Source organism: Poecilia mexicana, unplaced genomic scaffold (genome assembly GCF_051168715.1).
Source record: "Poecilia mexicana isolate PSO_F unplaced genomic scaffold, ASM5116871v1 scaffold_12, whole genome shotgun sequence".
Lineage (NCBI taxonomy): Eukaryota > Metazoa > Chordata > Actinopteri > Cyprinodontiformes > Poeciliidae > Poecilia > Poecilia mexicana.
Window position 1 is genome coordinate 228,415 of NW_028263381.1, and position 144,179 is coordinate 372,593.

The following is a 144,179-nucleotide window of genomic DNA, read 5'->3' on the forward strand; positions in this document are numbered from 1 at the left end:
AGCTACATTTATAAACAATTGTATTTTTTAAGTATGTTTTTAATACATAGTTCAGCATATTTAAATATGCTTAGTGGCTATAACAATAGAATAGGAATGGAATATTCTGATATTGATGTATGATGATTATATTACAAAGCACACGGCTGTCAGCTGTTCATAATTTATTTAATAAATGATTTAGTAATATCAATACATATTTATATAACTATACAAACACTAATAAATAAAGATTAATAATGGCACAAATAAATAATGATTAATACTGAATAATATATATATATATATATATATATATATTCTTATCTAACTGAGAATAAAATAACCATCTTAACATTGCAGATTTTGTGGATAAATTTAAACATGTATATATATATATATATATATATATATATATATATATATATATATATATATATATATATATATATATATATATATATATATATATATATATATATATATATATAGCAGTGTTGTGGTACTCGAAGTTGGTCTTCGTCTTAAGACCGGTCTTAAGACCATTTTTTGATGGTCTCGGTCTCGTCTCGGACCGAGACCGCATTTGGTCTCGGTCTTGTCTCGGTCTCGGGCTCTGAGGACTCGGCATTTTATTTCAAGACCAGTCAAGACCGCAACTGTGAAAATATCACTAAACGTACAGCATTCAGTCCACTTTATTTGTTAACATTTTTGTTTTCAGTGGATGCAAAACACACCGATTAAAATCCAAGCAACTAAGTGTTTCTGTTACTCCCCCCTCCCCTCCTCACCTTTTACTCTCCCTCCCCCGCCCCTCCCCACCTTTCACTCGCGCGCGGCGCTCCAGGACATGCGCAGTGGTATCCTCGGCAGAAAATGTTTGTCTAATCGTCAGTAATATAATAGCACTGCATAAATAGTAAGAAATCCGATGGCCACAGCTAACTCAGCAGCGCTTCGCTTTCACAGACGGTGGAGACAACGTCTAACTTTTTTCGTCACTTAGAAAAGTAGCTCAAAGAAGGTAAGCTCCGTTAACATGATGTTAGCAAAGCTAGCTGTACAGAGACACATAAGCATTGTGATGAAAAATGTTATCACTCACTGTGCTGAATTATTGTGCGGAGGTGTTGACTGACTTGTCGCATATATGGGACAACGCTATGTCCAAAAGTCTGCAATATAGTGATGTGACATTCAGAAACAGTCGATTCTTCTCCACGGCTCTTTACTTATTAGATAGGACTGGAGTGTTACTCACTGAGAGCCGTTGTTCTATCAGATAGCCATACGCTGTCAGGTTAGCATACATGCATTAAGCATTAAGAAATCCGACCGTCAGAGGAGTTGTCAGTTCACCATACGCAGCAAGTTATGATGAACATAAGTCATTAAATTGTTTTCAATCATAACTATATAGATATACATGCGTTGTCGTGGTTTCAAAGTGTATTTAAAGCAGGTCTGGCTGCAGCTGGAGTCAACTACAACACACGACCATGTAAAACTCACTTAACCGCTAAGTCAGGATGCCATACAACTGTTAATAACAAAGTGTATGACGATCTGCGTCATGATTCTATGTTGTTGATTAAATTAAATCTTATGGTAATGACGTGTCTGACAGATATAGCCGGTGTTCTATCAGATTACCATACGCTGTCAGGATAGCATACATGCGCTGACTTAATGCCAGCGCATGTGCATTAAGTCCGACCGTCAGTGGAGTTGTCAGTATACGCAACAAGTTATGACGAAAATAAGTCATTAAATTGTTTATAATATGACATAATGTGATAACTAGATGGATATACATGCGTTGTCGTGGTTTCAAAGTGTGTTTAAAGCAGGTCTGGCTGCAGCTGGATGCCATACAACTGTATGGCATCCAGCTGCAGTGTATGATGATCTACGTCATGATCCTATGTTGCTGATTAAATAAAATCATATGGTAATGACAGCGTATGCATATCTGAGCTAAGCGTACAACTTGACAACGTATGCTGATCTGACAGAACACCGTGAGTTTGTGCTAAGTGTATGACGATCTGACCTGACAGAACACCCGTTCTTTGTTCTTGTAATGCTCTGTGTACACTGCATCATTATTTTATTTTATTATGTACGTTAATATTTAAATTAACTAATAATTAAAACACAAGAACGAAAGAGCATGCACAATGCTCTTTGATTATTTTTGTTCAAAGTGGCAGCTGTAATGTCTGCCATGGTGTCAGACTACCTGGCTTCATGTACTGGGATAGAGAGTGAAAACAGTCACGATGAGCGCCTTCTGTTTGGTCACTTCTTGCTTGTTGCTCCTTGGTCAGTGTTCATGGTTGAGCGTTATTTACCGTCAGGGCATTGCCTCAGTTGCTATGTTTAATTGTGCAGACAGTGGTGGTTTCTTACATGAGCAATATGGGCAAATGCCCAGGGCGTTATGTTTTTAGGGATGGCACGAGACCATCACACTTTTTAGCACAGAAATGGAATATTTAATATTGGTAAAATGTATTAAGTATTTAATATCTATGTGTTTTATGGTAATATGGATCTTTCAGATTATTTTGAGAAGCAATTTCGATCATATTTTACATTTTATTGTGTCATGTAGCACGAGCCGCTGGTCTTGGTCTTGACTCGGTCTCGACTCCCCTCGGTCTTGGTCTTGACTTGGTCTCGGACCCCAAAAGTCTTGGTCTTTGTCAGAGTTGACACCTATTAAACACAGCACATAACACAGGAAAGACAAGAGAAAGTTAGATTCTTAATACTCGCGAGGAGAACAGACAGAGATGTGCTTTCAGTTACAAATCTCCTGCTCTGAAGCACATTTGCCTGCCCCTCTCTTTTTATTGTCTTTAGGATCCCTCATCACAGAGAGCGCTGTAACTCTAAAGGGAGGGGAAAAGACACTTCATCACACAGTCACAGCGCCAAGATTATCGCTAACTAACAACACAATTTATCTCGCACTAGCTTATCTAGTTCCTGACCCAGGATCAAACAGGACAAGTTGTGAATCTTCACGGCGATGGTTTTATAGCTATCTAAGAGGTCAAAGCAGGCCGTTCTGTGAAGAGCTGCTGTCACTGCTCTTCTTCAGAGAGGCCTTCTGAGAAAGCAAGCCAGAGTGATTAACAATACAGAAACATTCCTTAAAACATATGACTAAACTAAATAAGTAAGAATACATAAGCTAAGAACATAATAAAGATATAACAAATAGTTGATAATAATACAATTTACCTAAATTAATACAATTTACCTAACAGTCTTGTCTCGGTCTCGATACACTCTGGTCTTGGTCTTGTCTTGGTCTCAGGTTAGGTGGTCTTGAACACAACACTGATATATATATATATATATATATATATATATATATATATATATATATATATATATATATATATATATATATATATATATATATATGTGTGTGTTTATGTTTTTCAGCCGAGTCCAAAATCCGATGTGAGATTCATCCGTGCTGCAGTGAATCCGTCTCTCTTTAATGATATTTCCCTCTTCTTCCTCACATCGTATCTTTATGAAACTTTCAAAACAAAAACGGAAGATTTAGGATGTATCTTACTTTTGACAGAGTGAAAGAATATAAATAATAGTCTTTACCACATGTGTAAACTTTGCCGGTGAATGTTATACCACATAATATAAGTTTTATAATATATTGTTTCATTTCTAATATAGGCTCTTGTGTCAGATAATCTAAGTCAATGTTAGAGAATAATTAGTTTTTTTAGATTTGCAGAATCTCAGTTAGCCTTCATAGCGGGGCTGAACCCGTATTACACCAAGTACTGTAGCTAATATTAGCTGGTATCTCGCCGGTGGACATAAATACAGTAAAGTAATATTCTAATCACAATATATACACAATAATATGTCCATCTTACTTGTGAAATGTTGTTTGTGGAGCCCTCGCATCAATAATCCATAGATCCGAACAACAATATCCCTCAGTGCTGAGGCATCTTCTACTGTTTTGATTGAGCAAAGTAGGAAGGTACACCGCTCCAAGATGGCCGCCGTATTTCCTGCGCCGGAGCGGCCAATGCGGGGCCATAATAAAGATATAACAAATAGTTGATAATAATACATTATGACCATATGTCTATGGTCATAATATATGACCATAGACATATATTATGTCTATGGTCATAACTCAAAGCGGTGTGATTTTGCTTCGGAAAACCAGACTGAAAAATTCAGGGGTACTCATTATCTTAAGGATATAATAAAAGGTAAGGTTAATAATAACAGCATTTAAGTGTTAGATAGCTGGTTAACTACACACACCGGAACTAAAGATACACTGGATCGAGTCAAAACGGATGTTGTCTGTGAAAAGGGTCTATTTTGAACACGGCATCCTACGCCCCTCCATGAAGTGTGTACTCAATCAAAGTGAACACATGCTCGAATGTGTCGCAACTTCGACATCCAAATGGCGGACCGGTCACTGTTTTAGGCATTTGTACTGCTAAAAAGTACAATTATAACAACTGCAGATTTATTTTAAATGTACTTTAAATAAGTGTTTTTTGCTTTTCCAAAGCAAAAAGCACTTTTTTTTGCTTTGGAAAGCAAAGCAAAGCTTGAGTTCATCGAACTTGAGTTCGATGAATTCAAGTTCGAGGATTCATCGAACTTGAAAATTCGATGTATCCTCACATGTTCGGTAGAGTAAAATAAAAATTATTTCAATACTTTACATTTTTTAACAACAAATTCAGCTTGCTCTGTGAACACTGCCACATTTCCAAGATGGTAACTTTTTATTGCAATATGATTTGTCAAAAAATATATATAAATAAATAAAAATACACATTAAATGTAATATTCAATTTAATAGTCTTAAAAGCAATTCTTCTTGTGAATTGCAAATTATATGCATGATTACATATTCAACTGTTACTCAATAAAAAACATCTCTGATTTTAAATGGCTGTAACTTTAGAGACAAAAAATGTAGCAAGTGTTGAGGAAATAAATTTAAAATAAGCTAGTTTTAAAACTTAGCATGTCTTGATTCAAATGGCCTAATTGTGGTTTTGAATTTAGTAATGTATTCTGACTTTTTGACCTTTAATTACCTGTAGTTACAGCAGATGGTTTGCTAGGATTGTTTGAATTGCCTTTTGTCTGTGTGGGAAAACAATACAGGAGAAGTTCTAGCTTTTCACACTCATCTGTGAAAGTCCGTTAACACGGCAGGGGTTTCTGGCTTCATATAGAGGGTCAGAGATAGCTCCTGGTTGGATGAGCAAAGATTCGCCTTATTTGAATAAATTAAAGAAAAGAAGATAAAACTTTCTACACAGAAGTAACAAATCAGATTTTGCTCTTGCAACTTCTCCAAAGACGTCTTTGCTTTTTGTTTGTCGTTTCCATCTTTTGTCTTTTTCTCTCTCAGGTAAATTCATGTGTTGTTTGTGCTCTGAGGTTTCTGATGTTTTGTGATGTTTGTCTGGTCATAGTATGCATCTGTCTTGAATAAATGCTGATTATTGTGACGTTGTTATCTCTGCGTGATCTCAGTCTTTGCGCACAGCATTTTTCTGAACCCGGGCATAAGAGAGGATTTAAAGAGTCAAAAGGTTTTTAAAGTTCAAGAATTTGTCCTCTCTTAACACAAGTAATTCATAAGAATAAAGAACCAGACATCTCTTCATCCCTCAATCACCTCCTAAGGCTAACACAGTACAGTACAGAATATTTTGCTATGATTGCTTCAGTTTCTTATTGTGTTTTTGGTCAACTATTATGGTAAACCATAGTAATTTGCTTAGGATGTTGAGTTTGGATTAAATGTTACATACAATTATTAGCTGATATAATATGAATAACAATTTAAAAAACAACAGTAACAGTTTATTTTTTCTATATTAAAAAAGTTTATCAGGTCTTAGGAAAAATGCGGTTTTATAAATACAGTTCTCTATTATCAATATTATTTTATTAATGTGCGTTGCTAGTTTGGATAACATGACAATCAAGTTATAAGAATGAAGGAAAACATTCTAACAAAACAGACCTGCAGCTGACACAAGTGGCTTTTTGGCTCACTTACATATTAAATGATGAAATATTGTCCTGTTTTTGTTTCATTCTTTTTTTAATTGCCTCCATGAAAAAGCACAGACCACCCTGATTCCTGTGGTAAATTTGGTCTAGAAAAAGCCTCTGAACCCAACTTCTTATTTGCACAAGTATTTTTGCATTAACCTTTAAAATTCCACAAAAATTAAAATTTCTCATGGTGAAGACATGCACCACCATACATGTCTTCAGACCTGCATGAAACTGGGACTGAAACCCCCCGAAGAAACTCCCCTGCTGCCATTGTTCGACAGAAACAAATATTTCTATCTGAATGGAAAGATTCAGATATAAATATTTTAATGATGTTTTAAATAATCGCCAGTCAACATCCTTCAAAAATTATTACACAAAACTGATCTCCCTGTCCTGAGCGCCTGCTATCATGGAGTCGGAATGGAAGAAGGGACGGGGGGAGGATAGGGTTGTGGTTGCGGCCACATCAACGCGGACGCTGCGACGGGTCTGCGCAGCTGTGTTGCGCAGAGATTCACTGGCGATGTAAGATCAGGACGAAAGGAAGAATTCTCCCCTGGAGTCTGTCTGACTAATAAGGTGCACATTGCAGTTTCACCTTGTGCACATATCAGATGTCGTCATTGGGAGAACACCAGCGCTCTGGCCTGACAAAATATGGACAAGCAGGAGCTGGGATCAATGCGGTAAGACGTGAAGCTTCATTTATTTATATATTTGGGCTGTAAGCTCACTGATGTGTGCGGTGACTGATCACGTGAAGCTTTCTATCTTCTGCAACTGCGGCATTACTTATTCTTGATTTATCTGTCATTACACGGTGTGAACTGGGCAGGCTTAAATCTGCAACAATATTCGTCTGAATTCATTTGCAGCGTGCAGTGAGTGTCGGGCTTTGCGCTCTGAGCATGCAGTAAAGCGGTGAAGAATCAGGCGGTTCATTACTAGCTGTTTTCCCATCTTCGAACACTGACATCATCCTCATCAGGATTCTGGCTCCGGGCAGCGGCTATTCATGCAGTACTCCCAACGTGCAGCGTTTGCAAGCTCAGCGCCTCAATGCGACGATCATTAGGATGTCTGCGCTCGGCGGCTCAAGTTTATTTTATTTCACAGACTGCAGGCCGTCAGTGTGGGACTGCTGCAGAGGCTGAATCGGTGCTTTGATGACTGTTCTTAAAAATAAAATAAAAACTCGAGAGAGCATTGGTGAGAGCTTGATGCTGTAGACAAGGCTATGCAGAAATATTTCACATTAAATTAGGGCAGGAGCCAGTGCTATAGTGTCTGCTGATTAATCATTACAACCCAGGTTTAAATGTGGGTAAACAAAAACTCTCGGATTCTTTTACTGAGATCTTCACGTAATAACACACCAGATAACAAAATTAAGACTTTAAACAAATATCTTCATGCTTTAGGTCTCTAGCATGATGAGGCCTAAATAATGATTGTGCTACATCTTTTAGGAGATGTAGCATAATCAGGATATTTATGCAAGGTGGCTTCTTTTCAGGTTGTAACTACTTCAATTCTTGCTGGGTGAAACCATCAGAACCAAATATGGAGAAAAAAAATCATTCAACAAAATCTGAAAAGAATTAAATCATGATATCTTGGCTCCTGTCTTAAACATGTCTGCCTTTGGCAGTCAGGGTTCACTGGAAATCTCTTATCAGTTTGGTAATATCTTAAGGAGGAAATAGAAACAACAAAAATCCAAATAACACATGCAATTCTGGTAAGTGACTATAGACATCAACAACACATCAATAAAGAATATTTTAACATATTCCCACAAAAATGCTACAAGCTTGTTTTGTTGCAAACTTGTAGCATTGCAACAAAACAATTATAAGTAATTTTCTCTTCATTCCACTGGCCCTACTTTACTCCTGTTGAACTCCTTTAATATGCATTTGTCACTTCACCAGAAGGTATCCTTAGGCTACAAATGTGTCTATTTTACTAGTAATATTATTGCAGTCTGTGCATGAATCTTGACCACATTCTTATTGACTGTGTTAGACAAAGTGTTACTAGATTCATTAATTGCACAAAACCCAGATATTTGGTAAGAGACCAGCTGTCACTGTTTTGTTTTGTTTCAGCTGGGGATCAGTGGGGTTCGGTATCCTGTTTTGTCTGTTTCCATTGTAAAAGTAGCCCATACAACCGACCAATACAGTACTGTTCATGGGCCCTCTTCCCATGAGGTTGATAAGAAAATGATATAGTACAATTATGGTGTCACACAGCACAGTCAGTTGATTGATTGACAGAAAAACACCACTATAAGTACAAGACATATTGGTGTGTCATGTTTGCCATAGCTCTGGTATGGTTCCATATTAGGCATTTGGATTTAAACCCGCCTACTCATTGAGAGTCCAATGGGCCGTGGAACGCTCTCCTTTAACTGACTTTTGTGACGACCTTAAAATACATACTTTATGCGTCCGCCAAGTTTGGTGAGTTTTCATATATGTTTAGGACTCAAAAAGCCCATGAATTTGACGGAAGCATGATAAAAATAAACACTATATTGCAATACATATTTGTTGCACTTAGCTGCTTGGGCCTAATAATAATAATTAAAACTTTTAATTATTCACTTGTTTTCAGTTCTTGCCTGATGTGAAGACTTGAAAATGGCTGAAATCTTCTAATAGAAGTTTTAGTCTCTTCCTTTTTGGTGGCGAAAGATTAGTGAAGATTTCTTGTAGGATTTGGAATATGACATTTGTAGTTATCTGCAACTACATGCAGTTTCACTTATATCATGAACAGTGTCTGTTTGTGGGTTGACAAAGTTCATTCATGACCAGTTTTATGTGATTTGGCGACAATTTTTAGCATAGTAAAAACTTTTTACTGAAACGTTTTTTCTAGCTTTTGATTATTAGCGTTTGAGTAATTTTTAAGTCTTTAATGGAAATCTGTAGGATGAGTTCAGTCAAACGTAAACTGTGTTAGAGGATCAAAATGGCCAGCTTACTGTGGGGGTTTGGATCATGGCTTCAAGAGACTTCTTTGCAGGTATTTGGATTTAAACCCGCCAAATGTGTACCAAATTTCATTATCCTTGACGAAAACTTGAGCCTGATTGTTTTAATGCCTCTGTGGGCTGCTGTGAAGGTATTTTGCCACACTCACCAGATTTTTTCCTAGATTAATATCTTCAGTTTGGTGCAAATGAAATGATTTGTGGAAATTTGGGCTAAATATAAACATAAACATAAACATAACCAAATGTCAGACTGCACCTCACTGCCCTGGTAACGTCCTCCATGAGACCAACTTTTTGTTACACATCTGATTCAATTTGATATGGATTAGGTTGAGAGGGTAAGAAAGGGATCCTTTTTAAGTGAAAATATAACTACTTGTTGCCAGGGAGCTGGGCTTTGGTGAGGGCAGGAAATTATCATATAATGTCACTGGGCAACTGAAATGGATCAAGCTCACCAATTTTGGTGTAACTGCAAATTCTTTTTAAGATTTGTTTGCTCCAGTAGCCTTTGTTTAACAGTTGTCAGACAGGAAAGTGAGTTGCAAGAGAAAGGGAAGACATTCAGCAAAGGTCATCAGGCCGGGACTTTAACCTGTGACAGATATGTCAACAACTAGGGCCTCCATGCATGGACTGCACATTGTCCCTGTGCCATCACAGCACCCCATAACAGTGAAATTCTATGTGAAGGTTATGACATCAAACTTGCCTTTTCACCATAAAAGCATACTTTTATGGTGAAAAGGCAAGTTTTCACCGTAAAACTTGTGGTTTTAAAAGTTTTCACCATAACTTTTATGGTGAAAAGTATGGTTTTCACCATAAAAGCATACTTTTATGGTGAAAAGGCAAGTTTGATGTCTGACCACTCCCTGTAGAAAACAAGAAAACTCATTGTTTTTGATCAGTTTTAATGTCACAATGTCAACAATGTCAGAATTGAAAGCCTAATTTTGGATTCCAAAATTTGTAAAACATTTCCAAAACACTTTAAATAACATAAAATAGAAATAGCCTTTATTATCTCACAAAGAGACTTTGAATTTGTACCAAAGTCAGACTTCTGGCCTGGCTGTGTCTAGCACTGAGGTGCTCCTCAGTGCTAGAGTGTGAGTGTGGCCAAATTGCTATTTGGCCACACTCACTTTTCATTTCTTTGGCATTCAAATATTTTCACAGTGGCTGATTTTTTAAGAAGTTTTGGGAGTTTTCATAAATGTTTTGATAAATGAAGAGAATAAAACTATCAATGAACTTTTTAATTACAATAACATTAAATATTCACATATGTAACAAGATCTCACAACATTAAAACATCACAATATTTCTTGTTGAGGTGACTTCTGTCTTGTGAGCACTAGTCAGTTGCTTGGTGGACCCTAATAGATGCCCCAATTACTCTAAATGTTTTGTTTACATAATTTGGGGATTTCAGTAGGAACTACAAATGGTTGCCGAGTTATAAATAAGAAACAATGTATAAGCTCTGAAAGTCCTTCATATGATGAAATAAGCAGATAACAACATGGATGGATTTCAAAGTATACATTGCAATAAATAACAATCAGTGCACTCTATCAATAGCAGCTGGGAAAAGCTGTTTTACAGATCCTTTGAAGTCCAAAGGTCTGAAAAGATAAAAAGAAATCAGAAAAAGCAATCTGATTTCTTTGGATCTGTTTTTTGAGTTTGTGGCAAAATCTATGAAAAGGCAAACATAAAAGCATAAACAGAAACCTTGGAATGAAGACATTGTTGCTGTATAACAGTCTCATGAAGAGGATGCTTTCTGTAATTTGTAAAATTTTATGTAGAATCCTTCTTTGCACCATCATTTCACTCTGTTCCACAGTCGACCCCAGAAAAGAACAAGAACAGAACCAGCCATCTTTATCAGATGCCGCTGCTGCAGCATCAGAGCCTCACCGACTCTAATGCTGCTGCAGCATCAGAGTCTAGTCTGTTGTCCAGATGAACATCTCCACCTCCACTTGTCCTCCCATGTTTGATCTAATCCTGTTTCTCCTGAAACCTACAGTCATTTTCTTGATTCTGCTAAATATTTTTTTTTTATCAGAAAAGAAAAAAAAAAGGTATTTGAATATGCATTATCTTATTCTGTTTTATCACGTGAAAGTTGTAGGTTTAAGTAGAGGTAAAATAAAATATCAGATGTCACATATATTCAACTTTAAAAAGTATGTATGTATATATATAAAACTAATATTTCTAATCCCCTTCTTCCATCTACAAATGTGAGTAACATAGTTTTGTATTTACTTTTAAACTGGTTGATGCTTGGGCATTGTTTTAGTTCCATATTCAGTTCGGTCCATAGTTTGACTCCAGTTACAGTGTTGCAAAATCTTTTCTTAGATGAACATCTAAGAACATATGAACATCTGCATATTTTGAAATTCAGTGTTCCCCTTAAGTTGTACCCACCCTCCCTTTCATAAAACATTTCCTGAAACTGTTTAGGTAACAGATTCTAAAATATTTTATACATAAATAGTACAGTTTGATATTTCACAATGTACTGCAATTTAAATACTGTAAATTAGACTTTACAAGCAAAGTATTTGTGTGTGTAGTTAGTAATATCCGCAATAAATTCAATTAGTGCATGTGATGCTGATCATTTACTTTGGAAGCCATATTGATGATTCACAAGTAATTGATGTTTTTCAATAAAATTGTCTAGTTTGCTATTGAACAGCTTTTCCAGGATTTTGGGAAATTGTAGAAGAGAAACAAGATGGTAATTTGTGAAGTGGTTTTTATCTCCAGAGATAAATCTTTAGCAATTTTCATACTATTGTGAAACTGACCAGTTAATACAGATAAATTATAAATACAAGTAAGAATGTTAGAAGACCACTCAATTACTTTTTTTTTTTACCAATAGCATATCAATGTCATAATCAGATTATGATTTTTCAGCATTAACAATATTTATAACTTCACTTTCATTAACTGGTTTAACAAATATAGTACAAATATAGTACAGACATTTATTTCTATTACAATATTATCATTCGCAGAATTTCTTCTACTAGTTTTGGACCAACGAGAAAGAACAAAGAAATGTTTTTTTTGGTTGTTTTTTTTAACTATTTCATACATATTACCATATCATTTTCACTAAAACAGTCCTGACAGCAGTGTCAGGACTGCTGCAACAGTGATAATCATAATTTCAAGTAAAATAAAACAGCGCTGCCTTTAGCATCCAGATTACATCTCATTTATTTGTTAACTAACAAGCCTTTTATAGTGTACAATATTAATGCTTCACATTACTTTTGTTTAATAAACCTTATTTACTTTTTCACCAGTAATAATAAACTTTATGCATTTCATTTTTCACATTACCATCCTGCACTCAATGAAGGTTAGATTTAGATGGGATAAATCAACTGGTTTAAAACTTTACTGCATTTAGTTGCCTTTTAACTGGTCTAAACATCAAAGTGTACACTGATTTTACCAGTACAAGACTTAGAAAAATATATGGAATTTAACATGGAATTGTTTCAACTTTAACCTATGAATTCCCACACTTTGTAAACAAAGAATAGTTTCTCTACCTTTAACTTCAGCTGGACTCGCTTCATTCTCTGAGCTTCTTTATGAGTCAACAAGCAATATGCACCGAATATTGTTCGAACAAAGGCAAAATAAAACTCCTAAACCTAAGATATCACGATCTTCTAATGATCTAACCCTACAAAAGGTCCCCAGTGGTTGTTGACATCCTGCCTCAGCTAATAGAACATTACAACTATTAGAATGGTGCATAGGAACTGCAACACAGTACTATCTACTGGTCCAATAAGAGGTAAACATAGAGTAGTTTTGGTGTGTTTTCACTGTGTACTGACCTGAAGAAGAATAAAACAGAATTCAGCAATGACAGCCAAAGTGCTGCCTTTAGCATCCAGATTGTGTCTGAGGCAAACAGGAAGTTAGTGTGTAGTTAGCATTGAACTTTCAGAGCATTGAAGGTTAAATGCTCTGAAAGCAAAGGTGGCCAGTCAATTTTGGGTGGTCATCGTCCCATTACACATGTAATATATTAAGAGGGTAAGATTGTAAACTATAAAAACAGTTCACATACATAATAGTTCACAAAACATGCCCAATTTTTTACACATGTACCTATAAAAGAAGTGTTTATTGATATGCCAGTACACATTTCAAAATCAAAAACAATGTGGCTGCAGCTTAAGAAAAGAGTGATTCTTATTTTTTTTAATTATTCATTTTCTAAATAAAGATCAGACTTCCAAAGTTTGAACAAGATTCTGTCTTAATTAGAGTTTGGCATAACCAAAGGCAAAGGACTAGGCATCTCTTATGGGCTTGAAGACCAGATCAGCTATGGTCATTTGGATCTGAGTTTTTTTTTCATCATTCTTTGATTGAATATGTTTCAATCAAAGAAATATATTAAATTATACACGTACTAATTAAGAAATTAGTACATGTGAATATTATGGGTCACAACTAATTTTCACAACACAGAATGTGAGCGACAATTATTAGCAACAATTATTATTGTTATTGGTAAATTGGTAAATGGACTAAACATATATAGCGCTTTTCCAATCATTTTGATTACTCAAAGTGCTTGACACATTCAGAAACACACACATTTATACACCAATACACAGATTGGTAGGCAACATGTATTATTATTATTATTATTATTATTATTATTATTATTATTATTATTATTATTATTAACAATTGTTAAGCATCTACTAGATTTGCTACTGTAAAAAACATTGTTTCCAAGCACTGTTTCCAAGCACACAAAAACATACTTAAGTGCAAATGACAAAGTGCAGTATACAGAATTTATATCACTCTAACTTCTTGTACACTATGCTTACAATGTCAGACTCATTTCTACAGGCTCATGGAACCAGAATAACACAGTTCCATATCCTCCCCAGGATTGAAAGAACCAATAACTGGATCCTCTCTTAAAAGCTTTTTTCTTTGTAGAGTTGTGGGTCATCAAGCACCAACAAAGCACAGCTTTCTGCCTGAAACACAACCTAATTCTAATACTAGTCTTTATTTTGAGTAAAACAATGACATGTAGCATGCTATAGATAGGAAGAATTTGACTAATAACACAAGTTGCACAAGTTTTCATATATAAAGTACCCAATTCTTGAACATGACTCGTCGGTTTATGCACATCTTCTCTTTGTATCCAGTTTTGCATGTTACAAACAGCATCAAAATATAAAAGGTAATTATATATATATAATATGTTAGGTATTGATAAAACGCTAAGAGGGATTTGTCGACTGTAGAGTTTAAAACAGAGAAGCAGAATTAGGTTTTCCTGGGGCTAGGGATCCAGTTCCAGTATTTCTGTGTTGCAGTGCAATACGTAGATCATGAAAAACTGCTATATATTGCTCACTGACCGGAATGTTACGGTGGTTGTGAGTTATGGTCACTGACCTGTAGGGCTCTCTTCATGAGCTCTCTCTCTCTTCGTGTTTCAGCTCTACCTGGCTACCACAGGTGAAAATGTGTTTGAGCTCGTCAGCCACTCCATAAAGAGCTCCATGCAAGAGATGTCAGGCCCCCTTTCCCTGGGCGTTGATCTGCAGTGATCTTGTCTGTCTGCTGACAACAGTCAGCAGTCTGTAATGGTGACAGACAACAGTCTGTGGTGACTTAAATGAAGCTGGAAGCTGGTAGGGGTTCTCTGCCATTTTTGTTCTAAACTGTTTTTCTCCTGGTTTGTGGATAGCCAGGGATTTCAGGATTTGTACCCTTTTCAGTTCTCTAGAAAGTGGTTGTTTTATTTTAGAGTTAAAAGGGGGTTTAAGCTTCAGGGCTTTGGAGACCCTGAAGCTTAAAGCGTCCCTGTTTTTTCTTTCTTTTGTGATTCAGATTGTACCTAAATTGTAAAATAAACTCTTTTGCTACTGATATCAACTGTTTAGTTATTGCAGTTTTTGTGTTACACCCAGTGCCAGAATTTACCCATAGTTGTCTTTTGGAGGGGTTGTAAAATTGTGTTGAAGAAGTGGTATTCATTATGTTCCTCTGCATATCCTTCAGCACTTTTTGATAGCCTAAATCTTAACTTTATTGGTAATGGTGAAACATGTTACATCTACCACTGCTACATTAACATTAACAGGGATGGTGATTTTCAAATGATGATGATAAGAAGTTTAATGATATGAAACAATGGTACAGAATTCTCATGTTTTTGTTAATCTTATTTTTATATGTTTTATTAACACTTTTTGTACTATTATGTAAACATCTGATAATCTATTCTATCAGATGTGGTATTAATTTTATGCCAGATGTAATGGGACACACAGGTGTGTCCCATTACATCTTAGAAGGTTCTAAGAGTTCTGCTTTCATCCCAACAGTCCACAGAATGTTGTCCCAAAAGTCTTGGGGATCATCAAGATCTGTCTGAAAAAATGAGAGGACCTTTATTAATGGGGTCTTTTTGTTTTACGTTTTTTGCTAGTTTTCATTTTACCTCTGTCCCATGGAAGCTATTTTTGTCCAGTCTCTTATGATGGAGGCATTATCTCTGAACTTAATTGAGGCAAGTGAGGCATGCAGTTCTTTATTGTGGTCATTGGTTTCCTTAAGACTTCTTGAGTGAGTCACTGCTGTACTCTTGGGGTAATTTTGGTTTACTAGTCACTCCTGGGAAGCTTCACCACAGTTTCTTGGTTGAGCAATCACTTTTTCACATTGTTCACTTTGTCACATAGATTTAAAAAATGTTCTGCTTTAATAATAAAAACCTTCATTTAAAATCAGCTTTTTGTGTTTACTTGTGTTGTCTTTGACTAATATTTCAATTGGTTTGATGTTCTGAAATACGTAACCAACATAATAACCAACATGCAAAAATAGGAAATCAGGAAGGGGCAAACACTTTTTTACATCACTGTAGATTTTTTGTTTTACCACTTAGTTTGCTGAAGGGAAGTAATGAACATTTGATGTAAGTTAGACTTTAGTTCTTAAACTTTAGATGAGTTAAGTTGAGTTTAATACAAGTAATTTTACTTAATACTTTGGATTTTATATGTGAGTAATGATGCACTGCCCCTGCATGGCTAGTAAATCACTTTTGGTGAGCTAAAAAAAGTGATTTGACTTGATATGTAATTATTCTCACTGTTTTTCATAAGTGTAACTTTAAAATGTCCTGCTAGACAACGCCTTGTAAATGTCTTTTCATGTAACGTAAACAGAAAGAAAAATGATTGTCTGTTTGTTTGCCTCCTTAGGTTACCACAATATTGAGGCAACTTCATGGAGAAAACTAAAGGAATCCCTTTAAGATGACACGCACAGACCCACCTGATATACTGGTATCAACTGTGCATCAAGACATAAAAGTGATTCCTATATCGACCCACTACAAATCTTTGCAACCCTCCAAACAATGTGATTTTATAAATTGCATTACACTGGAGGACAGTCAGAGCAAAGTTAATAAGAGGCACTGTCGAACCTTTGACTATAAGTCATTGGAGTACCCAAAATCACACAAGTCCTCAATGGAGTCCCCATACAGAAAAGCTGATAGACATGCAGCCAACCCAGATGTTGCTTGGAATGCCCTGGGTCGCCACCAGAGATACCGTTTTTCTGCTCCAGACATTTTCAGTCACAGATTAACTCCTCAATCAGTGATTGCAGAAAGGGCAAGTGAGGTAGTTGTCCATGAAAATAAAAGAAGGACCAGGTCAAAAAGTGCCTCTCGTGTTCAGACTGGCCTCACTCCTGTGACTTTTGAAGGTTACTCATCATCAGGAAGGAAAGGAAGAGAGTCCCAAAGGGTTCCAAGAGATTCTCGCTGGAGAGCTGAAGCATCCCCACTTAGAGAGTCATCTCATGCAGCAACAAGGACTCATATGCATGAAGTACATCCCATTAAGCTGCAGCCTCAAATTGGTGACAGCAGTAGATATTCACCACACTATGCTTCTGATAAATTTGAGGATGGAAGTCTAGATAAATCAGCAAGTAGCCCCCATGTTAGGTGTCGAGTGGACATCAAGCCGGATGATGCGGCATTACATCATTCAGGTCAAAAACAGACAACATCTGCAATGGATATACCCTGGCAAAGGCATCACAGTACTGGGAGAAGTCTGACTGTGCCACGTCATTTCTCCTACTCCAGAACTCCAACTCCCACTGACTCAATGGGTGCGGAAAGTAGGCAAGCTTATCAATATTCCCGAAGTATGCCGAATACTTACCTACATCACATGGAGCTTCCATTACAAAGAATGCCTTCTGCTGGTGATTATTATGGTAGAGGACATAGAGCTCATTCCAGTCCTAATGTGCCAACTAATTTCTTTTATGCAGATGATGTAGCCAGATATGTGACTGCTCCTGCTCCAAAACCAGGATCTTTTTTTCATGATGAGCATTACACACCAGGTAAAACATACAGTCCCAAAGTACAGTACGTGCAAGATCCAAGGACTCGAATAGTGCATGCTGTAGCTACTAGACCATATTATTCCGAAATGGAGACCCACCCTTACTCTGTGCAGTCAGGATATCCCAAACCATATGCTGAAAATGAACCAGGGCCATACATCATAAGCACACCCCCCACAAGTATATTGTATGGTGATGATCCAAGAACTTATCAAATTCAGACAGCACCACCACGATTTTATTATTCCAGTGATATGTTTGCAGTGCCCCCAGAGCACCATGTTCCAGCAAGGGCATATTATACTGAAGGTCGAAGACACGCTAGAGTCACTCAACCACAAACTGATGACTGGTATGGCTCTGATGCATCTGGTTATTCTACCAATCCAGCCTCCTATGTGTCGCAGATCACTCCAACCAGAGTCCGCCAAGAGCCTGTACTAACTCCATGGTATACCAATCCATGTGTAGAACCTCAAAAAATAGGTACAGATTCCAAATCTTATTCCAGGTCTTGGGACAATATTCTCAACTCACGTGTAGAAAGAGAACAACCTCTTCCTGTACAGAGAGGTCAGAGCTATGATGATCTTCTGGACTCCAGGAAGCCGCCTATGGCCACAGGTGACAAACCAAAACCAGTGGTAGTCAATCTTTCCAGTTCACCAAGACGCTATGCAGCCTTATCAGTGTCTGATAACTCACTTATTGACAAAAGTCCAACAGAGATGTCAAAAAGTCCCACAAGCAAACTTTGGTTTGTTACTCCTGAAATAACAATTACTGATAATGACATTAGGCCAGGAAATCTTAACAAGGCTGAAGGACGGTCTGCAAGTTGGGATATTCTTGACTCTAGAAATGCTGAGGGTCTAGAATTACATGACTTTGATAGCTCAACCAAAGAAAAGACACATGATAATGCCTCACTTCAGCAAAGCCTTGAGCAGCTTGATGAACTCCTAGCAGATCTTGTGACTGACTACAAGCCACCGAGTAGACGAACAAGTGAGGAGATTTTGGACCAATTAAAGAAGTTAATTGATGAGGAAGAAGCGGTATCTCTGTCCAGAAAATGCTCAAAGCCAGATACAGACGAACCACTGCCTCTGGACAAGCAGCCAACTTCAATCAAAATTAATCCAGATGTTTTTCGTGACATGGATGGGCCAAGTGATGCAATGAAGACCGCAGAGGAATGCTCTCCAGATCAAAGTCCAGATGAGGACGATACAATGATGTGCTCCAACAATAAGTGCCGGAGAACAGAGACATTATTCAATGCTTGTCTTTATTTTAAATCCTGCCACAGCTGTTACACCTACTACTGCTCTCGGAACTGTCGTAGAGAGGATTGGGACATACATAAAGAAAGCTGCTTATATGGAAGAATTGGAAGCACATGCCGGCATATTATAAAACACTGCCGGGAAACTGTTGAAGTCCATAAAGCGTTCTCCCGTATTGCCAAAGTTGGCTACCTTTCTCGAGGTAGGGGTGTTCTCTTCCTTGGCTTTCCAAATCCTTCTTCATCTTGTAGCTTCCTGCAGTATGGCCTGAATAGTTTACCAATGTCTCCTACATACCTGTCTCTTCGGGAGCTTGAAAGCTTCAAGGACAACCTGGGGGAATACTGTAATGAGCTGCAAGAAGCTGGTAAAGAATATGACCCAAACGAATGTTTCATCTTGAATGTATCCATTGCTGTGGGTGACCAGCTGCCCGATGGGCCATCGCCAAGGAATCAAGCTCCTACAGTTAGAAAATATGCAAAAATTGCATTGGCTTCCTTTAGTCCTGAGAGAAAGGTTCACAAGAAAGAGAGTGAAATGGAAACACTGATCCTTACACCACCTCCAGGAACGGCTGATATTGACATGGAAGGAGAGGAAGGTCGGAAGGCACGAGAAATCTGTTTTATCAATATACAACGGGAACTGAGAATGAGAGGAGTTTTTCTACGCCACGAATACCCAAATGTGTATCAACAGCTTTGTGAATTTGTGGAAAGCAACAGAAGGTTCACACCCACAACTATTTATCCAATTGATAAGAGGACTGGTAAACAGTTTATGTGCATGATCATGGCTGCCTCTGAGCCCAGAACACTGGACTGGGTTGGCGCACCTCATCTGCTTGATGACATCATATAAGGGCACCTTTTGTTGAAAATAGTGTACAGAAATACATACAAATTCTTGCACATATTTCTGTTGGTCTAGCTCAGTGGTTCTTAACCTGGCTTCGATCGAACCCCAGGGGTTCGATGAGTCGGTCTCAGGGGTTCGGCGGAGCCTCTGCCGCGGAGGTAAAGACACACTCGTGTAAAGTTGTGTTGACGCGCCCCGCTTTGCCATCACTTGCTGCAGAGGATCACGTCACATTGCTTAGCTAATCAGTGCTGCGGAGGAGCACTGATTGAAGGAGTTCCACTTGAGAGTGAAACTTGTGTCTTTAATTACTTAAGCAAAGCTCACCGTTTTTACCACAGACATAATATAAGAATAGATGCCTCATGGACCGCTCTCGCCTATTGTCGCTGACGAGATTTAGGGCGGCCATCTTGGAGCGGTCCACCACTCCACTCAGCGTTATGTGTTTAGCAGCACAATGACGTATCAGCGCATTTAATCGATCATAACACGCTTGTTACTGGAAACCTTATTCAAACATCTATCAAAGCTACATTTATAAACAATTGTATTTTTTAAGTATGTTTTTAATACATAGTTCAGCATATTTAAATATGCTTAGTGGCTATAACAATAGAATAGGAATGGAATATTCTGATATTGATGTATGATGAGAATATTACAAAGCACAAGATTCATGATTTATTTAATAAATTATTTATTAATATCAATACATATTTATATAACTATACAAACACAAATAAATAATGATAATGACACAAATAAATAATGATTAATACGGAATAATATATATTGGATACATGTTTATATGTATGTATATACATACAGATATATATATATATATATATATATATATATATATATATATATATATATATATATATATATACAGTGATTCTTGAGAATAGGGACAAAATGGGTTTTAATTTTCCCATATTTTTTTTTTATTATTTCTCAACCTTATGTATGCAAATATGACAAATAATGTTTAGAAAATATGAAGATGCCAAGGTACAGGCTCCCAGTTGCGAATTTTTTTTTAAAAATTACATTTTTAATCGACCTGACCCAGAACTTTGTCATCACCATCTGACAAAAATAAATCTAAAATGATTTTTAAAATACCCCATTAGTGATATTTTTACTCAATTTACAGACAAATGCTTCTCAAGAAATAAAATAAATATTATTTAAAACAAAAAACAAGAAAAAGTCCATCTGATGGAGTTGACAGTGCATGACGGAGTTGACACAGAACTGAAGGTGGTGACAAACTAGTGAGTAAAATTAAAAACTTGGTACATGTGAAGTAATGCAATTCATGTAAAATACATTAAAATGAATTAGTTGCACAATTAAGTGAGATTTGACAACAATTTCACTGAAAGAGTCAGAAAAACTCTGACGGAGTTGACATCTGACGGAGTTGACGAAATGCCAAACTACCTCAATTTATATGATGTTATTCTGAAGGAGGCCATATTGTAGCTCGTCAGGTCCATGAAATCTTTACAGTTTACCAAAATTAAGCTTTTATTTCGCAAAATTTCATCAAAGTTTTGTAAATTGTCAGTTATGGAGTTGACACATCATGGTTGTGACAAACAACTTAGGAATAAAACAGAAGAAAAAACTAAAGAATAACATAAGCTAACCGGAGCTAACTAGCCCTCCTAACAAAGGAAGAGAAAAGACAACGTCATGGGGTCCTCAGAAGTTCTGGTGCCCCCCAATAATGCCTGATTTTTTTACATTCTTTTCATTTCTGACGGTGTTGACAAAAACTAAGGACAAATTTCAACGGAGTTGGAAAATATCTAAAAATTATTTTTAATTCAATTTATCGATACTTTTATAATTATTTATATGACTACTTATATTTAATTGTCATAATATATAATTTTAGTATTTCTTTAATTGTTTTAAACTATAAGAATGTATTGAGTTCTGCTCCTGGACAAGGGCTTTTACAGGCACCATCCACCGACTACAATGTTTAAAATAAAAAAAATATTCAGCAAAAAAAAGAAAAATATACATTGTTGTGCTCACATGACCCAGGTTAGTTTAGTTAGATATTTGAAAAAATATATATTTTGTGTATATTTTATTCAAATTTCATGCTTTATCCATAGGACCTGTTTTGTCCCTATTCTCAAGAATCACTATATATATGTTTTTCAGCCGACGAGTTCTAGCTTCAGAGATTCAGCAGCTGAGATTGAGTCCAAAATCCGATGCGAGATTCATCCGTGCTGCAGTGAATCCGTCTCTTTTTAATGATATTTCCCTCTTCTTCCTCACATCGTATCTTTAGGAAACCTTCAAAACAAAAACGGAAGATTTGGGATGTATCTTACTTTGACAGAGTGAAAGAATTACATATAAATAATAGTCTTTACCACCTGTGTAAACTTTGCTGGTGAATGTTATAACACATAATATAAGTTTTATAATATATGTTACTTTGTTTCATTTCTAATGTTGGCTCTTGTGTCAGATAATCTAAGTCAATGTTAGAGAATAATTAATTTTTTTTAGATTTACGGAATCTCATAGCGGGGCTGAACCTGTATTACACCAAGCACTATAGCTAATATTAGCTGGTACCTCGCCGGTGGACATAAATACAGTAAAGTAATATTCTAATCATAAAATATACACAATAATATGTCCATCTTACTTGTGAAATGTTGTTTGTGGAGCCTTCTCATCGATCCAAACAACAATATCCCTCAGAGCTGAGGTATCTATCTTCTGCTGTTTTGGTTTAGCAAAGTAGGAGGGACGGGCTTGCTACTGCCTCTAGTTGCGTGGGGGTGGTAACACAACTAATATTTAATACATTACTAAATCAGAATACCGCAAAGTCTTATTATTCATTTTTCATTCTCTTAAGAATGTAGAGCTTAATTAAATGATCTAAACAAGACCTTAAAGTGGTTCCAGTTTCTCTCGATGGCCAACCTGTTGAAACTGTGGCAAATTTTAAATACCTTGGGTCGTTCCTGGACAGTCAGCTCATCTTTGCTGAAAACACTGACTATATTTTGAAGAACTGTTCTCAGAGACTCTACCTTTTAAGAGACTTAGTCATTTTCTTAAAGTGACCCAACTAGTCTCTAGTTGGGTCACTAGAGACCCAACTAGTCTCTAGTTGGGTCACCCATGTCAAGAATTTTGAAAAAAAAAAAAGAAGATAATTTTATTTATCACAAAAGAAGGTTTCAGTGAATGCGCATATGAATCTGATAGGTTTGGTACCTCAAAAAAGGTTAAGAACCACTGGTCTAGCTGTATACAGTTGTGTGTAGTGCAACTACAGAAATTACATACATTCATGCCTGCTTGGTCAGTATTATTTATTATTAAAATATTTCTTATCAGGTGTAGAAGTACAACATATCAGTTATTTATTTTTAACACTATAAAATGCTTTAAATCATCCACAAGTCATTTCCTGGTTTTCTACTGTTACAAGACATTCCCTTTGGTTGGGACTACTAAACTCACATATTGTTTTTTTAATATCTCAGATAAGTAAATAGTGGTTATTATTTTGTCCTGAACCTTTTTACATGACTGTCTACATCTGTGAGTACAACATAAATATTTTCATATCTAACTTTAATGGTACGACATGCTGGAAATAAGAAACATTATTTTCTTAGCAACGCAAACACTTTCTATGCAAGGTTATTTCATCAATCAAGTACCACATTCCTGCAGATATAGCATCTGCTATATTATGTATGATTCATACATATTATTATATAAATATATAAAGAGATTTTAGAGACTCGTGTGCAAAGTAAAGATTTTGATGGAAGTATAAATTGTTATTAGACATAAAGGATGCCTGAGAAAGAAACATCTTGGGCTGCTTCAGATATCTAGTAGAAAAGGCACAAAATTTTATATTGATTTGAAAAGGTATTCTATTGAAAACATGGACTCTTCTGTCTAAAGGAATACTTAGAGACATTCATATCAGCATAACATTTCTTTATTCTGCTCTGCAGAATTAGCAGAGCAATCCTGGACTTGAAAACTTTCAGAATGGATGTTAAAATGGTGCCAGTTACAAGCCCCACTAGAGGTGTTGGCCTGTACTCTTCAGTTTAAACACTGTGAGTAGTGGAAGTTATCTAAAACAAAAACTCAACTTGGTCAAATACCAACATATAATGCAACTTCTTTGAAATACAATTTTATGAGTTGTCTTTTTAGATATTTTCACAAATGAATCTATAGGAGTTATCCTTTGAACAAAGTGAGCCAGATTTTGGCACGGTAACTGTAAGGTAGACTTCTGAAATAGGGACAGAAGAAGTTAGCTGTGAATTTGTGGTGATTTAGGTTTATTACATGTATGATGTCCTTATTAGTTTCAGCGAATCAGAGTCTTTAATTTGTTTATTAGGTACAAAAATGTAGAAAGTTTAATATCACTTAGCCATATTGCCTCATTCTTTCTGTTGATTGTGTATTTGTAGATTCCTAAATCTTACTTTTATCCTAGAGGTGAATGGAAAGAAGGATGTGGCTTGAATTTATTGTATGTTTGAGTGCTAAAATTCTATCTAAATATGACTTACCTGACACCACAAAAACATATAATCACAAATGAAGGTGGATCAATTTGTTGTCCTTTAGCAACATACCGTTCTCAGTCCTCAGAATCTGTACAACAAAGTACAATGAAACTTGAGGCTTATATATATATATATATATATATATATAAATATATATATATATATTTTTTTTTTTTATTTTTTTTTTTAAAGTTACTTTTAAGACAAAGTACTGTAAAAAAAATCTTGAAAAGTTGACTGGCTGCATGTTATTTTTCTTCTCCAATCTCATTTTAACATGTTAGGAACTGCAACATGAATGAGCCAGTGAAAGTGATACGATGCTGTGCAAGATTTGTTTTCTTCATTACCATGTTAAACAATAAGAGACCTCACTAAAATGTTTAGAAGATCCTGTAATCTTGTATTTTTTATACTTTCAACATGTGTGTGTGTGTGTGTGTGTCTATTTATAAACCATGTCCAATAAATGGAACAGGAACTGCTTTCTTTCTTTTCTCAAGGGGATATTTATTCAAGTTAAGGTTTTTAATCAGAGTATTTAAAAGACAGGGATATTACGAATGAGCCATTTTCATTTGTTGACCAGTTGAGGTCCTCTGATTTAAACAGTATTTATAACAGCTGTTATGAGTGTTATGTCTGTACCAGGTAACCCAACTAGTCTAGTTTGATATTATCTACTCAAGTACTTAGGTACTTTTCTGTGGAGGATATCTTGGTAAATGTTTCTCCAAAGATCTGCATGTTTTTGGAGGAACAAAGATATGCAGATCTTTGTTCCTCCAAAGGGTAGGAAAAGAAAGGGAGAAAGGAAGAGAAAGGGTTTAAAGGGAAAAAAGGACACGAGTAAGGGAGAGAAAGAAGCACAGAGAAAAGAAAAGTCAACGCCTTTGAAGTCTGCCTCTAGATCTGCAGAAATAAACAAGTCATTACACAATGTATTTAGTGACTAGACTTTTATATATATCAATCTGACTGGATATCACCAAGTGAGAAATAAAGTTCACATCCATGAATCTTTCATGTCATTTTTACTACCAGACCTTTACTATTGAAACATGTTAAGAGATGCTGTCTTTGAGAGGCCTCAGATTCTTGAGTTTTTGTACATTCAAATATACTTTAACTTCAGTTTGTTAAACTCTTTAATGGGTAAGTTCCATTTCATTTCAACACTGTGTTGTTCAAGCTTTATATGGGCCAGACCATTAGAAGGATATACAGCAGAAGGAGTTCTGGAACTCATAAAAGACAGCAGAGGCTCTAGTGTAATATAATGTTAATATACTGCTAGCCTGTTCCAGTCAATGTTAATGCTTATTGTAAACTTGAAAATTTGTTTGTGACTTTAGTCCAACAGAAAAACATTAAGATGTCCATAATAACTTTCTGGATCGTTACTATCAGTCTCAGTATGTATTAAATGAACAGATCAAATGATATCAGGTAAGAAGTGCAAACTAGCAAAAGGAGGAGATCTAAAATAAAATAAAATAAATCATTTTTATGACAGTCCCATTTTACAGCTAACGAATAAATGCCCAACAACCGGAAACCTGAGCAAAAATAGTAAGAATTATTTTTGCCTGTGCTTGTAACCAAAGAACGGTTACAAGCACAGGCAAATTAGAAAAGTTGTATGTGGAAGGAAATTCAAGGTAAAACATTTCCAAATAAAATTAACAGATAAAGAAAAATAAATAGTTTTAGCAAGAGAGCAGGTAAAAGATTTGTTGCATTTTGATGGATTTGATTTTAGTGAGATTCAACTATAAATGTTCATAGCCTGGGATCAGTGAAATCAGCTCTTCAAATCTTTAGCTCTTTAAAAAGTCAATCCATCCATCCATCCATGTTCTGTACACCCTTGTCTCTAGTGGGGTTGGGAGGGTTGCTAGTGCCTATCTCCAGCGAACAGGTCGCCAGTCTGCAACACAGAGACAGACAGGACAAACAACCACACACACACACACACACACACACACACACACACACACACCTAGGGAGAATTTAGAGAGACCATTTTACCTTACAGTCATGTTTTTGGATTGTGGGAGGAAGCCGGAGTACCCAGTGAGATCCCACGCGTGCACAGAACATGCAAACTCCATGCAGGTCGGGAATTGAACCCAGGACCTTCTTGCTTCCAACTGGGCCACTGTGCAGCCCTCTTTAAAAAGTGAATTTGGATAATCCTCCAACTGTGCCCTTTATTCTTATGACCCACAAATGGAAGTAGAAATATTAAACAGTCTGGTCAATAAGCAGTTTAAGTAAGACAGCATGTATACTGATGATGAAGTATGCAGTACATCAAGCTTGAAATCTAAAGTGTCTCATATTCAGCAAGTCTAAATGTTGAGGTCATAAAGGAAGAGGCCAGCAGAGGGCAGTGTACCTGTTTTTAAACATCACTACAACTAGAAACATGCATGTTCATAGTTACTAGAAGTTACTCCTGTGACCAACTCACTGGTTACATCAATACAATGTAATCACACATTGAAAATAATTCCCTGATGTTTTTGCCCTTCAAAAAATTCAGTCAAGATTTTTCATAATTAGACTTAATCTTGATAAGCTACTGTATGCACTTTTTACTGTATTATAGAAAAATAAACCCACAAGGTCAAATTTAGCTATGTGTGAACAACCCATAATAATCTGAACTCAAACAGAACTAAAAAAAGATTTGCAAGTTTGTTTCCCCTGTTCCCCCTTGGCCTTTCTAACACCTGGATACGTTTATTTGTGAACCATTCCATCGTAGATTTTGCTTTATGTTTGAGATCATTGTCTTGTTGGAAGATAAATCTCCGTCCCAGTCTCAGGTCTTTTGCAGACTCCAACAGGTTTTCTTCTAGAATGGTCCTGTATTTGGCTCCATCCATCTTTCCTGTCCCTGCTGAAGAAAAGCAGGCCCAAACCATGATGCTGCCACCACGTTTGACAGTGGGATGGTGTGTTCAGGGTGATGAGCTGTGTTGCTTTTACGCCAAACATATCGTTTTGCATTGTGGCCAAAAAGTTCGATTTTGGCTTCATCTGATCAGGGCACCTTCTTCCACATGTTGGTGTTTAAGAAGGCCCTCTAAACTTTCTTGGTAGATTTGCAGTGGTCTGATACTCCTTCCATTTCAATATGATCGCTTGCTCAGTGCTCCTTGAGATGTTTAAAGTTTGGAAAATCTTTTTGTATCCAAATTCAGCTTTAGACTTCTCCACAACAGTGTCTCGGACCTGCCTGGTGTGTTCCTTGGTCTTCATGATGTTCTCTGCATTTTAAAAACAACCCTGAGACTATCACAGAGCAAGTGCATTTACATGGGCACTTGAATATACACAGGTGGATTCTATTCATCATCATCAGGACAACATTGGATCATTCAGAGATCCTCACTGAACTTCTGGAGTGAGTTTGCTGCACTGAAAGTAAAGGGGCCGAATAATATTGCACGCAAGACTTTGCAGTTTTTTATTTGTTAAAGATATTTAAAATATCCAATAAATTTCGTTCCACCTCATGATTGTGTCCCATTTGTTGTTGATTCTTCACAAAATAATAAAATTTTTAGACACACGCACGCACGCACGCACGCACGCACGCACGCACGCACACACACACACACACACACATCTTGGAAGCAAATCTTGGGGTGTTGATGGAAATTTTGATGGAAAACTGAGAAGATTCATCACAATTAAGAAGAACAGAATTTTACAACAGTACAGTGGAAAGATCTAACAGGCAAAGTTATTCTAGAGACCAACAGGAGTAAAATGACTGCAAAATGGGGATGACTCAAGGCAGAAGTGGAAGAAAAAGCCAAACTGGGCTAATATAATTTTAAGTCATTTCATTTTCTGATTATAAAATTTGTATATACAATACATAAAATGGTGAGGATTCAAATCTGTTAACAAAAGAGAAGTGAAACTAATGTTCAAGATTTAACTTTAACAACTTGCTTGAGCAGTACTCGCATACAGAGGCAACACGTGAAAAATCTGAGCACAGCAGCTAATCTGTCCAAAAGTCAACATGCAAGTTCCCTCTAGTTATGAAATCTGCTCCTTCATTGGGTTACAGAGGCTTTCAATTTGCACCAGCTGAAGCACAACTTTTGTTTTCTGCCATTTCTTTAGTCTCTAACTTGACTTTCTATCAGATTCTGATAGAAAGTCAGAATCTGACTTTCTATCAGAAAGTTGAAGTGAAAGGTGTCTGGCAGATGGACCCGTGTAGCCTCAGCAGAGTGGTTTCAGCAATGTGCATCTACTGCCCAGTTTTCTTCTCCTTCTGGAAACTAAAGCTTGTCCTGCGGCTAAGTTTGCGTTGCTTTTGGGCAAAGTAATCTGCCCGGGAGGTGCTGGCCCGAGACTCTAGGATGTAGTTTACCTAGCAAAAGGGAAAAAAAATTATTTAGTATTTCAACTTTTTAGTCATAAAGTTGACCTTAGACTTTGCAATTGAGGTGATTAACGGGTTAGGCATTAGCCAAAGAAATACTGTTAGAAAACCTTTGTTCCTCACTAAAAGAGTAGGAGTAATTTACACACAACTTTCTCTACAGAGCAGATAATCACAAAACAATGCAAGGACTCTGGAACAATTTCAGTGATGAGGATGAGGGGAAAGAACTGGATAACTGAGCTGGATAACTTTGAACTGGTTATGTGGTTCTATAGAATGTTGATTATTGTTGAAAGGATTAATTTAAGACACTTTTTTCAGGCACTACAGTATGGAGCTATGAGTCAGGACAAAATTTCAACCTTCTGACCAAAAGGTTAGAAGGCTGGGAATTTGGGTGGGTGCAAGTCAGAATACGGTCATGTCTGAATAAATCATGCAAATAATTGGATGTGTCTTTTATCAAGAGTAATATAAAAGACACAACCAAAGATGTAGTAGATCAGAGTGTATATATAGGCACATCACACAGGTTACAGTACTAGTACTGTAACCTGTGTGATGTGCAGGGTCGCATCATTCATGTTGAACTCACCTTGAGCACAATTTCATTGACAGTAGCAGCATCAGACTCAAAGTACAGAGCCTTGTAGTCATGGTTGCTGTGATAAGTGATCTTAAAAATGGCATGACCTGTAGAACAACAGAAAACATGTTCAACAGGTCAACAAAGCACACAAATCAACCAGTCTCTCCTTGTCATACATCATCTGTCATGCCTTTTTATAATTCCAGGAAAAAAATAAAAATCAAGAATGGAAAATTAAAGAAAAAAAAATCTCTATGATTGAGTGGTTTCATTTGTAAGATTAACACACCCTAGATGAGAGAAAGTGGCATATCTAATAAAACTTTATCTGGAAAAAACCATATAAAAGCTAAGCTACTGTAAATAGGCAGTATTTGTGCCAGATGCCAGAGAAAATGTAAGCCGGAAAACAAAGCAGGCCATTGCTTCTTATTGTTCTTGTGTACAGACTGAAAAGTCACTGCCTCAGTCTGAAAATGATGTCACACTCCTGTGTTGACTCCGTTCATGTTGAAAGTTAGAAAATCTATGAGACTTTAGTTGGTGTGGAGCTACCATTAGCTGAAGAACATAAGACTGTTCTCTAGTCTGAGTGTTAATGAAAGCTATTACCATAAACATCTTGTACTATGGACGCTTGTTCTAGTCAGGCATAAATATTGTTATATTAGTTGACTGACTGGAGTTTGCAGCTCCAACACATCTAATTATGCAACATCATTCTAATCGGGCCTCTATTCCTCTCAAAGGCAGCTTTGAGAGAGAGGAATGACAGAAAGTCATCTTCTGACATACAGAAAATGTAACTTAGACTAAATTGATTGACTAAAGTTTGATTATAACAGTGAAATTTTTTAGTCGAGGTATTTTAAAGCTGCAGTAAGTAACTTTTATAAAATATATTATTTTACATATATGTCATCATATCATGACAGTATGGTATGAGACAGATAATCTGTGAAAAAAACTGAGTTCACCTGCCTTCTCCCAGTGCTAACTGAAAACAACCAATCAGAGCCCAGAGGATGTCAATCACAATCTCATGTGCCTCTGCTCTTCCCTACACCCTTCCACCCCCTTTCTCTCTGCTACTGCTACAGCTTTTTCCCATTCAGCAGATCCTATTGTGAAATCTCAGTCCAGTTAGCATAGCCACTGATGATGGCAGATAAATGGTTTTCCTGTAATGCTAAAATATTTCCCTGCCATTCGCACCTCATGAAGAGAGTACATGAGAGAGTTTAACAGCGTTAAGACCCTCCTCCCGGATCTGATTGGTTGGTTCTAACCGAAAGCGGTGCATTTCTTCAGATGGCAATAAAAGCTCAAGGAGGAGGAATAAAGTCAATTTTTTCACAGATTATTAGACTTGCAACGTAATGTCATGACTGGGGGTTGCACAACTTCATATTTTTTAAGTCAGACTCAACATGGTAAAAGTTCAGTTGACATCGACTTGTCAGTGATGTCACAGAAACGTAATCAAAAAGCATCTGACATTTTTAATGTATTTATTTTTTTCAAACACCACTGTTACATGAGGCCTGGAGCAGAATTTGATTTAGGGGTCTCTCTTGTTCCTAAGAACATCAGCACCACTAACAGCATGTCACCATGGATTTTGTGAAATATGGGACAGGGGGCCTAGTTTAACTGCAGAGTACTCAATTACAATTGTAGTTTACTTAGATGCATTTGTGAACAAACAGCTAAAACTCAAAGATTAAACTGAGAGTATCAGATTGTAATTGTGGTAACAAAACAATCTAATTATGAAGATTGTTCTTTGAACTTTTACAAAGTAAACTTTCCAACTCCTTAATATTAAATCAAATTTGATAATCTCTTAGTTCACTTTTGCCCTGATGACGTAATTTGGATTTATCAGAAGTGCAAATAATTTATATTTATTTGAAATGTATTTTTTTTATTTGTTGTTTTTAAGATTCGATAGTTGAGGGTTTAAGTATTGTCGGCAATGTATTCCAGTAACATATAACTACCCAGTAATATTTTACATTTAATAAAATTTAATAAATTCATAGAGGTTTCATACTGCAGCTTTAAGAGCTTTGAATTAGCCAAAAAATTGGGAGTGACATCAGTGTTCCACTACACAGAAATACAGTTGTGGCCTTTTAGAATCATTAGGACCCAATCATTCTACTTTGTCCTTTCCATGCCTAAAGGATGCTTAAGGCCTTTTCATGAGATGTGAAATCATCTTGCAGTTGTAATTACGCAGTGCATTTTTAAAACATTACACAATCAGAAACTATTAATTTATAAGGATGACCAGACAGAGGCTCTCTTTAGAGAACCTCATCAGAATACTTACTGGGACTTCTCTCCTCAACAAGGTCACAGGCACAAAGGTGGTCCGAGTCGATAGAGATGGGTTTTTGCCGAATCCAAAACTTCTGACTTGTGACGGGATCGATTTCCACTTTTTCACCTGAAATGCCTGCAAAGATAGTTTTGGATGGTGAAAAATGTTTAAGGTAAAAAAAAGCTAATAGGAATGGGTTACGTGGTAAAAGCACTTATTTTTAAGTAAGCGTTAGGAGCGTAATTTATCCAAAGTATCTGCATAAAATCATAAAATCAAAATATGTCAAAAACTCAATTAAAAGGCCAACAACTGTAGCACCACAGAACTAATGTGCCCTGTTGTAACATCAAATCTAATGGATCTGCAAGAGCACTGAAGAGCAATGTGCAATTTGTGGCCTAGAGACAATACCACAAGACAAGATGCAAATGGTCAACTCATTCCAACATCCAAAGCCCCGACAAGCAACATAATGCACTAATGACATCTGTTCACTTTAGCTCAGCAAATAAAAACAGCCCCGTTATATATATTTGCTTGTGCAAAACAGCATGCTGTGGACGTTGCAGATCTGCTGTGATGCAGATGCTTGTTTATATCAACAATGCAGACATGCCTGCTGCTGTGAGACTCCTGTCTGCAAACTGATCATTATGTTTGTCAAAAAGCACAGGACATTTATTGTGATTTATTGTGTCATCTGAATGTTGTACTAAAATGTTCTCGACGTATACTTGAAAAAAAGTCAACCAGTCAAAAACCAACCAGGCATGATTAAAACACTTGTAACATATCCAGACATGAGATGTGAAGGGTGATCTGAGTACAACTGGAAAGCTTTAAATAAACGGAAAATATATTAAACCATCCTGGACAATTACATTTATTCAAAAAGAAAATAAAAAATGAAAATAAAGCCATGTAAAGTATAGCTGTTTAATAGTTCAAAATAAATAGACGAGTCAGCTTTCTTTTAACTTGGAGAGACTCAGGTAGTATTTGCTGATTGATGGAAGCAACATCAGGTCACTGGCTGAGCAGAGCATCTCAGGAGGGTTTGTATGTTAGCAGAAACTTTCTTGTGAAATTTTGTTTTTCCCTGAAAACAAAATTAATGCATTTGTTTTCATGGGAAAACAATGACTAGCATACTCAACAGCAATGGCCTCCATGCAGAAAAACAGCATAAGACTCCATTTCTCAAGAAAAACATGTTTGCTACAGAAGATTTGGACAAGCATGTGAAACACTAAGAGAATATAATCTAGAATAATGAGGTCAAAGCTGAACTCTTGGATGTCATTGTATAGATCAGAGGTTCCCAAACTGTGGGGTGCGCCCCCTAGGGGGGGGGCGCCGTGTCATTGCAGGGGGGGGCGCGGGAAGCCGTCTGGATGAAAATAAAACAAAACATGAACACTGTATGCGCTGGGTTTTTACCTTAGAATGGCCAACTCTGTTATTCCTATGTCAATTTGATACAGTAGAGGCTTCCACACTTCCCATATTTGTGTCCTCTGTCACTTTTATCAGCAGTTAAAACTGTTTAATCCGTTGTTAACATGTTGTAACCTGTTTTTCCGAGCCGCCTTTAAACGCAACATGAGCGCTACGACGCTCGCGCTGGGTTTCCACCTGTGAAGGAGACCTGCTGCTGCTGGGCGGAGCTACGTAGGTTTGTGTTAGAATCACGACAGCAAACCAGCAAAACGCAAAGAACTTTTCACAGTTTTTCCCTCCAAACTAACTGACTGACTTGAGTAAAGCTGTTGGATGCAGGTAATGTTAGCTAAAACATGACTAGCTAATATCAATACAGAACCTTAAGCTTAACAAGTACCTTGTAAGCTATCGATGTTGGTGTCTATTTTCAGCTACGTACATTAATTTTGCCCCCAAAAAAGTCGATGCCCCCCCCCCCCCCCCCCCCGTCACACGCGTAGTTTCAACAAGACAGCCATTTGTAATCCATAGAAGGGGGGGGGGGGCGCAGAAAATGTTTGGAAACCACTGGTATAGATCATGTTTGGAGAAAACATGTTTTACACATCAAACCAAAAACAAACATTACATAAAAGGTGTAGTTTGCAGGTGAGACCATCAAAGTTGGTCAAGCTGACTACCTTCCTTAGTCTGCTATCTTCTTCCTCTACTAGTCTCCAATTTCAATTATTTGCTGTTGACTTTGTATTCTCAGTTATTTTTCTTTCCATTGAAGCTACACCCGGTGTTTTGTTTAGCTGCGAATTCTTCCTGAAGGAGGGCATTGGCAAAGATAATGAGGCCATCATCTAATCAATCTCCCTCTCCCGCTATAAACCTTTTACTTTTTATTAACATAGAAAAAGTCTTGTAGCAGTTTGTTTCTTCTTGTGTATTCTGCTCCATCTTCTCAAACATCCAATGTGTCTTGGCAGATGGCCACCTGCATTGAACCAGGTTCTGGTTCTGCAGGTTTCTTCCTGTTAAAGAGAATTTTTCCTCTCCACTGTTGCTACATGCATGCTCGGTATGAGGGATTGCTCTAAAGTCAGTGACAACGCAAGCAATTGTTACTACATGAAGGAGTGAATGCTGTGAATGCTGGCAGCGCCAAGCGGGCACTAGAGGGCGCTACAGCTCAACCTGTAAAAGTCATAGCACCCGAAAAGCACAGCTAGGAAATACTGAATTATTTTTCAATCTAATTTAAAATTTTTAATATGTAATTATTGTGTCATTTTTCTCAAAAGACATTTTCAATAAAAAAAGCAATTATTATATATCGAGTTAAAAAAAACAACTTCAGGATTTGAACTTTGCTGATAATAGTGATAATACGCATGTATTATCACTTTTGGGAAGCAATTGAGAGGAACACATAATGTGAATATGGATTGTTTTTTGCAACCAAAAGTTCCACAGATGGAATCAGAGAAGGGTGAGTTTTTGGAAGCAGACTCTGACCAACAAAGAAAATATTAATCTGGATGAAGGAGAGCAACTGTGCAGCTCTCCTTCCACCGCTGCTGTCCAGTGTTAGCACTGTTGGACAAGAGGATCTAAGCGGAAGTCCTCAAGATGGACCAAAAATACCTGTCATGCGTGAGTAAAGATGCTGTGTTTTGCTCTGCAAAAAAAGAGGACACAGATTCTGCCTAGAGTCAGTATTTACTGCTCTTGGCTCTAATAATAGGTGGAAAGCAGCTGCATCGTTAAAGAGCCATCAGGAAAGCGACGGACACAAAATCGCAATGAAAGCATGAAAGCATGGAGTGAATTCAAGTTAGAAAAACAAACAAGTGGATCAAAACTTCCCAACAATAACGATAGCAGTTATTGTTGGGAAGTTATTCTCAACTATAACTGATAACTATCAGAAGTTATGAAGACTTCTAATGGTAAGTGAATGATTTCAACCTTCTTTGATTTTGTAGTGCAGTCAGCATTGTGGACTGAAATTGTCTACATATACAGACACAGATGGGGAAATAGAGTGTGAACTTATTGTAATGGTTTACATACTAAACTCTCTACATACAGTAAATGTGTTATGTTTGTGTATGCTTTAACTGTATTGCAGAATACCACATTATCCGCTATCCACTTTATTGGTGACTGCTGATGTCAGTTTAGTGCACCTGTGTGTGTGTGTATGTGTTGATAACAATAGGGAAAAAAGATCCTTCATAGCACCCTCAGTAAATTGCTTAGCCCCTTAGCACCTGCAAAAAAAATTCTAATCTGAAACCAATCTGAACAATGAACTGGACACGATGATTGGTAAATAGGATGAATTGGAATGTATGTGTGATTGAGCTGACAAGATTTTTTTTGCAGTGTCTTGAGATGACATATTGTGAATGGGCACAATAATCTGAATTGAATTAGATGATCCAGGAGAGGGGACAGCCAAAGACCCAACCTCACAGATAAACACACACATACACACGCACACCTATATACCAAGTGTAAAGACACACAAGAAGATGGACTCTATACTCCTAGGTCCAGGTAGCAATTCCCCAGAGGGACAGCCAGCCCCTGGTGTCCTTCTTTCTGGGATGTAGACAACTGTGTTCAATCATTCCAATTCTTTACCTGTAGCTTTAATTGAGGACTTTTTTTCTACATTTCTTTGCATGTGTAGACTACTTGAGTTGTTGCTCATATGGACAGTCCTCTACAACTATCATGTTCCACATTGTCCTGAGTGGAGACAGCCACACAGTGAGTCTGTATCATTTTCCATTAGTTTTAAAAGCACTGCCTTCATCAAGAATCCTTCAGCACATCTTGTCATTATTGGTCAACGTTTCACACATTTAACTGTGGTTTTAAAACAGACTTTATACACAAGAATCAGTCCAAAGTTACAAAAACATTTTCATATCTGGAAAAGACAGCACCACCTCACTGACTAGCATGTACCTAGCTGGACATCTGTGGTGAAACGCAGCTTATGAATCAAGCTGATCTTGAAGGACTTGTAGTGGTGACTGCTCAACATGTCTTGGACTGTGGTGATGTCAATAGTAGGGTCTTCCTCAGAGCTCTCTTCACCTCTTGAACCTGTAACAGCAGCAGAATGAATAAGCCGAATTAAGAAAATAAGTCTAAATAAAACACAAGAGCTCCTGATATTAAGATCTATGCTCATTCACAAAACCTTCACTTGTCCTTATTGAGTTTTTAGTGGGACTGCGTTTGGTCTAAACTTGCTGTATATATTGCATAGAAATGATTTGAAGAATATTTCATTCAACATTCTGGGATGGTGAATTGCCACCACAACAGTCACTGAAATGAAGTTTGCAGCAGACCTCATATTTAAACCTTCATGCCGAGTTCACTCACTGTTTTCTCTGACCAGGCAAAACTCCAGGGTGTTCTGGCTTTCTAGAGTAGAATCCAGGTCGACTGCAACATTCGGTTCCATCTGCTTCTCCAGACGATACATGGGCCCTGCGGGAGAGTCAAGGGGTCACTTTCATTTACCATTCAGTTCCTTGTAGTTGTTCACAGTCTGTAAATCAGTTGTCAGGGAATTTTTCTTGATGATTTGCATTAACTGTAAGGTCAGATTCATATATAGTGAGGTATCCATTTTGGAGTTTTTACAATGTATACATTAACTGATTATTTCAAGTTTAAATGTTAGTGCAGAGGAAGCAAAGACCATGTCTTTAGTACTTGTTAAGAAAATAAATTTAAAATAAGCTAGTTTTAAAACTTAACATGTCTTGATTCAAATAGCCTAATTGTGGTTTTAAAATCAGTAATGTATTCTGGCCTATTGACCTTTATGTTACTTGTAGTTCCAGCAGATGGTTTGCTAGGATCGTTTGAATTGCCTTTTGTCTGTGTGGGAAAACAATACAGTAGAAGTTCTAGCTTTTCACACTCATCTGTGAAAAGCCGTAAACACGGCAGGAGTTCCTGGCTTGAGAGAGGGTCAGAGATAGCTCCTGGATTGGATGAGCAAAGATACGCCTTATTTGAATAAATTAAAGATAAGAATACGCCTTCACTATAAAACTTTCTACACAGAAGTAACAAATTAGATTTGCTCTTGCAATTCTCCAAAGACGTCTTTGCTTTTCTTTCTTTCTTTCCTTCTTCATCTTTCCATTTATGTCAGGTAAACGAATGTATGTCTCTGTTGTTCTGCAGTTTCTGTTGTAATTTTATGCGTTGTCTATTGGATTCTATTGGATTGAACTGTAATTCTGTGATGTCAACACGCATTGCTGTTTTCTTCTGAGTGACTACACGTGGCCGTCACGAGAGGACCCGGGATCATAAAGGAAGAGAGAGAGACAAACTTTTTCCAAAATTAATTAATTCATAGAAATCTTCCTTAACATACTCAATGGAGAAGTGTTCTCTAAAATGACTAATCCTGCCTCTACATGCCAAATCAATGCGAGCCACCTGAGTAGCCTGACAGTATGAGGGAGCAATGATTGATGACAAATGGTACCAGTTGGCCTCAGAACTAAAGAGGATACAGTGCATCATTGGAACTCACATGTTCTCCACAACAACTGACTGGATGTTTTTGCCGAAGACAGCAGAAAACGATCAGATTTTTAAGGGTGGACAACAGCCAAACACAACAACTTTTGTGTGGGTTGTTATGAATTGAAAAATAGACTTACGTGCATTAAACACATAAGATGAATGAAAATGTCTAAGAAATTATGCATGCTTCATTTAAGACCGACATAACCAAGTTCCACTCTACACCTACTGTAGTCCTGAGAGAACAGCTGCCTGGGAGCTCACACCTACCCAGCTTCAACAAGGCACTTTTCCACTAGCTCGCCTCTAACCGATTTGGTCCTAGTCTGTACCGATCAGAGTCATTTTCCATTAGCAAATCCGGTGCTGCTCTGCCCAGCTGTTCTCATGTATTGATGTAGTACTAGCCACACCGAGCTGAGTACAGCACCAAACCATTTTGAGTTGGTTTGGTCTGATGACCTCACATCAAACTCCAAAACATTATAGTTTAGCTGTGAACAGCAGACATGCTGTTTGCTATCAGAGAGCTGCTCAGTATGGAGGAACATTTATGAATTTAATCACAGGCAGAGCCAGGAACACATGCAGAACGTTTTGGAATGACTGTGATTTAACAGCGCCATAGCAGCTCGTCTCTCTGAAGAACAGGCAGCAATAAAAAAAAAAAAAAAGAGAGAAACGTTAATGTGGTCAGTTCTGTCAGAGTTGTAATTTTGCACAGACAATGTGAAACACCGTAACTACATTTTAGCTAGTGATGTAAAATGTATTTTTCCTTTGGATTCTTTTTTAAACAAACTTCATGCGTGGCTATTGGTTTACATCTTTTGAGTGCAATCTGAAAGGTTGTACACAAAGAAAATGTAATCATATTTATATGTATAGTGAAATAATCAGCTGATATGAGTCTTTATACTTTCTTTTTTTAATCTTTAATGATTCTCAAGGAAGTATCATTTACATGACTTTAGGCCTCTACATCACAAAACTAACTTCGACATTTGAAATAAGGTGGACAAGTAGACCATCGCATGATAACAGTCAAAACAAAAATGCAACTTCAATTCCCTGAGAAAGATTATAAAGCGAGGAGTAAGAGTGTGAAAGAAGAAACAAAAGAAAAGAAAAAATTAAGTTAAAAGTGTAAAAAGCAAATCACAAAAAATAATACACCAACGAAAAACATAGTATAAAAATAATTATGAAGTATGGCTATCATAAGAGAGTGGATTGTCAAGGAAATTTCATCAAGTTTGATCTCTAAAAATGAAATCAGATCTTTAAGTTTTACATAGTCTACCCAAATCTGCCACCACTGACAGAATTGTTCAGTCCTGTGATTGAGAGGCTGTTATTTTTTCAGTTTTATACATGTTAAATGTTATGTCGATCCAGTCATCCACAGTTGGTTTGTCTTGTGATAACCATTTTCTTCTAATTTTTTCCTTACTTGCTGTTAATAAAATAGTCATCAGATTTTTGTTTGCTTTGGAAGCTTCTTGAGGAATTATGCCAAAATACATAAGATTGATCTCCAAAGGAATGTTCTGCTTGAAAATATCTTGTAAGGCACTATTAATCTCTTTCCAGTAATCTTTTATAATTGGACAGTCCCAGAAGACATGATAATGGTTTGCATTTTGATTTCTACATTTTCTCCAACATGCAGGAGTATTTCCATCATAGTGGCATTTCTGAGCAGGTGTGATAAAGAATCTTACCAGATTTTTCCATCCAAATTCTTCCCATTGTAAAGATTTATTATATGTCCACATTATTGCCCCTATTGCTCTGTCATTGTTAAATTGCCCTCTCTTTCCCAACTTGCTTTGATATGTAGGGTTGAATTGTTTTTGAGATCTATTAAGTTTTTATAGAAAAGTGAAATAATTTTCCCTTTCATTTTTGATTTATAGGCATTAATAAAAAATTCCATTAGGTTTATATTCTTGTCAGTAATTGGCTTAATTTTTAAGTTTACAGATAAGAAATTTTATTAATATTGATAAAAGTCCTGTTTGTCCAGAGAATATTTTCTCTTGAGTGTTTTGAAATCACCTAAGACATTGTTGTTCATTATTGTGCACAGAGCAGTGATTCCTTTGGATGTCCAGTTCTTAAACCTGGCGTCCAGTTTGTTTGGTGTCAAGTCTGAGTCATATGCAATCCATTTTATGACTGCCAGGTCGTTCTCTAGTGCAGTTTCTTTACAATGGTTTTCCACACTCTAAGGGTTGTTTTCATCCACCGGTTATCTTATTTATGAAACTTTGTAGATTTGCATCAGCCAGAGTTGCCTGTACAGGAATGGGTGTCGCCTTTGTTTCAATAGTTTTCCATTGAGCATTATATTTTGAGTCGCACCAGTATATCAGTGTTCTTGCTTGTGCTGCTAAATAATAATCTCTAAGGGAAGGCAACCCCCAACCTCCCATTTTCTTTTTCAGTTATAAGATCTTATATCCAATTCTAGGTCTTTTACCCTGCCAAATATATGTTGATAATAGTTTGTCCCATTCATTAAGAACCTTTTGATTTATTTCAATTGGTAAAGTTAGGAATAAATATAACAGTCTGAGGAGTATGTTCATCTTAATCGAGTCACTTCTTGAGCTAAAACTTAGAAAAGGAGTAAGATTCCATCTTGTGATATCCTCTAATTCAGGGGTGCCCAATACGGAAGGTTTTGAGTCGATCTCGGCAGATGACAATCTGAACGCCTCCAGGACACCGAGACCAGCAATTCCTCTTCTGACGGGCTTATCAAAAATATTCACTAAGATCCTAAACGTTTGTAGCTTCATTAAAAAAGAATAAGTATAAAAAAACGAGACGTGTTAAAATTAATAATCTCAGTAATTATTGTTTGAACAAGGTGTTGCGCAATTCAGTGCGTTTCGGTCCCATTAACAAAAAAAAAAAAAAAAAAAAGGCAACTCAAAGACCGACTGACGAGCAGAGCAGGAGTTTAAATTAGCTACTCAAACACCGCTGTGTTCATGAGAGGCTTATTAATAATCGAGGAATAAATATCAAGCCTGGAAACGTGATATCGCAACGGACTGAATGTTGTGTTTTTAACATAATCTCTGCTTGGCTTGCGGGCGCAGGCGATTGCCATGGCAACGGGTGGCTTAAACGACAAAGAGACAGAAAGTGGAAAGGTAGGAGTGGTTTTGAGTTGATCATCTGTTCGGGTTGTTTTACCTTTGTTTATCTTTGCTGTGGCTTATTATACCCGCTGTAGTTTCTGAACATTCAATAAACGACAAACTTAGACTAATTACCTCGTTCGTATGTGAGTATACGTCACAACAAACATCAAATTGGACAAATATATTTCACTGAGTTTTAACTAATTCTACAGCGACAATTATGTGAAATTAAATTAATTATATCCCGACTTCCGAAGATTTGCCTTTACCTTTTCTGGGCTCTTTGGTTAGTTTCTCATACTGAGGTCATCAAACCAAATTTCAGATCTGCCATGACTGACTGACACCTGCTGGCGTCAGGTCTGCAACCAGCTTCTGACTGAGAAACCAGTAACCTGCTCCCAGTGTCAGAATCTCACTGAGGAAGAAACTGGATCAGGTTTTCTGTCACTTTATTATTTCTGCAATAGCTGACGCATATTCGCATATAAAATAAGTCAATAGAGTTTAATTTGCAATTTCTATGTCTTTGTGTCATGAGGTAGATCTCAGGCAGCTGGTGAGAGAAAAAGTAGATCTTGCTCTCAAAAAGTTTGGGCACCCCTGCTCTAATTCTTTTTAGCATGGGAACATAATTATATTCGAATAGTTTTTCGAGGTCCTTTGGTATAGTTATGCCTAGATATTTAAAATGGTCAGTGTGCCAAGCTAACGGGTACCTGTTTTGGATTTCCTGCGGTGGAGTATAATAATAAGACAGCAATTGAGTTTTGTTAATATTAATTTTGTACTCTGATAAATGACCAAATTGCTTGAATAATTGCATCAAAACTGGAAGAGAGAAAGTCGGTTGTTCTACATAAATTAATATATCGTCTGCATAACAAGCCAATTTATGTTCTATCCCTTTAATAATTATTCCTTTAATATCCTTATTTTGTCTTATCGATTGGGCTAGTGGTTCTAAATATAATGCAAAAAGTAACGGTGACACCCTTGTCTTGACCCTCTTTCTAAAGTAATTCTGTCTGATAAATGTCCATTAACTTTAATTCTCGTTGTGGGACTATTATACAACGCCTGTATTGTTTTTATTATTGTACTATGTAGTCTAAATTTATGTAAAACCCTGAAAAGAAAATTCCAGTTAACTGAACCAAATGCTTTTCCCCCCCATCTATACTGATAATGGCTTTCAGTTTACTCTTTTGTATGTGATCTATAACATGTAGAGTCCTTCTTATATTGTCCTGTGTTTGACGTTGTCGTATGAAACCAGTTTGATCGTTATATTAGGGAAGGGAGAAATTCTTCCAATCGTCTGGCCATTATGGAAGTAAAAAGTCGATAATCAATATTTAAAACAGATATCGGTCGGTATGATCTGCAATCAAGTTTATCTTTGCCTTCTTTATGTATTACTGAGATTATTGCCTCCTTCCAGCTCGGTGGTGTTTGAGCTTTTTTCAGAATCCAATTTAGTGAAGGGAGGAGGATTGGAATAAACTCTTTCTGAAATTCCTTATAAAATTCTGCTGTGTAACCATGTGACCCAGGCGATTTACATGGTTTTAATCTACTTATTGTTTTTTTAGTTCTTTTTCTGTAATGTCTGGTGTCATTTTTCTGTTCTGTTCTTCGTTCATACAAGGTAGTTCTAGTGAGTTCAAATATTCATCAATTTGTTCTATAATTCCTCCACATATTTTTGAATATAAGGTTTTGTAAAATATTTCAAATGCTTCCTGGATATCATTCAGTTTGTGCTTTAACAATTTTGATTTGGGGTTTCTTATTCTATGGATTGTATTTTCTGCTGTTTTTTTAGTTTCCTTGCTAGTACCCTCATAGATTTTGAGCCGCCTTCATAGTGTCTTTGCTTAAGAAACGTGAGGTTTTTCATAGTTTCCTGTGTTACCATATCATTTATATCATTTCTAATTATTTTTAAATCTTCCAGTATATCTGGTGTACACTTTTGCTTGTGTTTTTGTTCTAGATCTTCCAATTTTTTATGCAATTCCTCTAATCTTTTACTTCTTAATTTTTTAAGTGTGATGACATTGCTATAATTTAACTGTTTAAACTTTACCTTTAATAACATAAAGTTACCTAATTTTTAAAGTGCAATCAGTAATACTTTTATAACAAATTTATATCAGTAATGATTTCTTGGTTAATGTCAAGTTGTCATAACAAAGACATTTTGAATAATGTCAACTTTGTATTAAAAGTGTCATAATTTATCGAATGACGCTTTATGACAACAGTCATAAATATTCATGAAGGCTTATTCATGTTCATGACAGGTGTTTATGACAGTGTCATGTCAGTCTTATTCAACCCCCTTCAAATAAAGTGTTACCATTTTTCCCCTCAGAACGCGTTAAGAGTGTCCCATAATATCGGAGGAGGTACTTCTTCATTGTCATTGAGATCTAAAAAAAACAAAAAACTAATTTCCTTCTGTATTTCCTGTTTGTACCACTGGTTATTAAACAAACCTGAATTTAGTTTCCATACATCGTTTCTTTTTTGTAAGCCAAGGTTCACCGTTAAATATACAGGTGAGTGGCCACTCACATCTATTGTTCCGATCTCACATCTTTCCATCTTGTCTGTATGGAAGCACATTGCTATCATGCAGTAAAAAAAATTTTTCGATCGCTATCTCGTTTTAATGAGTTACGCATCTCGTTTTAACGAGTTACGCATCTCGTTTTAACGAGTTACGCATCTCGTTTTAACGAGATACGTAACTCGTTAAAATGAGATAATTTTAGGTCCAGGAAGTGGCGGTATTATGCTAGGCTAGTACAGTGACTAACATGAATTGGTCAGGTTTCCCTTCATGTTTGGTCTACAACATGTAGAGATACGGATGCTGCTTTGCACTGTGGTTAAAACCATTAACAGCATGCCTACTCTGACAAGATCCTAAACAGAACGGGACTGCACAGAAGGAGACGTTAGTCCGGTCCTCTAGCTGTGGCGGCGTTCCTGACTGGATCGAAGCTGAAGTTGGCTTTCGATTGTAGCTTCTGATTCGGGAAATGGCTAAAGGGAGATTATAACGGAGGCTCAGACGTATTTGATGAACATTTTCTGGTCAGATTTTTTATTAGAACAGTACACTTGCTGAACAACGGCAACGGCTGTTTGTAACCAAGCAACCGAAATCAACAGAAGGCTAGGTAGTGGCAAAATACAAAACTAGATCCTGTTAAGCATTCTTCAAAATAAAAGACTTCCGCTCTCCAAAATAAATCATAAATAAAGCTTTGAATGTAATTATTTTTCATGTCAGCTTTTTGTAATTATGTACAATCAAGTTAAATTCGGTGAATAATAATAATCATGTAAATTATACTTAACATATGACTTGGCATATGACTGTAAATAAGTAACTAATCATGGAAATTATATTTTACATATAAATGTTAAGAAATCATTTATTCTCCTTTAAAAAGAACATACATCGACACTTCAAATCTGGAGTAGATTATTCTAATCTGCGCTAATGGCAGAATATTTCAAACCTCGTTTGTAATTTGTGAAATCTTTATCTGAATTGAAACCTCAGTAATGAGAGATTTAAAAATATTTTTGCATCTGGAATGCATTAGAAATGAACTCCTATCACATTTACAATGTTTGTTATTATTTTAACTTTCTGTTTTCTTTCACTTTTTTGTCCTAGAGCACCTGCCTTTTTGTGTGGTTCACAGGGATCCATCAGCTGGGATAGCAACAACTTTTCAGATTCCGATTTATAGTGATGCAACATAGCATCAGAGATGAATAATCGTGGAACATGCAAAAGAAAAAATATTGTTAAAAAGTAAAGAATGGGAATTAACAGATCTATGTAAAAGAAAGTTTAAGTATGCTGGAGCCAAGCCGAGTAGAGATTTATGAATCAGGATCATTAGATGATTGTTTCTCAGGACGCTTAAAGGAGGCCATTTAGCTTTTGCTGATTTATGATTTATTTTGGAGAGCGGAAGTCTTTTATTTTGAAGAATGCTTAACAGGATCTAGTTTTGTCTTTTGCCACTATCTAGCCTTCTGTTGATTTCGGATGCTTGGTTACAAACAGCCGTTGCCGTTGTTCAGCAAGTGTACTGTTCTAATAAAAAATCTGACCAGAAAATGTTCATCAAATACGTCTGAGCCTCGGTTATAATCTCCCTTTAGCCATTTCCCGAATCAGAAGCTACAATCGGAGGCCAACTTGAGCTTCGATCCAGTCAGGAACGCCGCCAGACTAGAGGACCGGACTAACGTCTCCTTCTGTGCAGTCCCGTTCTGTTTAGGATCTTGTCAGAGTAGGCATGCTGTTAATGGTTTTAACCACAGTGCAAAGCAGCATCCGTATCTCTACATGTTGTAGACCAAACATGAAGGGAAACCTGACCAATTCATGTTAGTCACTGTACTAGCCAAGCATAATACCGCCACTTCCTGGACCTAAAATTATCTCGTTTTAACGAGTTACGTACGTAATTCGTTAAAACGAGATACGTAACTCGTTATAACGAGATACGTAACTCATTAAAACGAGATACGTAACTCGTTATAACAAGATAGCGATCGAAAAAATTTTTTTACTGCATGATAGCAATGCGCTTCCGTATGTCTCTTTTGTAAATGTCAAAAAATAATAAATTCTTGTGTATGCTGAATGAGTGGCTGAATAGTGTGCATAGTCCTTTTTACTGGGGTAAAAGTCTCTCCATATGTCTATCAGACCAACTTTCTTAAAAAGCATTTTTTTTTTTTTTTTGTTGTTCTTTCTGGTAAGTTTTCTCCCTGGAAGAATCCATCTTTGGATGCAAACGAATATTTAAGTCCCCTCCACAAATCAGAACACCCCACATTTCTTTTACCAATATATTATTTATTTTCTTGTAAAAATCAATATCACTCCCTGGAGGAGCATATGTTAAATAATGTAACAGGGTTTCACCCTACATTACCTCTCAGAGTCTCACAAGGACAAACCTGCCTTCTTTATCCGCCAGTTTGTATAATTTTTCGAAATGCATCTTGTTTGAGATAAGAGTAGCTACTATGTCCTGATTTGTATGATGAGAAGAACAGTTGGTTGAAACCCATTCTTAGTTTTTCATGTTCACTTTTGTTTAGGTGGGTTTCTTGTAAGTACACTATGTGAGCATGTTCCTTCATTTTTGATATTTTACTTCGTTTAATTGGGTTGAGTAGACCATTAACATTTAAAGTAATTATATTTATCTTATCGCTAGCCATGTTTGACTGTCTTGTTGATAATTTTTAGATATCTGATAGCAAATCTTAACAAATCCACTCTCTGAACAAATGTAAACAGTAAACTTAACGATAAAGAACAGAAAATAAACTTGAGATTCCAAGGTTAGGGTCCTGAACAAAAGACCGTGTACTTGGCTAGGAAAACCGTCTAGCCCTCCCCTCTTTTCCTCCCATAGAAAAGAGGGCAGGGCCCCCAACTACACGTAAGCTGTTTTTGTCCATTTTGTGCGCATTCCTCCTCGGTACATTTTTTTTTCATCTAAGTTTGGGCTAGGGAATATATCCAATATCACAACAATAATGTCTGTAATACACAGCAATCGAACTCACTGAGATACACTGTCCTTTTAGTTTATATGCTATTGATTACTCAAAGATTATTTAGCTTACCAGTCATTATTGTATCTATTCAGAGCTCCTTTTGAGGATAACTGGTTTCTCTTCTGAACTCGCAAAGTATTTCTCTGATATTCATCTCTCGCTCCTTTCCTGGCATTTGTTGTTTCGAGCCGATCTTCTTCCAAGCAGTGCGGGAGAGTTGCTCAGCTAGGCTCTCCTTTGGCTTGATCAGGGGGACAGGCAAACCACACTCCTTTGTGTCCTTCGTCATCTCTGCCGCCGCCTGGTAAAGCAGTGTTTCCCCCTCATAAAACACTTGTAGTTTAGCGGGGAAAGGAGACTGGAAGCAAATCTTTCTCTGCTTCAGGATCCGTTTAGCTTCCGAGTATTCTTTGCATTTCTGTAGCACTGTGGGATAATCATGATCAAAATATATTGCTTTGCTGTGTAGGAGCATGCCTTTCTTCCCCCATGCTTTTCGTAAAATCTCGTCCTTGGTTCTGCTGTGGAGAAATTTGACGACAATGGATCACGGCTTATTGTTTCTATCCACAGCAGGTATCGGAGCCAGCGATCGGTGTGCCCTCTCAATGTCCAATTCCATATTTGGTTCGATCTCCAGGGTGTATTTAAGTAATTTATTCACAAAATCTCTCATCGATGATCCTTCCGCTCCCGTCTGGCACGTTGTATATCCGGATGTTCTATTTCATCTCTACTGACCGCCTACTTAAAGCACTGAATGATCACTCTTGCGCATGCACAGGTTGAGAATCTTATACCAACATGGTCACGTGTGACCCCCGGTGACACCGGTAAGTCTATATAGTCACGTGACAATGACAGCTCAGTCTCTTTTCATCTTCTCGCATGCAGGTTGAATAGGTGGTAAGAATTTGATTGTTGCTTGTCGCTGGTAGCCTCGAGATTACGGTCGGAGCTGTGAGGATTTTCTCCCCATCCAGAGGCTGTGCAAGCTCTACATTGATGCAACTTTGTTCTTCAATTGGTAAGTTGTTTTTCTCTTTTTTAATCGATGGGAGCGGCTTTCAAGGTGCCAGCCAGCCTGTGAAGCATATGGCTCCTGAGGCTATGGAACCTCCATGTAAGAGAACCAAGAAGAGCTCCAGGGATTCGGAGGGCCTATCTGGGCAGGTGGCCCATCTTTCTTCTGAGTTGGAGCAGATGAAAACACTGCTCGAGTCCCTTAGAGATGGTGGTGGCTTGCATATGTCGACAGCTAGTTCGCGTATCTCTTCCTGCTCTCAGTCGGAAGAGGATGATTCGATAGTGGGCGCTTTGAGAACTGCTGGATGCTCCACAGAGCCAGCCTGATGCTTCTAGTGCTTTCTTCCGGTGTCCTACTACTAGGTCGTCCTTCTACTAGGTCGTCCTTCTACTAGGTCGTCCTTTATGGTTCCCCCATCTGCTGACTATGTGAAGGAGGGCCGACCTCTGATGGCAGGGCCCTGGCGGCCATGCAGGATGCGCCCAAGTTTGGCTTGGGTCATATGCCTTCTGTTGAACCTGCCATAGCATCCCTCATTGTGGCTCCAGATGAGGTTCTGAGAGCTAATGCTAGGTGTCCTCGTCCTCAGTGTCGTGTGACTGATGATCTGCTCGGTAGAGCTTATGACTCGGGGATTCGATTGGGGCGACTCGGTAATTCATTGTTGCATTTATTACTGGGTCTCTCTGGAGGGTTTGGCGATTGATGCGCCTACTCAAGGTTTGATGGACGCATCTCTTCATGCATTTGCTCTTTTGTCTAGGGAAATTGGCCATGTCCTGCCTACACTTGTCCAGGCACGACGCCAGGTCTGGCTGGCACAGTCTCCTCTTACTAAAGCCTGTAGAAGGACCTTGATGAGTCTTCCAGTGGTCCCTGGGGAGTTGTTTGGCTCTGCTGCATTTGCAGCCTTGGAGCGGGCGGCCCAGGCTTCTCATACCAGGCAGCAGTTGGCCGGCCTTCATCGCAGGCGATTGCAGTGCCCTGCTGGGAGGGCCTCTGCGTCGTTTTCACGCACTTATCCAGCCCCATCTACAACCTCCGTGTGGCAGCCACAGCCTGCTGAGGGCCTCCTCCTGGCCAGTGGGATGTTTCCAGGGGTCGGGCTCACATCGCTTCTCAACCCCGGCAGTCCACTCGGCAACCCTCCCGCCCTCTTAGGGGTAAGGGGGTTCGGAAATGATACTGAGCTGGCGGTGGGACACTTTACCCCGGACCAGCTCAGTTGCTGGACCGCTCTCGTTCCCGATCCATGGGTGGTGTCTAGACTGACTCGGGGTTACACGCTACAGTTCCGCCGCCGTCCTCCTGTTCCTGGTCGAGTCAGGATGACAGTGATTCACGACCAGGCAAAGGCTCAGGCTCTGAGCCAAGAGATGGAGGCCCTTCTGGCCAAGGGCGCTTTATTGCCTGTCGACCCCCTGCGGGATCCAGGGGGCTTTTTTTAGTCCCAAAAAAGACTGGCGGACTCCGCCCAATTTTGGACCTGAGAGGTCTCAATGTGTTTTTGAAGACTATCCTATTCCACATGTTGAGCATCAGTGATGTGCTTCAGACAATCTCCACCGGCAACTGGTTCACCTTGGTCGACTTGAAGGACGCCTACTTTCATGTTCTGATTGCACCACACCATTTGCAGTTTCTCCGCTTTTCATTTCAGGGCAAGCATTTTCAGTTCAGAGTTCTTCCATTCGGCCTCTCTCTGTGTGTTCACTCGGTGCGTGGCTGCAGCCCTGTGTCCTCTGCAGGCCAAGGGGTTGAAGATACTGCCTTACTTGGACGATTGGCTCATCTGTGCGCCCACAGAAGCTCAGGCGTCACATAGACCTATTGGATATTCGTGTGAACTGACAGAAGAGCAACTTGGTTCCTTTCTTGGGATCACGGTGGACTCCCTCAATATGACTGCTCGCCCATCACCTCAACGTGTTGAGGGCATTCTGCAAATGCTGCGCTCCTTTCTACCCGGCCGCGCACCCGCCTTTATTGCTTACCTTCATCTGTTGGGCAAGCTGACTGCTGCTGCTACAGGAGTACCCCTGGGATTGTTGTCTCTGCGACCACTACAGATGTGGCTCAACAGCCTAAAGCTACACCCATCTTGTACGCTGCACCGACGCAGGAAACTGCTGGTGTCCAAATCAATGCCTCGCGTCACTGGCTCACAGGATGCGGGGCATCGTGGCAGCGACAGATCGCCCAGGGGACATGGTCTCCGCGGGAAAAACTGCACCACATCAACGCCTTGGAGTTGGAGGCTGTGCAGCGGGTGTTGCGACATTTCCTTCCGGGCATGCGCGGAAGGCATATCCTGGTGCGGTCGGACAATATTTCGGTGGTTTTTCATATCAACCATCAGGGGAGGACACGGTCGATAACATTGCTGAGGCTGACCCAGAAGCTCTTGACCTGGGCAGCCCCTCAGGCTGGCAAAAAGTCAGGCTGGCAAAAAGCCAGCCTGAGGGCGGCCCACATTCCAGGGGTGCAGAATGGGCCGGCCGATATTCTGTCTTGGGGACGCCCACCAACGGGGGAGTGGAGGCTCCACCCGGAGGTAGTGGGGGTCATTTGGGAGAAATACGGCATAGCAGCTGTGGACCTGTTTGTGTCCCGAGAGACAACACATTGCCCGCTTTGGTTCTCCCTGGCAGACAGTGTCAGTCCTCTGGGTCAGGATGCACTGGCACACGACTGGCCAAGAGTACTGCTCTATGCTTTTCTGCCGCTTCCCCAGAAAGGCCCAACTCTCCTGAGAGTCCTTCAGGAGGGGTATCAGGTCCTTCTAGTGGCCCCCTTGTGGCCGGGGAGAACCTGGTTTCCACTGCTGCACAGGCTCTGTTGCAGCTCTCTAATGCCTCTTCCCCACAGGAAGGACCTTCTGTCATAGCTGGGGGGTCGGATCCTGCATCCCAATCCCAGTCACCTCCAGCTCTGGGTTTGGCCGCTACGAGGCCCGGCATCTCCTTCTCAGAGTATGACGGAGATGCCGGGCATACAATAACTAACGCCAGGGCCCCTTCGACGCGACTGATATACGCTCATAAGTGGAAAGTTTTTAGCAGTTGGTGCCATGCTAGACATGAGGATCCTGTACACTGTTCTATTTCAGTTATTTTAACCTTCCTTCAAGCACTGCTTTCTCAGGGTCGGTCTCCGTCCACTCTGAAAGTTTATGTGGCTGCCATCTCTTGTTGGCATGTGGTGATGAGTGGAGAAACGATAGACCATAACAAAGATATTTCTTTGTTTCTGAGGGGTGCTCGATGCTTGCACCCTCCCTTACGCCCTGTCGTACCTGTGTGGAACCTCTCTCTTGTTCTCACTGCGCTGCGATCTCCCCCATTTGACCCCTTGGCAGATGTGAGCCTTGAGTATTTGACAAAAAAGACTGCCTTTCTCCTTGCCATGGCTTCGGCGAAGCGGGTGGGTGAACTACATGCGCTGTCTGTTCATGAGTCCTGTTGCCGTTGGAACCCAGCTGGCTCTGGCGTTACTCTTTGGCCTGACGCGGCATTTCTTCTGAAGGTGGCCTCATCTGCGAGCCACTCTGTGCCCCTCCAGCTTGCTTGCTTTGACACAGATAGGCCAGATGAGCCTCTCTGCCCTGTTCGGGCACTGGAAGCGTATGTCAGACTCACAGCTTCTCTGCGGCAGTCTGATAGTCTGTTTGTTTGCTATGCAGGGCCCCGCAAGGGACAGGCCCTTTCCAAACAGCGTCTTGCACATTGGATTGTGGATGTGGTGGAACAAGCGTACGTTCTACAGGGTCACCAACCTCCTGCTGGTGTACGGTGCCATTCCACCAGGAGCATTAGTGCATCATCGGCTGCCATGACTGGGGTCACTCTGGAGGCTATCTGTGCAGCAGCCTCCTGGTCATCTCCAAATACTTTTGCTAGGTTTTACAGGGTTAACCTGGCTGCCTTTCACCCACTGGAGGGGATCCTGTCCCAGCGTTCATCATCATCCCAGTGAGGTGGGTATGTTTTGGGATTGTTTCTTTTCTGTGTGTGATTCCTCAGGACTCTGTTGGTAATCGTCATCCAGTGCTTTAAGTACCGCCTCTGGCGGTCATCCGGGATTCACAGAACCGTAGTTACAGTCATAACTTTTGTTTTCTCTTTGTGATCTCCCCTCCTGGTCAAGAAGTTTTTCTTGTTGGCTTATCAGTTCGGAAATCTTGCTCAACATCTGCTCCATGTTATGTTCCCGCTCCTCCATCAACTCGGTCCTCCGTCTCCTTAATTTTTTGGTGTACTTTGATGAGTTCTGACTTAATGTCATCCAGCTGTTGTTTCATATCTTTTCGGAAATCCCGTAACTCCCCCAGAATTTGTGCTAGCCCTGTCGCGTCAGTGGAAAGCGGATTAGCATTAGCTTCGTCGAGGTGCTGATGTGTTGGTGAGCTACCTGCCATCTTTCGTTCATGTGCCAATTCTTCGTTCATGGTTTTCTTATTCCCATCCCTTTTCCCCATTCTTACCCCTGACAGACTCCATTTTACTCATTTTTGTTATATTTGGCAAGTAATGGGGGTCAAATTAAGATTTACCGGAGAAGCAGTCAGCTCAAGCAACCATCTCGGAAGGTGACGTCACCGGAACCCTCGAGTCTTTATACTTTTATTAAACAGAATTAAATATCTGGGTTTATTTGAGTCCATCGGAACCAAAACCTCGAAAACCAGAAACCAATACTGATTGTAGCTGCACACATCAGCAGAGTTGACCACATCTGCTGCTGCTCACAATCTACCCACTACAGTGAGGAACAGAGCGCATAATGGAGACGCTAATTACTGGGGTAGAACCGGACCACACATTAACCGGTTAGAGTGGGACTTGCCAGTGGGAAAGAGTTTTTTGTGGTTACATTTTTTTTAAAATATAGCCCCAAAACAACCATAGTATCATAACGACCAAAAACAAACACTACGCACATCACACCAAGAACTTTGAGCGACCAAAACATCATTACCTGACCCTTTCTGTGAACCCTTTCTCTTCTTGAGTGCTTTTTGGAGAATCTCCTTCATGGTTACCTTCAGACTATCCACAGGAATTAAAGAGAAACCATGAGCAGCATTTCTAAAAAGAAAAAGAGAGAAACAGTCATATGGATAGTCCAACTATAAATGCACAGCAAAAGTTTCAAAACCTGAAAATGGCATCATTATTTTGTGTTAGAACAAACAAATGATGATTAATAACATAATTTGTTCATTCTAAAACACGACGTTAGTTAATAATCAATTTTATTTTCAATTCACTTCTAATATCAAATTGAGATCTCAAAGGACACATTCACACACTGATAATGGATAGTAGGAACAGCTGCCCTTTGGCAGTCTGACAGAAGCCAGGCTGCTATTTTGTGCCATTGGTCCTTCTGACCAACATCAGCAGGCAAGGTGCATGAAGTATCTTGCCCAGTGACAAACAACCAGACTAGGTGGAGCGCCCTATAATATTGCTTATGGACATTTTCATACTTACATTCTGACAAACAGTGACTGTCTAGAAGTCAAGCCAGGTGAAGAGTATTTCTCCACCAATGCTAGTGTGCTAAAGCCAAACTTGTGGATTGGCTCATTGGAATCAAGTGGTGGGAAGTCCGTATCCACCTCACCATCATCCTCAGCAATGTGAAGGCAGTAGGCCTCCACATTCTCACTGTAAGCAAAATAACAGTGTGAGTGCTCTATATAACAACATAGGTGGACAGGAAACACCGTTAATAAAGAGCTTCAACATAAAACTGTATTTGGAATTTGTTTGTACTCACCTGAGTTTGGGTTCTCGTCCCTCGCTTGTGTACTGCCAGCAGATGAGTCCAATGAGGTCGTGAACACGAGCGTTTGCAATGGTGACCACTGTCATCGGATGCATTTTCTCCTGAGTCATCTGCATTGAGAGGTAGACATCTATCTTCTTGGTAGCCGTGGTACCAATGTGACCCTTGAGATAAAGAAAGAAAAGACTTTACATTAGGGGTGCACCGATATATCGGCCAGCCGATTTATCGGTGCCGATTTCCTTAATATTGGGAGATCGGTGATCGGCCGATTTTTACATGTGAAGCCGATCTTATCCACCGATGTTATCAACCTCGGCAAAGGTCTAAAAATCAACCACTGTGCTTCTCTTTTCTCCCATGAGAAAGGTTTGACTGACAAACTGGCCGACCAGGTCATGTCTGCACATTTACAATTAACAATAGTCATCCCATTGCTTCCAATTCAGTAACCTTCTTGATATATTGAGCAACATTTCAAACAAAAAATGGTATTGACCAAAATTGGAATCAGTAAGTTTGGCTTTTTAAAAGATTGGTAATCGGTGACCGGGCAGAAAACTGCAATCGGTGCACCCCTACTTTACATAGGCGATGCTGAAAGAAAATATCAAAATTTTGTATTTATGTAATATCTCTCTTGCAGCATGAAATGTTTTAAAAGAAAATGACAAACTTTGCTTCAAGGGAGTTACTAAATAAATACAATATTTTGATATTTAGCTCACCACCATCAGCATGTGAATGACTGAATGTACTGTGAAGCGCTTTGGGGTCCTCTTAACTTGATACAGCGCTATTCAAGTACAGAGCATTTACCATTTTAATGAAATACAACATCAACATTTTGTTTCTAAATATAACTGAATGAAGAGCATAAGTTACAGATAGAGTCGGTGTACCATAACTTGTTAAAAACTGGTACAGCTTAAAAACAAGTTTCACATATCAAATTTTTAGAACTTTGACAAAATACTTACTGATAAACATTTGAAAAATAGTATTAGATTCCATAGCACCGTCATGTTCTTCATTTTACATTAAACAAAGATGTGCATTTTATTTCTACAAATAATTACATTAGCAGTACATAAAATGAATTTAATAAGGTGAATCGATGTCATTATTTGGCAGTGATCAAGGCTTCATTGAGTTTCATCACTAACACATACCAAAGCCCTTCAATCAATCCATGACTCTTCATGAGCTTACCTTGCCATCAAATTTAGAGTATTCATTAAAGGGGTTGTTGAGCTGCTGTGGACACTGTTCCAGCCGTAGTGATAAGGTGGATTTGACCCCGGCTGTTCGTGGCCTGTCTTTGTAGTCCCGCTTTTCAAACAGAGACCCCAAATCTTCCGCTGGGCAGAAAACAAGAAAGCAACAAAATTTGGAACACAAAAGAAAACATTCAGTAAACATAACTCAAGTCAACTCAAAGAACAAAAAAAGATTATCAGAGTAGCTTTATTCAGTCTTAACTACCTAGATTGGCAGCCAACACACTCCTATTTCTTTTGTATTTACACATAAGCTTTTTGTTTAAATATGTACAAGAAACAAATCCTAACACAGATAATTAGCACAGATGTGCCGATCAGGTTTTTCCTGCCGATTCGGATTCCGATCACCCATGAGGGCCGAGGGCCGGTCACCGATACCGATCACATAATTATTATTTTTTTTAATCATAAGCACTACCGGTTACATTATGTGGAAAAAGGAACCATGAATTCACCTTAATTTAGACAAAAACTTGTTTTTAATAACTTTTTCCAAGAAAAAAAACTAAACAGGCATTGTGCAAATTGTACTGCTATCGGTAATACCATCTTTAACAGACTGAAAACATATGAAGGCTCTGAGGAGGCTAAATAATGCAAAGAGTCAAAATAAAACCTCTCAACATTGCCAAAAAATTCAAATATAAAACTTAACATTCAAAGGCAAATACAGGTTCCATTACAATAAACAATCCAGAGTTACTGAATGAAAACTTCCTGTTAGCATGGCGGCTAGCTGATTACTGCTAGTTCTGAGTGGCTGTTTCTGACTGAGCGGCAGGGGCGCAACTACATATTATTCAGGTGGATGCGAAACCATAAATCGGCCCCCTCTGCTGTGAGCCTCGATGTAGCCAAACTCCGTCAAGTATGGCATTGTTTTTATACCATATTAGATTTGTCGTGTTGATGCATTTTGACGTGCTTCACCCCACGTGCTTCAATTTTCCGCCGCAACACGCAAACTTCCCCATTCATTCAGTACGTTATAGTTCCACATCGCTGAGGATTTGTTGCTGCGCGTTTGCGCAGAGTGAAGAAAAGAGGAGACCAGCTGCACAGGCAGGCTGCGAAATGAGATACAGATGATTGGTTTGTGTGATCGGCAATCACCGATCATACACTTTTTCACGGAAATCAGCCGATTATGATCGGTGGCCGATCGATCGGCACACCTCTAATAATTAGGTCTACTTTAAAAGTGCATTTTGATTGGCTGTATACCAGACAAATAAGATTGAACATTTTTTAATTGTTTAGGCCCTGTAATGCACACAGTGGCTCTTCAAAGTGCAATTTTAGAGTGTTCACATGCGCGTTAACAGATTACACCTTACTATGTTTTCACATATAATCTTCCAAACAAATATGCTCATTCTTCAGTTGATCTGTGCAGATTAAATGTCACATTATAAGAGATAAAAATGGCTTTGAAATAATTTGTCATAGCTGGAATTTTCACCAGTGTGTTTACACTTTTGTGAACTAAATACAAAATACTTAATGTGTCTGTATTTATTTCTTGATATTTGTTTTATGTAGTGTTAATGCAGCACAACTCAATTATAGCTTAAATGTACATTAGCTCATTAGTTTCCATGTAATTTTATTTAGAGATCATGGAGAATTATCATTGAAGGAACAAGTTTTTAATAAGGGTGCACCAATTGCAGTTTTCTGGCCGATTACGATCTTTAAAAAGCCTGACTTGCACTTCCAATTTTGGCTGATACAGATTTTTTTTTGTCTAAAATGTCACTAAATATAGCAAGAAAGTTGTTGAGTTGGCAACATTGGGGTGATTATTGTCAAATGCAAACCTACAAGCATGAACTGGTGGGCTGGCAAGTAAGTAAAGCTCAATTATGTGCTTTTCACAGATATAAAATCACAAAGCGTAGTACAATAAAAATCAACCTTAAACTATGCAAAGCATAAAACAAACATAGCAAACAATAAAATCATGACATAAAAGCCTGGGAAAATAAAACCCAAAATAATACAAAATATAGCTTTGCTTTTTGTAATATTTCATTGAACTTTCAAATGCGATGGCATGTTATTATTTGTAGCAATGTAAATGGATTACAGAGTTACCAAACAGTTGACAAAATTCATGTAATCTCACATTTTTGATGATCATCCATGAAGCAGTTTCAGTGTGGCACAAAGCACAGCTGGATTTTTGCCCAAACGTGTTGTGAGGGTCTGCTGGGAACGTCTGGCAGAGTCTCCTGTGAGACGGAGCTTTAACTCCCATCTCCGCCAGAACTTCGAACACGTTCCGGATAAGGTAGGGGACATTGAGTCTGAGTGGACCATGTTCCGTGCCTCCATTATTAAGGCGGTTTAGCGGAGCTGTGGCCACAAGGTTGTTGGTGCCTATCACGGCGGCAACCCTCGAACCTGTTGGTGGACACCTTCGGTGAGGGATGCTGTCAGGCTGAAGAAGGAGTCCTATCTGGCCTTTTTGGCCTGTAGGACTCCAGAAGCAGCTGCTGGGTACTGGCGGTTGAAAGTGAATGGTTACTGAGGCAAAAACTTGGGTGGGAGGAGTTTGGAGAGGCCATGGAGAAAGACTTGCGTACAGCTTCAAGGCGATTCTGGTCCACCATCCGGCGTCTCAGGAGGGGGAAGCAGTTGATTGTCGGATGGTGTGCTGCTGACCTCGACTCGGGACGTTGTGGGCCGGTGGGCAGAGTACTTCGAAGATCTCCTCAATCCCACCAACATGCCTTCCATTGAGGAAGCTGAGCCTGGGGACTCTGGATCAGGCTCTCCAATCTCTGGGGACGAGGTCTCAAAGGTGGTTAAAAAGCTCCTCTGTGGCAGGGCCCCGGAGGTGGATGAGACTCGTCCTGGGTTCCTTAAGGATTTGGATGTTGTAGGGTTGTGTTGGCTGACGCGACTCTGCAATATTGCATGTACATCAAGGGCAGTTCCCCTGGATTGGCAGACTGGGGTGGTGGGTCCTCCTGTTCAAAAAGGGGGACCGCAGGATGTGCTACAATTACAGGGGGTCATACTCTTAAGCCTCCCTGGCGAGGTCTATTCAGGGCTCCTAGAGAGGAGGGTCTGTCGGATAGTCGAACCTCGGATTCAGGAAGAGGAGAGGGTTTGGTAACACTTTATTTGACGGGTATTGAATAAGACCGTCATGACACCCACATAAACATGACATAACACCTGTCATGAACATCAATAAGTCTTCATGAATATTTATGACTGTTGTCATAATGCGTCGTTCGGTAAATTATGACACTTTTAATACAAAGTTGACATTAGTCAAAATGTCTTCGTTATGACAACTTGTCATTAAGCTCGCCAAAAATGTCGTCGTTATGACAACTTGTCATTAAGCTCGCCAAAATTGTCTTCGTTATGACTTGTCACCAAAAATGTCTTCGCTATGACAACTTGTCATTAACCTCACAAAAAATGTCTTCATTATGACAACTTGTCATTAACCAAGAAATCATGATCTAACATAATTTTGTCATAATAGTAGGCATAATGATTTAATTATGACACAAGCAAAAGCTTTAACAAAACAATGATTAATATTTCCACTCCCTGGAATAAAGCAAAACAAGTAGGAGAACCAGTAAAGATTTCAATAAGCTTTATTACACTGTCAAATGATTTAATAACAGACTCATTAACAATTTCTCTTATCTCAAGTAAAGTGGAACAAATAGCGACAGTTATGACAAAGACATTAAGTGTCATTACAGTGTCATTAATATTAACTTTTACCTCCAAGTAAAGTGACATAAGTAACAACAGTTATGACAAAGTCATTAAGTGTCATTACAGTGTCATTAATATTAACTTTACCCCCAAGTAAAGTGACATAAGTAACAACAGTTATGACAAAGTCATTAAGTGTCATTAAGTGTCATTAATATTAACTTTACCCCCAAGAAAGTGACATAAGTAACAACTAGGGATGTGCCGATCAGGTTTTTTCCTGCCGATACCGATACCGATCACCCATGAGGGCCGATACACCGATACCGATCACCGATACCGATCACCGATACCGATCACATAATTATTATTATTATTTTTTATTTTTTTTAATCATAAACCCTACCAGTTACATTATGTGGAAAAAGGAACCATGAATTCACCTTAATTTAGACAAAAACTTGTTTTTAATAACTTTTTTCAAGAAGAAAACTAAACAAAACAGGCATTGTGCAAATTGTACTGCTATTGATAATATTATCTTTAACAGACTGATAACATATGAAGGCTCTGAAGAGGCTAAATAATGCAAAGAGCCAAAATAAAACCTCTCAACATTGCCAAAAAAAATTCAAGTATAAAACTTAACATTCAAAGGCAAAAACAGGATCCATTACAATAAACAATCCTGAGTTACTGAATGAAAACTTCCTGTTAGCATGGCGGCTAGCTGATTACTGCTAGCTCTGATTGGCTGTTTCTGACTGAGCGCAGTAATTATGCAGATCAGGGAGGAGATCGATTATTTTTTTAGAGATTATCTGTCTCATGTTAGGACAGCGAAAGTTTTAATATGTATGTAAAATTTATTTTTTAAGTTAGATGCTGCAGCTTTAAGCAGAGGTTCGGTGTGAGAGTCACCACCAGGTGGAGCAGAAGCGAAGCTCCGTCTGTGAAATATTACTACCTGTAGCGTAGCAGCGGTTCAACAGGAGAGCAGAACCAGCGTCTGACATCGCAGCTCGAAGACTTAAATAATTTCGCGGGTTATTTGTTTAGCTTTCTGACCGTCATGCTAATCCAGGTGAGTGTTTGTAGCTGTGCGCTGCTTTACCTGCTGTCTGATCCTCCGTATGTCTTTTTTACTGCAGTGAGCCTCGATGTAGCCAAACTCCGTCAAGTATGGCATTGTTTTTATGTCGTATTAGCTTCGTTGTGTCGATGCATTTTGACCTGCTTCAATTTTCCGCCGCAACATGCAAACTTCCCCATTCACTCAGTGCATTATAGTTCCTCATCGCTTAGGATTTGTTGCTGCGCGTTTGCGCAGAGTGAAGGAAAGAGGAGACCAGCTGCACAGGCAGGCTGCGAAATGAGATGATCGGTATCGGCAACAAGAGCCAATGATCGCCGATCATGCACTTTTTCACGAAAATCGGCCCGATTATGATCGGTGACCGATCGATCGGCACACCTCTAGTAATAACAGTTATGACAAAGTCATTAAGTGTCATTAATATTAACTTTACCCCCAAGTAAAGTGACATAAGTAACAACAGTTTCATAACTGTTGTTACTTATGTCACTTTACTTGTCACTTTATTAATGACACTTAATGACTTTGTCATCAAAGTCATTAAGTGTCATTAATATTAACTTTACCACCAAGTAAAGTGACATAAGTAACAACAGTTATGAAAATGACATTAAGTGTCATTACAGTGTCATTAATATTAACTTTTACCTCCAAGTAAAGTGACATAAGTAACAACAGTTATGACAAAGTCATTAAGTGTCATTACAGTGTCATTAATATTAACTTTACCCCCAAGTAAAGTGACATAAGTAACAACAGTTATGACAAAGTCATTAAGTGTCATTAATTTAACTTTACCCCCAAGTAAAGTGACATAAGTAACAACAGTTATGAAAATGACATTAAGTGTCATTACAGTATCATTAATATTAAATGTTTCTGCAAGTGAAACAATTAACAATTATGACGAAGTCATTAAGTGTCATTAATATTAACTTTTACCTCAAGTAAATGGAAACTAGTAGCAACAATTATAAAGCTGTAATTTAGTATTACAGTGTCAAATGTTATGCTAACAGAGTCATTGATATTAAGTTTTAACTCAAATGAAGTGAAACATACTGGACTACTTATAACTACTATCATAACTGTAGAACAAACCCATTGTACATTGGAATAAAACAAAAGATAACTTGTTCTAAGATAACAGAAGGTTTAACGTCTGGTCAGTATACTGTTACTCTGAAATACTGATTGACAAATTAAAACAGAATTACTTATTCTTTAACTTAAGAAAATAGGTTCTTTCAACAGTAACATTTTTTGCTTCATCCATCTCCATTATATCCTTCCTGTAATGCTCTGAAAATAGGAGATCTTCTTCTTGTCTTCATTTCCAGGAAGCAGCTCTTTGAAGGTGTCCAGAAATGCTCAGAAATTACAGCTGTTCTTGCAATAGTTAATCATGGCGAAAGCCTTTTCATGAATTCAAACTTGGTGAATCTCTTCAGTGATGACTCAATGCATTGTGGTCACTTAAAAAAAGAACAAAAACAAAAAACAATGTCATCATATTCCAGCATTTATTTAAATACCATTCCAAAATGTCCCTTGCTGCACATTGTCAGAATGGTAGACTGGCAGACAAATGCCTAGTTAACATGACTGGTTGTTATAAAGTGCAATACAACTATTTCTTAATACAAGTAGCATAATAACTGGAGCTGAACAAAATTATTCTGATCAAATATTTGTCTAGCAGAAGTTCAGACAGACTGCCACTGTTATTTAGAAAGCATCATTTAATGTATAGTTTTAGGCAAATGACTGTATCTTTTTACTGAATGAGCATTCTAAATGATTTCTAACCAGATACTCTAACTTAGGGTTTTTTGCAAGAAGCTTATAGATAAATAAATAAATAGATTTAACACCAGTTTTTAGTTGTCTAAAACATAACTTATTAACTCAGCTGGTAAATGTTGATTCCTGCTCCCCATTCCCCACTGGCTGTCCCACCCCACTTCACTTAGTGAAAATATTAACACAAAAACAACTTACCTAATTTTCTTGGGGAATATTTCATCTGCTTCTTTCTCTTTGGTCAAACAGGAACTTCTTTCTCTGGTGGCTGGTCCTTATTACATCCTCCACACTCGTAGCATGTCTTCATTAGCTAACTTTGTCCTCCCCACCATGTGTCCTTAGGCTAGCCTGGGTCTTCACGTGGCTAAAGTTGCCAAAGCAAAGAACACAAGCACTGTGTCACATCAGCCAAGTTGCTAAATAACGCACATAAAGGATAACTTTGACTAATATATTAGCTTTTCATTTGCTAGATTAAAATTGGAGGGAAAAACAATTTGCCTGTCTTTAAAATATATTTAATATTAAGGGCTAACGTTACGGTAATGGAGTTTAATAACTTTAGCTGACATTAACTAAGGTAGGATTGGCATGAATTGCTCATAGCTAACATTAAAGAGAAATAGATGTTATTTTCTAAAAAAAAAAATAAAAATAAAGTTAATAAGACACATACCTCATATGTATTAGGTATCAAACTTCAGCTTCTTTTTAAACAGGATATCTGGCTGTTATAACTTGTGTTAGGTTTGCCCCACAATATGGAAGATTTCTTCTTCACCAAAAAACTGCACGCCTGTTCGTGGACTGCTGCCTCTCACTGGTGGAGATGGTGTATTGCACTACTTAATTGTGTTTAGAAAAGGGGTCCAACCAACCCCACACACGTAAAACTTTATCATTTGCCACAGTTCTCTACGTTTGCCTCAGTCCTCGCACGCACAAGGGTTAAACAGCCTTAAATAATGTTTCAAATGCTATGTTCGTAAATCTTGCTGTAAAACTTTAGGATCAATTCAATCAAGAAAATTATCATGGCAGAGCTATATAATATTACTACATAAAGCTAATTTTTAAAGTAATACTTTTATTTAAAAAAATTATGTCAGATCATGTCACAACGAAGACATTTTTGGCGAAGTTAATGACAAGTTGTCATAACGAAGACATTTTTGGCGAAGTTAATGACAAGTTGTCATAACGAAGACATTTTTGGCGAGGTTAATGACAAGTTGTCATAACGAAGACATTTTTGGCAGAGTTAATGACAAGTTGTCATAACGAAGACATTTTTGGCGAAGTTAATGACAAGTTGTCATAACGAAGACATTTTTGGCGAGGTTAATGACAAGTTGTCATAACGAAGACATTTTTGGCGAGGTTAATGACAAGTTGTCATAACGAAGACATTTTTGGCGAAGTTAATGACAAGTTGTCATAACGAAGACATTTTTGGCGAAGTTAATGACAAGTTGTCATAACGAAGACATTTTTGGCGAGGTTAATGACAAGTTGTCATAATGAAGACATTGTGAATAATGTCAACTTTGTATTAAAAGTGTCATAATTTACCGAACGACGCTTTATGACAACAGTCATAAATAGTCATGAAGTCTTATTGATGTTCTTGACAGGTGTTATGTCATGTTTATGTGGGTGTCATGACGGTCTTATTCAATACCCGTCAAATAAAGTGTTACCGAGGGTTTTCATCCTGGTCGTGGAACACTGGACTAGCTCTACACCAGTGGTGTCCAAAGTCGGTTCTCGAGGGCCGGTATCCAGCATGTTTTAGTTCTCTCCCTGGTTTAGCGTACCTGGATCAAATGATGGCTCATTAGAAGGCCTAAGAAGAACATTGACATGCTGAAAAGGTTGTTACTACCACCAGGGAGAGAACTAAAACATGCAGGATGCCGGCCCTCGAAGACCTAGTTTGGGGACCACTGCTCTACACCCTCAGCAGGGTCCTGGGAGTTCACCCAACCGGTCTACTTGCGTTTTGTGGACTTGAAGAAGGCATTGGACAGTGTCCCTTGGGGAGCCCTGTGGGGGGATCTCTGGGAGTATTGGGTACCGGGCCATTTGATATGGACTGTTAGGTCTCTGTATGACCGGTGTCAGAGTCTGGTCCCCATTGCCAGCAGTAAGTCGGGCTCGTTTCTGGTAAGAGTTGGACTCTGCTAGGGCTGCCCTTTTTCACCGATTCGGTTCATTACTTTCATGGACAGAATTTCTAGATGCAGCCAAAGTGTTGGAGGGGATCCGTTTTGGTGGCCTTAGGATCGGATCTCTGCTTTTTGTGGATGATGTGGTCCTGTTGGCTTCATCAGGTCGTGATCTGCAGCGCAGCCGACTGTGAAGCGACCGGGATAAGGATTAGTGCCTCCAAATCCGAGGCCATGGTCTTGAGCCGGAAAAGGGTAGAGTGCCGTCTTCGGGTCGGGTGGGGAGGAGAGGGCGGGGTTCTGCCCCAAGTGGAGGAGTTTAAGTATCTCGGGATCTTGTTCACGAATGAGGGAAGAAGGGAGCGGGAGATCGACAGGTGGACTGGTGCAGTATCTGCAGTGAAGCGGGCACTGTTCTGGTCCGTCATGGTGAAGAGAGAGCTGAGCAAAAAGCAAAGCTCTCGATTTACCGGTCGATCTATATTCTATATTCCTCATCTATGGTCATGAGCTTTGGGTCATGAGGGAAATAACGAGGTCACGGACACAAGCAGCCGAAATGGCTTTTCTCCGTAGGGTGTCTGGGCTCTCCTGTAGAGATAGGATGAGAAGCTCGGTCATCCAGGAGGAACTTCACTTTGACCCGACTGGAAAATGGATGGATGGATTTAGGATTATGTTTGTTCTGGTGAATAATATTGCAGTCAAACGTCTCTCATAGGAGAGCAGAAGAGGGCATCGGTTGATTTTTAGACCTTTGCTGAGGTACACAAGATCGGCTTCAAATGTAAGAATTGGCCGATCTCCCAACTTTAAGGAAATTGGTGCCGATAAATCGGTGGACCCCTAGGTTTTAGGATTAGATTTCCAAGAAGTTGCGGGATTATATAATACAGAGCAGATCCATACATGTTTGTCACTGCTCCAGTTGCTGATGACTCATCTTCAGTTTTTAAGGAGTTCATGTAAAAATTTTATTCACATTTGTCAACAGGTTTTTCAAGTGTAACACTGAGATTTGCGTAAACCATAAAACACACAGAAGAAAATTCTGTTATGTGCGGAAGTAAAGGGGAGCACCTGGAGACAGGGTTTCCCCCAGAAAACTTGCTACGCCTGGTGGTCGGGGTGCCGAGGTGGTCCACTACAATTAAAAGATCTTAAGTTGACAGGTCAGGAAATGTAAAATATTACTGGGTAATTGTGAGACTGTGGAAGACATTGCCGACAATACTTAATCCCACAGCTATAGACTCTTAAAAACAAATGAAAAAAACAAAACAAAAAAACAATTAAAATAAATATCAATTTATTTGAACTTCTGATAAATCCAAATTAAGTCATAAGTTAGTGGACATAAAAATACAATGTAATGCTGATCATATTTACAACTGGCACATGACAGAAGAAAGCAGCTGCTTATAGCCCCCCCAGTCTTAAGGGGCCCCATAAAAGCTAACATTTTAACACAGATATAGAAATTTAACATTTGTTTATTGAGAATATCAATGCTGTTAAATTTGATTCAATGGTTTGAGCATAGATAAATTAAAAGATTTTAAATTGTTTAATATTTAAATTTAACATTTAAACTCCATGTAAAATGAGTTTTACATGGCGTAAAACTCATTTTACATGAGATGTATTTATTCTAAGACTTATTTTATTTGCCGATGAGAAATATTTTACCTGCTGGCATAGGCGTAGGAACCGGGGGGGACGGGAGTGACGTTTCCCTCCCCTCCCCCATCAGTAACAATGAAATGAAACAGCAGCAAAATTAGTCTTTTTTTTGCTGCTTAAAGTGTAATGTCAGTGAGCAATGGCTACACAACACCTGATCATACTTGATTTTTATTAGATATTCAAGAGAATGGCAGTGTTAGAATAGTGTTGGTGTTGAAGAAAGGTGAAGACACTGAAGAAGCTCTGGTGAGGTATTCAATTAGTTTATTTAAATATGTATTAACCGGTTTTAATTTTTAAATAAACGAAACTATTTTATTGTGAAAAGAGGAGGTCAGGGAAGAGATAGGAGAGCCAAGTGGAGTTTCAGGTTGTGAAGATACAAAAATTATATTAATTATAATAGAACCAGAAAGGACAACAGGTGAGGACTGATGTCAGGTTCATTTTTTTTAACGTTTCAATATTTTTAAAAATTATTTACACACTGTAAGGGTAATGGTTAGGAGACATGAAAAGGGCTTGAGAAGAGGCTTTAAATTAAATGAGTGAAATGGGCTACAGATGGGTTACGCAGTGAATAGAGTTGAGTTGTATAATAATGTATGCATCTGAAAATCAGTTGTTAATATTCTCATTCTGTATGATTAAAACATACTTTTTATCTTTAGTTCACATTCTGATGCTGTACATTACTGTAGTGTCTGTTGTAAATACATGAATGTCCCTGCATGGGCAGGGACATCAGGATACAGAGAGTGGGAGTGAGGGAGAGACAGAAACACAGCTGTAGATATTTTAATGAAATGTTTGTGGCTGAAAATGACTGGAGAAAAAAAAAACATTTCGGCTTTTTTTGCCTCAGTGTTTTTCAACCCTTTGAGAGCCGTGACTCATGTTTGGCAAGTTACTGAATGCAGGGCCTGAAAGTGACACCGAGTTATCAGTGAAGAATTAAGGTCTGTTAGATGTGAAAAGTATCATTTTATTTATTTTGTAGGTCAAACTGTTGCACTGATGTAGAGAGTTGTTAAAGAAGAACAAAACTTGTCTTTTAGATTTTATTTTTGTTGGTCAAACTACTGTGTTGAGTTTTAAACTGATGAGTCCTATTTTATGAGTTGTGTTTTACTTCGGTTTTAGAAAGAGGCAGAATCAGTTCAATTTCCAGTCAACTGATAGCAATGCATTTTTAACCAATAATCAAATGTATTTTGATCAATAAAATACATCAGAATCTGGTAGCTTGTGTGTGCTACCAGAGTATGCATCTTGCTAGTTGTGAGGTAAATGATAAAGTGAGTCTTCAGTCATTTTGCTGATTAAAGACTGAAGCCATTTTGTTCAAGAGGAAATGGAAGATTATGGGTTTTTTTTTGGCAGTTTGCCACTTTAAGATCATAAAACATATACACACATATGATATATAGTGTAGTTAATTTATTACCAGGTATGGCATAGTTACTTTGAAAAGTAACTTGATTACTCAATGAAAAATCCAATAGCTAGAAAATGTGCATTTCTCTTTTCTCTCTATTATTTAGGTTTGTGGCGTAACTCCCCAAGGAAAAAGAGAAAAGCAACAATAAATGTTTTTAATAACTAAAAACGACAAAGTAACATAGTGACTTGGATACACAACTTTAATCTGATTACTGGATTGTGAATAGTAACGTGTTAGAATTACTTGTTACCGAAGCAAGAGGTCAGATTAGAGTAATGCGTTACCAAGTAACATATTGATGACATCATTGTTTGTCATTTCTGCTCAAGCTATTTATGGATCTGTCAGGTTTCCAATATATGTCCCCCCAAACGACAAACTTGTTCCTATGCCCTCGCTGGTGAGATTCTCACCAGCAGAATACTGGTGAGAATCTACAGAATTTACAACAACTTTTGGATACCATTACCTCATAATTCATTAAAATTAAAAGCTGACTTGATATGAATATGTTATCACTAAATTTGAGCAAGGCAAAATTCATGATATTCACTAACAACAAACAAAAGCACCCAGATGTAAACATAGAAAGAGTGCATGAAACTAAATTCCTAGGGATAATAATAGGTAATAATAGAACTTTCTGAAAAACTCACATTAAATATGTCTGTAAAAAGTATCAAGAAGTACTTCAATTATGGCCAAAGCAAAATATTATCTGAATAGTCACTCCACATCTTGTATTATTCAATGAGCCAGTCATATACATTTTTGGTCAGAAGTATGGGAGAATACATATAAATCAAAATTACAGCCACTAACAACAAAAAAGAGCCGTTGGAATAATGATAGTTGTCTTACAAATGCAAATCCTTTATTTATCAAGTCTAATTTATTAAAATTGTAGGGCATTAAGAAATATTAGACTATACTATTTATGGATAAAATCTGTTATAATCTGTTACCTAAACATCTTCAGGAAATGTTTTATGAAAGGGATTGTGAGTACAATTTAAGGGGAACAATGAATTTCAAAATATGTAGCATCCGAACATCTATGAAAAGATTTTGCGTCACTGCAACTGGTGTCAAACAATGGACCAAACTCAATATGGAACTAAAATAATGCCCAAGCATCAACTTATTTAAAAATAAATACAAAACTATGTTACTTACATTGTACATGGAAGAAGGGGATTAACACAAATATGAGTTTTTCCTTTGTTTCTTCTGTGTTACCATTTCCACCATTGGTAGCTTATTGTTGTTATCTTACCATCATTATAAGTTTTTCTCTCTGTGTGTTTTTTTTATTTTATTTATTGTTTTATAAAAATTAACCACAGATTAAAAATAATTGTTAGGTGTACCTTGGCAATGAGTTGGTAATTATCCTGATGCTGTATGTCCAGTTGTTGTTTACAGTTGTCATTATTAATTATAGGTTTTCTTGTCTTGTTATGCGAGTTGGTTTGTAACCATTTTGTCTATGTAATATAATTTATTTGTTGGCTCTTTAGCCCAGTATATTGATCAGGCATATGAATATTATAATATGGTTTTAATTACAAATTTTTGATAATCATTGAGTCAGTAGTAATATATTTCATTAAACTGAGATAAGGGGTAGGACTAAATAAGTTTTCATTTCTTCCTACTCCTTTTCAAACAGAAAAGTAGTGGTACACAAACTATTTTGTTCTTATGTATGCATGTTTCCCCTGTCCTACTGATTGATTTTTTTCTTGTTTTTAAAAACCTGTCTGAAATAAATAAATCAAATCAAATTTAAACCAAAGACCTTCTTGTTGCAAGACAACAGTGCTAACACAGATTTGCTCAAATATTTTGATATTGGAAGCAGAAAAATTGAAGGATTCATACCAGAATGAGAGCTTGTCCTTTCCTTCCACTGAACATTTTTACATTTGATTTGATTTTGCCGTTCTTTTCTGAGTCTTTCAAGTCTTTGTGCTGCAAAGAAAAACAAATGTTACATTTTGCATGCAAACATTTCCAAGCTGGTACAAATCTGTTGAATAAAATGACAGTCACACAGTCTACTGCATCATTTACATGAAAGCATCTTCAGTTTCTACTAAAGCCACTTTATCCATCTATGTAATAACCATGAATTAAAATATCTAATTTAAAACAACAAATTAAAAATGGTAATAATTGTTTTAACTTTAAGGAATAAAAATCCCAATACATATTTACATTGTATAAAATGGACACAGCGTACACATTCAAATGTGAAATATAGTGGAGAACAGCAATGTCTTGATTTGGGGCATATACACAAAAATATCAATTATGTCAAGAAAAAAAAAACCAAAACATAGGACTTATTGCCAAGGTATTGGTTTACCCCACTCATCTTACCAGCAGCACCAGGCTTTTCACAGCTTTCCTGTTGGAATCCTGATGAGACAGCCACCACAGGTCAGTATTTAAAACTAAGTGCAAAACCTGAGAGGATTGTAGAATACTACCCCATTCCCAGAACCCTGAGCTTCACACCACCAAACAGTTTACAACTATCAAGAGAGTCAAAAGGAAACATGATCTCTACCTTTGGACTCCCTCGTGGCAAAACCATATTAACCTTTTAAGGTGAAACTACCTGAAAGTTGCTTGAGGCAGATTTAATTCTACCCCTTTAATCAGGGCTCACTAAATGCAGATTTCTGCATCACATCAAATCAGAGATGCACCGATCATTCAGGGAGGAACTAGGCCAGTTTATTCTGGTCAACTTTCACAGGTAGACCAGTTTGGTTCTGTCAAGACTCAGTACCCCTTCAGGACTCTGAAGCTTTACCTTCCATTGCCTTATACATGCTTTGAACTTTTTGTCCATTTTGTTACATTATGGATTCAACTTCAGTGCATTCCATTTGGATTCTACTTTAAGAGTCCATCAATACAGTGTACATGATTATGAAATCATGTACACTCGAAAATAAAAAGTAAAAGTAAAACCTTATTGTGTTTAAGTTAACAAACCACTTATGTGTGCTTCTTCGTATCTATTGGCTCAGACCCAGTGAGACTGGATGGAAAGTATCAGTAAATATCAGTTTTTATCTCTTGACAGAGATTCTCAGTTGAATTTACGTCTGGACTTTTAATGGCCACTCTATCAAATAAGAACATGCTGTGATCTAAACCATTTAATTACTTAGTTGTGCTAGTAACATAGGGAACACGTGATCCAGGTGTAGTAATTTTCAGTTCTACATGTAGACCAAAAGGTTGACGTTTGTCCAGAGTATCTTCCTTGGCTTGTAACACACTACAAACAGAACTTCTTATGGGCTTCTTTCAGAAATTACTTTGTTCTTTAGATTAATAGGTAAAGTTCAGATTTGTTGAGTGCAAGACTGGAAACCGATCTTCTCACCTGACCTTTGCAGCCAAAAGATATATACAGCATGGAATATATAGTTTGCTAACCTAATCCTGCTTTAAACTTCTCCACAACGTTCTCCCTGACCAGTCTACAGTGTTCCTTGGTCATGATGCTGGTTATTCTCCAACAAACCTCAGAGGCCAGAAACACTGAGATTAAATTACACTATAGCAAACTTTACTTCCTAATTAGATGACTTCTGAAGAAAGAGTTTATATTTTGTGTGTAATTATCAGAATACAGCAGAATATTAATGCTGAATATTAATGCAAAACACTCAATGTTTTTCTTTTCAAGTTTGAATTTCTGCATTATTTTGATATAACAAATAATATCCCAGTAAAATATGTTTAAGTTCATAGTTTTAACATGACAAAACAAGTCATATTAAAAGTTCAAAGCATGTAAACATTATAAGAAACCGTGAATGTGTTGCATCACAGTCAATAACAAAACAGTCATTGGTGCGATTTCATTTTCTGCATGATCAAGAGTCCAAATATGTACTTCCTACAGTCTGAAATTAAGTTTAAAATGAAAACGGGGTCCATTTGAAATAAAAATCTATTGGGTCGACCAGATTTGAACCATTCTGTCGGTGCATCTCTGCATCAAACACACCCATATCCCATCTTAAGCACAATAATGAATGATTTGAGGATTAGCTTAAATGGCAGATTTGGTATTCTGACAATCAAATAGAAAGTCTTACACTTCTCATCATGGTATCAAACAGGTTATATCGTAAATTCAATGACATTCAGGCAACACCTTCAAAATTTGCTGACTAAATCAATGAGACCATTTCCAGGTGTACTGTCTAAAGACACTTTAAAAGAAGGGAGTTACTAAGCAAAAACAGGGAAACCTGTAACATTTTACATTTTTGTGTATTAAATACGTAAGAAAAAATGAGACAAGCTTGTCTAGTTTGAGTGAGTATTCTTTCTCTATTTGTCAAGATGAAAGGTCTGGCAGGTAAAAAAATAAAATAGCATTCATAAGATGTCACAATTTAGAACCAATTCTTTCTCCACTTGAGCCAAGTCCACCAGATGCTGAGGCTGTTCATATAGGAATAAGAAAGCAGAAGCAGTGTGTGAAAAGCTGGTTCCTCAGTGGTAAATTTATGCTGTAATCTATTCATACCCATGGGAGGTTTAGCTCATAAGTTAGCTTTAATTTTACAAACACATTTTGTCTGACTAGAAGCAGAATCAATGTTTGCACTGTCCCAGACACTGACTCAAAGCTTAAGAGGCAAAGAGGCTTTTCAGACTCTCAGACAAGTGTTTTCATTCATTACTCAATTGGTCATTGTATAAAAAAAAAAACTGCTTTTTTTTCCAGATTGATACTCATTTAAGATATTTTGTAAGCCTGTTATTGAGAGAGCCACCTCTTCTGCTGTCATCTGTTGGGGAAGCAGCATCAGAAATGCTCAACCTGACAAAGACGGCTAGCTCTGTTCTGGGGACGACCGTGGAACCTCTGGAGACGATGATGCAAAGGAGGATTCTTCATAAAATTAAGAAAATTATGGACAACTCTGGACCCTGAATTTCCCTTTGGGATCACTAAAGTATTTTTGAATTTGAAACAAATTAGAATTTTGTTATGATTTGATAATTTTATCTAAGAAAGAAAAACTTCTCAGCTGAATGAAACTAAGGAAGATTTAAAAAAAAAACAAACAAAAAAAACAACTACTGAATAGAAGGGTCACTTTTTGTCTTGGAAAAAAATGCTGCATGGGCTAATGATGTTCATAAGCTGATCATAAACAGACAGCTATTATTCTGGAGGAACAGTTTAAACAGACGAGCTGAAGGCGTTACTCAGCTGGAACTGACAGCACCACTATGTCAACAGGACTTTCCATCAACAAACAGAATGTTGGTGGGGGATTGATGATGTGGGCTTGCTTTGCAGTCTTATGTATAAAAGTAAATGTGATTCTGAGTACAATAACAAATTTACAACAGAATGGCTGAGATATAAATTAAATTAAGTATTACAGTGTCTCAGAATCCAAATAACCTGGAAGAAATGCTGAGGCAAAACTTAACCCAAACTTCGACTTAAATGCTTTTGAACCATTTTTCTGGATGATCTGTTGAACCTTTCAAACACTGCTTTGGCAATTTGGCCTTTTTTTGTTCAAGAAACTTGAAAGCAGTAGATATCTTCTAGAGTATTATGATGATATAATTTAAAATTAGATTCCCCTTTTAGCAGCAGTGTAACTTCAAAGACTTCTGCTTGGATTCCTGAAGGAGACTGTTGCATTTTTTAATACTTATTTACTTCTTAAAGCTGTTTAATAATCAAATAAACAAAGTCAGCACTAAACAAATATATGTTACATAAGTTACAATAATACATTTTATGATATGCAGGTGATATACAAAATTATATTAGTAGACAAATTGTGTGATTATCTTTTTCTTTTCTTATCCACCTTATTCCTCGGAGGGTTACTCTGGAAATTATTATGGGTCTCACTTCTAGTGTTCTCTGGAAGTAGCAGTATTTCACTATAATTTGTAGTTTGTTTTTTTTGCTAGTCTATTTTAAAAAATAATAAAGTTTATGATCTGAGTCTTTATCATTATGTTTGGACAAGAAATATTTTTTTATAAAACAAATTTAAATATCTGGGTTTATTTAAGTCCATCAGAATCAGAACCTCAAGGTTCTCCACTGCTGAGAATTGCTGCAAATCAGCGAAGAAATGACCATAGCTGCTGCGCTCCAGACCGTAATATGGAGAATCTCCCCACTGGTCTAGAACCGAATCGAACCACACATCAACTTGTCTTTTCTTATCAGAGACCAACTTGTCAGTGGAAAGCACTGCAAGATGCTTTTGCGGAGCTCGGGTAACTGTTGCGCTGTTCATAGCTGTACTCTAATAAGGAGACAAAATTTAATTTGGGGCTGGAGCTAGTGTGTTTTGAATGTGCTCCCAAAAGAAAAAGGCAGTGTTTCTGTGATGAGCAGTAGTTCTCATCGCCAACAGATGCAAAAACAAAAAGAATTTGGCTAAAAAAAAAAAAAAATCTAAACTTGAAAAGAGAAGCCAAAATGCTTCATGTGTGCTCAAGGGAGGAAATCCCATTTCATTATTGGGGTGGAGGCGGACAATAAACAATAAAATTTTATAAAGAGCAATTTGGGGGGGGGGGGGCAAAGTAACAGTGAAATGTAATGCATTGAGCACTTTTTAATGTGGTTTAAAAAGTGCTTAATGTGTTTAAACTGCAAGACCAAAAATGACTAGTAAGTGGTAATGCTCAAGCATGTGTTTTTCTCAGTAAACAAACTGTTGAGAGACCCATAGAAGTCAAACTAAAATTGAAATGTTGTATGAATTTGGCTCAGTTTCACAGATCCAACCTCTGCTACACCTTTACAAACATTTAAGGCTGAAAATGAAAAGTTTAATGAGTGAGTCCACTCAATAAAATTCCTCATAAATATTGATTTATTGCAGTGGCTCTCAATACAAGTTATGTATTATTTAAATTACAACTTATTAAGTGTGTGTGCTTGTTTCATTGTGTGGACAAAAAGGCAACTTAAGAAAATCCACATCTGCGTCCGAAGCGACCAAGCCAATGAAGTAGCTAATATGCTAGTGTGGGCTGTTCTGTTTATCTGTGCTACCCATAAATCCATCCTATCTTGTGGCAATGCACATGCGCACATCGATGCTACGTAACATACTGCTTACTCAGTAGATTTCTTATAAATATGTCCTACCTGTGGAAGTATCGTTTCTTGTGTTTTATTTAATCAAAGATTACATTAAGCTTTATTTAATTTATTTTATACCTGGCTTTTATTAAGCTGTTGTATTACTTAATGTTTTTAGTTTACATGACAGGCAGCTTGCAAATATAGTGGCATTAGTTTGCCATCTGCAAAGTCGTTACTACTGTAAATAAGTCACTGTTTGGTAGTTAATCAGGACAAGTTGTTTTGTGGGCTATTTTGTCCCTATATTTTAAAATATTTTAGTTACACTCTTTTTTCTATTATTAAACTTTGCTAAATAGATGTTGGTAGCGATACTATGTGGGATTGAGGATGTGTTAATATCTGTGTCCCATCATTTTAAGAACTCAGTGACCTACACAGTTCGGTGGACAGATTGTGGCTGAGCTGTCATAACGCGCAAAAAATGAGTTGCGGTAATCTGCATTTGTCTGTGTTTAATTTAATTCCAATAAAAACGTGTTTCCCCTGTCTGATACTGTTTTATTCTTTATACCTTTGTATTTAAAATATTTTTTTAACAGGTAGGATATTCTAGTAAAAGGATTATTGCATACTTGCATACATCCATAGCTTTTCATTTCAAACAGGTAGGATATTCAGATGAAGGAAGTGATCTTGTGGTTTCGTCGTGTATATAAATTGTTCCAATGCTATGCTAAGCATAACTCCTACGCTTTCACTCCAGTCCCGTCACTCAAATAATGTTATCCAATGTATTTAACATTAACACATGTTAATGTGCTAATGTTAATGTTAATACATTAACATTAATGTATTAATGTTAATGTATTAACATTAATACAAATGTGCTAATGTTAATGTTAATACATTAACATTAGCACATTTGTGTTAACAATGTGCTAATGTTAACACATTAACATTAGCACATTTAACCCGCTATTGTTTGTAAACATGACAGTAGGAGTTTTGGACGCGTAGCACTGACAGACTTGCTATCTATCCATGTTACGGTAGGACAATCTGACGAAGTAGCAGTGATGGTCAGATCACCACTTCTTTAAGTCTTTAAGTCACCATCCCACCCCGCAATAGCTGCAGCAGTGATGTGCGGTCAGGGGATGATGGAAAAATAATATGTAATGATAAGATAATTTATATTGCTATTTTTACCCTGTGGTTTGTATTATAAAGTATTTATTTTTCATTTTGTTTAATCAATTTAATTTCTTTTTCTTAAAAATTGTTGAATTTTCGCAATTTCCCATTCAAATGCTCAGAAGCGCAGCTGATGACGCAGCAGCGAGCTAAGCCTCATCTTGGACTGCGCTACCTCTCACTAAGTGCGCTGGCTGCCATTCGATGAGACCATGTTCCTCCTGTCTGTATGTCGCCAGTAAGATGGTTACAAAACATTTAATATATGAAATTATTTTCCATAATTTAGCTTACGTATAGCCCTGTGACAGACTGGTGACATGTCCAGGGTGTACCCCACCTCTTGCCCGAAACGTTCGCTGGAGATAGGCACCAGCAACCCTCCCGCAAGGGACACTAGGGACAATAGTGTATGTATGTATGTATGTATGTATGGATGGCTTATGTATATAATGTACAGTGTTTTTTGTCAACTGTGTGTGTGTGAGACGTGTTTCGTGTGCGGAGGAGTGATCCTAAACAGTGAACAGTGAACAGGTTCGAAGTGAGACAGGCAGTTTTCTTGCCTTATGGCAAGGGGCGCTCATGATCCCAGACATTGGTCTTATGACTCCATGTCTGCAGAGTAAGTGATAGCAAGTTAGTCACAGAGTAAATAAATCAAATGTAGTGATATAGTAATTGTTTCTTCCTCTCTTCTGACTTCAACATGGATGACTATATTTCTACACTTAAGCAATTTTCTAAAGTGGATTTTCAATCGAAGCAGGCAATAACTAAAGGAAGACCAACACCTGAGCTGAAAGGTTTGCTTCAAACTACGACAAAAATGGTAAAATGGCCGCTCTTTCAAATGGAAAGAAAAGACAGGCTTTGTGGATGTCCTGCTAGAAATTGCCTTTTCTGCCTTCCTTTCTCAACTTGTGTCAAGGACAGGCTTGGCTTTGTCCTTTGGAGCCAAGTACATCTGATATTTTTGTGCAGAATAAGTGGTGCATGGACTTCATTTATACGTAAAGGTAAAACAGCAATATATATTTTTTTGTTTAGTTTATTAATTAAATATGCGTTTTGTGAGCTACGGCTTGTATTTGTAAAGAATGCAGAAAAGAAACAACCCACAAACTGTTGTGTTACAGGGTTTCCCCCAGCGTATTATAAGCCTGGCGGGCCACCAGGCTTTACTTGTGTCCCCACCAGGCTAAGCATCACTTATTTTTTAAAGTCTTTTTAAAATATGAGGATTTTTAAGACTTTATAGATGGTGTTCAGGTATTAAACATATTTTATAGCCTAAAAGCTCTGACAAAAGCCGGCTAGTAAGTTCCTAAGATGTAAACAAGTGACAACTCACGTTTGTGACAGAAATCGAGCTCATAGTTTACGCAAAGCCTCTTGGGGCTAGGAATAAGGTGGATAGCACTTGCTTTATTGAGTTTGCTAAGATGTGTTCATTTTATATGCAATGTCATTTTAACTCTTCGATCAACAACCAAACAAAGTTAGCTCAGTGCTTGCCTGCTGTAGATTTAAATAACATGACAAAGCAACACACACTCAACGACGACGCCAACAATTTGATAACTAGGATCAAGTTGGTATGAATGGAACTGACCTTGGTCTGTATGACTTCATTAAGTTGACTTTTTTCTAAAGCAACTTTAGACGATGTTATGTGCTCTATAAAATTAACTGAACCAGTCCTGCTTGTCTAAAATTGCCTACTTCCAATTGCATCTAGTCCATTCTCCACATTTCACTGAAAGATTTTTATATAGCTAACATACATCTGATCCCATGATTTCACCACAACAGCAATCATTTTCAGAGACCCATAAGAGTCACAGATCGGACACAGCACCACAGAACTACAGAGGAACAGGCTTTCTGGCTGCCCGAGCTGTATGGCCCAACAGAAAGCCTGCCCAAACAACCAACAAGCGCCTGCAGATGGGTTTACCTGTGTTGGAGCGTCGGCGGATGCCAAAGTCCCAGCTAGAAGTGATGTCCATGGACTGAGAGAGGTCACAAGTATGACTGTCCACCATGGTACCACTATCTTCACTGAGAGAGGTGGACTCAGATGAGCCACAGCTGCCGCCGGGTACCAGAGTAAGCTGGCACTTCTCCAGATCCACATCTTGGTCTATTAAAACCATCTCACACATTCCTGTATCATCACTGGTCACATGGGACTGTCTGATATGAGCCAGGATAATTGCTGGATTGTCCAGGAAAGCCATTTCCTGAATTTTACAAAGCAGAGCCCAAGGCTTAGGGAGGTTTGGCTTTCTTTTACCTTAGGGCCCTTTCCAAAACAGTTCCTGTTGAATGGCGTTAAAGCAGTGGATTATGATGAAGCCTCAACTCCTGCTGCTCTAACTACTGACTCAGCTCCATCGAAGAACTATCAGCACCTGGTTGGAGAGAGAAGGATGTTAGCATGAAGCAGGCTGGAGAACAGGGCTATGCAGTATTCACACAGACATCATTATCATGACGAGGACCAGGTTTTGTGAAACAGAACAGCAATCAGTAATAAACTCAAGGAACTCAAGCAACATTAGTGATTTAGTGCTTGTAGTTCAGGCACTTTCCAGTTAGACATGAGTGAACAGCAAACATAAATTATAAAAGTTACCCCTAAACACAAGGTTGTCTACAATTTCAACAAATGTTGCTGTTGGAATGGAGAAATAAGATCCAACGGAATGACTGTGTTCCACAGCAAACATCCAGCAGTTCTGTCTAACAGGACGCGTTTATAAAGATGTGAATTCAGCTTAGAAAGTCCCAGTAATCTCATCAAGCTGATGTTCAGGTTAGACTTAGTGTCAAGTTTTTGTTAACTGGTTGAAATGTTTTTGCCCAGGCGATTTCATGGTGAGCGCTTAAATAAAGCGTGTTGCTATATTTTTAGACTAATGCTCAAAAATAATCAACCGAGCAAGCTGATGTTAGCAAAGAGGGCTATTGTTGAGCTTCCTAATCTAACCTTATAAAGTAGCTGCGTTAAAACTTTTAAAAATAAAATGGCTTCATCTTCGCTCTGCATATTTAGCACCAAGGTACACGCCATACGCTCCAACATGTCACAGTACACAAGAAGGCTACAAACAGCATCTGATGGATTTAGATACCTCGTAAACCAAACCGGGGATCACGGAGGCTGGATCTGGTTAGCTGGCTATAGTTAGCCGCTATCATAACCTCTTATAGTCCCACCTTCAGAAATGACAGCCAACAGCGGAACAAAGGTCTACGACAGCGCATTATCCGCGGTAACTTGAGATAAAGCAAATGGTTCTTTTCATTAACAAATACCATATAACATAATCACGGCGTTACTCCTGGATAATTCCGTCTATTTTGGTGCGTTTAGTTTGCCTCGGAAATTGGAACTTTAGTATAGAAATGACGTCACACCAAAATACTTTGAAGTTGGAAAGCTTAATCTGCCTTCTAAGCCTGATCTTTATTACTGTGCAAAATGTCTACATCAATCGCGGTTAGCGATATAGGTCGAATCCTTAAGCATGTCTTTCATTCAATGACTAGATGAAAGACTAGAATGACTACGCGACAAAATAATACACAGTATTCGTGAAACTTAATTAACGACATACAGTCCAGACGTTGAGTCAATGAACAGTGTGTCAATGCAACAGCTGAATTGGAATTAGATGAAAGGGTTGGTAAGTAACCTCTTGGTTTTTGGGGGGGCTTTTTTCTGTTTGTAAATGGAAAATTCCAACATTTCAATACAAATGGAACACAGCATTCTTCTTCATCTGAATTTCTTCTGCTTCTTTGGTTTTGGGCATCATGGGCAAATTGCTGCCATCTCCTGTTCATTGTGAACGGGAGATGTCAGCTATGCGCAATCTAAAATCTACACACTTGAATTAAAAGACTGAACTGCCTCACTTAGCATACACACAGGCTTTACAGAGCTCTGCTAATAGCTAATATTGGATCCAGGTGTGCTGAAGCAGAGACATCTAAAAGTTGCAGGATACCAGCCTTTCAGAGACCACTGTCAAAGAACATAAAAAAAATCAAAAGGTAGGTAAGATATAACATAGTCTTGGCTAGATGAGTCAGCAGCTAAGACTCATCTAGCCAAATTAGACATTATTCAGCATCAGGCATTCAGATTGTGTACAGGAACATTTAGAACTACATCAACAGTAGCAATAGAAGTAGAAATGAGCGAAGAAGAACAAAACTAAATTATTGATTAAATTTACAATGCAGTAACTTGGATCATCCAACATGGGAAATTTTAAATCCATGATGAGAAGAAGAAAAAGGAGAAATGAGCAGTTTTGGATAGACAATTGAAAACTAAATAATTTAAAATGCATAGCTTAGTCAAACAACACCAATATCAATCTGGATTCTACCAGAATCAATAGTAGATTGATTCTGGTGTTGTGCTGTGTGTTGCAGACTTCAAAAGAAGTCTGCAACACACAGCAGACTTCTTTTGTGTTGCAGACTTCAAAAGAAGTCTGCAACTTCTTTTGAAGTCTGCTTCAAAAGAAGCAGACTTCTGCTTCTTTTGAAGCAGAAGTCTGCAACACCAGGTTGCTGTGTCTGCAACACCAGGTTGCTGTGTGTTGCAGACTTCAAAAGAAGTCTGCAACACACAGCAACCTGGTTACAAAATAAAACTAATTAATACATATGCACTAGTATGCCTTTTTAGGCACCTAAAAAGTAATTTTTAGGGATACTTTTTACACACCTAAAAAGTATGCCTTTTTAGGTGCCTTAATAATCTTTTACTATTTTTGTTAAAATTGCAAAGAATAAAAACAAAAAAATAATCCTGATGTAATGTTTATCAAAGTACCCAATCCATTTTCAGATGTATAGGATCTATAAGTCAACGACATTAGCTCCAGTTCATACTCCAGACCAGATGGTGGCGGTATTGCACACTTTCATCTTTTTTTTTTTTTTTTTTTTTTTTAAACGCCAAAAAAAGAAGGAAAGCCTTGAAAGCCAGTAACAGACATGAAGCTGACATTTTTACTCTCATAATATCGCCTTAAAAGTAAAGAGGGCCTTGATAATAGTTAGTAATTTTGGTAAATTCAAGCTGGTGACGTTCTAGTCCGTGTTAGACGGCAACACAACAGGACAACATAGATGGAAATGAAATGTGGGTCACAAAAAGAGCCCGAAGAGACTACGGCTGCTAATGTGTTGCTAGCTAGTGGTAAGTCCATCCATCCATTTTCTGTACTCCCTTGTCCTTAGTGGGGTCGGGAGGGTTACTGGTGCCTATCTCCAGCTAACGTTCCTCCCACAGTCCAAAAACATGACTGCCAGGTTAATGGGGTATATGCCACGAGAGGTGGTGACGTATTTCCGTTTGAATTTATTCCACATAGGTTGGTTCCGGGTCCTGCTTGCTCCTATTGTTCTTGGCCGAAGCTGCAAGATCTGTACCATGAAAAAGACGCAAAACTTAAAATATCTGTGAGCTGCAGGTACAACGACTGAGTTTTGTGGTGTGCCGTTGTTTCCAGTAATTAGTCGGTACCATCCAAACCACACAAGAAGTCAGTCAGATTAAGGTCCAAAACCTTCGCTTTACAGCCGTTTAAGTGGCACCGACCCACATAAAAAACCCACAGAACAAATGGTGCAAATCACGTATTTCCTGAATCCCGAATATATGATTATCTACCTTTGCTGTTTCATAATTATTATCCACGTTAGAGTGAATTTTTCCACTTGACTGCTATAATCTGTTCTTGCATTACACAACGTAATTTCTCTTTTTTTCCCTCTGAGATTCTGCTTAGAAAATGAGGTTATGAAGTTACATCCTCCTGCTGCTTTTTGTTATTAAAATGGTTAACGGTTACTGTGGGCAAATCCAGCAAGGACCAAGTGAAAAACTCCATCTCTAACACAGAGTGACCTGTGCACCGGAAGCAGGCTATGTGGAAAAAAAATGCAGAAGTGCTAAAACGGAAGTCCGTGGCATATACCCTATTGGCCTCTCCAAATTCTCCCTAGGTGTGTGTGTGTGTGTGTGTGTGTTTGTCCTGTCTGTCTCTGTGTTGCCCTGCGACAGACTGGCGACCTGTCTAAGGTGTACCCCGCCTCTCGCCCGGAACGTTAGCTAGTGGTAAGTTTGCTTATTAATTTGTTTAACTATAAACAGTGCAGTAAAGATATAAACAAACTTACGTTGGTTTCAGAAATAATTATTTTATCAATTTTATTGTGACTTTTTTGATTATAACAATCATTCATGTTATAACTGCATGGAGACTTTGTTTGTTGTGACTTAATCTCATAAACTTAACCTGGTTTTAATTAAGCTCTGTATGACAAAGAAACTTTGATATTGTGAGGTTGTTATAATTTTTTTATCTTTAACATATGTTTGCAGTCTAAGCAAATTAAAATGAAAGAGGAAGCCAGAGAGATCAGGTGTTAGAAAACCTAAAGACTTTCCTGTCTCAGAAGAAGCTGTGACTCCACCACACCTGAATCAAAGGAATGGCTGGTTAGGAGGTCTGTTCAGAGCTGATCATGGTCTGTTGGAGTAAAGATGCATCTAAAAGTTGCAGGACTTTTAGATGCAACTTTTAGATGCAACTTCATGTCCAGCTCTCGAGGACTGGACATGAGCACCCTTGGTTTATTATTTTTGTTAGCAGCTAAAGGTAGCCAAGCAGGTATAGCACGGGGTGTCGGGTGGTTAAACGAACATTAAAACTGTCAGAAGAATTTGAAGGCCATTTCAGTTAACATTATTTAGCTGCAGAGTCGTTTCTTGAAGTTTTCGGCTTTAGACAGCATAATATGCGATCAAAGCTAAGCCAAAATGTTTTTGTCTCTATACATACAATAAATAATGACATATTGGCTGCCCCTTTTTTCTTCATTAGTACATGTTGGTGACTGAAGTCTGTTATGATGACTTCAACACATTTCTTCTGATAGGTTGGCAGAAGAAATGCTGTTCAGAATGTTTCTATAAACTGACCAATTTTTATAATGCCTAATGTCTGAATTGTGTTCATGGTAATTATTTCGGACATTTTTATGCTTTATGTCAGTGTTTCTCAACTCCGGTCCTCACGCCCCCCTGCTCTGCATGTTTTAGATATGCCGCTATTCCAGAACAGCTGATTCAAATGGTTGTATGACCATCAAGTACTGCAGAAACCTGTTAATCACCCAGAGATACAATTCAGGTGTGTGGCAGAATCCAAAACGGCTAATGCCAAGCTGTTGTCAGATATGTTCAGGTATGTTGTTATTCTAATGATCATACATCTTTGTAGAAGCACTTTCTCATTGGCTTTGTTTGCTTTCTGAATGTAGCTGTGCTGCTAAATATATTTAATAATTTTTATTATTTGTCTTCTTGTCATTTTGTCAAAGGTGGAAGCCAGTGTTGAAGCCTTCCTCATTGCTGTGGAACCAGGACAGCCCTTCCTCCTGCATGTTGGTGAAAACGAGAGCAGCACCAAAGACACTTCACCATCAGTGATCACAAGACCATCCATGACACACAAGACCATCCATGGCTGCTTTTGATGAACTTTTAAAGTACATTTCACCTTCAATGCAAAGTACCATGAATTCCTCTACAACTTCGGTACATTAATCCAGCCTACAGTTTTCAACATTGATGGGACTTTTGCATGACAAGTGAGGAGATTATTACCCTTGCTTTTATTTTACCTGGCAGAGTGGACAGTCTTTATTATGATGATCATTTAAATGCATACTGTATCAATAAGCGGATTTGTTTTATGCTCTTCCAATTAAGGACTTGGTTTATTACAGTCTGTGATGGGGTTCTCTTATGCTTGGACAAACAAAAAATGACTGCCCAAGGCCAGAGATCACTTCAGTGATGGGAAAATTAAAACCCATTTTGTCCCTATTCTCAAGAATCACTGATTTAGTTTCACCTGTAAAGTGTGTTGTAATGGATCCTTCTGTGTTCTGTAGCCTGATGTGTTGGCAGTACTGATGTGTGTATGAAGCATGTAATGTAGAAAGTGGCAAAGCAGAATAATAGAAGACATTAAGTAACTAAAACGTGTACTTCGTTAGCAATTATAATAAACCAAAAGTGTATTTGAAGCATACTGTAAACACATTACTAATATATTAAATGTTTTTCCAATATACTTAAAATGCATTCTAAGTATATGTTAAATATAATTCAAGCACTAAATAGTACACTCAAAACATACTAATCAAGCACGTTTTTAGTACATTAAAAACAGTACACTAAGTACTAAAGTTTGTCCCGAAAAAGTATGTTGAAGTATGCTTAGTACACTTTAAATAGTGCTTAAATACTACTTAGATACTACTTAAATACACTAAGCACTAAATTAGTATGTCAAAAAAGTCACACTTTAAGTATACAAATTCTAAGTATACTTGAAATATACTCATTAGTCATACTAAAAGTATGCTCCCTGGTGGTAGTAACAACCTTTTCAGCATGTCAATGTTCTTCTTAGGCCTCTAATGAGCCATCATTTGATCCAGGTGCGCTAAACCAGGGAGAGACCTAAAACATGCAGGATGCCGGCCCTTGAGGACCGACTTTGAGGACCACTGCATTATAATATCAAAAACACACAATTTCACTATGATGTGATTTTTTTTTTTACAATAACACACCGTGTTTGATAACAATAATTAAAACTTCTCAATGTTTGACATTGCCTAGAAAATTTTTTTTATGTCAGCCTACATAGCTGCTACATCGATGAGCTCCTTTATGCTATAGTTGGTGATATGTTTGCTGCTGATCATAATCAATTTGTGGCTAAAACAAACATTATTTTTACATCAACTTCTAAGTTATGTGAAAAAATAACTTCTAACTTCTGTTAAAATCGTTTGAAGGCTCAGAATCAGTCCAGTACCGGCACCGGTCCACATTCTCAGGGGAGAAAGACTTACCTGGTATAAATTAAAATTTTAGCTATTGGAGTAACGCTTAAGAGAAATTTGTTTAATCAAAAAATGTCATGAGTATGTGTGTAGGGCTGCACCGACTGCAGTTTTCTGGCCGGTTACTGATCTTTAAAAAGCCTGACCCGCCGATTTTGATTTTGGCTGATATTAATTTTTTTTGTCTGAAATGTTGCTAAATAAAGCAAGAAAGTCACTAAGTTGTCAACAGTGGGGTGAATATTGTTAACAGTAAATGTGCAGACCTGACTTGGTGGGCTGGTCTGTCAGTCAAACCTCTCACTGCAGAGCAGAAGAGGACAGAGGCTGATCTTTAAACCTTTGCTGACGAAGATAAGATTAGGGGATAATATCAAGCTTCACATGTAAGTGTCAGCTGATCACGATACCCCAAAATTAAGGAAATCAGCGCCCAGAAATCAACTAGTCGATAAATCAGTTGGCCAATAAATGTATCCTATATTATACCTTATATAATGTAAACTGCACTGCCAGAGATGCAATAAGTTTATAGCAGGTGTGTGAATGATCTAATGATTGGACAGCTGATTGCATCGGTCCACAATGTCAGCAGAACTAGAGGGCCCCAAAACCACATTTTGCTTAGGGCCCCATGGAGGCTTGGGCTGTCCTTGCTAAGCTCCATCCAACTGAGCTCCATTTGCACTGAGCTTCATCCAACTGTGCTTCACTATCACAGGACTTCCCCACCAGTCCAACGGGGATCTGAGGGATTTCTGCTACATTAGATGGTTTGGTGATACTCTGATTCAAAACAAGGGAACTAGTTTGACTTTGGGCCCCTGCCTGTTCCATAGAAGGAGCCCTTATTTGTTTAAAGCCAAGTTTGGCAGAGAGGTTTTGTGTTGTGGGTTTAGTGTGAGTTAATTCTGCCTGGTTTGATGTCTCGCACACCGTTTCTTTTGCACCAGGACAGCATTGTTTGGATTGGTGCACTGTGGAAACAAATGAGCGTCGTCTCCACTATTCTAACAAAAATTTCCAACTTTTATGAGATTTGCTGATGAAGTGGCTGGGGCTGCTGAAGTTACAGAACTGCCTTTATTTCTTTGGTGGAGCTTCTGTATAGGTTTTCTCTTCTTTGGAAGGATGAGGGTGCTTAACAGGCACATTTTCTTTCAGAAAAGTCATTAAAACAACGGATATGTGCGCTAACTTTAACATCTTTCTGAGTTAACTTTTTGTTTATATACTTTTAGCTTTATTTGTGCTTGCTATATAACCCCATGGCTTTATTGTCTTGGCCGTTTTATTTGTTAGTGTTGATAATTTTGCTGTTTCGTAAACCCCTGTATTATCAATAAAGGGGGGGTGGGGGAAGGTAAGGAAAGGCTCTTCCAGTTCTCCCAGGACTTGCCTCTGGCTCATGGTTTACCTCTGATATCGCTAGCTGGAGATCCAGTATGCAGATATTCACAAAGCAACACTTGTTTCGGACGACTTCGTTGAAGATGAAAATTTCCTAGGTACACAAATCTCACAGGAGCTGCAGAAGGCACAGAAAAGGAAAACACTGGAGAAAATATCAGTAGGCCGGTGTAATCGAAGTGCTCCCCTTTTGCTGGGTAAGTAGTTGTACCCCAAAGCTAATAAGCTAACATTGGAGGCTACTGCGCAGTCGGTATTTAGGAACGTCTGTCTATTCGCTGTAAGTTTACTTGCCTATATACGCTTATGAAGGAAGCGGCTTAGTTAAATCCTGCGGTTTAGTAATAACAATTCACATGGCCAACAATTATTAGGGAGACAGGGTAAACAGTGCCCTGCAGTGAAAACAAGCTGGTTAGCATGTTGTAGCTGATCTGTGGCTAGCATGCTAGCTTACTTGATCGTCATCGTTAGTTCTGATGCTTCTCGTCAGCTTCTTGGCCAAAACAATCCACATCAAACGGGTTGAAAATCTAAGGATTGTTTCTATTTTTTCTATATAAAAAAGTATCAGTTAAGTTAATTAAGTGTATGGCCAGTTACATTAAATCGATATATTAGACATATCAATTGATACAATTATAGCTGAATATGTGATTCCAATTGATATTGAGGTTAAGTGCTATAGTAATAAATGCTCACATGCTCCGCCACTTTAAATAATTATTTCAGTCCAGCTTTTAAAATACTTTCTCCACCAAGTTGGTGGAAGAAATAATTGTTCACAAAGTTACAAAAATCAGCAAAAATTTTGATTTTCCATTTGTTATATTGTGTTTTATCTTGGCTTTCAAGCAATGTAGATTTGTTGTCAGCTAGAACTTAAAAGTTGTCTTTAATGTTGATTTAGTTTGGGGACTTCACACTTGAAAAACAGCTCAGGGTTAGGAATGGTTACAGTAACTTTACTTTAATGAATGTAGTCATTTGAAAAGTGCTTCTAGTATTTTTTTAGGTCATCTTGTTCCCATATTAATATTTATTTCATAATCTAAAACATTCAAATGTAGAAAAAAAACCCACAGTACAATAAGTGGTAGGCATCTTTAGACACCTACCACACCCCTACAGTACCAGATATATTACCCCAACCTGTACACATCTTATTCTCGTAAAACTACCAGTGCAAGTTTCAGATTTGTGCATAAACTACAAATACCAGATATTCAGAACTCGGAGACATGGACAGGTAAGGCAAGCTAAAACCCGACCACCACTGTACCAGAACGCAGACGTGTCCAAACTGGTAATGATGGGCAGATGATGGGCAAACATGGCCCCCTATCTTCACCTGAACTGAACCCAATTGAAAGCTTATGATCAGTAAGACAGGAATTAAGTTTACTTAAATAATAATCTGTGTAAGCCTAATTATTAAAATGCTCATGTTTACAGATGAAGTCTGAATTTTGAATTTTGCATCTAAAAATGGGTCTTGTTTCAGAGTTCCCTTTAATGGGAGCAAGCTATCATGCTTTGTTGCAGAACACTGCAGAGATGCCTGAGGTCCGGGACCTTTCAGAGGCCTTGCCAGAGATGTCTATGGATCCAATCACTGGAGTTGGAGTGGTGGCTTCCAGGAACAGGGCCCCATCTGGATATGATGTGGTAAACTATGAAGCATGCCTGGAACATATGAAATGATATAGAAATTTGAACAATTCTGCAAAGTGAAAAAAAAAAGAGTAGAAAATATTTTTCATATTTAACAGGCAAAAAATATATATATATATTCTTACATGTAAATTATGATCTAGAACTGAGTAAAATGTGAATAGCCTTTTTTTTTATCTCCAGGTGAACTTATAGAACATAAACGTTTGAGCCCTATGTGTTTGTAACTCTCCTAGCTAAGCCATTTAATGTGTTACTTTAAATAGTTAAAATTGTTCAGTGGTGGTGTTTTCTTGCAACACCTCTCAATATGATCTATATGTCTTCTAAAGATATTTGTCCTTTAGAAGAAAACAAGAAGCTGTACCACTCCAAAGATACTGTTGACTGTTTTGGCAAGCAGTTGGATGAATCATTGTCTCAGATCAGTGATTCCTCCTCTCTCCAATTTTCCTTCTCTAGATATCTATAACAACAGATGGCCTAGATGCAGACTTGTGGAAAGATGGCCTTTTCAAATCCAAGGTGACCCGTTATCTGTGTTTCACCAGAGTTTTCTCTAAAGAAAATGTAAGTCAGCTCCCTCTATCAATAAGCACAAAGAAAATATTTAGCATGTATGAGCACTTTTAATCTGTCTCTCAAATCAGAAGAGTAACAGAGTTTTCAATGTCTATGGCAATACTTCTCAAATAGTTGGGCGCGAGCCCCCAGGGGGGCATGGCGAAGTTTCAGGGGGGTGGTGAGAAGCAGGACTTTATAATTCTCCACTAGGTGGCAGCAGTGTTCAAACTAATCAACAGCCTGCCTGTTCAAGCCAGTAGAAGTAGCTACACAGCCCTGCTTTAAACGGAACAGAGGAGAAAAAAAAAACAAACAAAAAACGGCGCGAAGGATACAAGCGTGGATCTTTTGAAGTATATCTACTGTCATAGAGGAGAGATGGAGAAGTTTGACAGTGAAAAGAAAGAATGTAGAATATTTTAAATATTGGCAGAATAAAGATGCAATATAGAGCTTTGGAGCTGATGTCACAGCGTATGACGTTTACGTCGGTCGGCGCCATTTTTGATGTCCACAGACCAAAACCGGTGTTCTAACAGACTAGTTAGAACACCGGTGTTTTCTTTGCGTTACCGACCTAAGTGAAGTTGTTTTCAAGTTGGATATTGGATATTCGCGCTCCGCGGAGTAAGGCGCATTTAGCTAAAGGTTGATCTGATTTATGAACGCTAATTTCGGCCAGCTGTTCTCTACCGCTCCCTCCTCAAGGGCACCGCATTGAAGTTAGTTTTAAATTGGATATTCGAGCTCCGCGGAGTAAGCGGCATTTAGCTCAAGGTTGAACCGATTTATGAACGCTAATGTCGGCCAGCGGCTCTCCACCGCTCCCGGCCCGAGCTCCGTGGAGTAACCGGCATTTAACTCAAGGCTGATCCGATTTGTGAACACTAATGTTGGCCAGCTGTTCTCCACTGTTCCCGGTGTTATAGATCAACTGGGGGCTAAATCAACTGGTGGCGGCAGCTGGAAAAGACTGATGTTTCTGGGGGCGTGGCTTTTTAGGACCCCTCTACCGAACCAGGAAGTAAACAATGCGATAAGCTTAAAGAACTACAAATCTTTGCAAAAATACTATCCGATTCCGTAAAACAACCACTAAGATCTCGGGGAATAACTAATTAAAAAGACTTAATTGGTCTAATATGGTATGTTGCCTTTTTTTTTTAAAAAAAGTTCATCTGCAAAACCATCAAAACATGTAAATTACGCAGAACTTGTCCTGACTTATGTGTTGCTTCAGAGGTTGAAACTCGTCAAAGGAAGATCGAAATAGATCTTGATGTGGCATGAGCAGATCTCAAAGCCAAGATCATTCCCTGAAAGCCGACATAAATGTTGAAGAGCCTTGGGATTAAAAATTAAATGTTTAAAAAGATCGACTGGCTGTGTAATTTTTGCACATATTCCTCATATTGTGATATTTCAAATAGGAATCCACAGAAACTATAACGAAATCTTTTTAACTGTTTCTGTAATGTTACACTTTATTTCCTAGCTCATTTACAGAAGACATGGCTACCGCAGATCTATGTGGCAGTGTCATTTCTTCCTTATTGTTGATATTTTTTCTTGAATTTATTCTTTTCATCAATTGACCGTAATTCTCAACCATATGAGACATCGCTGAAAAAACAATTGTCTTATATACTTTTACATCAGAAACAGGTTAAAATATTCACTCGAACTGAGATTCTGAAAGTGCCACCAATCAATTCAGGCCTGGTTCTTAAAGCGTGGGGTGTCCGTTAGATGACAATCAATGACAGGTAGGAACATCGGACTCTCAGCTATCGTCATAGCTTGGTGGTTAAAATGGCGCTCTTGGAACTCTGCGACCGCTGGTACGAGTTTAGTTAGCAGCGCCATCGTCTGTTTCCCTTTTTGGACCAGTTTATTTTATTGTCTACAAAAATAAATAATATAATTCACTTGCTGCCAACATTTTGGAGGTAGTGTTGTTTAACAGGTTTGCCAGACAAACTTTAACTGTAAGAATATTGTCAGATTACCAAGGTGCACAGCTTTGCTTCTGCAGCTGAGTGAAATCTTAAAGTGCAAACGAAATAATGTGACTTCCATTAAATGAACAATGAATTAGTTTGCATGATATTATAACTGTTTATATTTATTGATATGTTTGCAGAGCATGTCAGTCAACATAAGACTGAAAAGACGTAAAATGATCGTCATTACTCTAACAATGCTGGGTGGTAGTACAAAATCTGTTTAGTACAGTCTTCTTTGAAGTGGTGTATATTTTAGTGACATTTTAATGTATTCAATATTCCTTCATACCATTCAGTTTTGAAGAGCTCTTACAGAAAGTAGACATTTTCATATCTGTTTATTTACATTTGTCGCGTTTTGATCAGGAAACGACAAAGCCACCTAATTTTTTACAAACATCTGTGTTGAGGACCCTGTTTGGCTGTCACTAGTTAATCTTAATGTGGCTCGTTCTGTTTCTAATTTGATTTCCCTTCGTCAACAGCTTGCAAACTGTTTCCAAGTAGAGAACACATGGACAAATACTGTAGATATGGCTCATAATCAGTTGGTGGTATATGACAGTAATGTAGGGTAGGAATGTTTATTATTATAATTTCGGCTTATCAGTTTGGATATCACCACCAGCAACATTAGCTGTTAACTTTATATCATTTAGATGAGATTTTATTACAGTGCAACTTATCGACATTACTTGATGTTCCTTTCTATTTGGACACGTAAACACCACAAGCAACATCATCAGGTATGCGAGTTAAATTTTATTAAATATGATGATAACCACCTCATTGTTTAGCGACACTTATTGTAGGTAGTAAGTGTCTCTAAACAATACGACACTTACTATTTACCTTTTGCTTGTATGTAATGTAAGAAACTCGCATAACAGGTACTTGAGAGTCAATTCCAATGTTTTTCTGATCAGTCCTGGTTATAAAAAGCAGAAACTATCCACTTAGGTTTACATTGCGGCTATTCATGAGTTAGAATTAATGTATTAGAATTAATGTATTCTGGTGAACCTGAATGCGAATGGGATTGTGTTATTCATTGATCTGGTTATGCTCAAATGCGGTGTTTTCAGCAATGAATGCTGTTCTTTAGAAAATTGTTTTGAAACATAATTTTCACATGCAACATTAAACATATAAGCGTCCAATGGGATTTATAGTAAAGTTTTGCAAACGTTTTTTTCACGCAAGTAGCATTTTTCAACAGGCATCGACACAGCCACCTATAATTTGGAAACATCTGCAGTGCGCATAGGTTTCAACCAGTTGATTTAGCCACCAGTTGATCTATAATACCGGCAAAAGCGCTTGAAGGTTCACTTAGGGTCTGTCAACAAATTACTGAACCAAACACTCCTGTCAAACAAATGTAAATAAATGCCTTGAATTGTAACCAACTAATTGTCAGTGCTAATTCATGGTTTTACATGACACAATATCCTCTATTAAATTTTAAAGTCATATAAAATATTTTAAATAATTTAAATATTAAATATGTTTTCTTCAATAGCTTCCAAGTCATCTGACGTATTTACTCAGAATCACTTGAAATCTTTCTACTAGTCTGTATAAGTGAGGCACAGTCATTTTTTTCCACTTTAAGTCATTTTCCTTTTTAATAATGCTTAATGCTTCCTGCTTAATAATGTGGAACATTCTTCATAGGCAGATTTCCTTTTATTGAGCTCACCAGACAAACTAATTAACCCAGGTGTGTGAAATTAATTATAGTGATTCAAAGAGCCCTGAAACACAATATAATCTATGAATTTAATGGCACAACAAAAATTTTTATCTTTATGACACTTAAATCCAATTTACATAATAATTGTCCATTTAAAACAAAGGCAGCCAGAATAGTCATTATAAGCATCGTCTTTAATGGTTATGTGTTTGTCTAAAGCACTTCCTTTAACATGCAGGAAGAAGAGTAGACTCCCATTGCCTTTCTTGTATGCAAGTAATAAAACATTTAGACTAGAATAGATTATATTATCCTTTGCATTTCTTATCTATAATATGTATTGTGTACTTTTGTCATTTTTGCCAATTACAATCATTTTACACATGACCTGTTAAAAAGAACATATTCACTGATCCTTCAGTCAGGAGCGGGATTTTCAGAAGATTGGAGCAAGCTGACCTTCAAAAACTTTGAAATGTCCATAAGTTTTAGTTTTGAGAAAAAGGTCACTTCCTCTAAGATGTGGTGTGTAAGTTTAATGCAGACAGATGTCTTTTACAGTTTTGTATGACAAAATTTTAATTTTGCTAAATTTTAATTTAAATTTCATAGCAAGTAGGACCACAATTGACTTTATGAGCAAAGAAAGCCAATCATTACCTCAAAAATATTGGTTATTTTTAAGGTAATGATTTTGATCTTGGTAGATAGTTTGGGGGGCTGCACAGTGGCACAGTTGGTAGAAATGTTGCCTTGCCTTGTTCTAGGTTCAATTCCCAGCCCCGGTCTTTCTGCATGGAGTTTGCATGTTCTCCCTGTGCATGCGTGGGTTTTCTCCGGGTACTCCGGCTTCCTCCCACAATCCAAAAACATGACTGTCGGGTTAATTGGCCTCTCCAAATTGTCCCTAGGTGTGAATGTGTGTGTGTGCGCATGGTTGTGTGTCCTGTCTGTCTCTGTGTTGCCCTGCGACAGACTGGCAACCTGTCCAGGGTGACCCCGCCTCTCGCCCGGAACGTTAGCTGGAGATAGGCACCAGCAACCCTCCCGATCCCACTAAGGGACAAGCGTGTAAAGAAAATGGATGGATGGAACACAGAGCAAGAGAAACAAGAAGATCTAAACCAGGGGTGTCCAAAGTCGGTCCTCAAGGGCCGGCATCTTGCATGTTTTAGTTCTCTCCCTGGTGATAGTAACAACCTTTTCTGCTTGTCAATGTTCCTTTTAGGCCTTCTAATGAGCCATCATTTGATCCAGGTGTGTTAAACCAGGGAGAGAACTAAAACATGTAGGATGCCGGCCCTCGAGGACCAACTTTGGTCACCCCTGATCTAAACAAAGAACCTAACTAGAATTACTAAATAAATAAATATATATATGTACACAGACTAAGAATAACTGAACCTATCAGTGTTGTGTTCAAGACCACCTAACCCGAGACCAAGACAAGACCAAGACCAGAGCGTATCGAGACCGAGACAAGACCAAGAATTTTAGGGTCCGAGACCAAGTCAAGACCAAGACCGAGGGAAGTCGAGACCAAGTCAAGACCAAGACCAGCGCCCCACGCTACATGCTATAAAATGTGAAATATGATCAAAATTACTTCTCAAATTGATCTGAAAGATCCATATTCACATAAAAACACCTAGATATTAAATACTTAATAAAATTAATCAATATTAATTTTGCTTCCATCTCTGTGCTACAATCCGCGGTGGTCTCGTGCCATCCTTAAAAAGATAACGCCCTGGGTGTTTGTCCATGTTGCTCATGTCAGAAACCACCACTGTCTGCACCATTAAACATAGCAATTGAGTCAATGCCCTGACGGTAAATACGCTCAACTATGAACACTGACCAAGGAACAACAAGCAAGAAGTAACCAATCACAAGACGCTCACCGTGACTGTTCTCACCCTCTATCCAACCACATGAAATCAGATAGTCTGACACCATGGCAGACTACCATTACAGCTGCCACTTTGACCGAAAACAATCAAAGAGCAATGTGCATGCTCTGTGTGCTCTTTCGTTCTTGTTTTATTTATTTGTTAATTAAAAAATATCAATGTATATAATTAAATAAAATAATGCAGTGTACGCAGGGGATTACAATAACAAAGAAGAGTGTTCTGTCAGGTCAGCATATGCTGTCAGATCGTAATACGCTTAGCACAAACCCACGGCTATATCTGTCAGACACGTCTTTACTATATAATTTTATTTAATTAGCAACATAGAATCATGACGTAGATCATTATACACTTTATTAACAGTTGTATGGCATCTTGACTTAGCGGTTAAGTAGGTTAATGAATTTTACACGGGCGTGTGTTGTAGCTGACTCCAGCTGCAGCCAGACTCTGCTTTAAATACAATTTGAAAAAACAATGCATGTATATCTACATAGTTATCATGGAAAACAATTTAATTACTTATTTTCATCATAACTTGTTGTGTATGGTGAGCTGACAACTCCTCTGACTGTCGGACTTCTTAATGCGCAGGCATGATACTCACTGCATGTATGCTATTCTGACAGCGTTTGGTAATCTAATGGGCTCTTTGCACCTACGGCGTTGACGTCACATCTCCAGGAGCTAATGCGGCTCACTTGTTTCCGCTTTGAGTTACCATGACTGGTAGAAAAGACTAAGTTGGATTTCAGATGCAAAAAACGCAATACTATGAACATTGTTGTCTTCCTAATATAATGAGCTTTTAAGTTTTCATTAATTTCCAAGCAATCCTGAATTAAGAAGATGGTGGCTTGTAAATATTTGTCACTACCAGTTAAAGCTAACGCTGCACAACACAAAGTTTGCAGTCTTCACTTCACTCCGGATCAGCCTAAAAATACCAGGGATACGGATGATAAATAAACGAGCCTCCCCGAGTTATTTCCATGGAATCACTTCTGTATTCAGCCTGAAAAAGCGAGTATATGGGAACGAGAGAGCAGACCAGAGCCAGACAGCCAAGCAACTGATCCGCCTGTACATACTGCTGTAAACACCGTCCTGAGCTCTTCACAAGAAACATGCAAAGGTAATAAAACGAAATAACACGGAGACATGAAGCAACACGGTCATATTTTTCTAAAAGCAGCAACTTTGAACATGAACAGCTAAACCAGATCTCTGACACCAGAGCTGCGCTACTGTTAAGCTATGAGGCTTGTTGTGCTTCGTCAGGCTTCGGAAGTAAAAAGCCCGAACCGTAACCAAACCCCTTTAGTCTGACACTAACGACAATAAACACACAATATACTTGAAAATTAGTTAAAAACATTGTCCGTTAGAATGTTTAGATACTTAAATAGCACATTTTTACAAGAACAATGCCCGAGAATATTGCCTACTAGCATAAGCTAAGGTTAATGTTAGCCACAAAGTTTAAGTAAAACTCACCTTCGTATTAGTAAATGTATAACGAGGCATACATCTTAAAACCTTTCTCCAGCTTACTTGTTGGGGCTTCGGATCGATGTACAAACCTTGGCTAAGCCCTGCAAGCACCTAGTGTAAAAGGCCATTTTCAATAGATCGGAAACAATCGAGCCGCTTTTCCCCAAACGCGGAAGCTGAGGTGCAAAGAGTCCATAGAACGACTCTCAGTGACACTCCAGTCCTATCTAATAAGTACAGAGACGAGCAGATGAATCGTACTGTTCCTGAATGTCACATCACTATATTGCAGACTTTTGGACACAGCGTTGTCCCATATATGCGACAAGTTGGTCAACACCTCCGCACAACTTTTTTCATCACAAATGCTTATGTGTCTCTGTACAGCTAGCTTTGCTAACATCACGTCAATGGAGCTTACCTTTCTTTGAGCTACTTTTCTAAGTGACGAAAAAAGTAAGACGATGTCCCCACCGTCTGTGAAACTGCCTGGATGTTGAGTTAGCTGTGGCCATCGGATTTCTTATTACTTATGCAGCGCTATTATATTACTGACGATTAAACATCTTATGCCGCTGAGAGGAAACCACTGCGCCTGTCTCAGAGCGCCGCGTGCGAGTGAAAGGTGGGGAGGGGGAAGGGAGAGAAACAGAAACGTGTATTTGGCAAGTCACGTTATTGCTTGGATTTTAATGGTGCGTTTTGCATCCACTGAAAACAAAGATGTTAACAAATAAACTAGATAGTATGCTGTATGTTTAGTGATATTTTAACAGTTGCGGTCTCGACTGGTCTTGAAATAAAATGCAGAGTCCTCAGCGTCCGAGACCGAGACAAGACCGAGACCAAATGCGGTCAAGACCGAGACCATCAATAAATGGTCTCGAGACCGGTATCGAGACCAAGACCGATCTCGAGTACTACAACACTGGAACCTATGGTGATCAAATTAAGAAATAAACATTACTAGAAACACTGCAGGGAGGCTGAAATAAGAAATAACTAGAAGGATAAAATAGAATTAAACTATAGTCATTAGAGAAGGCTGGACATGGACTCAGACAAGGACAGAATCTAAGGTAACTAAAGAATAAACCTAACTAGAAACACTATAAAGGACTGAAAATAAGGAAAGCAATAAGATAATTCTAATTACACTAAATACCTCTAATAATAATATCAAAAGGACCATAAAAGGCTAAACTAAATTTAACATGAAGCTAAATAGAATGAAAAGCAAAACAAACCCAAAAACCCAGTGTCCTGACAGTTTGCTTGTTACATTAAATGTAACAAGCAGATGTATGATTATATAATTGTTTACTTTAATCACATAAAATATTTAAAAATATAATCTTTCATTACATGAAATGTTTTAAATATCAAATTTTGACTTAAAATGTGATTCATTACTTTACCTGTTTACATGTATCTTGAAGTGCTTGAATCAAATGTTTCATGAATGTTTAATACATTAAATTATTAAATGAGAGAAAACAGCCACTTCCAACTGTACACATATTTCAACACAAATGGTTCCTGTTCCTCTTCAGAGTCTGCAGCCTTGCTGAGCTCCTCTCCTGGGGTTTCTTCCTCCTCAGCCTCTCTAACTTGCTCCTCTTCTATTGCCTCCGCTACTGTTTTCATTACTTACTTCTTCTGGGGTAAATAATAAAAACAGTCTGTTTTCTGTTTTTTTTTTCTGAAAAAAAAAATATATACATATATATTTTTTTTCTTCTTTTTTAAGCCGGATTGCAAGCGTCTCTGTTGCTCTGAGCATTTCACTGGCGGAGCAGAGTGGGGGGGGGGGGTGCTCTAAAAACATCAGCACTTCTAACAGCTTCTGTGTTAGATTTAGTGAAATCTTGGAGAGAGGGAGTAGTTTTATTGGCCAACCTAAAAAGCAATAAGTTATAATTGCAGTTTACTAATTTGTATTTGTGAACAGGTAGCCCTCTTTGGTTTGTTTTGGAGCGTAATAGGGGGATGGTGACCTCTGGATGACCTAAAAAACAATTTTTAATATCTCAGAAACAAAGTAGCACAAACAAAAATGTTAACGGCACAAACTGCACTAACCACTCAGGCTTTTTGCTGGAATTTTTCATGTAAGTGGGATGTCGGCTTCACTTGGCTTAGTCTAAAAATATTGCATACAAACAGTTATTTTAGAATTTTGATATTTTGCACATTATATAAATAACAACTACTAGAGGATCATTCCATAACCAGTCCTTAATCTGTGGAGACATTTAACAACTTTTAAAATTATTTCTCCTCTATTAACTTTCATATGGATATAATATCTATCCTTGTAAGTACTGATGCAGCTCTCTCTGATGTGCTCTGGTTCTGTCACTCTAGAGCCATTTAGGCAATGTTCTTGTCGACATGAAGCTGATTGATATAAAGGACACTTTGCCAGTGGGCTTCATCCCAATCCAGGAGACTGTCGACACTCGTAAGTCAGCAACCAGCCAATGGCATCAAAAGTCTAAAATTATTTTGATCTTCAAATGTTTGTGTTGAAACTCAATGATCACAGTAACCATATTAGTCCTTATTACCAAGCCCCCTAGGGGACATGGGGAAATTTTTTTCCTTTTTTTTTTTTTTTTTTTTTTTTTTTTCCCCTTTCAAAACTTTTGCGTTCTCTTGCAATAATGTACTGATCAGTTCATGCGGCATAATTGAATACTGTAAGCCTTTTCGGTAACACTTTATTTGAAGGGGGTTGAATAAGACTGACATAACATCTGTCATGAACATGAGTAAGCCTTCATGAATATTTGACTGTTGTCATAAAGCGTCATTCGGTAAATTGTGACACTTTTAATACAAAGTTGACATTATTCGAAATGTCTGTTATGACAACTTGACATTAACCAGGAAATCATTACTGTTTAAACTTTACCTTTAATAACATAAAGTTACCTAATTTTTAAAGTGCAATCAGTAATACTTTAATAACAGTGCGAGGCAGTGCACTGTTTTCGTTCTGCTGAGAAGCGTTACGCATCGAGTGTGACAAGCTGAGTTTTTGTATTAAGGTAAATAAAACCTTTTTTTATTCGCAAAGACAACTCCGGATGTCATCTGTGCCTGAGCCCAGCAACATATATATGTAAGGTTTTTCCATCTATGTTAATCTTATGGTGAAACATCTGAAGTTTTATATCTTTTTCTTTAGGATAGAAATGCACCAAAAACCAATTATGTAAGCAGAAACTTTCCATAAGTAGGAAAGAATTACAAATATACATCTAAACTATTTTGACTATTTCTGAGTTACTATCGTAGGGTAATAAGTCATCTGACAGTTTTGATTGTGTCTTTTTTTGTGTTGGTAGTCGTTTTCATGTGCAGTTCAGTCGCAACCTTACACAGACATAAACATGTAGTGAATAAATTAGAGGTGTGCCGATCGATCAGTCACCGATCATAATCGGACCGATTTTCGTGAAAAAGTGCATGATCGGTGATCGGCGATCATTGGCTCTTGTTGCCGATACCGATCATCTCATTTCCAACCTGCCTGTGCAGCTGGTCTCCTCTTTCCTTCACACTGCGCAAACGCGCAGCAACAAATCCTAAGCGATGTGGAACTATAACGCACTGAGTGAATGGGGAAGTTTGCGTGTTGCGGCGGAAAATTGAAGCAGGTCAAAATGCATCAACACAACGAAGCTAATACGACATAAAAACAATGACATACTTGACGGAGTTTGGTTACATCGAGGCTCACTGCAGTAAAAAAGACATACGGAGGATCAGATAGCAGGTAAAGCAGCACACAGCTACAAACACTCACCCGGATTAGCATGACGGTCAGAAAGCTAAACAAATAACCCGCAAAATTATTTAAGTCTTCGAGGTGCGATGTAAGACGCTGGTTCTGCTCTCGCTGTTGAACCGCTGCTACGCTACAGGTAGTAATATTTCACAGACGGAGCGCCGCTTCTGCTCCACCTGGTAGTGACTCTCACACCGAACCTCTGCTTAAAGCTGCAGCATCTAACTTAAAAAAATAAATTTTACATACGTATTAAAACTTTCGCTGTCCTAACATGAGACAGATAATCTCTGAAAAAATAATCGATCTCCTCCCTGTTCTGCATAATTACTCCGCTCAGTCAGAAACAGCCAATCAGAGCTAGCAGTAATCAGCTAGCCGCCATGCTAACAGGAAGTTTTCATTCAGTAACTCTGGATTGTTTATTGTATGGAATCTGTTTTTGCCTTTGAATGTTGAGCTTTATACTTGAATTTTTTGGCAATGTTGAGAGGTTTTATTTTGGCTCTTTGCATTATTTAGCCTCTTCAGAGCTTTCATATGTTATCAGTCTGTTAAAGATAGTATTATCAATAGCAGTACAATTTGCACAATGCCTGTTTTGTTTAGTTTTCTTCTTGGAAAAAGTTATTAAAAACAAGTTTTTGTCTAAATTAAGGTGAATTCATGGTTCCTTTTTCCACATAATGTAAGCCGGTAGTGTTTATGATAAAAATAAATAAATAAATAAATAATAGTTATGTGATCGGTATCGGTGATCGGTATCGGTGTATCGGCCCTCATGGGTGATCGGTATCTGTATCGGCAGGAAAAAACCTGATCGGCACATCCCTAGAATAAATCGATTTTCAATCAGTTTTTTGCACCAAAGAGTTAAGAATAAACACTGAGACTCTTTAAATGTGTATATATTTGAAATTTTAAATTAACATTTGTGACTGTATACAAAATAGACCAGCAAATATTGCAGTAAGCATATTGCGAGGGAGCACAAGAGGGAGCAAAAAAAAAATTCCCCATGTCCCTTCGGGGCGGGGGCTCTGTACTTTATCACTTTTTTATATTTATTAGAGATTGTTTTGGTAGTACAGCGATACTATGTCTTTTTTGTCCCTTACAGAGGAGCAGGCCTTCAGAAAGAGGCGGCTTTGTATCAAGTTTATTCCGAGAGATTCAACAGAGGCAGCTATCTGTGACATCCGTATCTTGGGACGAACCAAACAGGCCCCTCCTCAGTATACTTTTATTGGGTGAGCAATCTGATATCAGTTGTCAACTTTTTGGCAACAAGTTATCAAGAAAAAGAAGTCTGGGTTAAAGTATTGTTTACACAAATATTTAGACAGGATATGTTGTATTGTAGCTAATGAGTTGTCACACTTATCAGAGTTCTGGTAGGAATAAATGTAAAAAGTTGTCTGTAACTGAAGCACCCAACAACTATATGTTTTGTTGGTGTCAATGTTTTGCATGTGCAACAGAATATCCTGCTGTTAACATTTTATAGTCATATAAAATTTAAGAAACTTTGAAATTACATAGCCATTGTTAATCACATCAGGAACATTTGTAAGTTGTTTTTAGTATCCTAAGAATATCAGAAACTTTCAGATGTGAGATTAAAAAAAAAACTATGAAAATGTTCTCATTGTTGTGTTCTTATGTTTAACTTTGACACATTTACTGATCCTCCTTAATCGGCGTTGTAAAAATATTCTGTCCCTGAGCTGCTCCAGCTTGAATCACTAGAAAGCTACACAGTGTAAAAGGGCATGCAGTGGTTGTCTCTGGGATAGGAACAGGACCTGGGGGAAGTTCTTCAAATCTAATAAAATTAGTTTCAAACATTTGTGCTAGGTTTGTGCTGGATTGTGCAGCAAAAATGTTCAGTTGTGCCGCTATCATTTTAAAGATATTAGGAAATGTTTCCAGAGGTCATGAAAGGTCAACCAGCCCACCACCTTCTTCGGATCATATAAAATTGGTGTCAAACAACTCGACTATGTTGGTGCTGGTTTGTGCAGCAAAGATTTTCATGTTCTTCAGGGGTTTTCAAAGATCAACCACCCCTTTTGCTCCCCGGTCACATTTGCAAAAATAAATAAATTTGGTGTCAATAAACTCGGCAAAGACTGTCCTAGTTTCTGCAGCAAAAGTTTTTGTTTGTGCTGGTATCATTTTAACCTGACTATTAGGAAAAGAAATATTGTCCAATCACCATTTTTTTTAAATCCCACAGTCTTTGTAAGGTAATAAAATGTTTTATGCACTTAGTCTCTTACCATAAAATGTGTTATTACTGATGAACGCCATTTTTATGAATTGGAAAAAGGTACGTACAAAAGTCCCAACCCTTCACATGTGGTATCATTGAAAAGCCCTAAATATCCTCTCCAGATACCAAAAGGAATTAATTCAATAGAATGCAGTGGGTGGGAGATATTCAAGTTTAGAAATGTCCTCTACAGAGGACAAAAATGAACTACTGGTAGTCAGGAGGTTAAAGATAATAAAGTGTCTAGAGGTCATCAAAGGTCAATGAAAATCTGTTCATGTTGTAACTGAATTTATTTTAAAAATGCTTATGTGTGACCAACCAGCACAAACTTAGCCAAATTGATTGACACAAAATTTGTTTATTTTATTTATTTGTTTATTTTGGAAATGTAAGCAGAGGCTGGAGATGGTCGACCTCATATGACCTCTGATGAGCCCTGGAAAAATTATCTTTAAAATGATACTGGGAAAAACAAAAACAATTTTTGCTGTACAAACCAGCACAAACTTATTCTAGTTAATTTACACCAATTTTGTTTGAATTCATAAAAGTGGGGGGCAGGGCTGGTTGACCTTTCATGACCTCTGGAAACATTTATTAATATCTTTATAAGGATAGCGGCACAAACAAAAAAAAATTCTGCACAAAACCAGCACCAACGTAGCACAAACATTTAAGACCAATTTTTATTAGATTTGAAGAAGGTGAGTGGGGCAACTTCACTCAAGTAGAAACGGTGACGGTGACAGTAACTAGAGACTTTTCAGCTTATCACTAATTAAAAATCCCAATGACGTCAGTAAAACTTGATTTCATTTCTTCATAATGTGATGTAAACTTGACACAATATTGGTTCTGAAAAGTACTATGTTAGTATCAGTTGTGATTAACCCACATTTTCATCTGTTTTCTTTCCAATGTCTTGGTGTCCCCATTGCTCCCACTCGCTAAAATCTACATTTAGTTATAGAAAAAAGGCAGCAGAAATCTGTCCATTTGGGCATATATTTTTACCAAATGGGGTTTGAATTTATAACAACTGAAAAATATTCTCCTGAAAATTTAGTACCTTAGTGATTGTAATGGCAGTTGATATTTAATATATTCAACTTACCTACTGTAGACGAGTTCACTTCAGTTTTTATTTTTGGTAATTGAGAGTTTTGTTGTGTGGGCTATTTAATTAGAAAAGGTTTTTCTTCTGTTGTCTGTGTTCCATTCGATTGCAGGGAGCTCAACAACATGGGAATCTGGTATCGCATGGGAAACGTTCCTCGTGCTCAAGACTCGACACACACGCCAACAACCAACAATGTCCAAAATGCTAATTCCTCCACTGTTCCAGTCTCAGCTGGTCCTATGCCCAAGTATGTCCAGTGAACTCAGGATTTCTCCCAGAAAATATACTACGTAGGGCAGTTAAAGCAGTCCACAGTGCTCCACTGTATTTTTGTTTTAAAAATGTTACTAGTAGACAGGAAATGTGAAAATAAGATTAGGTAATTATGTGTTATTTCAAGACTTTATTGACAATACTCAAAGCACTAAATATAGTCAGTCAGTGGATCTTAAATTAAGGTCTCTTTTACAAGTGAAATAAATTTAAAGAAATATTACGTAAAATTGACCCTGATGAGTCAGCATATTTGTATGTTTAGCTAATGAAACTGGGGGGTTCGGTACCTCAAGGTTAAGAACCACTGAGCTACGATATCTGGCAAATCCGGCTTAATCTGCTATCCTGGTTTTGTGAAACAGCCCTCATGAAGGCAAACTGCTTTGGTCATTTTTGCAGGCATATTTCCATGACCCTGCCAGCTAGCTTCAGAGGAAAGAACACCACCAGACCAGACTATGAGCACCAGAACTCCAATCTGTATGCTATCTCAGGTCTGTAAGACTTTCTTCTTTGTCTTAAAAAAATGTTATTTAAGTCCAAATGATTTTCCTGGATTAAAATGGTAACCAGGGAATAGTTTGATTTATTCCTTCATTTTAGATTCTTTGTCTAGACCAGCCCTGGCCAAGGAGTTTAGCTGGGAGGCATTGGCTTCTTTTGGAGGGGCAGACTAAACAAGCTTTTACTTTCATATAAATACATAAACAAATCTGTATATAACCTATAATAACCAGATTTATTAACACAAAATAAACAATAAGGATGTAAATAGTGACATGTATAAAATGTTGAGTAATTATGCTGAAATGTGCATAAGCATTAGCTCATATGTTGCAGAACTCTTAAGAATCTAATGTTTCCAAGATGTGAAGTCTATTTCTTTAGATGCAAAATCAATCTACTCAAGTAAGAGTAGCAATACCAGTATTAGTCAAGTAAAAGAAAAAAGTACAGTGCAGTAAATCTACGCATATAACAACTTTTTTCTCAAAAAGTTACTCAAGTAAATATAACCAGTATTACGCAGTTTTGAACATGAATAACAACAATATTGGTATACTGTACTTGTTAAACAAGCTTAACATGATATATTGGCATCAGCTAGTTATCACATATCAAACATCATCTGTATCCAGCAGTATTACTCAACTATCAATGGTTAGCTTGGGTGAAAAAAAAACTGTGCAAAGTTCTCTGCCTTTTGCTGGTTTGCTGCCATGATTCTAACGCAGCTGCAGAGCTCTGAACAGCAGCGGCATGGCTCTGTTGCTGTGGCACAGGTGTAAAACCGGCACAAGCATCTTAGCACTCATGTTGAGTTTAAAGGTGGATCGGAAAAGCACGTTGCAGCATGTTAACAATGGATTAAATTGTAACGGCTGAAAAAAAAAGAGTCTGGTACAGAGAGCACAGATATGGGAAATGCTGGAGTCCCTACTGTATCAAATCGAGATGGGAATGATAGAAAATTGGCCACTCTGATAAAAAGGAAAAAAACAGCTTCCTGTTCTGGGAGTGGGGCACAGCTGCCTCAATGGGCGGACAATGGCCAATGCCGCCGGGCCTGGCTTAGATATATAGTTGAGGTCAGTATTCAGCTGTCACTAGTTTAATCAGTTTGTATTATTATGAGAGATGTTTGAGGCAGATTGTACCAGTACCAGCCCTGGAGTGTTTGACATATTTGACAAAATTGAATTACTAAACATTTTTAGTAATTCAATTTTGAAGAACTAAAGTCATTCTGTCGTATCATTTCTAGCTTGAGCTTTGTTATGACTGTAAAAGGTGCAGGGTTGTAAGTATTCTCTCTCTTTCAGCTATGGATGGAGTGCCTTTTATGATTTCTGAGAAGTTTGCCTGCACCTCTCCTGATGTAAGTAATTGGAGCTGAAAGATCTTGGTGACAAATTGATTTATGGATAGGTTTTGTACATCTTTAGCTGTGAACCTAAACTTGAGCTTTAAAAATGTTGTTCCAAGTTTTAGAACGGAATGTGTACAACAGTGCCTATCTGTGAGACTACCACATGTCAAAACATGTTAAGAACATTATGATGTGGGGAAAGTGGGAAAAAGATTGTGTGATGCTTCTGACGTCTGTATTAAATGTATTGTTTAATGGATTAAAAAACAATTTGGGTAGGAAAGGCATGAAGTGAAACGTTGGAATAGAGCTCGTGTGTCTAACGAGCCTCTTGTGTCCTGTTCCAGCTGCAACAGGTGGATCTGATGGGCATTACTATTAAGTCTCTTGCTGAGATTGAAAAAGAGGTGAGGAAAGAAACGGTTTCTTAGTTTCAGAGTGAGTAAGTCTTCATTACTTATTCACTTTTCATTAGTTAAGATACTGCATTGAAACAATGCTGTGTCCAACACTAAGCTCTCATGCTTGCTATTATTTTATTGTATTTATCTTAATTTTTAGCACATTTTCACATATTTCTTGACAATGATTCACAAGAAGTGTATTTAAAACAGACATCAAATACAAAATAGCAGATTAGCCTCTCTGGGTAGAAACCTGCAGTATATAGTACAGAGACTTTTCACTTCATTTGCTTAGAGGAGTTCTTTAGTACGGAGGCCCTTAGGGGACATAGGAAAAAATATATTCAGTTGAGTGTCACCGCAAAAGTATTGCATTCCTTCGCAATAAATTAGCAAATACACCTTGGTCTATTTTATATACAGTAACAGTGATAAATGTCAGTTTAAATTTACATACATATTTAAAGGCCCTGGTGAAAACATTCTTAAGTCTATGGTGTAACAAAACATTGAAAATTGATCCGCGTGTTCATGTTTGTGTAAGTTTGAGATGCGGCTCCACATGAAAACAGCCCAACATTAACCATTCAGGCTACCAACATGAAAAAGACACAAAACTATCAGATGACTTCTCTGCCAATACTCAAAATACTCAAAAATAGTTTCTGTCTGTCCTTCTTAGGGAAACTTTTAGTTTGTCTTAAAAGGGATGGAAAGCCCACAACCTGCTTTACTTTTGCATCTTGTACATAGATATGTGGTGCATTATTATCCTCAAGAAAAAGATATATTCAGATATATCAGAAAGAGATATTGACCTACATGGAAAAAACTTACAAGTCTTATATTACAGCAAAAATACTTTGTCGAATAAGTGGACCAGTACATTATTGCCAGAGAACGCAAGCATTTTTCAGGTAAAGCAAAAGAGTAAAAAAAAAAAAAACACCGCTTCTTGGGGACTCCGTATCTTTGAAATGTCTAGAACAGGTGACAGTTTATATTGAATCCAAATACTCATCTTTTGACCTTTATTTATTATATACAGTGCTTTGCGAAAGTATTCGGCCCCCTTGAACTTTTCAACCTTTTGCCACTTTTCAGTCTTCAAACATAAATATCAAAATTTTTTATTATTTTGTGAAGAATCAAAATAATAAAAAACTGCAAAGTGGGGCATCCAATATTATTCGGCCACTACAAAGTAGCGCCACCTTTTGCTGTGATTACAGCTGCAAGTCGCTTGGGGTATGTCAATCAGTTTTGCACATCGAGAGACTGAAATTCTTGCCCATTCTTCCTTGAAAAACAGCTCGAGCTCAGTGAGATTGGATGGAGAGCGCTTGTGAACAACAGTTTTCAGCGCTTTCCACAGATTCTCGATTGGATTCAGGTCTGGAATTTGACTTGGCCATTTTAACACCTGGATAATGGATTAATTATCGTTCCATTGTAGGTTTTGCTTTATGTTTGGGATCATTGTCTTGTTGGAAGATAAATCTCCGTCCCAGTCTCAGGTCTCCAACAGGTTTTGCAGACTCCAAAGGTTTTCTTCCAGAATGGTCCTGTATTTGGCTCCATCCATCTTGCCAACAATTTTAACCATCTTCCCTGTCCCTAAAGAATAAAAGCAGGCCCAAAGCATGATGCTGCCACCAACATTTTTGACAGTGGGGATGGTGTGTTCAGGGTGATGAGCTGTGTTTCTTTTACGCCAAACATATCATTTTCCATTGTGGCCAAAAAATTCGATTTTGCTTTCATCTGACCAGAGCACCTTTTTCCACATATTTGGTGTTTCTCCCAAGTGGCTTGTGGCAAACTTTAACCCCTTCACCCGCACCAGAATGTCCATGTGCTGTTTTTCCATTGTATTTTCCGGGTCTGAGATTTAAGGGTTTAAACTCTGCCGATGTCCATTATATTGGGCAGCCTAGAGCCCCCTTTGATTGACACCACATTTGTCCAATAATGTTATGAAATAGCTTTTTTCATAACATTATTGGTCGAATAATGTTATGCCAATAATATCCAGAGAGCGACTTGAGCTAGTTTTGACATGCCTGTATTTCTTGAATATTTCTGACTGGTCAACTCAGAAATATTAGTAGATATTGGTAGATTTGCAGTGGTCATATTCCATTTAAATATGATCGCTTGCTCAGTGCTCCTTGAGATGTTTAAAGCTTGGGAAATCTTTTTGTATTCAAATCCGGCTTTAAACTTCTCCACAACAGTGTCTCGGACCCATTTGTTGTTTATTCTTCGCAAAATAATAAAAATGTTAGATCTTTATGTTTGAAGCCTGAAAAGCGGCAAAAGATTGAAAAGTTCAAGGGGCCGAATACTTTTGCAAGGTGCTGTATATACATGACAGCAGAAATATAGATATTTGCAACTCTAAGGACATATCAACAGACATGTTTATTTGAAGGTATTTTTGAAGTATATTGAATATCAGCTATCAAATGGTGTAATCTCTCTGTTTTTGCTTAATGACGCCCGCTGTGTCTAGAAGTAAATGAAGATTAATAAATCTTCCTTGTAGTTACACATTACGTCCACAAGATGCCACTTTGGTAGTACTAACACTCAACAAAACTAAACCAAAATTTATTTACCAAATATAATTGTCTAATTTATGTGTTGTTGACCAATACTGACACATTTTTTGGAGGTGAAAAATTTGCATATTTATTTATTTTGCTATTTTTATCTTTTAGTATGATTACAGCTTCCGCACTGAGCACAGTGCAGCGGCTCGCCTCCCTCCCAGTCCAACACGAACCTCCTTGAGCTCTGAAGCCTAATGTCCTTAGCAACTCCCTAGGCAATAAATCTCAACAAGAGAGACACAGCTACTGAATACCTGCCCACACCAAAAAGTGAACCACCAACCTCTCTAAGATGAAGCTGGAGCCAAGCATGGTGCTGACTGAAAAGAATCTCAGTCATACACATTACATCTAAAACAAAGGATGTTTTATAAACATTGTGAAAGGGTCCCAGACTGTGATGGAGAATGTCTGTTGAGCTTTAATTACTCTCTTAAAGCAGATGTGCCAACTTCTAAAGTACCTGCTGCTGTGTTCTGAATCAATGCATCAAAAGGGAAGTTCAAGTTTTTCTGATCTGTATGGGAAAATGCATTGTCCTCTTCTTGTTACTGTTGTATACTGGTTTGACTGTAAGTGCACTTTGTGTTCGGGACTTTTAGTGTGCTTCATTTTTGCCTGAGATATCCTGTAACCACTTTCGATATTTTTTACATGAGCCAACATCTTGTGAGCCACTGTTACAGTTTGCTAACTCTTATCATGGCTTCCACTGCTTAGTTACCAAAACCATTACAAAGTCTCAGCTAAATTGGCTGAATACTAAATGTGGCTGACTGTACACATTTATGTATTTACATCATAGTAAATATATTGCCTTCATTATACCTTTTTTCTTCATTCTGTAGGGGAACAAATAGCATTTTTGTTTTACTGGTTAAATAATTTTCTGAGTTGACTTCAACCACCCTGTGATGTATTTTAGTATGCCTCTAAACAGTTAAAAAGACTATATGTGTTTTTAATTGTCTCTTAAAAAACAATTGAGTTTATGGATCCTGCATAGAAAAAAAACATGCCTTGACTTTGGATTCAGATTCCACCTTCTAAAGCAGGGGTCCCCAAACTACGGCCCGCGGGCCGGATCCGGCCCGCCACGTCATTTGGTCCGGCCCCCTGAACAATGCCGGATCCGGCCTGCCTCCTCATACCAGAGACCATTCAGTGTTTTTTTTTCATATATTGTATTTTCCGGTTTATATGTGGAGTTTTCTTCAACCACCAGGGGGCTTGAGCAGATGTGAAACTAACTTTCCCTCAATGGAATATATACTAGTCAGTCCCAGTCACCGTTTCACTCACGGTTTTTTCCATTTGCATTCTGGGTAAAAAAGCGCGAATGTGTCGTCTCCCCCCCGGCCCCCGCCCCCCCGGTCGACAAGAAGTTTCTAAGGTTTCTTTCTCCAAAAGCTAAGACCAGCCCCCGACCAGAGAAAGGAACAGCTATGTGGCCCTCGCAGGAAAAAGTTTGGGGACCCCTGTTCTAAAGCTTATGTTTGTTTATAATCCCCAAATTTCTTACGATATTCCGTAATATTTATATATGGATCATATCTCATATTATTATAGGAATTTGTAACAATGGCAAGAGGCCAAAGGAGTTTTCAGTCACTACTTCCTTGTAACGATTACTAACAGCATTTAAAGGAGTAGAATGAGTAGATTCATTCACTGACAGATTTTTTTGTTATTTAATGCTACAGTCTGCTGCTGATGGAGACATTTTATACCTTTTTTCAGTTGTTTAAAACTTCTGATTTTTATGCTCAAACTTTTAGGAGCTCACAGCTACACTGAGTTAGTTTGTGAATATGAGCACTGTATTCACTGTGTTTTAATGTATTTCAACTCCAAGCGTATTGGTAATAATCTGACAATTTTCTATTACTTAACTCACTCCAATACTTAAGTGTTAAATGTTTGGTATTTGCAGTTTTATCAAGTCACTAGCACAGAATAACTAATTTTTCTATTGTGTGTATAATTTATTAGTTTATTGTGACCATGTTTTCTGTTAGGCTCACTTCTGTTCATTAGAGAAAACAAAACCTAGAAAAAAGCCCTTTGTTCTGTTGAAATTGTTAGTAGGAAAAAAAAGTCTGTGCTTGCTCTCAGTTAAGCTATGTATTATTTTTTAGATTTAGTGTTCACTTCAAAGACTGGCTAAACGGTTAACAGCTCACTTACTCTGTTTTCAAAGTGTTTGTTACTCTGCTTGCATTGTGACACAATGAAGCATCAGAAGATTTAGAACATGTTTTAGGGTAATAAAATAAGATTTTTGTTTCTCAAACAGATGTTATTCTTTATGTATAAACAAATCAACTTTAGTGAAAATTGGGTTATAAGGATGGTCTATTAAACTGTGATAAACATATCAAAGGGTTTTTTTTCTTCTCGCAAAAGAACAGATAAAGATCTGGTAAACTTGAGCCCTTCATTTATGTATATTTCAGTTAATATTTTTCATACACACCCAAGCAACCAGACCTTTTAATAAGTTTTGGTGTATTCCACATAACTATGTTGCCAAAATTATTTGCTCACCTGCCTTGACTCACATATGAGCTTAAGTAACATCCCTTTCCTAATCCATAGGGTTCAATTTCATGTTGTTCCTCCCTTTGCAGCTAGAAAGGCTTCAACTATTCTGGGAAGACTGTCCACAAGGTTTAGGAGTGTTTATGGGGATTTTTGACCATTCCTCCAGGAGCGCATTTGTGAGGTCACATACTGATGTTGGGCAAGAAGGCCTGGCTCTCAGGCTCCGCTATAATTCATCCCAAAGGTGCTCTGTCGGGTTGAAGTCTGGACTCTGTGCAGGCCTGTCAAGTTCATCCACACCAGCCATCCATATCTTTAAGGACTTTGCTTTGTGCACTAGTGCACAGTCATGTTGGAAGAGGAAGGGGCCAGCTGCAAACTTTTCCCACAAAGTTGGGACCATGGAATTGTCTAAAATGACTTGGTATGCTGAAGCACTCGGAGTTCCTTTCACTAGAACTAAGTAGTAAATCCCATCTCCTGAAAAGCAACCCCACACTATAATCCCCCTCCACCAAACTTTATACTTAGCATAATGCAGTGCTAAGTATAAAGTTATCATGGCAACCTCCAAACCCAGACTTGTCCATCAGATTGCAATATGGAGAAGCACGATTCGTCACTCCAGAAAACACACCTGTGTTCTCTGGAACAGAGTCCAGTGGCTTTTCACCACTGCATCTGATGCTTTGCATTGCACTTGTACTGGTGATGTATGGCTTGGATGCAGCTTTTTACCATGGAAACTCATTACATGAAACTCTGCGCACTGTTCTTGAGCTAATCTGAAGGCCACCTGAAGTTTGGAGGTCTGTAGTGATTGACTTTGCAGAAAGTTGGTGACCTCTTCATACTATGCGCTTCAGCATCCGCTGACCACGCTCAATCAATTTATGTGGCCTTACCAATTAGTGGCTGAGTTTCAGTAACTCCCAAACACTTCCATTTTCTTATAACACAGCTGACTGTGAAATATTTAGGAGCAAGGAAATTTCGCTGTAGGATTTGCTGCACAGGTGGCATCCTATCAGTTCCACACTGGAATTCACTGAGCTCCAGTGTAGAACTCAGACTGAAAGCGACCCAGTTTTTCACAAATGTTTGTAAAATCAGTCTGCATGTCTAGGTGCTTAATTCTATACACCTGTGACCGTGGAAGTGATTGGAATACCTGATTTTGATAATTTGGAAATCAAAATAAGGTGTTCCAATTTTGATTGGAACACCATCTTGCAAGTATGCTCACATACTTGCAATATGTGAGCAAATATGTATATTTTGCCAAAGTGAGCAAATACCTTTGGCAATAGAGTGTTTTCCATAACATTAATGGAAAAGAAGAAAGATGAAGCTTACATCATAATCATTCAGTACAACTATATATAAACGGTTATTGTCAATGTTTTCTAATCTATACATACGCATCAAAAACTGAAAAAAGTAAGAATAGCATTTGTGATAATAGAATTTAACTTAAAATGGGAAAACGTAACAGATGGATTATCAGTATATACAGGAGAAATGTTGGCAATGTACAATGGGAAGAAGACAAAATCATTTACAAACTAATTTGTTCAGACTCAAGCTCTTCATTAAGTTTAAAATATAATCAATCAGACATTTTGTAAGACATATTGCATACATTATTTAGAATAAATAATGTATGTAATACATTATTACATACATTATATGGATTTAACTAACATTTGTGTGCTTACCAGCACATGTTGGAGTAGAAGGAAATGAGATGGCAGATAACATGTCATTTCAAAAACCTGTTAGTTTCATAGTAAAAACAAGTAAATCTGAAAGGAAGAGTATTATCAAGCAAAAGCTGATGAAAGAATGGCAAAACAAAGAAAGGAAAGGAAGATGGCTTCTTAAAATTCAAAAGATAGTAGGAGAAAGGAGGGAACAGTAATAGCAAGATTGAGATTTGGACATGCACTTTTTAAATACAAAAGCATAATACTGGTAAATGTGAACACTGAAAAACGAAACAGTAGAGCATGACTATTGGAACATCATAAATATGAAAAAGAAGATATGAGGAGAGAGTTTGCAAATATTAAGAAAAATATTAATTTAGTAGATTAACTTAGGTAATGTAATCATTATTTGATCTTTTAAAAAAACATTTAATTGTTTCATAGAATTTGATTATATGTAGTATACTTGTGTGTGTGTATAGATAGATAGATAGATAGGGATGTGTCACAGTGGAAATTTGCTTTTATTTTTAAAGTGTAAATAGTTTAATTTTGTGCATGATTTTTTAATAGATTCTGTCACTGCGTGTTATTGCTTTTACATTGTTTTGATCCACTGTGGATTCTTTATGAAGGACAAAATAGTTGATGCTGGTTACCTGTGCAGTGGTGTGTGTGCCTGGAAGCAGCCTATCAGCAATCTTTACCTGTCAAGCTCGTGGAACGAACGCCTAAAAGGTGGAGGACTCAGACTGTGGGTAGAAGATCAAGGGACAGGCACGTGCAGAGGGAGGAAAAGAGGGGAGAGCGTGGAGAGGGCTTAAGCCCCTGCTAATTTTATCCTTGATGCCCCTCGTGCCCTTTGAGTTTTTTTTCCCTCAACTTTTTTATTTTTCATTTTTATCTGTGTGTCATGAGGCTTGCCTGTGCCCGTCAACAATAATATTTAGCTAAATAGAACAATTTAGCAAAAATAAATGAGGCTGGCTGATTAATTTCCTCAGTTCCTCTGCCTCCATGTTGTTCAGACACCAGGAACATGGTGAGGAGGAGGGGGGTGGATAGAGCGTCCTCGCTCTATCAAATTGTGGGTACGAATATTTTTTCCCAACATACATAGCACTTAATGAGATCCACCCGAGTTTATTAAGGCTCTGGATGTTGTAGGGTTGTGTTGGTTGATGCGACTCTGCAGTATCGCATGGATATTGGGGGCAGTTCCTCTGGATTGGCAGACTGGGGTGGTGGTCCCCTGTTCAAAAAGGGCGACTGGAGAGTGTGCTCCAATTACAGGGGGGTTACACTCTTAAGCCTCCCTGGCAAGGTCTATTCAGGGGTCCTGGAGAGGAGGGTCCGTCGGATAGTTGAACCTCAGATTCAGGAAGAACAGTGTGGTTTTCGTTCTGGTTGTGGAACACTGGACCCCTCAGCAGGGTCCTGGAGGGTGCATGGGAGTTCGCCCAACTGGTCTACATGTGTTTTGTGGACTTGGAGAAGGCATTCGACCGTGTCCCTTGGGGAGCCCTGTGGGGTGTTCTCCGGGAGTATGAGCTACCAGGCCCTTTGATACGGGCTGTCAGGTCCCTTTATGGCCGGTGTCAGAGTCTGGTCCTTATTGCCGGCATTAAGTCAAGCTCGTTTCTGGTGAGAGTTGGGCTCCGCCAGGACTCCCCTTTATCACCGATTTTGTTCATGGACAGAATTTCTAGGCGCAGCCGAGGTGTTGAGGGGATCCGTGGTCTTAGGATCGCATTCCTTCTTTTTGCTGATGATGTGGTCCTATTTGCTTCATCAGATCGTGATCTGCAGCTCTCGCTGGAGTGGTTCTCAGCCTCCAAATCTGAGGCCATGGTCTTCTTGAGCTGGAAAAGGGTAGAGTGCCTTCTCCGGGTCGGGGGGGACGCCCTGCCCCAAGTGGAGGAGTTTAAGTATCTCGGGATCTTGTTCACGAATGAGGGAGGAAGGGAGCGGGAGATCAACAGGTGGATTGGTGCAGCGTCTGCCGTTAAGTGGGTGCTGTACCCACTTAACGGCTGAGTCGGCTGAGTCAAACAGCGAAGCTCTTGATTTACCGGTCAATCTACATTCCCATCCTCATCTATGGTCATGAGCTTTGGGTCATGACCAAAAGAACGATATCACCTATACAAGCGGCCAAACTGGATTTTTTCCGCATGGTGGCTAGGCTCTCCCTTAGAGATAGGGTGAGAAGCTCGGTCATCCAGGAGGGACTCAGAGTAGAGCTGCTGGCCTTCACATCGAGAGGAACCAGTTGAGGTGGCTTGGGCATCTGGTCAGGATGCCTCCTGGACGCCTCCCTGGTGAGGTGTTCCAGGCATGTCCCACCAGGAGGAGGCCCCGAGGAAGACCCAGGACACGCTGGACGAACTATGTTTCTCAGCTGGCCTGGGAACGCCTTGGGATTCCCCCAGAGGAGTTTGAACAAGTGGCTGGGGAGAGGAAAGTCTGGGCCTCCCTTCCGAAGCTGCTACCCCCGTGACCCGATCCCGGATAAGCAGAAGAAAATGAATTGATGGATGGACGGACGGACGGACGGACTTAAAGCACGAGAGTTTATATAGAAAAATATTCAGATTTTATTTTGTGGTTTTAAAAGCTCTACGTTGAAGATGGTGATAAATAAAGGCAGCTTTCTGTTTTTTCTATTTGTTCTCTCTTCTGTTCTCGGCTCCCACACACTGAGTTGTCAGCCACTTGCTCAGCCCTTCCTCCCATTTCAAACTCTTCTAATTAACTAAGACTTAAAGAGTAACTTAAATATGAATGATTTGACAAAAAAGCTTAGGTCTATGAAAGCAATGTAGTAGTTGTGCTAATGAGGCAGTTTATTAACTAATAAAATAACAAACTACAGTCTGATTTTTATTGTTAATGTGTTTCCTCTTATTGAGCAGTGAATGTAAATAAAAGGTGTTGCATGTCCTTTGCTTTAAGTGTGCAGAGCCACAGCTAACTGCTAGCTCATCACTTCAGCCTGTACCACTCGCAGCGCTGCTGTTCCTTCAAGTTGGACTGAACCATTGTTCTAACAATGGTAGGAGGGGCCTTAAATTTTTTTTTTCTGAGATAAATGGAAGATTTATTTCGTTCTTTGTTTCTTTTGCCTTTTCATATTGATATTTAAAAGCAAATGTTTCTTCAATTATTTTTGTTTGGGGGGGAGGGGGGACAATTCTAGACTTTTCCAAGATTGGGGGGATTGCATTTCCCTCACATGATGACAATGATATAGTATGATCCGATTAAATATTAGATTCTTGATTAATATGGTTGCTATGATGTTGTATGGTGTTTTAAGATCTTGTTCGATGTGCCCCTTTTTAATTTTAAGCCCTAGCCCCTCCAAAGGACTCTGCATGGCCCTGCAACTGAGGACATTTTGGAACAATTTTACCGTACAGGTTTAACAAAAGAACAACAACAAAGTCCTAGAACTATATAACCATCTCAAGAACCACCATCACGATGAGTCATCCATCATGGTGGCCAAAAGGAAAAGTGAAAGAGCGATTAACCACAGAGAAGAAAAAAACACCACCAGTCCATTCAGTTATCAGCCAAATGAGTTTTTGTATATCGGCATAATGGATATTGACCAAAAGTCCAATATCGTGCATCCCTAATAGATGCACCATATTGCATCATGATTTTATTAGATGCACATTGACTGCTGTGTATATGTATATATGTGTGTATATAAATATAATATGTGTTTTGCAAGCATACATGACAGAATCAAGGCAACATTCCAGGTATGTTTTTGAGGGAGCTCAGTACTTCAAGTCTAAATCAAATAAGTTTTTGTGTTTTTATCAAGCCTAAAATGATTAAATTTGTAACTCCAGTATGACTTAATTAAAAGTCTCAGTAATATACCAATGATAAAACAACCATCTGAAAGAGTAATAATGGATGTATTTCCTATGGAAAGGAACTCCTCCGACCGTTACATTCTGGTGATTTCTACATCACTAGATACCCAGAGGATCGGTGAATTCTAAACCAGGTTCTAACTGTTCATTGCGTCTGTTTTCATGAGCCTCTGAAGCATCTTATCTTTATCAGTCATTAGGGATAAAGAGAAACCACTCTGTCCACACTCAGACTTATGAACATTTTATCCAAACACAAAAAGAACAAGTTTGTTTCACTGACTGGTGTAGGTAGGGCCAAATTACTGCCCTATATGCTCTCTGCATATTGATAAGATTCTTCAGACCTCAGCAGGACTTTGTTCCACTTGCCAAATGAATGAGAACTGAGAGGGTCTTTGGTTCTTCTGAAAGAGCAAAATTGTGACCTCCCTTCTATCAGCTGTAGCTACAGTTCCCTGTAGCTTCCCATCATCAGCGTATGAATGTTCCCTTCGAGACTTCAATTTGAAATATAAAGGGTATTATAAATAAAGCTGATAGTAGCTCTTAATTCAAAGACTCCAGCTTCAGTCCACTCAGTGTAACCCCCAAAGCTATGATCAACCCAGTTGCTGCACCTTTTCCTAACGTAGTTTTTTCTTCCACTGAACTACCTATAAACATGATTGGGTACAGCAGCAACTTCTTTAGCAATAACTTTGTGGCTTGTGGAGAGTGTCAGTGACTGTCTTCTGCCCATCTGTGCAGTCAGCAGTCTTCCCCACGCTGACCTAGACAGAGAGGCCATTTAAAGTTCAGGAAATCTTTGCAGGTGTTTTGAGGTAATCAGCTGATTCCCAATACTTAACTTCTTCACAATATTCAAATTTTCTCAGACACCGAGTTTTGGGTTTTCATTATCTGTACATCATGATCATCACAATTCCAAGAATTAAAGGATTGAAATTTTGAGATAATCTACATAAAATGTTTGGGCCTCCAGTTGCATGAATTATATAATGCAGTTGCATTATATAATGTATATAATGCAGTTGCATTATATTATGTATAGATTATATATAATGATCCAGCTGGATTATTATATATATAATCTATACATAATGAATTTCACTCTATGCATCACTCATTATACTGTACATATTGAGTGACACTTTTCTCACTCTTTTCACTTTCTAAAAAGTGACTTTTTTTGTCATGACATTTAATTGTTTTAGTTGTACCTGCACTCTGCCAGTGACTGAAATGATGTAACAAATTTTTAGTGTTTTGTGTCTATGTCAGTTGCCGAGTCAAACTGTATCATCGTGATTAGTTTATTCGGAATCACCAAACTCCCAGCATGGGCATCCACATAGCAATCAACGTCACCTGGACTACCTGAGCCTGACGCTCTTTTATGATGTCATCACAGGTGGCCATTTGTAGTTTTTAACCATGCGTAACATTAACGCCACATCAATGTTGGGAGATGGCTTCTGTTGTGACTTTGAGTTACTCAAAGTGAAGGGAAGAGAAAAATTAAGGGCTTATAGAGCCCTTAACAGCTGTTTCCTTTTGATCACCTTAACCAAAAATGAAGAGTTTATGGTTAAGGAAAGAAACACAGCACAGCTAATGTTGGGAACCATCAAATACCATTTACACCCTGTAAAAGTAATGAGGCACATGTATACAGATGGGGAAAAGTCTTTGATCAAATGTGCCACACACATTGACTGCTGTCATTTCAGATGTTTTAAAGGAACTTTTGTCAAAGCTGTAAAATGTTGTCATGGGAAATAAACAGGAGCTGATGTCATAAGCATCATTTTTAGCATGTTGCCTGTGTGATGCGTCTTAGATGTTTTATAGGCTGTGGTATGAAACCACCCTCTTAAAGCAGTTGTACTGGAAAGGAGACAGTTTTATGATGTTAAATGTGCAGCATGACAATGTTCTTCAAGATAGAAAATAGAAGTGATGATAATCATGTTTAAATAATTTTGGCCTCAACAATGGTTGCATGATCCATAGCAGACCAACATTTTTAATAAACCTTTTGCACCTGGATCAAACAGGTTCTAGTTTTCTTCACAGCTGACTTTATGTTCTTTCTTCTTGTTTCTTTTCTGAATTTATTTTCCAGGAGGTCTTGGTGCCGACCCACACTGAGATGCACCAAAAGCTGCTTCAGTGATTAGGCAGCTATCTAAGCTACTTGGACTTCCTGAACACCTCAGCAGAACCACTGGTTAATCTCATTCATTCACGCTGCATTGATGCAATAATCATTGCCCAAACATTTGTTATGTATCTGTATTAGTCTTATTATTCAAAAATATAATTTGATCCAATTAAATTTATATTTTAAAAATCTAATTCAGGACAAATAATCAGTGACTAACATGCACGGCCTCTTCTGAAGCCATCCTAGTTTGATCTTTTCTTAGTGCTATGGACATGAACTGTAACATTCATCAAGCTTATTGGTAGTGTGTCAGATGTAGCTTTTGCCTTTCTCTGTCATATCTCAGAGCTGTGCAAAGTCTGAGCTCAGAGTGAATAGACAGGTTCACTGCTAGGAAGACATTGCTATTCTGAATGTTCTCCATGGTTTCACACAATTCTTCCCAGTCTGAGAAATATCAACAGCTGTTTCCCTTTGATCAATACTAATCTATGTGCCCTCTCACATTGTGTTGTCAAACACCTGTATGATATAGATCAACAATCTGCAATAGGTTGTACTGTTATAAAGCTGTCCACACCCGCTGGTGAATTATGCAATACACGGAGGTTCCTGATGTTGACTCTGCTGAATCATCTGGAAACAGGAAGAGAGACTTTTGTCTTTCTCTTACTGTTTCTATCATGTGGTGTTATTTTCTTGATGGTGGACCAAAATGCAGACAGAAGGTGGGAGCATGGATAATGTTGAAAAAATGTTTTAAAGAAAAAATGATGAGCAAATTTACAAAGGCAAGGTAGAAACAAAAAGTAACCCAATATGAAAAAACCAACAAGGAGATTCAGAAGTTCACAAGGAGAACACAGGAAGCGACGGGATTAGACGGGAGAAACAAGCAAAGAACTGGAAATGAGATCTGTATACACCCTGATTGTGGATTACTGAACAAGAAACAAAAACTAGTTGTAGGTATGAGGGGAGAGAGCAGCATGCAGGCTAAGGTGAGAGAGAAAGAAAATGGCACAGGGGACTAGACCTAAGAAATATAATAAAAACTAGAGAAACTAGGACTAGACACAAGGAATAAACATAATAAGGGAATCAGTAAGAAGGAACTGAATGTAAAAAGAGAAAATGCAGAAAGAAGTAAGGAACACAAATAACAAAACCCAAAACAAACTCAAACAACCCAAGATTCTGACAGTTTCTGTGTTTTGGCTTCATTTATTCAATTGAATAACTACAAAGGGTAATTTGACCTGCTGTTACCCTGAGGTTGAATTTACCTCACTTTTAGATCATTGAGAACCAGATGTGTTTTTTATATGTTGACATGCAACACTATGTGAAATAGAGTGACCTGGTTTTATAACAACTGTAAAGCTTTCAGACCCAGTTTGATCTTTTATAGGATTCACATGTGACATAAATACAGGAGGTTCCAGTACATCGGTGGAAACACAGACACCACATCACAGCACGCTCTATCAAAGCACTAATTGTGGACTGTTAAATAAAAAAAATGCCAGACAGATTTACAACAAACTTAATAGGAAGCAGATTTTTTGTTATCTCACTCCTATCAATTTTAGATATTATTAGCCAGATGGCTATCCAAATACATTTGACATGCTGTTATCATTTTTATGTCAGATTGTTTTGTAACCTCATCTTAACTAATCTTTTTCACAACTTCCGTCCTGACCTGCTATTTGTTTATTTTAATGATGCTGTTTGTTCTCTGATGTTCTATAAGAAATATACAATATCAATATACAAACCATTTTCTCCTTTATACAATTATGCTCTCCTTTGTCTTGATATATTTTTAATATATGCTGTTAAATATGGTGTAAACTGTCTCATTAATGTTGAAATCCATGGCATTGTATCTTAATAACAAAAAACAGCCAAGACTTGGTGTATTATTTTAAAAAGGTATAATAACGATGGTAATAACAGCAGCCTCACTGCAGCATGTATGTTTTTCTCTGGACAATCCCTGCTGTGGGTCTGCCCAGACCTTCAGTTAATTTTCTTCATACGCCCTAAAATTGTATATTAAGAAAATAAATTAGGGCAAGTTTTAAAGAGGAAATAAGGCTTTTTTCCAAGATCCTAAAACCCATTACTAAAACTTTGAAATGCGGACATTTTTAATAAAAAAAAAAAAAGGTAATTGACTTTTAGTTGAAGGCTGAGAAGGCCAATTTTGTGATTAATCTGATGAACATTTGAATTCAGTTATATGTTAATTCTTCGATTTTCTTACCTTTTTAAAATAATTTTGTTTTCTACCAGAAGATGGTAGTTGATGCTTTCAATAAATCATATTAGCCGCCTTTACAACTCTCCTTATGTTGTTTTTAATCCAGTCTATTTTTGAACTCTGCAGTCCATTCACTCTCACGTTAGACTCATAATGTGAAATGATCCAAACTAAACCTCACACCGCTTCAATTTTATGCTCCCAGCCACCGCTTTCTGCTGACGAGCTGGCTACTCCATTTCATCTGGATGCGCTCCGCCCGATGAAGATCATTAGTCAAATTAAAAGAATAACCCGAACAGCACACATACTACTAAATATTTATGTTTACATAGCAGTAAGCGGAAAATTCTCATAAATAACAGAAATAAAGGCTTGAACGCAAGTACACACACGCGCGCAGACAGACAGACAGACAGACAGACAGACAGACAGACAGACAGACAGACAGACAGACAGACAGACAGACAGACAGACAGACAGACAGACAGACAGACAGACAGACAGACAGACAGACAGACAGACAGACAGACAGATAGATAGATAGATAGATAGATAGATAGATAGATAGATAGATAGATAGATAGATAGATAGATAGATAGATAGATAGATAGATAGATAGATAGATAGATAGAGATCCTTGCATATGTATCTCTATATGCAGAGAACCATTCATCTATTTTTTACATATACATTTTTGATATTCTGTGTCTCAGGAAAGGCAAAGTTTATGTAATGTTTAATGTTTTTTTTTGGTTCTTCCGTTGTGTTCTCTCAGGAAGTATATATAGGCATATAGACTCTATAGACACTCTGGCATGGAAAAGCGAACATGAGGACAGTAGAAAGAGTAATAGTGGAGCTCATTAACATTTTTTATTTAATCTCGGCTCTGTGCAGTTCGTGCACAGATTGAGCTTCTTTCTAATCCACTAGCCATTATGCACAACGTTTACATCCCGAACAACAGACGTAACTAGACAATGCACGCAACACCTGAAGTTATTATGTCTAATCAGTGAAAGCGGGTGCTCGTTCTTCTTAGTCACGAAATATATTGATTGCTAACAAGAAGAGATAAAAATGCGTTTAAATTAGTTCTGAATGGTTATCAGAAGTTTGGATTGTGCTTTAGATTATTTGTTTAGGTAGATAATCACTCTCTACTCGGCCTCTAAAAAAGAGTTCGCAATTTTACAAAGACAATTATAAAACCAAGTCTGTAAGATAAGGAATCGTCACATCGACATAAAAATAACCAATAAAATGTTAAAACGTGAAAAGAAAAATAGAAATTTAAAATAAATAAATTAATAAATAAATATAGTGAAATTTAAAGTAGATGTATATTGACTTTTTTTTTTAGCTAGAGATAAATGAGATCAAACGTAAAAGCGCTGACAGATATCTTCGTATATTTTGATTTTAGTTTGCGGTCTGCGTGGAGGCGGATCCATCCCCAGCAGAACTTGCGGTACGCGCAGCAGGAGGAGGGCTTCAGTTTTTCCCCTCGGAACAGAACAGGCTGGAGTGCTGCATCACGGCCATCACTCTGAACCTCTTGGATTTCTTTCGTCCTTCTTGACTGGGAGAGCTAAAGTTGGACAAAAGTTTATTATTATTATTATTATTATTATTATTATTATTATTATTATTATTATTATTATTATTTTCAGTGGGCTTGTTTTGCAGTTGATTTCAGGCTTCAGGAACATTAGAAGGACTTGGACAGACCCGGATCTGACCGTTTATGGAAACTGCAACAAGTGCGCGGTGTGCAGTGAGGCGCGAGGTGATCAGCAAAGCCCACTTTGCTGTGGATGGGAACATGCTGATCGATGTTAAAAAAGAAGATCGACTAGACACTGATGCCAGTCCTCTGCGCTGTTTGATTGGTGAGTTCACATGATTCTTTGCTTTGGAGTTAGTTACACCTCTCAGATAAATTAGCACAGAGAAGAAAGCTCCCGCCCAACAACTGTTTCATTTCGCACCCGGTCAATTATTATTATTATTATTATTATTATTATTATTATTATTATTATTATTATTATTATTATTATTATTATTATTATTATTATTATTATATCTTTTTTATGTCCATCACCATAAAAATAACCATAAAAAATGCTTTCTCGTTTAAGCATTTTTGGTGGTGATTTGGATAGAGAAAACAGTAATTTAAAACTCATTCAGTTTCATAATGGGAAAAGTGCATATGGTGATAGACATAAGAAAAATATATAATAATAATAATAATAATAATAATAATAATAATAATAATAATAATAATAATAATAATAATAATAATAATAATACACTGAAAAAATACAAACGCCCCAACATTTAGATTACGCAATATATAGAGAAACTCAAAATATATTTTCAGTAGTTACTGATCTTCATATCGGCATTGATATCATCGTGGTATGGTCATTTGTAGCGGCTTGACAGTCCTTTGAACATGATAGGGGTCAGGTTGCGGAATTGCCGAGCATACAAGTTGGCTTCTCGTTGGCGGTTACGGACAGTCTGAGGTGTGATGCATCTGTTGTGCAGACCAATAGTCTCATCAGTGTGTGCCGCTGGTTTTAGACGATCCCGCAGATGGCCGAACAGGATGTGGCGATCTTGTGCTGGAGTGGCCACACGTGGCTGACGAGGATGAGGTCGATTTGCAGTAGTGCCAGTCTGTTGGAAACGAACTCTTAAACAGCCTACGGTTCGATAAATGGCAACAATGGGTTTATATTTTTGTTCAGTATAATAATAATAATAATAATAATAATAATAATAATAATAATAATAATAATAATAATAATAATAATAATAATAAATTATAAAACCAAAAGACTAATATTTACCACAAAACAACTTGTTTACTATTTTATTATTCAGACGAAGATGTTCGGGAAAGTTCTTAGTTTAATTTTATTTAAAACAAAAAAAGAAGATAGAAACGGGTATTGCGAAAAGGTCATTTTGCGTAAAAGGAGAATCATTGAGCAGATAGTTATATAAAGGTCTCCAAGTTTTTTATGCTTGCTTTTTATTTTTCTACATAATGAGTATAAAATAACATGATAACATGATAAAGTAGACAAAGGACACCTGAGAAACAAGACAAAATGGTTGAATGAAGATTTCAATAAACTAAAGAAAGAAAAGGACAAAGACGAAATAAATTGTCAGCACCTACTCTATCTTGGTTTATATATATATATATATATATATATATATATATATATATATATATATATATATATATATATATATATATATATATATATATATATATATATATATGAAGGTTTATATATATATAAACCTTCATTATTTGCATTTGAAGGCGCGCATCTATTTTACTAAGCACGCAGACGCGCGTCCCAAATGGATCCCTGAACACAAACATAAACCTCACTATGCAGAAGAAGAAGAAGGCAAAAGAAAAAAAAAAACAGTTTGAATATCGGTAGCTTCCACATGGAGAGCATATTTATATGGCAGCATGGTCACTCTATATGAAAATAGTTGCTATATATAAATAAAGAATAAATAACCATGCCCTACACCGCCTTTACGTTTCGCTTGCAACACTAAACGTCGGCGTAGGCTTCGAAGAACAGTCCCATAAATAAAGCTCGGGGTGTCTGACCTGTTTTCACTGATGGCCAGATTTGTGGTGATGAACATAAAGCTCAGCAGGGGCAGGACAGTGGAAAATAAAGCGTGGCCTGCAGGCTGACGTTGTCTCCTTCCGGTTGTTTCTCAGGGTGTGACTCTCCTCCTCAGGCTGTGTGTGAGGGCTGTTCGCGCATCATCTCTGACCGCTTCCTGATGCGAGTCAACGGCGCGTCTTGGCACGAGGACTGCCTACAGTGTGCAGCGTGCCAGCAGCCGCTCATTGCCACCTGCTACTTCCGGGACAGCAAACTGTTCTGCAGGAGCGACTACCAGAGGTAGGAGAGCCTCGCTGCTTGGCTGTAGGGGCCAAGGACCCGGGCTCGGGGGAGGGGCCCGGGCCCCGGCCTACGGTGCGGGAAGCTGCGGGGCCGATATGTTTTTTGAGGAACAGTGGGCTACACATTCTCCGTATCTTCACCCACCAACCCCCATTTAAAACTTGTGAAAATGTGTCAAAACACAACGACAAAAGGAAGCAGATTATGAATTACATTACTCTAAGCTCCATTACTCCAAGGATTTTATTTGGTAATCAGAATGAAAAAAAGAAAAATTACCACCCATAAACATAACATGCTGTAGAACATTAATACAGTTAGTCATTGGCTGTTTGTGTTAAGGTTTGAGTTAATAAAGGGTTTACTCAGGTTTTTGGTTCTCATCGGCTCACAGTGCCCTTCACATTTATTGGCACCTCTGTTTAAAAAGCCATTAAAATCAGCTCTTGTTATTGATCACGTAATTTTTTCCCAGTTATTATTTTATATCCCTGGCTCATGAGCCTCCTCACTATATAAGATTATTGCTCTGTCTGTTGATGTGACCAGGTTTTGTGGAGCTGTTTTCCCTTAGTTATTTCCTAAATTATGAAGAGGAATACAATGCCATTTCATTTTCATAGCTTTGCAAAGCAGGTATTTTTTATTTTATCTCTGCTACCCCAGACTTCAAATTTAAAGATACAACTTTACAAATAAATACAAATGCAAAGAATGGTGGAGTTGCAAGTTTTTCATGTATTTTCAGTAGTCCTGATTTTATTACAATGCTTACTTGAGAGGTATACTATTTTCAGTATGTTTAACTACATTATCCCAGATAAATATAGAAAAAAAAAATCTGTTTTGTCTCAATTAAACTGATATGTAATGGCATGACATCAGACTCACATAATGCTTTTCTGGACACTCAAAGACACTTTCCATGAAATCAGTCATCCCCATACAGGCATGCATTCACATGCTATGGTTATAGTTTAATAAGGCTTTCACATAATCTTCGCCATATGTGTCCATATACATGAAGACTGCTGCACTGTGAATTATCATCCATTCTGTGCAGGTCATTGTGCAACAATGACTTCAAATATTATTTTGGTGGCAGCCTAGTGGTCGGTTGTAATAATAAACCTTTGAAGAATTTCAATGTCCTGGAAGAGTGTGTACTCCAGAAAACATAAAGTGCTGTGATTTTAAACAGGGGGAGCGATTTATGTTTTCGCATCCACCTGAATAATATGTAGTTGCGACCTTCAAACTCTTATAAAACAGACATGAGCAGTTTCAATGCCAAAATATCTGTTACACTCAATATTTTCTGATTAGTTTTCAGTTTCCTTAGTTACAATGAACTAAAACAATTTCCAAATGAATATAATATATGACTTATACACTCTTAAGTATGTGATCTAATATAAAAAACTACTGGTTAGACTAATTTTAATCAAATCGTGATAATTATTTCTAAGTTTCTAAAAAACTTAGAAATAATTAAGTTATGCATGTTACGGAGTAAAGCTTCTTCTCAAACAAGACGGAGGCTCGTATTTCTTTTACTGAACCTTTCTGTTCAGTATTTATTGAAGAGGAAAAACAACGGCATCAGCTGAATAACGGGCAACAGCTGTTCGTAACCAATAGCAATCAAACGTCAACAAAGCAAGATAGTGACAAAACAGTAACAGATCCTTAAGCATTCTTCAAAATAAAAGACTTCCTCTATTCAAATAAATCATGTCTTGCACTGAAATATATTTCACTTCACCTTTGTAATTATATACAATCATGTTCAATACAATTAATAATAATCATCATGTAAATTATGCTTAACATATAATTGTAAATCAGTCACTTATCATGCAAATATACCGAACAACATAAGTGTAAAAAAGTCACAACAATGCATATTGATTAAACCATGAATCGAAATCTAACCTAAATTGAGGCCTACTCAAAACAATCACTATCCGTCTAATATTTCAACATGCGCTAATGTTAAACATAATTAAAACTAGCATAATTAAACTAATATTTCCAACAGAAGGCATGATGGGGATAGGGAGATCTGTGAGGAGTAACTGAAAGTCAACAGGAGCACGGCAGGTGACCAAGGGATATTCCCTGGATCTGAGCCAAAAGGGAAGGACGATCGGCGGGTGCTTCTGCGGGTCGGACCAGGGACGGAAGGACCGGGATCGCTGACGGAGAGGAGGCAGCTGAACTAGTTGTCTGAATGTCACAGAGATAGGAAAAGCGCACACATAAGCTCAAAGCACGGCTGAAGCTGGTGGATTCGTGGTTGTTTGGCCTTTTGTAGGAGCTCTTGCATGGTGATTCGCTGGGGCGGAGCGGCAATCCGGTCCTGGTTGGCTGAGGCGGAGGCATGGTAATTGATGATGTTGGTAGGCCGAAAAGAGTCTCACGTTTAAATTTACGCCTAGGCTTCATTAGCTGAAAGTAGAAACAGACCAAGTTGTTTTCTATGTGTGTTTATACCTCTCAACATCCACTTTGTTACCTCTTAATTCTACAGTACTGGTGTTCCTCTGGGTCAGTGGCATGCACAGACATTTTGGAGGGCATGGTGCTCAAGTGGAAAGAAAGGGCACCGTGTGGCAAATAGAACCGTCAGCAGTATTAGCAGTATTAGATTGTGCCTGCTGCTGCATAATTTTCTAAATATCACTGCCAATTTATATACAATCACACAAGAAAATAAATACCTTTGTCTTTGAAGTTATCTTACATTAAAAAAAAACTAATTGTCTAACTAACAACAGATGAGAACAGTTTGATGGATTTGAAACAGAATATCAGAAGCTTACACCAGTGTTTCCCAACCCTGGTCCTTGAGGCACTCTGCCCTGCATGTTTTATTTCTCAGCTTTAATACGCCTGATTGAACTGATTGCAGTTCAGCAAACACTTGTCAATTGAAACCACCTGTGCTAAAGCAAGATAACACCTAAAACATGCAGGGCAGTGTGCACTGTAAAAAAAAAACGGCCTCATTTTACGGTAAAAAACTGGCAGCTGAGTTGCCAGAAGTTTACCGTCTTTATACGGTAAAATTCTGGCAACCAAAACTGCCAGTTTTTTACCGTATTTCTAAAATACGGTAAAATTCTGGCAACCAAAGCTGCCAGTTTTTTACCGTATTTCTAAAATACGGTAAAATTCTGGCAACCAAAGCTGCCAGTTTTATACCGTATTCTGTAAATGCAGGATTTTACAGTATTTTTAAAATACGGTAAAATTCTGGCAACCAAAGCTGCCAGTTTTTTACCGTATTTTGTAAATGCAGGATTTTACCGTATTTTTAAAATACGGTAAAATGCTGGCAACCAAAGCTGCCAGTTTTTTACCGTATTTGCTAAATGCAGGATTTTACCGTATTTTTAAAATACGGTAAAATTCTGGCAACCACAGCTGCCAGTTTTTTACCGTATTTGCTAAATGCAGGATTTTACCGTATTTTTAAAATACGGTAAAATTCTGGCAACCACAGCTGCCAGTTTTTTACCGTATTTTGTAAATGCCGGATTTTACCGTATTTTTAAAATACGGTAAAATTCTGGCAACCACAGCTGCCAGTTTTTTACCGTATTTTGTAAATGCAGGATTTTACCGTATTTTTAAAATACGGTAAAATTCTGGCAACCACAGCTGCCAGTTTTTTACCGTATTTTGTAAATGCAGGATTTTACCGTATTTTTAAAATACGGAAAAATTCTGGCAACCAAAGCTGCCAGTTATTTACCGTATTTTGTAAATGCAGGATTTTACCGTATTTTTAAAATACGGTAAAATACCGTACTTCCTAAAATATGTAAAAAAAATAAAATGTGGTTTTGCCGTAGTAAATACGGTCATGCTGACTGAGACATAATATCTACATGAGTGAAAAACACATCCAGACTGTATGATATATTGACATTTTATTGTAAACCCTCCCCCCAAAAAAAAAACTTATGGTAAATTACTGGTCACTGTTCCTACCAGAATTTTACCATACAAATTATAGTACAACACACAAGGAAGTGTAACTTGTCAAGCATTTCTATACAGAAAGTTATAAAGAAAATAATTTCTAATTAAACAAAAAATACAGATTACGAGTAATCCACTTAAAGAAACAATTTCCATTTAAAAAGTCAGTTAAAAAAAGAACTGATTCCATTTTCTGTCCAGTTTCCTTACGGTATTACTGAGATCTGGAAAACAAAACAAACAAAAAAAACAGTATGTGTCCACATAAGAGATAACATATTGTAGAAGAAAAAATGGTGATAAAAGGATTCTTGTTCTGGGTTGAGAGTCACAAGTCGCTGAGTTCAGAGTTTGCTCAGGATGTTTGTAGTCTTCCCAGTCACAGGTTGAAATTGAGACTCACATGTTGTCAATCGGGTGTTTCCTCTCTGCTGGAAAACAAACAAAGAAAAAGTTAGAAAGATGCACTACATGAACATCTTATTCGCTTAAATGTTTGTTTCACCTTTGTTGACTTGCATATGGACACAGGTACTTCAACCAGGTGGTGTGATCATTTCTGACTGAAAATTCAGTAGTTAAACCTTTGTTTGTTGTCAACAGGTGTGATCCTCTCTGCAACCAGACAAAATACACAAACAAAACACATAAATAAAAACAAATATAACTGTTTTAGGCAATTTATGAAATAGATACTCACCATTTATCTGAGTCTCATGAAGGCCAATAGGTTGTCTTCAACCATTTATGTAAGTTACATTTCCTGCAAGCTAGCAGAAACAAAGCTGTAAATGTGAACACTTTTCATACAGGCAAACAAATTGATACAGCTGAGACAATTTATGCTACGTTAGTTTTTCTCAGTCACTTTTGGTGCATTTCTCAAGTCATTGTTGGCATTTACAAAACAGTAAGCGCATTTCTCAAAACAATTTGTAGAAACAGGAAAAATAGCATTTGTTTGCTTTCAAAATCCTTAGTTCAGCTCTTAAAATTCTGTCTAACATATCAGTGACTCAAAATAATAAGTTATAGTTTCTCTATGTACAGATAAGACAGTCAAATTGATTAGTCATGGGAAGAGACTACAAAAGGATAATTTACGCCAGTGTTTATCAACCCTGGTCCTGAGCGCCCCCCTGCTCTGCATGTTTTAGATGTGCCTCTACTCCAGAACAGCTGATTCAAATGATTGGATGACAATCAAGTACTGCAGAAGCTTGTTAATCATCCAGAGATACAATTCAGGTGTGTGGCAGAAGGGAAATACCTAAACCTGCAGGACAGGGTGACGCTGAAGACCAGGATTGAGAAACACTGATTTACGCTTTTGCTATAATTTATTCATGGACCATGCCATGGTGATTCAGAAAGAAAAAGACAGAAATGCAGAGAACAAAAAAAGTAGAAAAGGAGCCACAGGACAATCTCCTCAAGGAAAACTGTACAGTGCTGTAGAAATTACATTACATTTTAATTTCCATAGTCACTTTGTTCCTTAACTCCACTGAGGAATCTTTTTTCCTCAGTGGGGTTAAGGAATGAACAGTAGGGTGGGAGGACCTCCATCAGCATCATGTTGTGGGTCGCAGCCATGTCCTGATGTTGGACTGATGGAAACTGGCAGATGTCCTCAGCCTCTTCTGACTCTTCTTCTGCTTTCCTCCCAACTATTTCCTCCTCAGCCTCACTCCTCTTCTTCTCTCTGGCTGTTCACTCTGTCCAGATACTTGTTCATCAGTTCTCAGACATGTAACATTGTGTTGTGTTCTGACTATATAGAGCATATTGTTGCCAACTGATGGTTCACAAGATGCACCTCCAATCTGTTTCAGAAAACTGGTTGATCATTGGTTGAGCTAATGGTTCATACACTGACCTATTAGAGAAACTCAAGACTCACTTGGGAGCAATTTACCAATTCAGGACAGATTTAGAAAATAATAGAATATAAATTAATTAATATATGATTCACATTATGACAACTTTAAGACTTATGCATGTTAAGACTTACACAATGAACTGATGCTATTTTGGAAGTTGAGAATTCAACACAGACACGTTGTTGTCCTGTTGTCCTCATTTTCTGTATACACCCTTTATCCTCCGGGTCAAAATGACCCGCCTTCAATAAACCCCCAATATAAGCAGCTTAATTGAATTTTAAACACCAAATTCTATCTTGTATTTTGTCACTCACCACAAAATGTGTGAATACTTGACTTTTCCCTCTCCACTTGAATTTCTATAGCTTAAGAAAAAAAATGTGCAAAATGAGTTTCGAATGCATTTTTATTCATCACAGTGACTAATTTTCTTTTACTTTTCTCCAGTGAACAAGAGGATGTACAATACAAAAATATGAAAAATAACATAACCCATTCAACTAATTGGCACATGTAGGGCAGTATGCAAGTGCACAGCCTTTGCAGATATATTTCTTACACCTGCAGCACACAGTATGTGTTTTATAGTCTGAGGGCAGAACTGACATCTCTTCCTCTTACTTGGCTTAGCTGGGGAAGTGGCTGTGGTAGATGGATCCTCAGGTTGATCAGGAGCTGCTGCACTCTGAATAGCTTTCACAACTGCTGCTGAGGCTTCTGTGCGTGGGACATGCTTCCTTCTTTCAATGAGTGGAGTTACAAGTGCCTTTCCTAGCTGCTCCAGGAACACCCTCCTCTTGTTGTGCTTATGAGACATCCAGGTTGGGTTGATCTCTATCCAAATCACAAAGGCATTGTAGGAGGACACATCAATGATGTTGTGGAAGATGACCAGGGGCCAGCGGGCAGTCATTCTTCTGCAGCTATATGCTCCAATCACCTTATCTAGGTTGTCCACACCTCCTTTGTTTCGGTTTTATTCCAGGATGATGATTGGCTTCCTGTCCTCACGGTCACTAATGTCGCCGTCTTTGTGCAGTGTGCTCAGAAGAACTACATTCTTGTTTTTCTTTGGGAGGTAGGAAACTAGAGTGGTGGTGGGTGTGAAGGCAAACTTTGAGGAGAAGACCTCTCTCTCCTTTGACCCAAGCAGTGCAGGTGGGAGCTCAGGCTTGTTCTTTCGAACTGTACCAACCATGGTGATTTTCCTCTTCAGGAGCTGCTGTCCGAGTTCATAAGAGTTGAAGAAATTGTCGCATGTCACATTGTGACCCCTCAGTCCCTCTGTCACATCAAGCACAACTCGCAACCCCTGGTTCTTCTCTGGGCATCCACTGGTTGACTTCCCAGTATAGACTTGCATTTTCCAAGCATAGCTTGATTCGGAAGCCACCCATGACTTGATCCCATATTTTGCTGGCTTGCTGGGCATATACTGCCGGAAAGGACAACAACCTTTGGACAAAAGACATTAGCATCAGTGATTAGTATCAGTGTCACAGAAAACAGTCAAAGAAATCAATAGTGAAAATCACTTGTATTACAAATATGAAAACAGATTACTTCTAAATGGAACCAGTTGCTCATCCACTGTTACATCAGGCCCTGGATTGTAGAGGTAGGGCAACCGCTCCACCCACTTGTCCCATACCTCTCTTATGGCTGCAAGTTTGTCTGTCATACGTCTTGCTGGTCTTGATTCACGGTCATCAAATCGTATCAGTCTTGAGTAGGTGTGAAAGAGTTTGAGTGGCATTGAGGCTCGGAAAATTGGCCTTCCACTCTCTGCTTACTTCTGCTACTGATTGATCTGAGACACAACTAAAACTTTGTAACATTTTGTGGTTTGTAAATAACTCTGTGACCTTGATTTCAACTCCATTTGCCTCACGGGTCATTTTGACCTGAAGACCATCTTTGTACCTTTTTTTGTACAGCTTACATTGAAATGAGAATAAAAGCAACACTGAACTTTTTCTATTGTCTGGGCCAATCTAGGGAAAGTCTTAAAATCTCAAGTTAAAAAAATTACATTTAGGGAATTTTGGGGGGGGTTTAACACAGTGGCGGGTCATTTTGACCCGAGGACAACAGGAGGGTTAACATATTTTGATCAAGATGATAAAAGCAAATTACAACGGGGGGGAAAGCATAGAAGTGTACATAACCAGCTACATGATGTACAAAAGCAAAACTTGCAAAACTAATTTTTTTGATGTGCAGAAGTGACACAGTAATTTGAAGATTGAACAGGTAGTTTTAAGAATTTCAATTCTTTTCTGAGAGATGCACCCAAACTGAGAAAAGCTGTAAAATATTAATATTTAAATTCTCTTATCTTAAAATCCTTCAACTGTCATGGACCCAGTGATTTTAGTGCAAGTATTTTGGGGGTGAGAGTCAAGAGGTCAAAGGAAAATATTAAATAATATCTCTGATGCCAAGCTTTATACTTCTAAGTATTACCAAAGTATTGAAACAAAAGCTAACAGGTTCTTCAGAGATTTAACTTGCATGCATGAACATTTCACACTCAAAGTAATTCAAATTAATTATTGAACCAAACTTGGAAAAAGTTGCTTCTGCCATTAACAATAACTTTAAGCACATGTAGTCTAAAGTAGACCAGAAATATAATCTATGCAGCCGTTCCTACAGAAACATTAATGGAAGTGTTGCATCTGTGAAAATTAAATGTTCCGTATAGTAAAAATATATAGCGTATTTTCCGGTCTATACAACGCTACTTTTTTCCTAAGTTTTGAACCATGTGGATTGTAGCCCGGTGTGGCTTTTCTGTGTATTTTTCTTCAACCACCAGGGGGCTCTCTAGCAGGAAGTGAATCATTAGAAGTCAAAATTGTAAATCAAAGAAGAACGCGTTAATTTTCATTTAGAACAACCACATGCTAGCAGCAGGCACGACGGAGAAATGTTTTCAAACTCATATGATGCAGCTTTTACGTTGAGGGCTGTCGATCTGCCACTACAGGAGGGAAATAAAGCCGCTGCACTTAAGCTCGGTATAAAAACCGTGGTTCGACTTTGGAGACGTAGTGCTGCGTCCTTAATATATCCAGCAGATTTCATAGGACGCAGCTCTCTGCTGGGTCCTTACGGAAAACTGAGAGCAGCTTACAGGTTTTTTTTGTTTGTTTGTTTTTTCCCCCCCAAAATTTGAAGGTGCTAAAAATACGGTAATTGGTTTTAAAAGATTTTTTTTTTTTTAATAAATTATCTGCAAATAATGCCATCTTCGAGTGTCTGCTGTAGTAGTGACTAGCGGCGTAATGATGTAACTTTCTTACCACTAGATGGCAGTAGGTACAGAGCATTTTACATTAAAACAAGAGAATTAGTGATGCATGAACGTTACAGGTAGCGGTGAGAGCATCGTATTTAGCAAGACTGTGACGACAGTGATGAAAAGACAGTGAAGCTCAGCAGTAGTTAGAAAGAACATGGGTCCATTTCCCACAACATGTCTGTGTGAAGTGAGCTTCTCAAGCCTGGCTACTATGAAAACTGAAACCAGAGAGAGACTGAAAGCTGTTGAGGAAGAGCTTTGTCTTTCTTCAATTTCTGCCAGGAAATCAGCTGTTTTCATCCAAACATGCACAGGTTTCACATTAGATGGGTAAAATAAACAGATATTAACATTTTGTACATGCAACTCTTCATATTGTAACAGTAAAATCTTTCCCAAATATTATTGCTTCTTTCAGAATAAGAATTATTTTCTGTATTCTGGCTAAAAGAATGCTTGTGGATTAGTTTGTAAAACACTGAAGTTTTCTAGAACTTCTTTAAATTTAAGCCCACAGTGTTGTGTATTTTTGAAGTGGACTCAAGACACTTTGAGAAGAATGACTATAATATAGGCGGCTACAGAGTATCTTTGTTTACTGTGAGGGATTTACCCCCTCCCTAAGAGGTGCTGTTTTTCATGTTCTTTGTATATTCTGGGTTATTTGGGTGAATGTATTGTTTTGGGAGGTGATTTGATTTGTTTATTTGTTTTAATCATCTTTCTCATCTCTTTGAGGTCACCTGGTCCTGTGTTGCCGTGGAAGTGCGCCCATGAGCAACGCTGACAAGGACCTGGTGTTTCCAATTAGCCTCATTGGGAAAATCCATTTTCAGAGAGGGAGAGATGTATTTCTATTTTTGACTGGATTCCATATTGTTTGTTTCTAGTTTTGTTTTTAGTGGTGTTTAAGTTAATGGTAACTTTATAGACACTCTTTAGGTATAGTTTAGTGCACATGTTTGTTTGTTCTAGCTGAAAATGGCTCCACCCCTCTAATTAGTCCGGATGGGAGCCCATCCTTTAAAATCCAGGTGGTTGAGATGAGAGGGAGATTCTCCTTCTTGTTGTTTTGACAAATATGTTGTGCTGAACTGAACTGAAAGGTATGAAACAGAAGATAAAAGAAAAGAAATATATTGAGTACTCGACAACTGCTGACTCCAGTCTCTTTCCTCTTGAGTCGCATAACTAACATTTACATTTTTGGTCGGTGGTGTGCCTCGAGATTTTTTCAATTGAAAAAGTGTACCTTGGCTCAAAAGAGGTTGAAAAACACTGAACTGGATAATTATTTGTTTACATGACAAATAACAGTCTCCATTTACTGTAAACCCTGCTATTTATCACAATAACAAAATGAAAAACTCTCTAGACTATTCTCTACTAATAGCACAATATTTAAAACCAAGTGTGGGATTTGTGAAACTTCAATGATGGGTGACTTTACAACTTGTATGATTTTGGATAACACTAGAATTGTTCTTTATTGAAGTTTCACAAATCAGATAAAGGTTTTACAAATCCCACACTTGGTTTTAAATATTCTGATATGAGTTGAGAATAATCTAGTCCAGATTTGAAGAGTCTAGGTGTTGTAGCTTTTTAGCTAGAGTAAATTAAAGATGCTGATTGTAGTGAAAAATTAGGTGGAATTGCCCTTTAGCCATTTCCCAAATTGGAAGCAGCAATTGGAAACCAACTTCAGCTTCATTCAAGCAAGAGGGGCTAACATACAATTCTCTTAATGTTAATGATCAAATACTCTCATAGATGATGGTGGCGTTGGCTGTAGGAGTTTGCTTTGCAATCGGTGGGTCGCCAGATCGATGCCTGGTCTACTGCTGAGATTTCAGTTTGGTGTATTAAAGGCATTATTAAAAAAGAAACCAAAATATCACACCAGCATTCTGTTCTTTGTAAAAAATTCTTTTGCAGTCTTGTTTACGCTTTTACATTGTAGATCTAAATATCAGCAAAATTTGTAATTTTGGCTGATTACTACTGTTAAGTTTAGGGTAATTAACTGCTGGCAATATTACAATTTTTTAAGAACTTTACAATTACTTATATTTTTACACTATATTTCTGTATTTTCTACATTCGTGACTGTCACAATTATTTAGGATATATGTTTATTCAGTTATGATAATGCCATGTATTTTCTACGGCAGTATAATGCTGTGAATATTATGGTCAGTAGCTGCTGGTATTTTACCATTTTTTACCGTAAATTTACTGACTTTCTTTGCAGTTTCGACTTACAGTAGTTCCATGTAATTTCTACGGTAATGCAATGTTTTTGGATACGACGATCAAAAACTGTTGGTCTTTTACCATTTCTTACCGTAAATTTACTGACTTTCTTTGCAGTTTCGACTTACGGTAGTTCCATGTAATTCTACGGTAATGCAATGTTTTTGGATACGACGGTCAAAAACTGTTGGTTTTTTACCTTTTTTTACCATAAATTTACTGACTTTTTTTACAGTGTGCCTCGAGGACCAGGGTTGGGAAACACTGGATTACAACATACCTGCCAACATCTGCTGATGGAAAAGAAGGATTTCTTATTTTCCATCAGCAAAAGGCATCCAGCAAAAGGCAACTATATTTAAATATATAGTTTAAATATATTTAAACTATATTTTAGTTTAAATATAAAAATATTTAAACTGAAAACATAGTTTAAATATTTCCAAACTATTTTTAAAATAGTTTAAAAAAACTCAACTATTTTTAAAACAACATACTTTTTATCTATAATGACACCACCATAACATTTAAGGAGATATACGACAGGAAGTAGAAATGGCATTAATTCTCTCTTCACATCATGATTAGAAAAAATAAACTGAGCCAACATCCATGCATCCATCCATTTTCTTTACACCCTTGTCCCTTAATGGGGTCAGGAGAGGTGCTGGTGCCTGTCTCCAGCTAACGTTTCGGGCAAGAGGTGGAGTACACCCTGAATAGGTCCCAGTCTGTTGCAGAACTGAACCAACGTGATATGTATATTAATATAGGAACATCCCTGTTTATGAGAACCATGCCCCTCCCTTATATTTGCCAGTTCTGCTATTATGAGATCACACTTTGTAACTTTAAGTAACACACAAGTCTCAGAGTGTCCAGCAGTCAGATGGAGACATTGAGTGCTTTCTTCATGGAGAGAAAATTTAGTCACAAAGAAATGTAGAGCCAAAAACAGTCGATAAGCTTTGTAGAATATTCTTGAGACAGTTAATCTTGTTCCATCATCACACAGCTGTGAAGTTCTGCAAACTTTGTGTCACGCTTTTCTACAACAGTTTGTCCTGCTCCCTGCTGTTGAGATACGCTTGTTAAGATAGTTCATATTGGACAGTTTCACAATCCCCTTTTAGTTTTTAAGTTCTGGATGGTTTTGCTCTTGTTTGGCCAGGAATATTTTTACCACAACAAAGTAATCCTTTGTGTGATGCTATGGCTAACTAGCAAAGTTCTCACAGGCAAAGTAACTCAAAATGGTCAAACCCATTAGGTGGGGGTGTTTACTATCTGTCTGTGCTAGGTAATTTGGAATGTGCACAGGGTGGCCCATATATGCACTACTTGACATCAGTTAACCCCTCACCTGCCACCTGTGGCACGAGTGTCCAGGGTTGCTGCCTGCTGTTTTAGCATCTTGCTGTCTGTTTGCAGGGTGAACTTGCTTGCACAGCCAGACATGGGCATGTTAGCAACATATTTAAATTTAATAACACATAAATCTTTAGAATGTTTCTATTTCTTTTCTTTCTTCGGAGAATAAACTAAAGCCGCCTTTGCGGAGGAATTAATTTAGCCATAAGGAATGCGGAGGTAAAACTGATATTAAATATGTGCAAATCACAATTTTTGCAAGAGTCAACTTTTTTATATTGTACTTCTACTTTTCATCCATATAAATTAAATCAAGATATATTTCTGAAACACTATGATGTTGAACTGATAGTGCTGCCTCTTGTATGTTTCATTTTCTTGTCTAGCTGAAATCGCCATTATAATTATAATTCATCATTAGGCATTCAGTATGTGGGATATGTCATTGTAAAACCGAGAAGGTTTATTTTACTTGAAACCCGAGGACCTTGTGTGTTGAGCATTAATCTAAGCACAGGCCCCTGCAGGTGAGGATACAAGAGTAAATCCTTGGCCCAGGCCGAGCAGGCTGTTGGGGACTCAGAACACCCTGTGCCTCCTGGGAGTGAGGGCCAAAGTAAAGAGAAGGGGAGGGCAAAGTCAACCCCCGAAAAACAACACAGAAACCAGCAGGAGCTACTTAAAGCCCTGTTCTGTTTGGATACAACAGCCGATCCACGGCTGAGCCCAGCACTAGAAAAACAAGCTTTCATAAAAACTTTGGAGATTGGGTTTCATCGCCTCCTCAGACGTTTTGCTTCATACACCCGGGTTGTCCTCTTCTCACAGTTTCCTTCATTTTTTAACTTACGTGATTTATGCTGCTTCCACTTTGAGGCAACCTAAACTTCTAAAAAGAGCAAAATGAAACAGCTGAAGAAAGTGAGAAAAACATCTGACTATATGTAGCTTCTTGTGCTACATATAGCATGTGCGTGAATATAATTCACATTAGCTATAATTAAACCTTTATTTAAAAAACCTCATCAAGATGACTTAAAGTTACACATCAATGTCTAATCTTTTCTAAAAAATGTTTAGAAAATAGTAAATGGCATAGCGCTTTATCAAGTCTGCAGGATCCCAAAGTGCTTCACACTACAGTCATTCAGACATTCCCATTCATAAGGACAATAACAAAACAATTGCCCAAAGATAACACTGGATAGCAAGGGCTCAAACTGGCAACCAAATGTTTTCAGAACTTCTACCAATGTTGCCACAATCATCCCCTAAAATAGTATCTAATTAAGTGTGAGCATCTACACAGTTTGAACAGTTTCAGTCAGGTTTCACCAACTCTCTTTGAATAGGTATAAATTTTGCAAAGCCTTCTCAAAATATAGGCCCTTAAAAAAAAAAAAAACAACATTTGTGCTGCATGTTTTACCATCCAGCAATGCAATCATTACAATATCAAACTTGTATTTAGTATATTTTGTTATCTGAAGTAAACTCTGTGTGACAATGTTAATATAACTTTAGATGAGGGTTTACCTTTCCACAGGACAGCACAGCACCCACTGTCCTGCATGTTTTGTGTTTCCCTGATGCTCCTGACCTAAATGAATAGGTGATTAACAGGCACTGAATGGCATGTTGATGAAGTTGGGCAACTATACACATCTAGAACTTGAAGGCCAGTGGGCCCTGATTACAAGAGTTGATACTGGTTTATGGCTAAGTATATTCAGGTAATAGAATCCATTGATCAATCTATTGTATTCCGCTTATCTGAGATCAGGCCAATCAGAATATTGCTATTGCCCATTTTCTGGAACCCCAGACATCCCTCTTCCCAGTAAAATCCTCCATCTCATTCTGGGGGATCCTAAAGTGTTTTATCTGATAGGAACAGACAGACGAAACAGATTAAATGGAGGATGCTCCTAAACTATTTAATGTAAGGACACTCAGTGGAGACCTGGAAATTCAACCACACAGAGGAGTACTCAAAGGAAAAAACAAGTTTAATATTAGTTTCAAATGCTGGTAGCTGCTCAGGACGAGATCAAACACAGCTCTGTGAGGAGAGGGGAGAAAGCTGGTGATGCATAGACAGAGGGGTATGCTTGACCTGTAGAGCAGTGGACAGGGTGGAGCAGAAGAACCGAGGCTTTAACAGGGAGGTGCAGGTAACCAGATAGAACAGGCATCTGTGGGACCAATGAATCAAAGAAAATCTCCACAAAGAGGTCCGAAAACCAACATCCAGGGACTTTGATGATAATCAGGCTGAGGTCATCATGTCAAAAGTTAACACTATGAATGTGTTAATTTAAGACAAAAGTGTTAAATACAGATCTACATAGAAATCTGAATTTTAAAATACTACTGGTAGGGTGTGCTGTGGTGGTGCAGGGGTTAAGCACAAACCACATATGGAGGCCTTAGTCCTCGATGTGGCTGTTGCAGGTTTGCTTCCCAGTCTGGCGACCTTTGCCACATGTTTTCCCCATTCTCTCACTACTGGCAGTCAAGAATTCCCAAATTCACTTTAAAAAACATGAGATACCACTTGAATCTACAAAACTCCTAACACAAGTTTACAAAATACATAACAAAAATGCTGCTAACAAGATTAAACCAAGGCTGCTCAAGTCCAGTCCTCGAGAGTTACCGTCCTGCAACTTTTAGATGCATCCTTACTCCAACAGACCAGCATCAGGTCTGAACAGACCTGCTAATGAGCCACTCATTTGATTCAGGTGTGTTGGTCCAGGGACACATCCGAAAGATGCAGGATGGCAGCTCTCGAGGACTGGACTTTAGCAACACTGTACTAAACCTATACTGTGATATCCAAACAAATAAACTCAAGTTAAGCGAATTATGTATATGAATCGATATTCTTGCGCAAATGGAAAATTAATGCATCCATAAAAAACAATCAAAGACACGATAATCTTAACATGGAACTTACTTTGTTACAATAAGCTCCAAACACACTCTATACTGCTGTCCTAGCTCCTCGGACAAACACATGACATCACAGATACATTACAATTGTGGGAGCAACTATGTCTGGTAAAAAAAAAAACTGTCTGGTGTTGATTTCAAAATCATCACCAGACAGAGTTGCTTAAATTTAACTCTCTGGAATAACACCAACTCTTTAGGGAAACTAACACTCCTGTTGTTGAATTAGACTAAACAAGTGTTGAATTAACACTGTATTTTTAACATACAACACCAACACAGGAAATCTAATACTTTTGATTTTACTGTACATGTGCGTGCGCTTGAGCGTGTGTGTACAGCCTTGAATTTGATACAGTGTAAAAACAATATTCCTAACACATACTACGCTGTGGAGACCGACTGCTCCTTGTGGGGCCCGTAAGAAGAAATGCTGATATTGGGTTAGGAGTTAAGTTCAGGACTAAAGTGTGAGTTGACAGAAGTCAACCAATGTCCTTGTGTATATAGAAAGACATACAGTGTGACAATGCTGAGTCACACCAAAATCAAAAGATATTAATACATTTTACATTGTACTGTATTGATCTGGCAGTCTGTCTGTCCAGGGTGTACACCTCCCTCCCTCCCCTTTCGACCAATGACTGCTGAAGTCCTCCTGTAGAGACAAGTGGTATAGACAATGGATGGTTGGGTGGATGGATTTTACTGTTTCTATGGCAGCCAGCAGGACTTTGGTCTTTGACAGCGTTCCAGTGTGGTTGACAATTTGTGTTATTTGTTTTAAAATCTTGTGTGAGGCAGCTTTCAGAGTGACATGCGACTTATTCCAAAATTCACGATAAAGGGGTGTTGTGTTCACTTCAATCATGCTATGTTAGGGCCACCTCTTTGGAGAAGCTTTGACCCCTGTCCTTGCACCCCATGTCTCCACATTGCTCAAGCATCATACAAAAGCATAAAGAAGTACAGGATTAAAAGAAATAAGACGGCTGGAGAAAGGATGAAGTCGTAAACAGACTGTGTGTGTTCCTTCACTGTTCTCTTGTTTGTTCTCCCTCTTGAGGGAGCTGGATGATCTAATGGAAGAGGCTGGCTAGGATGGTGGGGGTGTCGAGTGGCAGCTTGTTGGGGTTTTAATTAGTCGGAGTAATCAAAAGATGATTGTGAATGAGGCAAAGGAAATAAAAGCAAGCTTCATTGAGTAGGGCTGCACTGTTTGCTCAGCCAAAGCTCAAGAAGTCAGAGAAAGGCCAGGATATTCTCTGGGGACCCACTTCAGCATGTTTGCAGGCAGACATTAATCACTCTGACTAATTTATTCAGTTTCAGGGGTTCAGAGTGAGGTGAGTAAATTGTGTGATAGTTATCAAAAATTTACTTTTTTTCCATCAGATGTTCAGAAAAATACCCTAAAATATTTATGTATGGGTATTCTAAAAATTTAATTACAGTTGCATTGATCACTGATCACATTTATCTTGCCAACATCTTTTTAGTTGTATTATTCATTCAGTGTTATATTAAGTTGCAGAAAGCTGTAACAGTAAGTATATATATATATATATATATATATATATATATATATATATATATAAATCCCCTTCTCACCCTCCGCAGGTGGTCTCTTTCATCCTCTGAGCTCAGGTCCTCTACCAGAGGCCTGGGAGCTTGAGGGTTCCTCCAGTAGCTTTGAACTGCACATTTCTGGACTGAGATGTCTGATGTTGTTCCTGGGATATGTTTTAGCCACTGCTCCAGTTTGGGGGTGACTGCCCCGAGGGCCCCGATGACCACAGGCCACTGGAAAAGGCCTGGAAGGTGAAGACCACAGTGGTCTGTGGTCTTCACCTTCCAGGCCTTCTCCAGTTCCTCTCTGAGGCCCTGGTATTTCTCCAGTTTCTCATGCTCCTTTTTCCTGATGTTGTGGTCACTTGGTATTGCTACATCCACCACAACGGCTTTCCTCTGTTCTTTATCCACCACCACAATGTCCGGTTGGTTCGCCATTACCAGTTTGTCTGTCTGGATCTGGAAGTCCCACAGGATCTTAGCTCGGTCATTTTCCACCACCTTTGGGGTTGTTCCCCACTTTGATCTCGGGGCTTCCAGTCCATATTCTGCACAGATGTTTCTGTACACTATGCCCGCCACTTGGTTATGTCGTTCCATGTACGCTTTCCCTGCCAGCATCTTGCACCCTGCTGTTATGTGCTGGACTGTCTCAGGGGCCTCCTTGCACAACCTACACCTTGGGTCTTGTCTGGTGTGGTAGATCTGAGCCTCTATTGCTCTGGTGTTTAGGGCCTGTTCCTGTGCAGCCAGGATGAGGGCCTCTGTGCTGTCCTTGAGTCCAGCTTTTTCCAGCCATTGGTAGGATTTTCCTGATATCAGCCACTTCAGTTGTCAGTTGTACATCCTCCCATTAATCTGCCATTCAGATGGTAATTCATCTCAATGACAACTACTGTGAGATTAGTTTTTATTTTTAACATTTCCTTTTAATTTATTTTTAAACTGTGGTTGTTAATTTAGTGTTGTGATGAGATTTAATTTTTAAAATGATGCAGAGGTATTTTTGGGGGGAGTAAATCAACACATAATGATTATCACTGTTCATTAAATTACTACTATTCTTACATAATTTTAATACATGGTTATTTATTGTTTGCTAAGAAAATATTCAGCCAATTTTTTAACACTTACAATAAATAACAATTACATATATTAATTAGAAAATATTTGAGCAAAGAAAGTTGATCAAATCAAAGAACAACCTCAAGTCAGCACAAGTGGCCACCAGATAAAGGATCAAGTTTGGATTTTTATTCCCTGCACGGAATAAGCAAACACATGCAGGAGGCAAATATGGAGATCTTATGAAATGCAACTTCAGTAAGTTTTAAATTTGTTTAAACACAATTATATAGTCTAGAATTTGAGGACTCAATGGTTGGAAAAAACGTGGAGGGCGGCGACGCCGGAGGCGGAGCAGGAGCCGTGGTGCGCGGCGACGCCGGCGCAGGGAACAAAATCCTGCAGGCAGGTCCGGCGGTCTCCGCCGACGCAGGAAGCACAGACGAGGAGTCTCTGGAGGGCCGGCAGGAAGGCCGGCTGTAGTCTCTGGGGGAGCGTCCGCAAACTCGGGGGGTGGAGCCACAGGTAACTCGGGAGGAGTGTCAGCAAACTCGGGGGGCGGAGCCACAGGAAACTCGGGAGGAGTGTCAGCAAACTCGGAGGGCGGAGCCACAGGAAACTCGGGAGGAGTGTCAGCAAACTCGGGGGGCGGAGCCACAGGAAACTCGGGAGGACTGTCAGCAAACTCGGGGGGCGGAGCCACAGGAAACTCGGGAGCGGGTGGCTGCTCACATGCAGCTGACGGAGGAAACTCGGGAACGGGCGGCTGCTCACATGCAGCTGACGGAGGAAACTCTGGAGCGGACGGCCGCTCACATGCAGCTGACGGAGGAAACTCTGGAACGGACGGCTGCTCACATGCAGCGGATGCAGGAAGCTCTGGAACGGACGGCTGCTCACATGCAGCGGACGCAGGAAGCTCTGGAGCGGACGCAGGAAGCTCTGGGGGCTGAAACAAATGCTGCCTCGGCGCTGGAACCGGAGGCAGCTGGGACTGGTGCTGCCTCGGTGCGGGGACCGGAGGCAGCTGCAACTGGTGCTCTGCCTCAGAGGCCTCCTTGCACAACCTACACCTTGGGTCACCTTGGATCTTGTCTGGTGTGGTAGATCTGAGCCTCTATTGCTCTGGTGTTTAGGGCCTGTTCCTGTGCAGCCAGGATGAGGGCCTCTGTGCTGTCCTTGAGTCCAGCTTTTTCCAGCCATTGGTAGGATTTCCTGATATCAGCCACTTCAGTTATTTGTCGGTGGTACATCCCATGTAGGGGCTTGTCCTCCCATGATGGTGCCTCCAGCACCTCGTCTTCTGTTCCCCATTGTCTGAGACATTCGCTGAGCACATTGTCCGTTGAGGCTTTGTCCATGATGTATTTATGGATCTTGGATGTTTCATCCTGGACAGTGGCTCTCACACTTACTAGTCCTCTGCCTCCTTCCTTACGGCTTGTGTACAGTCTCAGGGTGCTGGATTTGGGGTGGAACCCTCCATGCATGGTTAGTAGCTTCCGAGTCTTAACATCCGTGGCCTTTATCTCTTCCATTGGCCAGCTAATTATTCCGGCAGGGTATCTGATTACTGGTAAGGCATAGCTGTTTATTGCACGGATCTTGTTCTTGCCATTTAGCTGGCTTCTCAGGACTTGCCTTATTCGTTGGAGGTATTTGGCTGTGGCTCCTTTCCTTGTGACCTCATCGAGGTTGCCATTTGCTTGTGGTATTCCCAGGTACTTGTAACTGTGCTCTTTGTCTGCTATTGTTCCTTCTGGGAGTGAGACCCCTTCTGTGCGGACGACCTTCCCTCTCTTTGTAACCATCCGGCCACACTTCTGTAGTCCGAATGACATCCCTGACTGTATAGCTCAATAGGTAAGTCACCAGTCTTCCACCCGGGAGACCCGGGTTCGAATCTAGGCTGGGGCAAAAAGTTACAACAGTGAAATTGAGCTATCCAGTGTGGGTCCTTAGGCTACCTATATAGCTCCATGAGAGACAGTGATATGCATAACATGCCGGCTCAGACGTCGCCTGGCCAAACAAGGTCTGCGTCAGGTGCTGGGGAACCAGAGCACCTTGATGACAAATGGGCTACTGGAACAAGACGGAAATGGGCGAGAGGTGAAAACCTGGATCTGTTGGAATGCTACTACTCAAGTAACCCTAGTCAGAGGGGCTACATGCAAAGAATGAGGGGAAAAATGGTTAGTTCGACATTCCCAGTCTACAATGACTGCTAAACCAACATCCGCAAACGGCAACTGCTATCACAACTTGAGATTGACGAGGTACAACACAAATGCTACGGCAAGGGGGAGGAGCCTGGATGTCAGGACAGGGGGGAGTTAACTACAACTACCCGCCCAGAGACTGGGTATGTAGCCCCAGTAATGAACGAACCATCAAAGCTGAACAAGGCAGCAGC

The 144,179-nt window shown here is 38.3% G+C and overlaps 3 protein-coding genes and 2 long non-coding RNA genes across 10 annotated transcripts; 3 read left to right on the plus strand and 2 right to left on the minus strand.

The window, feature by feature from the left end:
* Positions 1-16,452: 16,452 nt before the first annotated feature.
* Positions 16,453-19,722, plus strand: ajm1 (apical junction component 1 homolog). Its single transcript, XM_014969714.2, has one exon. It carries the CDS (start codon positions 16,453-16,455, stop codon positions 19,720-19,722), a length of 3,270 nt encoding a protein of 1,089 aa, XP_014825200.2.
* A 920-nt stretch (positions 19,723-20,642) lies between these two features.
* LOC148155922 (uncharacterized) lies at positions 20,643-22,488 on the minus strand. The gene is made up of 2 exons (XR_015764769.1): positions 22,406-22,488; positions 20,643-22,044 (listed from the first exon to the last, which is right to left on the minus strand). It is a non-coding gene; the product is annotated as an uncharacterized LOC148155922 (long non-coding RNA).
* A 5,293-nt stretch (positions 22,489-27,781) lies between these two features.
* On the minus strand, positions 27,782-78,137 carry mapkap1 (MAPK associated protein 1). 3 transcript variants are annotated; one of them, XM_088010690.1, is made up of 13 exons: positions 77,962-78,137; positions 76,697-77,153; positions 68,808-68,846; positions 68,307-68,396; positions 54,462-54,610; positions 53,241-53,413; positions 52,952-53,128; positions 52,434-52,543; positions 36,492-36,599; positions 36,066-36,206; positions 31,662-31,787; positions 29,330-29,427; positions 27,782-28,719 (listed from the first exon to the last, which is right to left on the minus strand). In XM_088010690.1, the coding sequence occupies exons 2-13, from the start codon at positions 76,977-76,979 to the stop codon at positions 28,597-28,599; spliced, it is 1,617 nt and encodes a 538-aa protein (XP_087866816.1). In that variant the 5' UTR covers positions 76,980-77,153; positions 77,962-78,137; the 3' UTR covers positions 27,782-28,596. The 3 variants fall into 3 exon arrangements, with proteins under 3 accessions (XP_087866816.1, XP_087866815.1, XP_014825201.1); XM_088010689.1 differs by having other exon boundaries at positions 77,877-78,137; XM_014969715.2 differs by lacking the exon at positions 68,808-68,846 and having other exon boundaries at positions 77,877-78,136.
* Positions 78,138-79,527: 1,390 nt separating this feature from the next.
* Positions 79,528-83,454, plus strand: LOC106913377 (uncharacterized). Its single transcript, XR_015764797.1, has 3 exons — positions 79,528-80,884; positions 81,872-82,016; positions 82,153-83,454. It is a non-coding gene; the product is annotated as an uncharacterized LOC106913377 (long non-coding RNA).
* A 1,321-nt stretch (positions 83,455-84,775) lies between these two features.
* mvb12ba (multivesicular body subunit 12Ba) lies at positions 84,776-109,103 on the plus strand. Of its 4 annotated transcripts, none has more exons than XM_088010697.1 (10): positions 84,776-85,298; positions 86,647-86,769; positions 87,238-87,345; positions 96,819-96,915; positions 99,368-99,497; positions 101,755-101,892; positions 102,321-102,415; positions 103,745-103,800; positions 104,139-104,198; positions 106,919-109,103. In XM_088010697.1, exons 2-10 carry the CDS (start codon positions 86,659-86,661, stop codon positions 107,003-107,005), a joined length of 882 nt encoding a protein of 293 aa, XP_087866823.1. In that variant the 5' UTR covers positions 84,776-85,298; positions 86,647-86,658; the 3' UTR covers positions 107,006-109,103. The 4 variants fall into 4 exon arrangements, with proteins under 4 accessions (XP_087866823.1, XP_087866824.1, XP_087866822.1 ...); XM_088010698.1 differs by lacking the exon at positions 84,776-85,298 and adding an exon at positions 85,328-85,381; XM_088010696.1 differs by lacking the exon at positions 84,776-85,298 and having other exon boundaries at positions 85,397-86,769; positions 104,139-104,229; positions 106,919-107,080.
* The last annotated feature ends 35,076 nt before the right edge of the window (positions 109,104-144,179 follow it).

Coding starts and splice junctions, on each gene's coding strand:
- ajm1 (XM_014969714.2), top strand. CDS start 16,453: ATGACACGCACAGACCCACCTGATATACTGGTATCAACTGTGCATCAA.
- mvb12ba (XM_088010695.1), top strand. CDS start 86,590: ATGGGTCTTGTTTCAGAGTTCCCTTTAATGGGAGCAAGCTATCATGCT. Junction 86,770..87,237: donor CCCCATCTGGATATGATGTG/GTAAACTATGAA, acceptor TTCCTTCTCTAG/ATATCTATAACAACAGATGG. Junction 104,199..106,918: donor TTGCTGAGATTGAAAAAGAG/GTGAGGAAAGAA, acceptor TTTATCTTTTAG/TATGATTACAGCTTCCGCAC.
- mapkap1 (XM_088010690.1), bottom strand. CDS start 76,979: ATGGCTTTCCTGGACAATCCAGCAATTATCCTGGCTCATATCAGACAG. Junction 68,847..76,696: donor CCGCCGACGCTCCAACACAG/GTAAACCCATCT, acceptor CTGTCTCATCAG/GATTCCAACAGGAAAGCTGT. Junction 53,129..53,240: donor GGACGAGAACCCAAACTCAG/GTGAGTACAAAC, acceptor TTTTGCTTACAG/TGAGAATGTGGAGGCCTACT.